Here is a 144,179-nt window from a genome sequence, read left to right on the forward strand (position 1 = left end):
GCAGATGGCCAGTTATCCAGGACTGGGTGGAAATGGTGAGGCTTTGCACATAGAAGGTTAACCCTAGATATACGTGTGAAGATGAGTCTATGTAAAGACAGCACATTATCAGGTAGCAGTTAGGATGCAAAGGCACCAGTGGTGCCACTGTTTGCATGTACTGCATGCTTGTGATGCAGAAACAGCCTTGAAAGCAAGCCAATATGTGACGAAATCCCCACTAGATATGTATGATGGTCACCAGGTGCTCCATTATCACTTGCCATTCTCCAGGAAAAAAGATGACCACCAAAAGGCTAATGGCCTTACAAAGGGAAGACACCAGTGGTATAATGTTGAGTCTTTATCCTAGGGAGCAAGAAGGTAAATGAGGCAAAAGGGAACCAGATGTACTAGATGACCAACCTGGTAGGATAAATAAAAAACAAACTGGATCAGTTTCTGGGAAGGACACATGGCCCTGTCTGCTCCAAGCCTATGCCTATGAACATAATCAAAGGTAAGGCCACACAAAGCACTGACTAATTCAGATAGCTGGAGGTCTACCTAGACCCATACCTGGGTTACATAAATATGTCAATGGCATGACAAAATTATTTGATTGCACAGACAAAGAAGTTCTCTTATAGAGAAGGCCAGGCTGTAGAAGACTTACCCTGCACTTCATCTCAGACTTCTCTGTGATAGACTTATCCTGTCAACTATATGACAGTCTGATAGAAAAGTCATGAAATGCCGTATAACTGCATTTCGGGATTAGCTGCTCATGCTGCTGGATGTAATCACCTCTGTTGTGCATTAAGACCCTCTCAGCTGATAAAACCTACAGGACAGAATAAGCTACCTATATCTGTGTATGGCATAAAGAACTTTCAGACTAATGTCAACAGTTTGAGAGGTATGCACAGTTTTAAGAATACCCTTCCACAGCTACTGGCTGCAGTTTTATTTTACTATACCTACTCCCTGAGAGGGATAGGATAACTTGAGAAGTTCACATTATACATAACTCCAAACAAGTGTGCAAACTACATTTTCATTATTTCTGTTTCTAAAAAGGAATTGTGGCCCTCTTTAACCCCTCCCCCTTTACTAATAGCTAGACAGTGGTTAAGGGATTAAGGCATGCAAGCCTTCCTTACAAATAGTATTAATAAACAATTGCAGTTTGCAGATATGGCTGAAGAGGGATATGCATCTGCGCAAGCACATACAATCAACGTAATATAGAGGATTATGAGTGGGTCGGTGATTGCAAGCACTTTATTATGTACATGAGACAGGGATGTCAAGCAGTTCACCTCAAGAGTGAAGTGATGTTAACAGCTCCTACAATATGATTAACAATTATTAAGCACCCTTCTAAGCATTGTTAAGTTTGGAACTTGTGCTATAGCAGTCCTGAGCTGGGATATAATTTAGCCATTTTTTAGTGTAATCAGGGCACTCCATGCATTACAATTCTTTTCTTAAAATAATTTAGGTGGGGGATAGATACTGAAAAGGTATTCATGAATGTTGCCAAAATCCTGTATTTAATATTTCTATTGGTTTGCTAAAATAGTTATTAGTACATTGAACTGTTAACCGTTTGGTGATCTATTAATTTTGTAGTTTTCATTAGAAGTTTGGAACTTTGTGTTGTTTGGGTGTGTGTGTATATGTATATGTATATATATATATATATATATATATATATATATATATATATATATATATAAATATATATATATATATATATATATATATATATAGAGAGAGAGAGAGGGGGAGAAAGAGAGAGAGAGTAACAGATACAAAGAAATATTTAAATACTATTAAAGATGTTGTATTATCATAATGTAATTCTGTACTGAAAATCATAAGGGAATTTAATAAAGCCTACAGGTTTTTTTTTCCGTGTAGGCCATGCTTACCTAAAGGGCGCGTATTTGGGTGGTGCGCCACAGTGCTCAGAGTATCTAAAAGGCCAATGATGTATTAATTAGTGTTGATCCTTGCTTAACTTAAACTAGGGCCATTAAATGATGTCAGTGATATATTAGGCAGTTGCAATGCATCATAGGTACCAATCAAACAGGCAGCACCTACAGCAGAGCACTGTAAAGTATGCATACACCCTACAATCTGATTTTGCCCCCCAAATTCTGCATCATTGGAGTACAGACTTGGGAATTTTAACTAAAAGGATGCTAGGGGCTGCTACAGTTCTGCTACATCTGTATGTGTTAGATCAGTGGTGCGCAATGTCTGGCCCAGGGGCCAAATCTGGCCCCCATGCAATGCCATCCAGCCCCCAGAGAATAACCAAAACATTTTTAAAAAAGTGAAAAAATACTATGCCTTACTCCAGCACGTGCTTACTTACCTAATTGACTGCAGTTGCACATACCTCTAATTTTAGCCGCTGAAGTAACTATTCTTTTTTGTTTATAACTTATAGTCTGTAAACAGTAGTAACTTTCTCCAAGAGTTTGTAATAAGTCATGGCTGAAAGCCAGAATAAAGTTAAATGCAAAGTTGACGCAAAAAAACAGGCAATTTAATGGCTGCTATCTTAAGTAAAAAAGGCCAGTCACCTGTACCCAGGGCCACCAGATGTCCCTATTTGAGAGGGACTGTCCCAGGATCAGCAGCCCAATCCAGAGTCCCACACTGCCAGTTAAAATTCCAGTGAAACAGCCTCCACTTTTTTTTTTGATTGGCCTGTATGCTGGTATACAGGCCAGTCAAAAAAATCGGAAAATGGAGCTACTGCCTGATGTCCCGCATTGAACAGAAGAGGGTCCACTGTGCGATTTTTTGATTGGCTCGTATACCGGCATAAGGGCCAATCAAAAATCGCCAAACATGGAGCTACTTGTGTTTAATATGGAACCTTTTTTGTTTTGGTCTTCACTTAGTGTGAACGACCTTTTTTTTTTTTTGTCTCTACCTGGCCTATCAGAAATCTGGCAACTCTGCATGTACCTATTGTTAAATCGTAATGACTTACTATGTTTTGAGGTGGCCCGCAGATGCATTAAGAATTTGTGTAGTGGCCCTCCCCACTAAAAGGTTGTGCACCACTGTGTTAGATGCTGAAGTCAATGCTGCTAATGCTGCTGCTGCTACTGACAATAGGCCTCGGCAGAGAAGGAGGAGAGTGTTCAGGTACAGGGTAACCTTCCAGGAGCTATATAAGCTAGAGATTGTAGAGCACTACAGCATGGACAGGGACATACTACAAGAACTCATTGAGCTCTGTTGCCTTCAACTCAGGCCCAGAGCCAACATAGGGGAACCCACCCCAGTGGAAACAAGGGTATGTGTAGCCCTTAGTATAATAGCCACGGGTACCTTCCAAAGACCAACTGGAGACATGATGGGGTCTCACAGGCATCATCATCCGGGATACTCCACCAGTTCCTGGATGCCATGCTATCACATGCCAGTGAGCACATATATTTTCCCATCACCCCTGAGGTGGGGGCCAACAATATGCAACACTTCTACCATGTAGCACTCTACCCTGAGGCACTGGGCACCATAGATTCCACTCATGAACACATCAAAGCACCACCTGATGAGGAGGGTAGAATCTACGTAAACTGCAAGTGGTACCACTCCATCAACTGCCACGTTGAGTGCAATGCCCAGGGCATTATCATGAATGTGTGTGCTGACAGCCCTGGCAGTATTCATGACCCCCATATCTAACATGCATCACAGCTGTACCAGATGTTTGCTAGGGGGACATCTCACACTGCCATTTAGTGGTGGATGCTATCTACGCACTGGAACGGTGGATGATGACACACATCAGAAATGCACACACACTCATGGAAGAATGCCATAACAAGGCATATGCACTAATAGGAACATCACAGAGCATGTTTTTGGGTTGCTGAAGTCACAGTTCTGGTGCCTCGATATATCTGGTGGAGCCCTGCAGTACTCTCCAGCCACATGTGCACATATGTTCACAGTATGTGCCATGCTACACAATATGACCCTGTGAAAGCAGCTGCAGCGGGATCAGCATAGGGAAGTGATACACATCCCCCCACCAGTGCCTAGGTCACCACAGCCATACTCACAGGAGGACTCAGAAGAGGAGCCCCATAATTATGTCTCTGTAGGTAGACGTAGGTGTGCCCAGTACACCCTGACATTGGCTAACAGACAAAGCATAGCACATTCACTGACTACCTAGGGCCCCAGAGACTGACAGCTTACTCCCACTCACATACATATAATAAAATAGCTGATGCCAGGCAACCCATCACACACAGTCAGCCCTGGGCTACAGTCCTGTCAACTGCTGCATTCGCAAGGTAAGTCTCTAACCTACGCACTACTTGTAAGGATTTGTATGTATGGATCTGCCGCTGTTATGCAGGAAAATATAGTGGGCTATTTGATCAGAGTTAACATCCACATGGGACAACTGATACCCAGTCCAATAGTATGTGTTCCTTAATTTTCATTAGGCCTCATGGTTGGAATATTCATGACATCAGGCAAGGGAGATGTTAAACAGTAGCCACACATATGTGTAAAACTGTCTACCCAAGCTGATCATGTGCTGTTGTTCCCCCACCCCCAACATAGCAGTGTACCCATATAATCACTTTAACAAAAATCAGCTATGGTATATAAGTGGACCAGGCAATCTCAGGGCTGTAACATAGATAGCACTCACACGTTGTATGTCTCTCTTCATGCAGGATAACAATGTACATATGTATGCTGTTGAACATGTGATGGATGACCCCTCTCTGTCTAGCGAACTGTGTGGGTCAGTGGACTAGAGAATCTAGCATGGGTGATGGTATTGATGGTTCTAATCTGGAATTACTCACATCTTTTACATCTGAGGAAGTAGTATGTTGGTGTTTTCACAGAATGTCATACCTCCCAACCTCCTAGTGCAAGAAATCTGGGCAAACCCAGAAAGATTGGAAGGACAAAGGCCCAAATATAGGGACAGAGCTTAAATATTGGTCACATAAATCTTGCTGGAAGTAAAGGTGTTGCGGTAGTACATATATACCGATGGATATAAAGTCTGACACACAATTGTTTGTCTGTAGTTAGTAGAATGTATTGATGTCAACATTCAATAAAGCACCAGAAATCCACAAATATGTGAGGAACAGACCAAACATATGAGGCAAAACTCTAGATATTCTGTGAAAATCAGGAGAGTTGAGAGGTATGCAAACTGTCAGTCTGTTGGTGGTGTAACATTACCAACCTCAGTCACATATTTAGACAGCAGACAGCTGGGGAATGCTGTCGACATTTTGAGTGAAGTTCAGTACTGCAGAAACAGGGGTGGATGTTAATGTCTGTAGCATACAAAATCCGGGACTGGAATACAGGTAGGTGTGGCCTGGAGTCACATTATAAGTACTGACAGTCCCACTGGGTATGCCTATAAATTTAGTAAAAATGAGCGCAATAATATTGGCCCTTCATTGAAATGACTTATGTATAAATGTCTATACATACAGACATATATGTATACATATCTGTCTGTCAGTATCTGTCTCTCACATGGATAGTATATCTATTGCTATGTAGTGTCAAATATATATATATATATATATATATATATATATATATATATATATATATATATATTAAAATGATACATAGACTTCCCCCATATATCTACAGAACATGTATACATAGCATACACATGCAGATCTACATTTATATATACATCACTGTTATAATCAGAAATATGTGTCTGGATGTCTGCATTGTCCAACATACCCTAATAATGGTGAGGAAACTGCACTGTCACACAGCCATAATGTTGCTCAAAGGATCCAGAGTAAGGGTGCAACAGTACATAATCCACTTACTGACAGACCCCTATGCCTGCTGGATGTCACCACGGAGACAGACAAAGGTGAGCAGGTGGTGTAAAGTATAATGGTGTCAACACACGTATCGACAGGGCACATTGTCCATTCCCACAGTGTCACCTATCTAACTGCAAGCAGCCACATATGGCCATACTGGTAACTGTACACACATAGTTAGGATAACATCAGTTATCTCACTGCTAGGATACTAGATGTACATAACAATACAAACCTATATCACTCTGCAGGCCACAGATGCTGTTCAACACAAGTCTAGTTTGTGTAATGCATAAATACTGTGCCTGCAATCACATATACAACAGAATGAACCTGTGACGCACGCGATAAGTACTGTGATCTATAGTGTATAAGCCTAGATAGGTAGAGGTTCTAATCTCACTGCAGCCTACTTGAGGTGTGTGTGTGTGTGTGTGTGTGTGTGTGTGTGTGTGTGTGTGTGTGTGTGTGTGTGTGTGTGTGTGTGTGTGTGTGTGTGTGTGTGTGTGTGTGTGTGTGTGTGTGTGTGTGTGTGTGTGTGTGTGTGTGTATACCCCTGCAAAACAAAGGACATGCTCTCATGGGCTATCCACCTGCAACTGTTATGTACCTTTTAGGCCCGTAACTTGCTGCTGACTTCTACACTGCCCTATTCTACAAGGACTGATGATCTCAGCCACCTTAAGACTACCAGATGACAGTGTAGCAACAAGACCTAAGCCACGGCACATGCGATAAGTAGTGTGATCTATAGTGTATAAGCCTAGATAGGTAGAGGTTTTAATCTCACTCTGCCCAACATGGTGCATGTGTATATCCACATGGCATACATATGACAATCTTTGTAAAGTAGACATAGTTAGGGTTTTGCATCATTTTATTTGTAGTGGGTGATGTGACCCCCCCCCCCAAATGACTGACCACAGCAAGGCTTACTGATATCAATAAGCAATATATGTTCTAAACTAATAGTACTAGCAGACATGAGTTGTGCTGCGTGCATTGGGTACTGTGATCTGTAGTGTGTACCAATACATAGGCAAGTGTTCTACTCTACATACAGCCAACTTGCAGTATGTGTGTGCCTTGGCATGTCCTATATGTAGTGAGTGGAAGTGGTGCTAGCCTAAATGTGGCCATGTTTGTTTGTGAGACTGTTACAGCAGTATACATCATGTTATGGGGCCATAGGACATGTGAACTTAACTAGCATAATGTCCATATAGCCCTCACAATGAGAGACATCTGTATAACCCTTGGTACAGGACCAGCACATATTGCCCTAGCCCAAGAGGGACTCAGGCAGACACCGTGTGTTGAGATGATGGCCGCCTAGCCAATCAAACAGATAGCATGTGCTGAGATGCACTGAGGTGCTCTGTGTATCATTAGCATAGTCTGTTTTAAGGGTGTATTTATGTCTGCAAAAACAAGTTTCTCCCACAGGTATGTAGTACGTACGTCACATAGTAGGTTAATGTTAATGTTGGTAGAAAAGCACCATCTTTTGACTTAGCTTTTCTGCCTTGCTTCATAGGAATCCCCAGTACTGTGCTCCCTTTCCCCTCAGCAAAAGTTTCATCTTGTGTCTTGGCCAACCCCCAATCAACCCAAGACTGTCTTGTTGCCCTGCACTGTGAGACCCTGCATTGGTGGAACACTAAAGTGCTTTCAGCTACACTAGCTCCCCTCAGCAAAAGTTTCATCTTGTGTCTTGGCCAACCTCCAAGCAACCCAAGGCTGTCTCATTGCCCTGCACTGTAAGACCTTGCATCGGTGGAACACTAAAGTGCTTTCAGCTACACTAGTGTATGTTAGAGTTGTATTGAATCTGTCCTCTAAACTGAGGACTCTTTCCCCTTTCACTGTACACATATACACTACTGGTCCCCTCTCCCCATTTTTCTCTTCCTATTGTACTCCTAGGTCAATTACTTAAAACTACTTTCTCTTGGAAAAAGTTTACCTATGTACCGCAGCTCATACTTTCAATTGTAGAAATGGTGTTCCTTTTCACCACACTGTACTAGATTAGAAAATCCCTGTAATATTCCAAAGTTTACCCTATAACACTGAAGTGGATAAATCCCCACAATTTTGTCAATAAGCAACCATATCAAAGTTACTATACCCTAAAAACTGCAAAATATAGCAAAACTGGCAGAAGAAACACAGTAAGTAATTGGGTAAAATAGAGGCTTCTAAAGTTATATCATGCTAAAAGTGTAAACTGAAAGCTAAAATAAAAAGAAAGTGAGGTTCTAAACAGTCTTGTACTCACGTAGCATACTTGGGCCCTGCAGCTCTTGGGGATAGGTTAAGCCCCGCTCCGCTTGTCCTCAATCCGCTCGGGCTTGCTACATTATTCACCCTGCCCCATATCCCACCCACCCCTAGTGGTCCTAAATTTATAGCTCTAAATCTACTCCACCTCTTTCTAGAACCAATCAACAAGTCTCTAGTTAGCAATAGGACCATCCTTAATCACCCTTTCCTACTTATCCTGTTACTCAATTAGGGTATACTTCAAAGTCAATTACCATATAATGTCTCTGCCACTCATAAAGAAAACACCCAAATGTATGCTATCATACTGCTTGTTACCCTTGATAATTACCATATATCTTCTCACCCACTATGAAAACCAATCCTACTAGGTTTCCACTACCCAAGATGCCAAACTGCCACTCCATTAATTCAAAATAGGTTAGACCACCTAATATCCCCCCCCATTAACAAACTCAAGTATAAAATATCACCACCCTATTAGACCCAGATATATCAACTCCAAAACTAAGAATTATCTAAGACTGATAATTAAATTCCTGAAGAGCTCAACCAGTCTACAAAGAAACCTCACAAAGGATGGTGATATCCATCCAAACCAGGCCTCACTTCACCAGTCGGCCCCTGCCCCATTATCAATACTCCTATTAACTTTCAAACCTTCAATAGACCTCTGAATTCTCTCTTGGTCAGTCACCTAAACATTAGAAGCATAAATAATAAGGTCCATCACCTTCACGCCCTCTTAGATATATATTTTCCAGACATACCATGTCTCATTGAAACCTCGTTAAAACCCTCAACTACAGATAATGAAGTAATACCACCAGGTTATAACATACTAAGATTAGACTGTACCACTAGAAAGGAAGGAGGGGTCACTGTACTTTACAAAACTGCCCTTCACGTGACCTCTGACTCCTCACAATCACCCCAAGTGGATAATGCAGAAATCCTCATTACTAAGCTACAAATTAATAAAAACAAAAGTATAAATATTGTCTGTATCTATATTCCCCAGATAATAACACTAACACCCTAGAAGACATACTCTCCTGGCTTGGCAAAGAACTACCCTCAAGAAACAATAATACTTGGAGCCTTCAACATAGACTGGAACAGCTGTTCCTCAGAATCACCCACCATCCATATGACTCTATATGGCTTTACACAGACTCTATCCTCCCCTACTAGGATCAATAAACCTAACAATAAAGAAAGTACCCAGGATTGGATACTCATTAACAATCATCCAAACATGTACAGGACTGGGACCCTACCTGATAATATAAGTGATAATTTCCCTACCTATATAATCAGGCAAAAGACTGATATCCCTTACCAACCCATTTACAAAACAATATGAAACAATAAAAACTTCAACCCCACTAATTTCCAAAACAAACTCAAATCATGTAATTGGTCAATCCTAAAACATTTGCCACTTGATGAAGCCATAATATACTTCAATACCAAATTCCTAGCCATCCTTGATACCCATGCACCTGCATGGTCTATCAGATCTAAAACAAGAAATGCACCATGGCTTTCAAAAGACATCAGACAAGGCATACCACTAAATCCCCCTTAGATCAACTCAGATATAACTAATGAATGAGACAAAAAATCCATTATGCTAGACAAAAAACTATTACTGCCAATTACAACAGAGGCACCAAAACAATCCACAAAAGTTCTGGTCAGGCATAAATAAACTTCTTCACCCAGGACAGACTACCACTCCTACCCCTTCGGCTATCAACCAAAAACCATCAGAGGATGTTCCCAATGCCTTTAACAGTTTCTTTATGAAAACTATCCAGCCACTAGCTAGCAAACTATCTCCCAGTTGCCCATGTCCACCTGTGTCTACAATCATTTCCCAACTCTCCTTTAACTTTCAACCTGTTTCCACATCACTTATCCGAACTCTAATCAAGAAACTAAAACCAACCACCCTATCTGAGGATCTCCTCCCAGCTGAGTATCTTCAAAAAGCAGTGGATGCCATAGCATTCCCCATTTCTATACTGATAAATAGAACTATATCAGAATCCTATATTCGGTCTATCTGGAAGATATCACATGTTATTCCACTCCATATAGGTGGTAGCTCAACAGAATTGTCAAATTACAGGCCTATAGCCATCCTATCACTCATGGCTAAAATTATGGAGAAATGTATCCATAAACAACTTCTGAGCTATCTCATTCAGAACAATTGCCTGGCCAAATCACAACATGGATTCAGACCTTTCCACAGTACCACCACTACCCTCCTCTCCTTCTCTAATATTATCAATCAAAACGGAAGCAATAACAAGATCTCTTCTGCCCTCTTTCTTGATCTTTTCAAAGCTTTTGACATGGTAAACCAACCACTACTCATAACTACACTCAAGACTATCCCCTAGATGACCAGGCTATCCAATGGTTTCAATCCTACCTGTGTGGAAGGCAACAGGCTGTACTCTGGCAGACCAAGCTGTCCTCTCTGCTACCAGTCACCCTAGGGGTCCCCCGGGGTTCTATATTAAGTCCCCTCCTATTTTCTATCTTTATCAATGACCTGTACACTGTCATCCATAAAGCATCTTGTATTCAATATGTGGATGATTCCACTCGGATTTGCTCTGCCACCTCTCCTACAGACCTGCAGACTCTAACCCAAGATGTTTTTAATACTGTTGAAAATTGGCTCTTAGATTGTCGACTAATTTTAAATCCAAACAAAACTAAGCTGTTGCTCTTCTCTCCCACATGTAAGACCTCATCACCTACCTTTACTATAAAATCTAACAATAGAACTATCATTGCTCCAGATTTTAGTATCAAGCTCTTAGGGTAACAGTTGACAATAACCTCAAGTTTGATTTGCATATTAATCAAACCATCAAAAAAGTTAACAAAAAACTTGGATCTCTATACAAGATCAAACCATTTCTAACACCACTAGCTAGAACTGTTATTGCCCGCACACACCTACTCTCCACTCTGCTCTATGCATCTCCTCTTTTTACTAACTTGAATAAGACTGACCTTAACAAACTCTTTTCCTGCTACAACCATATTGCTAGATTTGCCAATGGTGCAGTCTACAGAACGCACCACTGTCAGAACCTAAATCTCCTAGGGTGGCTTGAATCGCCTAACCAACGTCATTACAACCAATTAATAGTAGCCCATAAAATCCTCTACCAACCTGAAAACATGCCTGTACTCAAAAGCATCATAACCCCTTATAGCAACCTCAAGACACTTCACACATCCAACAAGCTACTAGTTCAAACACTCAAGTCTAACAACTCAGCTGGCAACTCTCTATTTGCCAACTATGTTGGCAAAAACATGGAACTCACTCCCTGCTGAGCTTACCTCAAATCCCACTCTATCACATTTCAAAAATAGTCTTAAACTGCTCCTTAAAAGCCACTGGCTTTGTCCTTGTTCTTGCCAGGACTAACTCCCACAACACAAACACATGCTAAATATGATGCCTGTCTTCATCTAGTTTTCTTTCTTACTGAAAGGTTATTACTTGTATTAAATATGATAGACTGTATTGACTTTTATCCAGACATGAGAGTGCTATTGAAATGTAATTGTAATAGTGATGTACTTGAACTACGTAAAATACCTTTGTATGTACACTATCTCTCTGTATGTGTGGTGCTGTAACAGTGCACTGATTGTAACAAGTAATTCATCTGTGTGTATTTATGGAGCTTTTCTCCCCGGTGCTCCACTGAAAATGGACATATATCCAGTCAGACAATCCCGGTCAACAAATGTAAAATAAATAAAATAAATTTCCTTACAATGATTCATCCATCTACTATGCTCTCTATAGATAGGCAGGATATGCACTCCAGCAAGGTCACTCCATGCCCTGTAGCAGACCTTATCACAAATTATGAATGCATGAGTACGCTGACTGCCACCATTGTCCTAGGTAGACTGTCATACAGATTTGACTCTATGGAGCCATGCATGTATATTGCTGTACCTTGCTTAGGTAATATTTCTGCTGTGCTGCCATGCCATGCTGTGCCGCTTCACTGCCACCATATGTCCATACATTATCCCCTCAGACTCCTGGAACAGAAACATACACAGATCTGTGACATACCTGTCATTGTGTAACAATACCGCCAGTACAACATCTTACAAAATAAAGCCCATAAAATTATGTTGCATACTCATGACCCATGCCAGCATACAGTATTTATGGTGACCACTACAAGTGACATGCAAAACAATACTGCATTACACAAGTACATGTCAAGTAATATAGTCATCCTGTGCATCAAACACATAGCTTCATTCCCATTCATTGATGGGTAGGATGACAGGGATGTGGCACATATGTCATCACTTGCACAGGGTGATGTGTGGGGGTGCTGGAGGCCTAGACTGGCCCAAATGGTTGACAGCATGTGTGTATGTCAGGAAGGGGAGTGGGTTAGATGGAGCATGGAGAGGTGCCGTGTATGTCTGTAGGTGACCTGCATGTGACGGTGGTGTATGAGTGTGTACGTGTACACAGTCAAGCTCAGTGCTAGCCCTGCATGTGTGTATGTTGACAGCTGTGGACCATATATGGTAGAGTTGACAGTTTATCATCTCTGGCACTGAACACTGGAACCGACTATGCCAGGAGTTGCACTGGTGCCACCATCCCAAGGTCAGACATGGTAGTACCTGATGGTGGCTGATGCCTGCTGAGACCGTGTCCCCCATGGGATCCCCCAAGACCACGTGCCCAAGGCCTGCCATGTTGCAGTGTCCACAGCACACTCCCCTTGTAGCTGGATGTACTGCCACTACGGGAGCATAACTGTGCACAGCCAAATGGTCTCTCAGCAGATGGTGTTGCTGACCTGTGTCCACAGGTCTGATGCCCAACTCCAACCACATGTTCCAACACAGACAATATGCAGTCCAAAACAGACACTCTCAGCCCAACGTCTGTCTGCAGCATCAGTGAACTGATCCAGGGTGTTCCCAATGCAGTGGATGCAGTCATGGATGTCAGACTGTGCTGCATCCATAACCCTAAGCATACATCTGGTGTTCCGTTCACAATGTGCCTGTGCCTCCATGATGGCCCAAAACTTCTGCCGAGTGGCTCGTGATGTGACACCTGCAACGGGTGGTGAACAGACAGCAGTCCTCCTATGAGCACCCCTTTCAATCTGCCTGTGTGGGACCTCGACAGCTCTCTGGCTATGGCCATTGTCTACAGTCACGGAAGCCATAGTTGTTACAATGGCCTGTTCAATGTCTCCACCCTCTTACTATCCCATATATGAGGCCTGTGGGGACTGGGTAAGTGTGAGCTTACTATGTGCAGTGACAATGAGGGCAGAAGAGGAATGTTAACCTCTGGGACAGATTCAGCCCCTGACAACCCCACCTGTGCCTCACTGTGGCCATCATCATCATCATCAGAGTTTGAAGAGACACTGACATCAGGTGGTATGGGGGAGAGACATCAACCTCCCCCCCGATCATCTGTGGAAACCAAGACAAAAGCAATACATTGCTACCTGCACTATTATGTATGGAAAATCCAGAAAGAATCATAATAATGAGGATCCACAATTGCATTACCAGTCTCACATCCTCTCATGTCTGCTTTCATGTGCAACAGACTTCCTCACAACAACATACACATTTGAATCAAGGCCTTTGTAACAAGCACGTCAAGTAAATCACATGACAGTTGGCCAGTACAATGTACCTTTTAGGTATGCAATATGCCACTATACCTGATAAAACAGCACATAAAACCCAGCAAACCTATCTTAAATATATACAAATACAAGTTTCAGTGCCTAAGGTATATACCATTGTCCTTTCAGTATGTACAAGGCATGTTGGATTAATTGCCTCATGTACATCAGGAGGCTTATTCACTGTGAACTATAACTGCAAAAGTGTTTCTGCTGGGTTCCTATTAAATTATCGAACATTTCAAAGTTCGAATGTCATATGTTCAACACCATATGATGGAACCTTGAAAAGTTTGAAGGTGAAAGGCAATGACTCTGTATGCACAGAATGGGAACATTTCCCTTTTCTGCACTGAAGTGCGGTCTCAGAGTTGGTATATTTAAGTGGGGGGTGCATGAGGAGCTTCCCCCCTGCTCAAAGCATTAAGGTAAGTGGTTTTTTTTACGTTTTTATTATATATTTGAAGATTCAAGTTTCGCTCATATGTTGTCGAACATATGAGGTTCGAAATTTTGAAGTTTCGAATATATAATATAGACCCATTTCTGCTCTTTCAACTACACTCCTGTGATTACCCACTCTAGGAAACTTAAGTAACTGTTCCATACTGGAGCATACAAACATTCTACTATGGTTATACATAGCATTACCTGTACATAGAAAATTATCCTGGCCCTTACCCTTAACAGCATATTTATGTTCCATAACAAAACAGTATTAAGCTTACCAGACGCAGGATCATGGCCTTGGACAACTCCTGATGGACCTGTAAAAAAGATGAGGGTGAGGTAATTTTAGTACCACCGCATGTTGTAGCACAACAAGTAATACATGCATATATCTTACATGTACAGTAGCTACTGTGTTACTTGATGTATTGCTGACATTCTGAGTATGAGTGTACAACTGAGCTTAACCCCCCCCCCACAGCACATAGACCTGGCACCACGTAAAGGTATGTACAGCCTGACAGAATGACTACTACAGTATTACAGTGGTGATCACAGTAAGCTTACCTGCATGTTCCTCTGCTGTGGACACTGTGGCACCCACCTCCATGATATATGGTGTGATAGATGCCTGGGAGCTGTCATGTGTTCCTAGGTTTGCCAGAAATTCCTCAGTGGCCATGAGTGGTTGTTCCATTGCAGGCCCTCTGCTGGTGATGGAATGATCCCTAGCTACATCAGCTGCCCTTCATCATGAAGCATTCACCATGTCTGTAGGGCAGTGTCAAACCTGCTCATATGTCCTGTCCTGGTGGCCAGTATCATTCACATCCCAGACAAGGTCTGCCCACAATGCAGCCCGCTATTCCTTGGTATGCCTCCCCATGGATATGAGGATGTGATGATGCTGCCATAATCCTTGAAGTATTATTTCATTCTCCACATCTGAGAAGTGCACTATACATTAGTCCTGAAACACACCAACAGGGAAACACATTACAGGATCAAATACACGGATGTCCACTATGTACAGATACAGCAAGAACAAAATGGCCGGCTCTATCCATTGCTTGCTCACACATCATACCCCACAGTGTGACAATATACTAAGTGTGTGGATACAACTGAGATATTATCATTACTGAAGTGGTTCCCTGTGTGCTATGAGAGATTCTGCTGTATTATCATACAACCAACACTCCGGTCCACTGAGTTGTGTCCCCTAAGGCCAGCCACCCAATAATATGTCATAAGACTAGTGCCGGACAAATAGCAGTGTGCTATTACTACCACTATATTGGGACAGTCCAACAACAGCAGTGTGCCACAATGACAAAAAACAATGCAACCCTGATATATTATATGTCCCCTGTATGTGTTAGACAGAAGGGTATCAATGACATGTTATTACCACAGGTCTAAGACTGGCTTACTGCTGTGCTGTACTCCCTATTCCCCATACCTCTATCCTCACATCTGCATCCTGTTGTACACAAAAAGCAGTTACATATATTGTGGAGTGCAGTACTCCTCTGTTGAAATGTGCTACTAGTCCTGTTTTACAAAGGTGTGCTCTATGTCAGGAAAGTCTCATACAGAATGTTTTCCCATAGCCAGCTGCTAGCATTTTAACATGCTTCTCATTAGCAGGTAATTGCCTCTAAACCAATCTGTGACTCTGATATGCTAATTGCAGCCAAAACAGCTGAGCTGCACTATCATTAGCCAATGACATGCAACTACTGTGCACTATATAAGAACTTCATGTAGTACAGGGCCCCTTTCTTAGCTGTTGAGATGGACATTACTGGGGTGAGGAGACTACATCATCGCAGAGTGTAGGTCTGTAGCAGAAACCTTTACATAGACCTGTGTGTAGCACAGGCTGCCGCTGCTGCTACAGGTAATAGACATAGGCAGTGAATGTGAACACTTTAGAGGACAACAAGCTGTAGATGTATCTGTGTCAGCCTTGTTGTAGAGCCAGGGTGAGGGTACCCTTTACACTGCAATTAAGGCATGGGTTTAAAGTACATATGTTAGGCAACTGTGTCAATAACAGAGTACTAGACGACATATAGTAATGCTATATGGATATGTGATGTGTGTCCCTACCTGCAGGCCTGTGACTTTCAGCAATGAAAAGCAGTTATTTACTTTGCAATACTTTGTGTGGATAATGAGTGCATGAATTATTTATTAATTGCTGTCTTCACAATAATGTAATTGAAATGCAACACTGGATTTGAGCCCAGGACTGAGTGTGGCAAAATCTACTGTATGCAAGGCATTTAACAGAATAAGCTAATGAGTCACTGCTACAGTGCATGTATTTGCAAGATATATGTGCACACATACAGACTGTGACATACATTTTCTACATCCATCAATATGTGCATGGCTTTATATGGATGTATTTCTGCACCAGAGTCGCAGTTGAATATGTATTTTGCCATGAATGCCTTAGCAGGTGACTTTCTACATGTTGCTGATAAAAAGGCACATTTGCCTGCTATCACAGGCCTCAGTTACATTCATTATCATGTCTTTGGTTGTCTAGTGGTGTACTACTGCACCAGTGTCCAAGGTACTCTCTCATTTATTCCATTGCTTTTTATTCCAGTTTGCGTGGTACGGCACAGCGTGCAGCACCACTGAAACACGCTTAATGACTGGAATTGGCAATTACTATGCTTTGTTTAAACCCCCTGTTTTCAGTAAAAGTTGCATGGTGTGGCAGATTAATGCAGTGTGCTGTAGGTGTGATGGGCTTGGGTTCAAAACATGGCAGAGGTGTTTATTTTGTACATCTGCCTTACAATGTTAGAAACACATGTAGTCATTATAGCTCTATTTAGCTAAAGCTGAAGCTGCACACAGCTCTGTGCTAAAAAATATAAAGAAAAGAAAAAAGTGGAGAAATGGGAGGCAAGCAGAGGGAAAACATAGTGAAAGGAAGGGAGAGATGTGCAGGAAGGGTGTAAGAAAGAAACATAGCTATCCATTTCTTGTGCAGCAACAACTGCACACTTTGACAGAATTTGTAGATGAATTTGGATTCTCAAACCCCAGAAAGAGGGGTGAGGACAACATAAGTACGTTGTTAAGCCAATTGGACCAAATTATCTGTGTCCAGTGGACACGTGCAAAACAGAGAGCTATGTATGGGACAATATTTTTTTTCAGGCAGGTGCCTATAATATTTTTTTAAGGTGAGAGTGGAATGTTGGGGAAGGGACATAGGTACATGTGAGGGAGGTAAGTTGGGTAGGTGAGGATGCATTTGCAAACAGACAAGACAGCAGACAGGGGTGGTGTGTGACACGAGGTGGGTGAACACCTTGGATAGGGAGGGTTTTGTGGATTCTGAGTCCCATTTGCCTCCAGATGTCAGCAGTGTGACTCACTTCCCCACCCATTAGATTTTTGACATTGCTTCATTACTGTCCCAAAGGTGGATGTGCTGGAGGTTGGGCACCAAGGTGAGGCTGCCCCACCAGGGTGGCCAGCATGCCCTCAATCTGGCACAGGTGGCAGTCATAGCCACGTTGGAATATCCTGCACACCAAAACCAGCAGTTCCACATGGGTGACAACACCCCCTATGCCACCTTTCCCAGAGGAAGCCAGGCCCCATCTCTTGGGGTGGTACTAACCAATGCTGTAGGAAGTGCAGGGGCAGCAGAGGGGGCACCACCAGTCTGGGTCCCAGACATGCTGGGACCCGGTGCCATGACTGGTTGAGGCAAGCTAGGGGGATCAACCAGAACCAGTCTACCATGAAGTGGTGTGGTAAGTGAGGTATAGCAATAAGTTACAGTTAGTAATAACCAAGCCAATGTTAGTATTAACAGATTCAAACATGATATTTATTCATCCAAATACATATTAATGTATATCATGTGCAACACAACATTAAATAACATAACAGTCAGTACAGTTAGAGCATGCCAGTAAAAAGTAAACCATAGGGCCAACAAAATAGTTAGTTTAACAAATATGTTAATATTGCATCATAATAAAACATAACAATAATCAACCACATTTTCCAGTATATAGTTAGTTTAACAAAATATATTATTAAATCATAATAAAACATATCAATAATGAAACACATTTTTCCAAAATATAGTTAGTTTAACAAAATATGTTAATATTAAATCATAATAATAAACAACAGGAATAAATAAATGAAGATGAGAGGTGGGGAAAGAGAGAGAAACACTCTATTACTGACATTGCAGATTATATCCCTGAAAACACTGAAATATATACTGTACAGGTGAGTAGTGTCAGGTTTGAGTACAGTAACTACAGTTTTCCTATAACTGATGTAGCATGTACATACTTCTCAAGAGGTTAGCATGGGTCAGTATGGGCCAAGCAGTAACAAATGCAGGTAAACCACTACACAGAACAGTTTCACATAATGTGGACTTATATGGATTTGCTAATACATTAAATTCCAGGTAATAATTTATCTGCTAATTATGTGACTGATGGAAGTTTTAATTACATTACAAGAAACTGTGACACTTGAGAGGCATGTTTGTGTACATTAAGTAAACTAGACAGTTGTCATTTGCAGGGGATATCTGCAAACGATGTAATAATTGACTGCAGTAACTGAGTATAGACATGCAAGGGATACAACCATACTGGGATTACACAACTTTATTTATAAATCAACAATGCTGATGAACACATTCTTGGTACTGATGTTAACATTCTATGAAATCTAAATACACTATCTGCTCATAATATGGGCCACCTCACCCATATATTTGTTGTGTTCCTGGTGAGAGAGAAAATGTGAGCATTACATGACTGATACTGAAAATTTAGTACTACACACCACTGGATTTGAACCCATGACTGTGTGTAGCAAACTATACTGTATACAAAGCATTTAACAGACTGAAATATTGAGTCACTGCTGACTACTGAGTGACTGATACCTACCTGGAGATCACCAGCAAATATACTATGAATTGAGCAATACATGTTACAGACCATTCCTCTGGCATTCTAGTAATATTACAGTGTTATAGTAGACTTCAGTGACAGTAGAACACACATGCATGGAATACAACCATACTGCATATATGAAAAAGCTGTACTTTAGAATCCAATAATGCTAGTGAACACATTTTATCGTTATTGGTTTGAAATATCTGTGAAGTCCACACACAATATCTGCCCATGGATTGGGCTAACTCACCCATATACCTTTATTACCTGATATCAGAGGAAGAGAGAGCATTATGTGGCTGATATTGGTCTGGAGACAGCCTTGGACAGTACTATGAGTTAAGCAATATAGTTTGCAGACCATTAGATTTGCTGGTTACAGCTATTACAGTGTTACACTTGACTGCAACAAACTTACCATAGACAATCAATGTATACAACTCTACTGCAATGGTTTTGACAACACAATCCTGCTGAACAACATTTTACTTACTGTTTTTGGTATTGCTAATGCTTTATTGAAATACAGTTCTTATTGTTCATTTATTGCACTACAGCTCTACAGTTCTAATTGCCTATTTATTGCACTACAGTTTTTCTTGTGTTTACTTTATTGCAGTAAATGCTTTACTCTTTCTTGCTTATTGCACTATAACTGGCATGCTAAATCTGTACTTACCATGCTCATGGCACAACCTGGACAGGCACCTGGCATGGAACAGTTTTACAGGCATTCAGCTTACATTTTGGTTAGACAGAGCAAGACATACTCACATACTTGGGAAGCATTCCCAGCTTGTCCAGGGTTCCCCTCTTCCTCTTTTTCAGGTCATCAAAATGGTGATGACACCGCTCACCAGTGCAGGGGATACCAGTAACACTGGTGAGGTCCCTGGCCAAACTGTCCCAAGCCTTCACCTTACACTATGAGCCCTGGAATCCACCCTGCATCAGCCGGGGTTCATGGTTTTTAATAAGGAGCCTGACCATGACCCTAGACTCCCGAATGCCCCACAACTGCACCCAGAAGTGCGCACCTTTGCCAACACCACCAGCCATACCAACAGTTGCTTGAACTTCAATGACTGTTGCAGAATTCCCACCTATTGGGCTTAATATAGGCTGTTTTCCTGCCCTTACACATCATTCAGCAACATTCAAAAAAGTGCTGCATCACTTAGCAGTGCACAAACCAGCTAAGTGAAGCCAAGTAGCCTGAAAACTCACAGAACCCTAGTTTTAACGAGGCTTAGCACAGTGCAAACATTGGTAGCTGTTAGCACATTTATGCACTGCTTAACATGAATGAGCAGTGCTTAGCAGACCACAGCAGTGCCACAATTCACAATACTGTAATGAAATTAACCAAAAATAGTACATTCATTTCCAGACATAGTCTGCCTGTTATGGGCTCGAACACAGGAGCTACTACACATAAGACCGTAATTCTACCCATGTAGCTAGTTGGATGTTATAAAAACTAGTATGCTTTTACATATACTACTAGACTACCTGTTAGCTTTCCTGAGCGTCACGCCACTCCATAAATAAATAATTAATTACATCCAGTTTCTATTTTTAGATGTTTGACAGGTGTCTGCCATGTATGTATGGGTTCCACTCAGCTCTGCAATGCTCCATGCCACACAAACATAAATGAAAAATAAATACATTTAATAGTGATAATTAATTACATCCGGTTTCTATTTTTAGATGTCTGCCAGGTGTCAGCTGTCTATATGTGAGCACAGCTTGGCATTGCTGCGCTCCATGCTGCACCACGCAAACATGCAGTAAAAAAAATATTAAAAAAAAAACACATCATAAAATGACTTATTAGACAGATGACACACTTCATAACATTACAACAGTGGTGGGGAGCATTACAGGGAGCCTCACACTCATCTGCAGCCATGGGTAGCCACTACACATCTCCACACTGATTCATTATCTATGTTCCTTGGCTCTTCTTCAGCAGTACATCATCATCAATATGCATGGCACGCTGCTGAGGGGGAACCATGGACATGTACATGGATACATTCCATGTAGGCTCTACACTGTGCCTACACAGATATTATTAAATCCTGAGGATGTTATTCAGCTCTTTCAGTGACAATTCATAATTAATAGCTGACCTTTACTGCCTGACCTCCTGTCCCTTGTTCCTCTTAAAGAGCATCCCTCTACTATATCTACTCCCTGAAATGGATAGGATAACTTGAGAAGTTTGCATTAGTTTCTTACCTTTACCTTAATCTCTTTTATATCAAAAAATACTACTACTAAACCTCAGGTTATTCATCATTCAACCAACTTGTAATGCACTAGTAAAATCTTCCTCAGTCACAATATCACTATCTAATCCCTTGCGGAATCTTCATTTACTTGTTTTTGGGTCCTATGATCACCTTTCTCAACTTTCTGTCTGCATCTCTTAAGTGCAAGTTCCTAAGTACAGAGTGACTGTTACTAAGACCGTGATGTATTTCATAACTGTTGTACTAATACAGTAATGAACCTTCACCCAAATGCTCTATAGAAACCGCACACCTCTGACATAAATGGATACTTAGACTGTTGTGTAGTTTCTCTACAGGAAGCTCTGCAAATACAATGATATTTAGTCATCTAGTGAGAAGAGTTCTACAACTTCATGCAAGAGCTTCTGCAAAGTAACAATGTGAATTTTCTACAAGTCTATGTAGGAATATCTGTAAAATAAAGGGTGCAAAGACTACCTACCCTCTGTGATATAAATGTACATTTGTATATACAATACTTTATAATGTAAATGCCTATTTAGCATATCAATGTAGTGGAGCTTTTCTAGATAGCAAAATGGATATAAATAAAATAAAATAAAATAAAACAAATGCAAATTCTTTCTAATTACCACTCTATGAGCATAATGTATGGATAGTGATGTTACCATTTGATACTATGAGTTTTTTTCTTTCATAATGAGGTATAATAACTGAATGTGCTAAAGTCTGCTTGCATTAGGATAAATGCTATAAGTTTAATAGCATGACACTTCTCCTCTTCAAGGAACTGCATTCATTGAATATGCTGTCCTTAAGTGTCAGTACAGCTTGCCAGCATCGGGACTATCTAATTACAGAAGCACATTCTATTTTTACATTTCTAGCTGCATCAATTTACTTAAACTGGCAGACATGGATACTGGGTGTTGGTGTTGCTTGTTCAGAGTACATTAAATGGATCCCTGCTCACCCAGAGATAAGACTGCAGTGACAATAATTACTGAGTAGACATAACTAACAGTTAGGTTCCTAGTAACATAAAACTTACATTCATTATACAGCCTCCCAGTTCCATTCTTGTAAACACCTGCTAATTATACTGGCCTCATTTTCTGTAACAGTTTCCCAGTCCACAAGCAGGGGAGTAGGTGTTCAGTTAGGTAGGTTTATCTGACAGGCATGCCAAAAGTAGGTTTAAGCATGCAAGGAGGAACTGAATAAAGCTACAGCAGTGTTATAACAGTTACTTTCTTTCAAGTCAAAGTGAGACCAGCAGGAGTTTGAAAATAGCCAAATCCATGCCAACTCTGCCCGTACACTAATACAGAAACAAGCACACACATCTATATGTTATTCATTCCCTTCTCCAAGTTCCACCCTTGGACTTGTACCTCAAAACCCCACCTGCCAATCAAACTCATTCTCCATGTGCACACACACAGACGTATGTGCGCACACACACACACACACACACACACACACACACACACACACACACACCCACAGACACACGCACACACGCACACACACACACACACACACAGACACACAGACACACATGCATACACATGCATATACACGCACACACGCGCACACACCCACAAACCCACACACATGTGCATGTGCTGAGCTGGCTGTTTTTGTTCACATACCGAGAGGAGGAATTAGTGAATTACTGCTTTGGTGTACTGCACTATACATCTTATGAGACAAACCATTTACTAAACAAGTGTTATGATGCATATGGTCTTAAAATTCAAATCAACAGCAGTACAAAGGTCATAAGGGACAATGTCTTGATCATAACTCTCAACTTCTTCTCTCAAGAATTCTCAACAGAGCCAAATATAATATCAGGGACAATTTTTAAATATTATTCTAATTCACTTAAAAAGTTAATAGAATAGCAGATTTTGCATCTACATGTATTTTCTGAACAATACGAAGAATGCAATTCTAATGTCCGGCATTACTGTCTAACTGTAATCCTCAGTGATTTACAAGGGATGCAAAGAGTTTATAAGAGACGGAGAAAAATATGAGGCAAAATCAGGGGCACTCAGCAAAATTCTACACAGTTGAGAGGTATGACCTAGATGTGCCACTGCCTGCGAGCACAAGACTGCCAGGTCATTACACTATTATAGGTGGTGGAGTATTCTAGCGTCCTACAGTTCTCAATACATTAATATTGTGTTATAATGTAACTGAGGGAAAAAAAATAAAATGTATAAGAGAAGGGTGGTAAACATCATACAGAAGAAAATGCAGAAAGATGTAAATGAAATGAAGAGAAATTCAATGAGAAAACTGAAAAGTTTTCATGTGACCCTGGGCATATTAGAACCACCAGAACTTGGTTATTTGTATGGTTCTAAATGTGTGAAGGTTAATGAAACAGGGAAAAGCTATAACAAAAGCACTGTAATAAAGATCTGATCCTAGGTGTGGTCAGCAGTGTACATACCTTTATTTGATATGTAAGAGAACTCCTTTCAGACATAATAATTTTCAAAGGGTTCATCCAGACTGAAATGCTGGTTTTCTAATTGGAGTTTCTATGGATACATAAAAAAAGGTTGCAATGTTCCTTCTGTCTGGCTGGCTACTCCTGTTCAAACCTTCTAGGTTACCTGCTGTTCACCATGTTAACAATATCCCCTACAGAGATTAAAATTTCGCAATGTCGCAATTGTGAAATGTGACTTGCAAAGCTTTATGTAGTGCAGACTGAGACAAAATGTAAGCAATCCCCGTTTTTCAGAAAACACACACAGTGGTAGAATGCCTTGTACACAAGAATAATTTTTTCATTCTGTTTTCTTTTTTTGGAACAGGAAAAGTGAAAAGACAAAACACATACACACCAAATGGTCAGCTTTCAATTCTCATCTCAAATACAGAGGAAAATAAAAAAAAAAACATTTAACTGGTGCACTGAAATGTCATACAGAACTACAAAACAAAACATATGAGCCTACTTAAAACAGGAGAGGAGAGGTGGGAAGGAAGTAAAAGAAAAAAGAATACCTGGGATCTAATACATGAAGACAGATTTAAAAATAAAATAAACAGCAGATTATAATCCTCAGATCAAATTTCTAGTGCAGTGCTTCCCAAAATACATTCTTTTTATGAACCTTTGTACTTTCTTCATTTAAATGAAATCTGTCGAGCACTCAAGCTTACTGTCTACATCTACAATATAAATGATAATTAACAACAGTCTGTCACAAATAGTAACAACTTGTCATTTCTTCACAGCAGCTCGATTCTGATCTTCGAGAATGTCTAAATAAAACCCATATTTTTACTATTTACAATAAAGCGTCTATATTTGACATGTTATTCTCAGAACAAGTAGCTATATACACTATACGCTGTGTGTTGCAATTTCCATATTTACAATGTATGACTGATTTTAAAACATTATTCAATTTAATTTTTACACTTTCATTAATGTATCTGCATTGTTTGCAATTTCCACATTTAGTAGTACCCTTCTTCTTTACAATGTGTGTCTCTACCTTACTTTGCTCCAAAATTCTCTTCAAATTATTACCAGTCTTATATACAGTGATGGGATACATTCCGACTATATGCCCAATGGAACTTGAACAAGAAATTAGATCCCAATGTTTCCGGAGAATTTCTTTAACTAAATTAGTATACGGATTGAACATAATAACACAAACCCTACTAGTCCTATCATCCTCAAGTCTAGAGGTACCAATACGTGTAACTCCCAAAAGTGGTACATATTTCAGTCCCCATTGTGTCTTGACATAACTAGTCACATCATCCAACATACGAACAGGATAATCTCTATCCTTAAATAATTTGTATACTACTTCCAGTTCTTCTATCATGGTGTCTCTTGTGGATGACATTAAGAACCAAATTCCCTATATTGGCTCATATCATAGGGATACCTAAAATCCATAAGTGTTTAAATAATCCGCCCTTTAGACCTATTATTTCGGGGTCAAAATCCAAAACATTCAAATTAGGTGTCACCATAGATGAATGGACAAAACTTGTATATGATAAGGTGTCCCATCTTGTGAAAGACTCTTGGGACTTTTTGAGCAAATTAACCACTGCGGACTTAACATTCTTACAAGATCTTTTTTCTTGTATACCGGGACCCACTGGTTTAGAATATTTTTTCAACAGTTTGACCAAGTACTCAGGACTTAGTTGGGACAAAATCAACCTCATCATTGACATGATGGGTTTGGTTTTAGATCACAACTATATCTTCCATCAAGGAGAGTACTTCAGACAGACCCGGGGAGTAGCAAAGGGGGCGTCTTGTGCCCCAGTGTTTGCTAACTTGGTCATGTTAGAGTGGGAAAACAAGTTTGTGTTTACAAGTGAATTCAATCAATATATTAAATTATACACGAGATACCTGGATGATTTATTTATTATTTGGAAGGGTCCAATGGATATGATCCCCCTTTTTATAGATTATTTAAATCACACGACAGATTTTTTGAAATTTACCCATCATGTGGATAAGACAGGTATAGCATATCTAGACACTTGGATAAGCAATACTGGAACAGGTTTTGCGTCTAAGATATATAGGAAACCGACCTTTTCTAACGATTACATACGATAGGGAAGCTGTCACCCCCCTCACATTTTCAGGAATGTAGTCAAAGGTCAATGCATACGTGTAGCACGTATGTCATCCACAAGAGACACCATGATAGAAGAACTGGAAGTAGTATACAAATTATTTAAGGATAGAGATTATCCTGTTCGTATGTTGGATGATGTGACTAGTTATGTCAAGACACAATGGGGACTGAAATATGTACCACTTTTGGGAGTTATTGGTACCTCTAGACTTGAGGATGATAGGACTAGTAGGGTTTGTGTTATTATGTTCAATCCGTATACTAATTTAGTTAAAGAAATTCTCCGGAAACATTGGGATCTAATTTCTTGTTCAAGTTCCATTGGGCATATAGTCGGAATGTATCCCATCACTGTATATAAGACTGGTAATAATTTGAAGAGAATTTTGGAGCAAAGTAAGGTAGAGACACACATTGTAAAGAAGAAGGGTACTACTAAATGTCAAACAATGCAGATACATTAATGAAAGTGTAAAAATTAAATTGAATAATGTTTTAAAATCAGTCATACATTGTAAATATGGAAATTGCAACACACAGTGTATAGTGTATATAGCTACTTGTTCCAAATGCCCGGCCTGTTATATAGGCAAAACTGAAAGGAAGTTCAGAACACGCATATATGAACATATGTATAGGATTCAGAAACATGATACTAAAAATGTTATTCTCAGAAGACATACTTTTTGGGTAGCCAATTTAAAGTAGTATTAAGACACTAGAAAGCAAATGTAAAACTAAGGAATCTTTACAGGTCGTGTATAATTCTCTAGTTCTTTGCTGTAGAAAATCTTTCCCACTTCCAAAATGTATTTCCATAGGAAGTCAGCACCAGCCCAGGAACTCTAGTCCCACAAACACACAAAGGATTATCGAGATTCACCTTCACATTCATCTCATACAAATATAATATAATAATGGCAACAGTGCTCTACTAATTTCCCTTCTTTCTCCCCATCTCCTTTTTGTTCTTTTAAGCCTCTAGGAAGGAATTTGATAATGTCTTTAGTTTTAACAGGTATTAATTCTATGTATCCTGATAGCCCAAAAAGCAATGCTGTGGATGCTACATATAGTCTACAAGCCATGCTCCTATTTAAAATGTGCTTATTTTCAGTGGGTTGGCCAGTATTTATTATCTCTTATGGGCCCAGGATTGCTAACATCCCATATTCATGCATGGATACTACAAGGGAGGAGTGGGTTTGACAGCCACCACTGCTGCTATTTGAGGTGAGGTTGAGCTTAATTAGTCTAGCACTAAATCCCCACACATGCCCAAGAAGCATACACCTGAAGGATATGTAATGGGTATGGTGCAGAATTAATGCCCTCCTCTATGAGCAGCACAATCCTGCAAACATCCCTGCCTTCACTGAACAGGCAGTATCACATTTCCTTGGTCTCCAGTGTTCATAGGTTTATAGGAAAGTAATTGGCTAACTGCCCTTGTGGGCCATTTAAAACATAGCAATTTCTCTCAAAGGTGAGAATCAAATTCTGTACCTTAAGTATAGTGCTTGTCTTTAAGAGAGCTAAAGCTACTGGGTATTGGGTGTCATGTGACTCTGCCATCAACTCTACTCTAAAGTTATGTTTCTTGATGAGCGTGCCACTTTTCCAATGCATTTTACTTGATCATCTTGAAAATATGAACTTTATTTGTATACATGCAGTATACAATGGCAGAACCGGACTTACTGGGCACCAAAAGATGCTTTTTTGCATTCTTCCAAATATGGCCTGTTCAAGTTGCTTCTCCATTTACCACAATGCATGATCTCTAGTTGCATGCAATGAAAACTAGTCTCAGTTCCTAACTTCATATTAATATACGTTTTTTTGCATTCACAAAACCACCAATTCATCACAAACCTTTTTTCATCATTTGGCTCAATATGTATTCAGTACCACAACCTTTATAACATACTTCCATAATACAGACTGGCTAAGCAAAGAACTTAAATCACTGCAGAAACTTCATAATGAAGCCTGGCAAAGCTGGAAATAAGACCCATCAACATTAACTACAAAATATTTCACCACTCTGAGGAAAATCAGTAAACAGGCAACTTGAAGGCAAAAAGCCATGTAGTCACCATGCAGACAAACCTTCATCATACACTCACCCCCAAAAACTTCTGCCAAGATGTAGGTGACATAACATGAAACAATGGAAGGGCATATGTACTGCTCCCAAATATGCATCACAATCCAGAAGTTTTAGGATTTTTTCCTTGAAAGTGTTTGCATAGGTATTTTTATACCCCAAGCAGACTCCAAATAAGTTTTCCTCAGGTAGGTGGCAACAGTTGGAGGTATGGTAGGGAAGAAAGATGTAACCAGGAACATATATTTTGGGAATGTAATGAGTTGGTAGACTTTAAAAAATCCATACAGAGTACTATGTCAGATATATTGGGTGTGCAGATGGGTGTGACTGAGGAGATGATTTATTGAGCTGGGATCCTGGATATGAATTGCCTACACATAATATAGCCTTTGTAAATTAAATTCTGGTGGCTGCCAAAAAAGCAATTACTAGAAAATGGAAATCAAAGTCTAAACCAACTGTATTTAAAGTAGTGAATTTTGTAACAGAGATAAAAGAACGGGAGGTGGGATTTTAGAAAAGGGAAGGAGCAAATTACATATAAATAAATGGAAATTGTGAGAATAATACATGCAGAATGTTTTGGAGGAGGAATGAAAGTTAAGGGAAGGCAGGAATTAATCAATGTTTGTAATGGATTGATGAGAATTATACAAAATAATATGTGATGGATAACTTCTGTAGCTGTGCACATTTTAACATGGTTTGTTTTCTTTTATATAAATGTATGTTTGCATATGTCTTAAAGTGATATTTCAATAATGGTATAAAAAATAAATAAATGACATAACAGGTAGGGCCCCCTCCCAAGTAAACCTCTACCCGGGGCTACATACTTTACCAATCCACTATTCTCTCTCTCCAGCAGGCTTCCTCAATGAATTCTGCAACCTGCCTTCACCTCCATCAAAACACCAGTCTATCTCCACATAGAAGCAAGCCACCCAAATATATATACCATACCTTTACTTCAGCAGAATATTAACTAAACAGATTGCCCCACTGATGGAGAGAATACAACTTGATGCTCCTACTGGCACAGACAATCTGCCCAAACACTACAACAAAGAACTCTTACTCACGCCTCTAGCCCACATATACAACCGTTGCCTAACAACAAACACAATTCTAAAACTGCCTACATTAGACCTGTGCCAACAATTCCAAAACCAATCAGAATCAGTCATTTCAAACCAATCTCAATACTACCAATACCAGTCAGAAGATTCTAGAAAAACGTATAAGTGAGGAACTCAATGCCTACCTCCAAAGATATTGTGTACTCTCTCATAAACAGCATAGCTTTTGGCCCAGGAGAGGTAATCTGACTGCTCTATGAAGCCTAACCAACCACATTCTCTGCAACTTGTATAAAGGAAACCTAACAGGTGTAAGCCTCAATAATTAAACTGCAGCCTTTGACATAGTGTACAACTCTATCCTTCTAACTTACCTACTAGACATTGGAAACAGTCCACAGATCACACAATGGTTTCAAGAATTTCTCACCTATAGAACCTTCCACGTAAAAACTGACTGTTCCTTCTCTCAACTTGCCCACACATACTCCAGTTTCCCCCAAGGCTCTATACTGGTTCCTCTGCTCTTCATTTTCATAAACAAACTTTCATTTGATCTATATCAGTTCCAACTTCTACTATACACTGATGACATGATGATTTACAGATTTAGTCCAAATTACCTGACATACAAAAGCAACTATAGTTAGACCTTCTGCATCTAAAGATTTGGATTAAAATGAAACATCTTTTACTGAATCACAAAACATGGGATCTTAGACAATAAGAGGAAAAAAACAGCAATGTGGCCTAAAACACAAAACATCAGTGGTTGTGCCAGTAATGCCACAGAAAGTATAACATCCTTTGGGATCTTGCTTGACCAATCCCTCATCTTTAAGGAACATACTGAAAAACCTAGGGCCAAGATAATTTCTGGGCAAAAAAAATATGTCGATTTCTCTTTCTCTCTGCTACAGCTGCCTATTTGCCCAACTGGAATATGGTTTACCACTTTTGACCACAGCTTCGTATAAAAATTCAGCCATATTTCAATCATTCTGTAACAAAATCTGCTGCTTCAGCACTAACTCTCCACATGTGGGATATCACAATGTTGCTCTAGAAAAAATTAAATGGCTACTTGTAAAAGGCAGATCAAGCCTCCTCTTAGGTTCCTGAATTTTTAGGTTACTTAACCAAAATGCCCGATCGCGTTCACCACGAAACTGATCACAAGCAACCCACACTACAGCCTCAGAAACCATTCCAAACAGGGCATTTAAAACACCCACCTCTAAACATCATTGCATTTACCGCAGCTTCTCAGTTCTAACCTTCAAGCTATGGCAGTCCCTACCTGAACATATAACAGAAATGTCAAAATACTCAAAATCTAATGCCAATGCAAACTGTGCAATAGGAATTTATGTCACATAACTAATCAAATCTTCTACTGAGTTTATTCATTAACCTTTACAAATTACACATATATAACCATCATTAACACACACTATAGCAAACATGTAAACATGTACATAACTCTTAAAACCTCTACTAACCTATTTCCCTTACTAACACTGGACTCTCCTATCCTTTTCTGACACTGCTCTTCTCTTTCTCAGTTATATCACATATTTTTGGTAAAATATGTTGCTTTCATGGTAGGTTTATGTGTAACACAGTAGAACTCATTGCTGTTTCACTGGTTATCTTGAATTTGTAATGTATTTTCTGTTTGTCTTGTACTATTTGTTCTCTGTTGTAATGTTCATTAAAACCTGCCCAGCATCCTAGTGGTCATGTCGGATTAATACTCTACCCTGGTAAATAAATGAAAATAAAATAAGTAAAATGAAATAATTTCTTATGTATTTCCTAGGTGTGGTGCACTATCTTTCTAAATTAATTTTCAACTGAAGTGCTATAAACAAAATCCTACTGTTAAAACTACAAAGAGCAATTGCCCTAAACTCCCCAATCAAATGCCAGCCTTAATTATTCAAACCACATAACCTATCACTGTGTAAATCAGAACTAGCATTTCTTAGAACTTCCTGACTTCATCATTATTTTATTTATTTATTTTATTTTATTTATTTTATTTTGCATTTGTTGACCGGGCTAGTCTAGCTGGATATATTTCCATTTTCAGTAGAGGCCCGGGGAGAAAAGCTCCACACAAAATAGACACAAAAAAGAAAATCATACAATGAAAAAGAAATATCAACAGTAAAAAAACAGCAATATCAAAATAAAAAAAAAAATTAATTAAGAAAATATATAAAAATTATAACTTGTATAAGTATCAAAAATTCATGTTGAAGGATGAGATGACAGTGTGAAATACAGGTTAATAAGTCATTGTACAAAGAGAGTTAGAGGTTAGCAGAGGAGATAATATCAAAGAAAGAGAGCAATATAAATATAAGAGGGTATAAATGGAAGCAATCTAAGAGAGGAATATGAACAGTAAAAGCAGAAAAGACCTACTGGATATAAGCCAAAGAGAGGAAAAGGATAAAAGGGTTTGAAAATAGCAATAAAAAATTGATAGAGTGGAGGAAAATCGAGGAGGAGGAAGATAACAGATGTAGGTAGAAAGATTAGTCAGGTTTAATACAGGAACAGAGCCAATGACTTTGGAAGTAATTCTTAATTTCTTGTTTGAAGAGAGGTAAAGATGTGATTAGTGTGATTTCACTGGGTAGCAGATTCCAGCTCCTTCCAATTGTATTAGAGAAAAGAGAGTCACCGGCTGAGTTATTGGACTTTGTAAGGCAGGCCTTGAGTTTCTTAGAAGATCAAAGGGAGTTGAGATTATTATAAGGGATTAAAAGTTTTGAAAGAATATGGGTGTTATTGGGCTGGTTGAGTAATTTATGAGCAATGTTGAGTTGGGGGATTAGCAAAAGGTTTTGAAATTCCACCCATCCTAGTTGCATCAGGTTCACACAGTGGTGTGTTCTGAAAGAGTTGCCAGTGGCAAATCTGGCAATGTTGTTATAAGATGTGGCCAGTTTGTTAAGGTTGGCTTTCCTAAGGTTGGTGAAAATAGGAGAAGCATAAAGAAGTGTAGACATAAGATGGGAGTGGGCAATTTTGGCTCTGGCAGAAGCAGTTAGGAAGGGTTTAATTCTATATAAGGATCCAATTTTTTTGTTTACTATTTTAATAGTGTTGTTAATGTGTTGATCAAAAGAGAGATTATTATCAATAGTTATTCCTAATAGTTTTGTTGTTGGTTCAGGTGAAATGACAGTAGCATTGTTTGATGAAATGGTGAAATCAAGGGGTGGGGACCGAGAGGTGGGGGTGAAAAGGAGAAGTTTAGTTTTTTTGGCGTTAAGAAGAAGGTAGCGTTTAGAAAACCATGTTTCAACAGTGTTGAAGATGTTTTGAGTAAGTGAAAAGAGTTCTGAAGAAGAAGATGCTGAGCAAATCAGGGTAGAGTCATCAGCATATTGTATGACGGTTGCTTGAGGAATTGCTAGATGTAGGTCATTGATGAATAGGGTGAAAAGAAGAGGTCCGAGAATGGAGCCCTGAGGGACACCAATGGTTACAGGTAATTGAGAGGAAGTTTGGTTTCCCCAAAGAACTGCTTGTTGTCTATTGCTAAGATAAGATGTAAACCATTTAATGGCAAGATTGTCAAAGGAGAGGGATGTGAGTATATTGATTAATATAGAGTGGTTAACCATGTCGAATGCTTTAGAGAGATCAATAAAGAGTGCAGAAGAGAGAAGGTTATTGTTGCGGTTCCTATTGATGGTGTCTACAAAGGATAGAAGAGCAGTGGTAGTACTGTGATTGGGTCTAAAGCCATGTTGACAGTTGGCTATTAAGTTATGTAAGGAGAGATGGTGTAGAAGTTGCTGGTGTATACATTTTTCCATAATTTTTGCTAATGGAGAAAGGAGTGCAATTAGTCTATAGTTGGAATAGTCAATAGAGTTTCCACCTTTGTGTAAAGGGATAATGTAGGACACTTTCCAGATATCTGGGATGGTTCCCTCTTGGATTGTCCTGTTTATGAGAATGGAAATAGGATATGCAATTACTTTTGCAGCCTTTTGGAGAAAAAGAGAAGGGAGCTTATCAGCAGAGGGGGTACACGACTTGAGTTTATGGATAAGTTTGTAGATGAAAGAGGTTGAGATAGGTTGTAGTTTAAAGTTAGGGGAAGAATCAGCTAGGATATTTGGGGAGTATGAGTTTTTGGTGTTCATTTGTCTAGTTAGGGATTGAATAGTGTCAGTAAAGAATAAGTTGAAAGCATTAGCAGTTAGGTGGGGGGTGTCTGGGTCCACGTTAAGAGGGCTAGGTGTTTTAGCTGTTCCTGGGGACAGGAGTCTATTTACTGTGGACCAGAAGTACTTGGGATTGTTATGATGAGTCTGTTGAAGTTTGCAGTAGAAGTTCTTTTTGTCTGCAATTATTGCTTTTTTAGTAAGGTTTCTAAGCTGGCGGAAGTGAAGCAGATCAGGATTATTTCTATAACATCTCCATTTAGTCCAGACTTTATTTCTGGAGAGAATTAGATTTTTGGTTTCTCTTGAGAGCCATGGGGCTATACTGGACTTCATTCTAATGGTTTGCTCATGAGCATGTCTATTAAGTATGGAAAAGAAAGTAGTGTTAAAGTATGATACTGCATTTTCAAGAGGAAGTAATTTTAAGGGATTCCAGTTGCATTCGCTGAGTTCCTTTTGAAATAAGTCTACGTTAAACTGTTTCATGGAACGTATTATTCTAGTATTAGGGAGGTTTGTAAAGTCAGTCTTTTCTCTTGCTATATAGGTCAAAGAGTAGTCACTGACATCACCTGGCAGGGTTCCTACTTTGTACGTATGTTTGATTTTGTTTATCAGTATCCAGTCTAGAACACTTTCTTTATTATTAGGCTTATTGATTCTTGTAGTTGAGGTGATGGTTTGGGTGAAGCCATGGAGGTTCATATGGGAAGTAGGATTTTCAGCATTTATACTGTTCCAGTCAATATTAAAGTCGCCTAGAATTATAGTTTCTTGGGGGTGAGTTGTAGATACCCAGCTAAGAAAGGCTTCTAAAATGGGTATGTTATTACCTGGGGGTAGGTACATACAGATAATGTTAAGGAATTTCTTGGTGTTCAAGTGAATTTTGATTATAATGGCTTCTACTTTGCTATCCTGGGTTGGGTCTGCTGTTGGGGTGGAGATATTTAGTTGATTATTAAAAAGAATTGCTACTCCACCACCTTTACGTTTAGTGCAGTCAAGTCTAACAATATTATAGCCTTGGGGTATAATTCTGTATCTTTAGTGTCAGGCTTTAGCCAGGTCTCTGAGAGGCAGAGAATGTCAAAAGAATAGATATCTAGGAGAGCATGAAGATGGGGTACTTTATTGTTTATACTTTGAATGTTAAGATGTCCTATTAGAAGAGTATTGTTGATTTTAGTTTTAGAAGTTAGAGGTGAAGGGTAAATATGGCCAGGGTTAGGGTGGATGTCTCCATCTTGTAAGGTGTGGTTCTTTGGTTTGGTTATTATGTTGCTGTTTAAGTAGGTTCTTAGTTTCAGTTTTCTTTCTGTGGATAGGACATGATTAATGTGAGAGAGTATGTGGTATTTAGGTAGAATGTAGTTGGGGGTAGAGGTACTGTTGGAGTATGACATGAAAGAAATGTACAAACAAGGTAGAGTTTGCTTATGTGGGAAGGTAGGCTGGCCATAGAGAGGGTTTTCAAAGAAGGTTAGAAGGTAGACTGAGAATAGTGTAGGTAAGAGTAAGACAGAAAGTGTGAGCATAGTTAGGAAAAAGGGAGCCATTATTAGAGAGGAGATAAAAGTAGATAAAATAAAGAAATTATGTTAAAGGAAAGGTATAAAGAAGTGGAATAGGAAGGTGGGAAGATAATTGACAAGAGGAGTTATAAGTGAGAGAGGCAGGAAATAAGGATGTTAGGCTAACAAAGGTAGAAAAGAGGTTAGAATAGTGAGGTAAGATGTGGAATTAATAAAGAGTAATAAAAGTAAAATATGTGTAAGATTAAAATTAAGAGGGGATAATAAAGAGGTAGGGAGAAATAAAGATGGAGAGGGAGGAGATGAGGGGTGTGGTTAACAAAGAGTGGGAAAGAGAGGGATCTATGTATAGGATAAGGGGGGTGGTGGGTGTGTTTAAGGAGGTATAAACCTAGGACCCCTGGGGTGGGTGGGAATTGGGGGTAGGGAGGGGAGCGGAGTGAGCCCGTAGGGCGAACGGAGTGGGAAGAAACCACAGCAGAATGGATAAAGAGAGGAAACAATCTGAAATTGAGGTAAGTGAGGTCAGGGAAGTGTATAAAGAAGGAAGAGTTATGAAGAGACCAGGTACGTCTAAGAGGGGATAAGTAAGAAGGGCTAAGGCAATGTTAGGTATGCAGTAGGAGTAGAAAGGAAAGGTGGGAGTATAGAGGGAGTACTAGGGAAGGTTAGAGGGATAGAGCAAAACAATATGAAGAGAGATACAGAGAGAAGGAAAGGATAGTCAAAGGAAGAGTGCAACAAACAGAACAAGCATAACAGGTTTAAAGTAAGAGGTAGGAAGAGAAAGAAGTTAGAGAATTAGAGGTGCGTGAAGACTGCCACCTAGTGGCCAGGGCTTGTATTAATCCTGTAGAGAGATCTCCACAGTAAGACAGAAAATAGAAACGTAGTAGAGAAAGGAGGGATTCTCAGAGAAAAGGTAGGGGCAATAGTGATATGGATACGAAAGCTGCTCCTTGTAGTCCAATAGGGTAAAGTCGGGAGTTGAAATAAAATTAAGTGAAGGTATAAGTTCTGAATAGCTGGAGAGAGATAACAAAGGATGAAAGAGAATGTTAAAAATTAACAGGAGGTTAAACAGTGCAGTTTTCACAGTATCAAAAACAGGAGTATGCAACATCTGTCTTGGCAAATGTACAGAAGCATACATTCAAATAGTAAAACATTTGCAATAAGAATAATAAAAAAGCAATAATTATAAAGACAAACTCACATCTGTTCTCTATAATACAGATATGGTATATAGCAATCTCTATAATACAGCTATTATATATAGCAATCAATGTAACAATAAACAGTGAGAGTAACGGTTAAAACCATATCCTTTCCTTAAAGTATATCAACTGCAGGTAAAACATTGCAGACAGAATGACCAAACAATCATTCAAGACAGTTAACCTTTCTTATAAGAAGATGCAGGCTAAGCAGCGATAAAGGATGGAGAGGCTCTATTACAGTACTATATAAAAGAGAAAGTAATGCAGCACTTTATCAGAAGTTTAACACTGTTACAGCGTAAGGGAATTAAAGAAGCTAGCGTTAAAGTCACGATGCTACTATATCATGACCAAGGGCTGCAATCTGGCGTCCATAGAGGCAAGAGATTAAAAATATACCTTCTAATTAGTTAGAAGTGCAAGAAAAACAGGGTCTAATTTCTATAATGCGAGCTACGGAAATAACTCACATGCAATTAACTAAATTATACTCACAAGGGAGTTTACATATCTAACTCTCAAACAACCTGGTAGATACAAATATTAATATAAAAAGGGTAGGATTACTTTAGAAGTTACTATAAATATCCCTTCCATGCAGAGAGTGTAGTAAAATAAGAACTAAAAATAGTCAGGAGTGCCAGAAAACAGGGGCTGGTTTCGATAATGTGAGCTACGGAAGTTACCCACATGCAACTAACTAAATTATACTCACAAGGGAATTTACATAACTAACTCTCAAGCAACCAGATAGATGCAAAAATTAATATGAAAAGGATATGAGTACTTAGAAGTTACTAAGGATATCGATCCATGCAGAGTATGTAGTAAAATAAAGATAGAAAGTTTTGTGACGGCTATAGCAAAAACTACAGCTATGGAGATAGCTCCGAGATCCAAGGAAACAGACATAGGTAATTAGGGGCTTATGCGAAAGAGTAACTGAACACTAAATTAGCTAGTAACAGCGCCGATAAAGTAGCGTACACAATAACACAGTTTAGTTGAAAAGGCAAGGCAAATAAACCTGAAATCTGAAACAGACAGGGTTAAATTAGGGGCTTATGCGTATAACTAACTAAACGCTAAATTAACTAGAAACAGCGTCAATAAAGCAGCGCACATAATAACACAGTTAGTTAAAAAGACAAAGCAAATGGACCAGAAATCTGAAACAGACAGAGTTAGTAAGGGGCTTATGCGTATGAGTAATTAAACGCTAAATTAACTAGAAACAGCGCCAATAACGCAGCACACACAGTAACACAGTTTAGTTTTAAAAAGATAATGCAAATAAACCTGAAAGTATCAATTTCCAAAAATGTTGCTCAAACAGTAAAAAGCAGCTAACAGACACATGAAAAAGGGAACATACAGGCAATGCAATTAAGTCTTAAAGATACAAGTATCAACTCACACAGAGCTTACATAGCTATTCAGTTGAGGACACCAGGGATTGCACAGCAGCCACGCGAAGATGGGGAAGTAAAGATGGCGCCTCTAGGGAGCTAGTCCCATATAATAGTTCAGGTAAGGATGAGGTAAGCTGGTGGGAGGGGCAAATCATACAAGGGTGAAGCAGAGACCGGAAGACAAGGATAGCGCGGGAAGAAACCACAGCAGAATGGATAAAGAGAGGAAATAATCTGAAATGGAGGTAAGTGAGGTCAGGGAAGTGTATAAAGAAGGAAGAGTTATGAAGAGACCAGGTACATCTAAGAGGGGATAAGTAAGAAGGGCTAAGGCAATGTTAGGTATGCAGTAGGAGTAAAAAGGAAAGGTGGGAGTATAGAGGGAGTACTAGGGAAGGTTAGAGGGATAGAGCAAAACAATATGAAGAGAGATACAGAGAAAAGGAGAGGATAGTCAAAGGAAGAGTGCAACAAACAGAACAATCATAACAGGTTTAAAGTAAGAGGTAGTAAGAGAAAGAAGTTAGAGAATTAGAGGTGCGTGAAGACTGCCATCTAGTGGCCAGGGCTTGTATTAATCCTGTACAGAGATCTCCACAGTAAGAAAATAGAAACGTAGTAGAGAAAGGAGGGATTCTCTGAGAAAAGGTAGGGGCAATAGTGATATGGATATGAACAGTGGAGAACAACAGAGGTTGAAATAAGGGGGGGGGGTATGACTGCTGGCAGATCTGGTAGTTACACAAATACACCTAGAAGGTGTAGAGGGCTAGAATATGCAAGAAATAGTTACAATAGGATAAAAATTACTATGTGACATACAATAGTATATCCAGTGGCTTTAGTCCAAGGGCTATTTGATTATCCAGGTGAGGATATACCAGGCAGGTTAGGAAGATGGGTAAAGCTGCTCCTTGTTGTCCAATAGGGTAAAGTCGGGAGTTGAAATAAAATTCAGTGAAGGTATAAGTTCTGAATAGCTGGAGAGAGATAACAAAGGATGAAAGAGAATGTTAAAAATTAACAGGAGGTTAAACAGTGCAGTTTTCACAGTATCAAAAACAGGAGTATGCAACATCTGTCTTGGCAAATGTACAGAAGCATACATTCAAATAGTAAAACATTTGCAATAAGAATAATAAAAAAGCAATAATTATAAAGACAAACTCACATCTGTTCTCTATAATACAGCTATGGTATATAGCAATCTCTATAATACAGCTATTATATATAGCAATCAATGTAACAATAAACAGTGAGAGTAACGGTTAAAACCATATCCTTTCCTTAAAGTATATCAACTGCAGGTAAAACATTGCAGACAGAATGGCCAAACAATCATTCAAGACAGTTAACCTTTCTTATAAGAAGATGCAGGCTAAGCAGCGATAAAGGATGGAGAGGCTCTATTACAGTACTATATAAAAGAGAAAGTAATGCAGCACTTTATCAGAAGTTTAACACTGTTACAGCGTAAGGGAATTAAAGAAGCTAGCGTTAAAGTCACGATGCTACTATATCATGACCAAGGGCTGCAATACGCGTCCATAGAGGCAAAAGATTAAAAATATACTTTCTAATTAGTTAGAAGTGCAAGAAAAACAGGGTCTAATTTCTATAATGCGAGCTACGGAAATAACTCTCATGCAATTAACTAAATTATACTCACAAGGGAGTTTACATATCTAACTCTCAAACAACCTGGTAGATACAAATATTAATATAAAAAGGGTAGGATTACTTTAGAAGTTACTTTAAATATGCATTCCATGCAGAGAGTGTAGTAAAATAAGGACTAAAAATAGTCAGGAGTGCCAGAAAACAGGTGCTGGTTTCAATAATGTGAGCTTCGGAAGTTACCCACGTGCAACTAATTAAATTATACTCACAAGGGAATTTACATAACTAACTCTCAAGCAACCAGATAGATGCAAAAATTAATATGAAAAGGATATGAGTACTTAGAAGTTACTAAGGATATCCCATCCGTGCAGAGTATGTAGTAAAATAAAGATAGAAAGTTTTGTGACGGCTATAGCAAAAACTACAGCTATGGAGATAGCTCCGAGGTCCAAGGAAACAGACAGCGGTAATTAGGGGCTTATGCGAAAGAGTAACTGAACACTAAATTAGCTAGTAACAGCGCTGGTAAAGCAGCGTACACAATAACGCAGTTTAGTTGAAAAGGCAAGGCAAATAAACCTGAAATCTGAAACAGACAGGGTTAAATTAGGGGCTTATCCGTATAAGTAACTAAATGCTAAATTAACTAGAAACAGCGTCAATAAAGCAGCGCACATAATAACACAGTTAGTTAAAAAGACAAAGCAAATGGACCAGAAATCTGAAACAGACAGAGTTAATAAGGGGCTTATGCGTATGAGTAACTAAACGCTAAATTAACTAGAAACAGCGCCAATAAAGCAACGCACACAGTAACACAGTTTAGTTTAAAACGGAACAGCGCCAATAACGCAGCACACACAGTAACACAGTTTAGTTTTAAAAAGATAATGCAAATAAACCTGAAAGTATCAATTTCCAAAAATGTTGCTCAAACAGTAAAAAGCAGCTAACAGACACATGAAAAGGGGAACATACAGGCAATGCAATTAAATCTTAAAGATACAAGTATCAACTCACACAGAGCTTACATAGCTATTCAGTTGAGGACACCAGGGATTGCACAGCAGCCACGCGAAGATGGGGAAGTAAAGATGGCACCTCTAGGGAGCTAGTCCCATATAATAGTTCAGGTAAGGATGAGGTAAGCTGGTGGGAGGGGCAAATCATACAAGGGTGAAGCAGAGACCGGAAGACAAGGATAGCATGGGAAGAAACCACAGCAGAATGGATAAAGAGAGGAAATAATCTGAAATGGAGGTAAGTGAGGTCAGGGAAGTGTATAAAGAAGGAAGAGTTATGAAGAGACCAGGTACATCTAAGAGGGGATAAGTAAGAAGGGCTAAGGCAATGTTAGGTATGCAGTACGAGTAAAAAGGAAAGGTGGGAGTATAGAGGGAGTACTAGGGAAGGTTAGAGGGATAGAGCAAAACAATATGAAGAGAGATAGAGAGAAGAAGAGGATCGTCAAAGGAAGAGTGCAACAAACAGAACAAGCTTAACAGGTTTAAAGTAAGAGGTAGGAAGAGAAAGAAGTTAGAGAATTAGAGGTGCTTGAAGACTGCCATCTAGTGGCCAGGGCTTGTATTAATCCTGTAGAGAGATCTCCACAGTAAGATAGAAAATAGAAACGTAGTAGAGAAAGGAGGGATTCTAAGAGAGAAGGTAGGGGCAATAGTGATATGGATACGAACAGTGGAGAACAACAGAGGTTGAAATAAGAGGGGGGGGTATGACTGCTGGCAGATCTGGTAGTTACACAAATACACCTAGAAGGTGTAGAGGGCTAGAATATGCAAGAAATAGTTACAATAGGATAAAAATTACTATGTGACATACAATAGTATATCCAGTGGATTTAGTCCAAGGGCTATTTGATTACCCAGGTGAGGATATACCAGGCATTTTAGGTAGATGGGTAAAGCTGCTCCTTGTAGTCCAATAGGGTAAAGTCGGGAGTTGAAATAAAATTAAGTGAAGGTATAAGTTCTGAATAGCTGGAGAGAGATAACAAAAGATGAAAGAGAATGTTAAAAATTAACAGGAGGTTAAACAGTGCAGTTTTCACAGTATCAAAAACAGGAGTATGCAACATCTGTCTTGGCAAATGTACAGAAGCATACATTCAAATAGTAAAACATTTGCAATAAGAATAATAAAAAAGCAATAATTATAAAGACAAACTCACATCTGTTCTCTATAATACAGCTATGGTATATAGCAATCTCTATAATACAGCTATTATATATAGCAATCAATGTAACAATAAACAGTGAGAGTAACGGTTAAAACCATATCCTTTCCTTAAAGTATATCAACTGCAGGTAAAACATTGCAGACAGAATGACCAAACAATCATTCAAGACAGTTAACCTTTCTTATAAGAAGATGCAGGCTAAGCAGCGATAAAGGATGGAGAGGCTCTATTACAGTACTATATAAAAGAGAAAGTAATGCAGCACTTTATCAGAAGTTTAACACTGTTACAGCGTAAGGGAATTAAAGAAGCTAGCGTTAAAGTCACGATGCTACTATATCATGACCAAGGGCTGCAATACGCGTCCATAGAGGCAAGAGATTAAAAATATACCTTCTAATTAATTAGAAGTGCAAGAAAAACAGGGTCTAATTTCTATAATGCGAGCTACGGAAATAACTCACATGCAATTAATTAAATTATACTCACAAGGGAGTTTACATATCTAACTCTCAAACAACCTGGTAGATACAAATATTAATATAAAAAGGGTAGGATTACTTTAGAAGTTACTATAAATATGCCTTCCATGCAGAGAGTGTAGTAAAATAAGGACTAAAAATAGTCAGGAGTGCCAGAAAACAGGGGCTGGTTTCAATAATGTGAGCTATGGAAGTTACCCACGTGCAACTAACTAAATTATACTCACAAGGGAATTTACATAACTAACTCTCAAGCAACCAGATAGATGCAAAAATTAATATGAAAAGGATATGAGTACTTAGAAGTTACTAAGGATATCCCATCCGTGCAGAGTATGTAGTAAAATAAAGATAGAAAGTTTCGTGACGGCTATAGCAAAAACTACAGCTATGGAGATAGCTCAGAGGTCCAAGGAAACAGACAGCGGTAATTAGGGGCTTATGCGAAAGAGTAACTGAACAGTAAATTAGCTAGTAACAGTGCCGGTAAAGCAGCGTACACAATAACGCAGTTTAGTTGAAAAGGCAAGGCAAATAAACCTGAAATCTGAAACAGACAGGGTTAAATTAGGGGCTTATGCGTATAAGTAACTAAACGCTAAATTAACTAGAAAAAGCGTCAATAAAGCAGCGCACATAATAACACAGTGAGTTAAAAAGACAAAGCAAATGGACCAGAAATCTGAAACAGACAGAGTTAATAAGGGGCTTATGCGTATGAGTAACTAAACGCTAAATTAACTAGAAACAGCGCCAATAAAGCAACGCACACAGTAACACAGTTTAGTTTAAAACGGAACAGTGCCAATAACGCAGCACACACAGTAACACAGTTTAGTTTTAAAAAGATAATGCAAATAAACCTGAAAGTATCAATTTCCAAAAATGTTGCTCAAACAGTAAAAAGCAGCTAACAGACACATGAAAAAGGGAACATATAGGCAATGCAATTAAATCTTAAAGATACAAATATCAACTCACACAGAGCTTACATAGCTATTCAGTTGAGGACACCAGGGATTGCACAGCAGCCACGCGAAGATGGGGAAGTAAAGATGGCGCCTCTAGGGAGCTAGTCCCATATAATAGTTCAGGTAAGGATGAGGTAAGCTGGTGGGAGGGGCAAATCATACAAGGGTGAAGCAGAGACCGGAAGACAAGGATAGCATGGGAAGAAACCACAACAGAATGGATAAAGAGTGGAAACAATCTGAAATGGAGGTAAGTGAGGTCAGGGAAGTGTATAAAGAAGGAAGAGTTATGAATAGACCAGGTACATCTAAGAGGGGATAAGTAAGAAGGGCTAAGGCAATGTTAGGTATGCAGTAGGAGTAAAAAGGAAAGGTGGGAGTATAGAGGGAGTACTAGGGAAGGTTAGAGGGATAGAGCAAAACAATATGAAGACAGATACAGAGAGAAGGAGAGGATAGTCAAAGGAAGAGTGCAACAAACAGAACAAGCATAACAGGTTTAAAGTAAGAGGTAGGAAGAGAATGAAGTTAGAGAATTAGAGGTGCGTGAAGACTGCCATCTAGTGGCCAGGGCTTGTATTAATCCTGTAGAGAGATCTCCACAGTAAGATAGAAAATAGAAACGTAGTAGAGAAAGGAGGGATTCTCAGAGAAAAGGTAGGGGGCAATAGTGATATGGATACGAACAGTGGAGAACAACAGAGGTTGAAATAAGGGGGGGGGTATGACTGCTGGAAGATCTGGTAGTTACACAAATACACCTAGAAGGTGTAGAGGGCTAGAATATGCAAGAAATAGTTACAATAGGATAAAAATTACTATGTGACATACAATAGTATATCCAATGGCTTTAGTCCAAGGGCTATTTGATTACCCAGGTGAGGATATACCAGGCAGGTTAGGTAGATGAGTAAAGCTGCTCCTTGTAGTCCAATAGGGTAAAGTCGGGAGTTGAAATAAAATTAAGTGAAGGTTTAAGTTCTGAATAGCTGGAGAGAGATAACAAAAGATGAAAGAGAATGTTAAAAATTAACAGGAGGTTAAACAGTGCAGTTTTCACAGTATCAAAAACAGGAGTATGCAACATCTGTCTTGGCAAATGTACAGAAGCATACATTCAAATAGTAAAACATTTGCAATAAGAATAATAAAAAAGCAATAATTATAAAGACAAACTCACATCTGTTCTCTATAATACAGCTATGGTATATAGCAATCTCTATAATACAGCTATTATATATAGCAATCAATGTAACAATAAACAGTGAGAGTAACGGTTAAAACCATATCCTTTCCTTAAAGTATATCAACTGCAGATAAAACATTGCAGACAGAATTACCAAACAATCATTCAAGACAGTTAACCTTTCTTATAAGAAGATGCAGGCTAAGCAGCGATAAAGGATGGAGAGGCTCTATTACAGTACTATATAAAAGAGAAAGTAATGCAGCACTTTAACACTGTTACAGCCAGGAATCTCCTTTAAGAAGAAGTCCTAGTCCAGTCGCAGGCGTGTGTGTGTGTGTGTGTGTGTGTAAAATGCCCCAGGTGTACATGGTGGTGGGTAGTGAATAAGGCTTGAACCCTGTACCTTGGGCCCAAGTGGCAAGAGCCTGAATTCCCTACCCACCACCATTTGTAAAAATGTTGCAGGATTTTCCCTCATACTTTTTCTGTTCCTCATAAAATCTGTGGTTTCTGCATTTGTGTCCTTGTTGCCAGACAGCTACATGTTCTCTGGTTTTATTCTTGGCTGTCTGGAGTGTTTCTCCCTGGGCCTCTGCTAAAACTTAGCTTTTTTTTTTTTTTTTTTTTTTTCAAAGTCAGACTTTCCTGGTTAACAAAAGTTAAAAAAAATGGACACACTTGTCAGACTTCATATTCTTCAGAAAGTGTATGGTAACAAAAGCTTTTATTCTAGCAATTTTCTAAGTGTACAAGATGGATATTTGAAATGTATCCCTGTGTTTGGGACTGTATCCCCCCCCCCATTATTGGCTTCGTCCAGGTTTTGTGCTAGGGTTGAGAGTTATGGTAAGAACTGAATTCACTGAATTCACTGAATATGTTTGGGGGCTGTATTCACCCAGTATTGGCTTTGTTTAGGTAGTGTTTGGGACTGTATTCCCCCCCCATTATTGGCTTCATCCAGGTTTTGTGCTAGGGTTCAGAGTTATGGTAAGAACTGAATTCGCTGAATATGTTTGAGGGCTGTATTCACCCAGTATTGGCTTTGTTCAGGTATTTATTGGCTTCATCCAGGTTTTTTGCTAATGTTGAGAGCTATGGTAAGAACTGATTTCACTGAATATGTTTGGGGGCTATATTCTCCCATTACTGGCTTTGTCCGGGTGTTATTTGCTAAGAGGTTGAGAGCTATGGTGAGAACTGAATTCACTGAATGTTTGGTGGTTGTAGTAGTCACCCATTACTGGCTTTGTTCAGGTCTTTTGTGCTAAGACGCTGACAGCTGTGCTATGGTGAGAACTGAATTCACTAAATGGTAGCTATTTAAGTTTCAGTCTTCCTCTTTCACAAAACAGTTGATTTGGCGTAGTGGTATGTTGCTCTGACTGTTTTGCACGGGGTCCCCTGGGTTCAAGACGTGGCAGTGAAATGTATGGTGGTAACGCAGCATTTTATTCTAGCAACTTTCAAACATTATACAAGCAATGTTTAAAATGTGTCCCTGGTTTTGGCCTTTTGTCCCCCCAATAAATTTTGGCTTTTCCAGATTTCTTGTGCTGAAAAGTTCAGAGATACAGCTGAGTGTCGGAGTAGATTTTACAAGGAGCTGAGAGCTGCAGGGGAGCAAAAGTTTAGTGCTGCTTGTGTTTAGTCTGCTTGCATTGTTAATAGCACAACAGATAGTGTACTTGCTTTAGATGCTGAAGGCTGTGGGTTCTACACCCACAGTAGGTAAATGCATTGCTGATGCTGTATTGTGTTGTAAAGGGGTGGATGCTGCAGTCTTTTGGCAAAGATACCTAGTAACTATGAACCTGTTAACAGTTTGCTATCCATTCCCTATTGCGGTATTACTAGCTTTTCATTTTTTTATTGCATGCAACAAAAGCAATTTATTCTTCAAGAGTAACAGGCACTTTATTTGTAGATTAAACAATGACATATAAAGTGTTTGCTAGCAGCAACCTCTTTATTAGTTACAAATTTTTTCAATGTGGAATTTACTACTTCAGAGATTGTGTATTTTTTACTGATACTGGTGGACTTGAGTAGACTTTTTATGATGGAAATGTTCTGAATTGGGCAGTTTTGTCATTAGTGGATGCTTTTTGTTTCATTGTTTACTGGAAAAATGTCCAAAACAATAAATTTAAAATGCCCTCTAACAACTGTACTGTATTGTACAAGGACTATAATGTAATACAGTCAGGAAGGTGTATCAAAGAGCATGTGTATGTTATGTTCGAGGGGCCTATGATTTTGTAGACAGCCCAGAGTTAATATTTGCCATTGGCAAAATGTATTTTCTCTGAAAGTGGATTTCAGTGCTGTTTCAATGCATGCGAGTTTCAAGAGCAGAGAAGTTTTAATGTTGGTCTATTTTCATTGTGAGACTGCATTGCTTTAACAGATATGTATTAGGGTTTGTGCTGTAAAATGCAAAATAAAACTTTCAAATGAAATCCTAAATCATCGCAGAAGTAAAGCAGTATGCACATTAGTGTTTATGATAAATGGGGCAAAATAACCAAGGAATGGGACATTGGAATGGCTGCAGGGGGGAGGCTCCATTTGACCATGATTTTGTGAGGGTAGCAAGCTCAGACAGCCCGGTTGAACTATACCTCTCAGTTGTCCATATCTTTGCAGAATGAATAGATATTTGTTGCTTATTTTTGGTTTGTTCTCAAATTTGTGATTTTCTAGCAAATCATTTAGGAATGAAGCCATTAAATGACAGACATTGAGTTTCAGATGTCATAACCTTCAGAAAAATGCATGCTAATGCAAGACTGTCTTTACGTTTATACAAGAGCAACTTTTAGTAGTGTTTGTATGTTCCCCAATATATTTGGCCTTGTTCAGATTTCCTGCATTAAGAGGTTGAGAGGTACGTGCAAATCACTTTGTAGATTAGGAATATCCAAACATCTCAATTGTCCCCAATTCTGGCTCAAAATGTTGCTCTCCTAATAATCCCTCCTCCAAAATGGCAATTTTGGAAGAAAATGTGGAGGGTTTACAATTATATACAACTGTAATGATCACTTATAGATTAACTTTATTTCAGAAATGCATGTGGATGCTCTTATTTTGTTAGCTGCTTCAAGTTTACTGTTAATATTAAAATGGTGTCCCTTTTTGACTGGTATTTTGCATCACATTTTGGTCCGTTTTCATAAAATTGTGGTTTTCTGGCAAATTAGTGGCAAGTCATTAAAGATTGAAGTTAGAAAATAATGGCAGACATTTGAGTTTCAGATTTCATACCCTTCAGAAAACTTGTACTAATGCAAGATCTACCTGTTCTATTTAAGTTATAAGAGCAATATTTAAAAATTGGCCTTATTTTTGGGCTTGTCACACTTCTAGTTCTATGTATGGCTTTGTCCAGATTTCTTGCTCTGAAGTTGAGAGGTATGTGTGTCAGATCCATCACTGTCAGCCAGAGACATTTCAAATTGTGACATACTTATTGCACCCCACTCCCATTGTAGTGGCTCTGGATGTGTCCATGGAAGGCAAGGAACAGTTATGCAGTGTAAATGTGCAGAGTATTCCCCCATCCAAAGTAGATCACAAATATGACCGTGGCTTTTCATCTGTCCTTGATTTTGCAAAATGTTCTGGTTTTCTATCAGATTTTTGTACTGTTGATTTATGCTTCTTATTCTGGAACTGTATGCTGTCACAGTGCCCTGTTGCTCTGTTTAAGTAGCCATGGTTTAATGAACATCAGGTAAGCTTGTCGGAGATTGTAAGATGCAAGTAAGCTTTAGTAAGCTTGTCTGATATTGTAAGATGCAAGTAAGCTTTAGTAAGTATATTGTTAAAGAATTACCAGCATTGAAAGCCTTTTCGTTGTTGCCATGCAGAGAATATTTACATGACTAGATAATGTATAAGCCTTGGGTATTGAAATGCATATGACAGTTTTATTTATTTTATTTGCAGTTGGTTTGCCAGGATAGTCCATTGGGCCAAATGAACCCGTTTTCAATGGAGTCCTGGGAGAAAACTCCAAAACTAAGTAGGTTATTAATAGATATACAAATTATACAATTACACAGAAGTTAATCATACAAGAAATAACAATTTGAAAATAATACAACTAGAGCGAGTACAATCTAGTGATGAAATTAATAGGTAATACAGACTAAAGGGAAATTTAGCACAAAAGCACTGAGAAATAACAACATATTTGGAAGCATTTCATGACAATATTGAGGAATAATAACATATTAGGAAGCAATGCACAAAAGTACTGAGAAGCAATAACGTATTAGGGAAGCAATACTTGGGAAGTGTGGCCTAGTATATTCTTTCTGATTATTGTAGGAATAATAATATGTATGAGTTAGGGTGGGTAATTAGGAAAGTTGCAGGAGGAAACAGAGGAAGAAAGAAGATGGAGTTTGCAAGTGTTATGTGGTGTGGGAGCAAGAGCATTCCCACTGGGATACTAGATGTGAGTGAAGAGATCTTTTAAATATAAAATGGTTGGGGGTGGTGCGACTGGAAGGTGGTAGGGAGTTCCAAAGGCATGCAAGGCCATAAGACAGAAGATTTTTGCCTGGGGCACTAGTTGGTTTATATACTTCTAATAGATTTTGATTGTTGGACCTTAATACTCTTGCAGGAAGGTGCATTTTAAAGGCTGATGAAAGGGAGGGACAAAGGGAGGGTTGAAAATGAGCTTATGTGCAAGATTTAGTTGAGTATATGTGAGATAACTGGGTAGCTCTAGCCATTTTTAGTTTTTGGAGAGAGGAACAGTGGTGGGTGGAGGACTTGTGGTTGGTAGCGAACTTGGCAATTTTGTTGTAGCAAGAGGAAAGTTGTGTTTTTAGAGAGGTCTGTAGATTAGTTAGGAGTGGAGCTCCATAGAGAAGGGAGGGGATAAGAAATGAGGTAGAGAGGGTGATTTTGGTAGCAGGTGTAAGGTAATGATTTTGTCGGTAAAGCATACTGGGTTTTCTTGATATTTAACTGTAGCTGGGAGTTGAATTTGAGCTGGTTATCAATTTGGACCCCAAGTAACTGGACACCAGTTCCAGGGGTAGATTATTTTGTCTAGAGATGTGGAATGTGTTTATATTGAAAGAAGTTGCCTTAGAGGAGGTGAATAACATTAATTTGGTTTTAGAGGCATTGAGTGCTAGGTGATTCCTTTTCATCCATTGCTCAGTTGTTGTAAAAGCATCTTGAGTCAGTTTTAGGAGTGAGGGGATAGAGGTGGCAGCGCAGATAATAGCAGAATCATCGGCATATTGGATGATGTCTGAGAATGGGATAGAGTTGCGGAAATCCTTTATAAATATATTGAAGAGAAGGGGACTCAGTATAGAGCCCTGGGGGTACCCCAGTAGGAGTATTTAGAAATGAGGAGGTGGCCTTTTTCCATTTGACTGCTTGAGATCTGTTAGATAAGTAGCTGGAGAACCAGTTCAAGGAGGGAGATAGGTTAAGTTTAGAAAGTTTAGTTAGTAGCAGGCTGTGAGAGTGTGTCAAAGGCCTTAGAGAGGTCGAGTAGTAGGGTAGAAACAATTTGGCCAGAGTCGCAGGCTTTATTTACAGTTTCAAGGAAGGAGAGGAGGCGGTCATAATGCTATGATGTGGTCTGACTCCATGTGTGGGAGTTAGTAGGTGATTATCTAAGAGATGTGGAAGGAGTTGTAGTTGGATACACTTTTCTAGGAGTTTAGAGATGGGGGACAGAATAGCGATGGGGCGGAAATTAGTAACATTGTTGTTGTTGCCACCTTTATGTAGAGGTATGATAAAGGCCCTTTTCCAGACTTGGGGTACTATACATTCTTGGATAGAGCAGTTGATTAAAATGCTAATAGGGTAAGCGATTGCTTCAGCAGCTTTGCTAAGAAAGTAAGAAGGGATGTTATCAGGAGCATTGGTGCATGGCTTCAGTTTCATAAGGAATTTCTTTATAGTAGAAGTTGGGTATAGGTTTAAATGAGGAAAAAGGAGTGTGAAGAGGGAGAATTAGGGGCAGATGAAGCTGATGAAGTAGTAGGAGGAGTGGAGGGATGGGAGTTAGTAGATGGGAATGAGGAAGTAGTAGCAGTGTAGTGGTGTTAGAGAAAGATGGCGTTAATTTGGAAATGGATTCAATGAAGAGTTAAATTGGGTAGCCAAGTCTTGGTCAGGAGCGTTTGGGTCTGGGGTAGGGGTATCTGGTTTGCTGGGGTTAAGTAGAGATACCTTTCCAAAATTTCTGAGGGTTTGATTTTATTATTTTGAAGTGTGGAAAAGTAGTTTTGTCGGTCTAAGATTATGAGCTTTTTTACCTTATTTCGAAGTATTTTATATTCATTGTAATAAAAGGACAGGATTACAGTATTTTCAGAAGCTCATTACATTTTATTGCAGACCAGTGTCTTATAGCAGTGTCTGTGTGTTAGTACACTTGTAGTTGGGTCAGGGTGGCTTTAATGGTATATGGTAAATAAGCATTGCTACCTTATTTAAAAGCCAAGCCCTGCAACAACTAGCTCCACACTGAAGTCAAAACACAATAGCTCTGGTGGGTAAATGTACTCTGTAGTAATCAAAAAGGCAAATGTTTAAAATAACTACAGCTTATGTGCAAACACAATAGGTAGTGATGAAACAATGCTCTGCTAAAAATGCTTTAATGCTCCACAATGCTGAGCTGCAGATCAGTTATTACTGGCTACCAGGATTTCACCCACTTCAGCTCAAGCACGGTGCCGTTCAGTGCAACCTTCCCAGAACTAATTTGTCTGACCAGAATTATTTGGTGTGTGTATAAGAGGGAGGTAGCATACCCCTCAGCTGTCCAGATTTTTGCCCCATATTCCTCTTAAAAAGGATTGAAGTTGCTAAATGAGACATTTCAGTTTTAGATGTCATGTCATTTAGAAAAATGCATACCAACACAAATCCTGTTACTCTTGCAATTTTCTAAATTTCTGAGAGCCATATTTATAATCTGTCCCTATTTATTTTAGGCTTTGTCCAGATTTCTTGCACTAAGGTTGAGGCCTTGAGGGTGTGGTATGTTTGTGAGAAAGTGAAATGCCCAAGTTAGAGTTAACAGGTGGAATTTTCAAGTGCATTTTCAAGGAACTGTGAGTTTTAAGGGAAGCTAAGTTCACTGCTGCTCATGCCAAGTCTATTTACAATGTGCAACTGTTTTGTTTAGCAAATGGTATCTCTATTGTGGTATAAAGTTTTAAATCTATGTTAGTAGCACCACAAGTAGAATACTTGCATCTTAATGTAAAGGCTTGAGGTTCTATTCCTACAGCATATACATTTGTATGCTGCAGTCCTCAGGATGTCCTCCTTTGGATGAGATGCCTAATAACTATGAACCTGTTTTTCAGCTTGTCATCCATTTTCTATTGCAATATACCAGCTTACCATTTTTTTTAATTTAACATAGGCAATTTATTCTTTGACGGCAACAGGCACTGAATTTGTAGATGAAACACTGAAATATACAGTTGTTTTCTAGCAACATCTTCATTAGTTTCAGATATCTTTAATGTGGAATTATTCAGATTACTTTTACTTCAGCAGAGTCACTCAAACAAGTGCTGCTGTATAATACAAGGGATATAATTCAATTATATATTATAATTAATACAATCAGGTAAATCAAATAACTTTTGCATGGCCCTAACGGTGTGCAAGGAGCCTATTGCTTGAAAACAGTTCAAAGGTAAATAACCTGCCACTGGCCAGATGCATTTTCTTTGAATGTGGGTTTCAATGCTGTTTCATTGAATGTGAGTTTCAAAAGTTGAGAAGCTTTAATGCCAAGTCTGTTTTCATTGTAAGACCTTTGTTTAGGTTTAGTAAATGTCTCAGTGTTTGGGCTATAATGTTTGAAATAAAAGTTGTAAATGCCTATTGCTTGAAAACAGTTCAAAGGTAAATAACCTGCCACTGGCCAGATGCATTTTCTTTGAATGTGGGTTTCAATGCTGTTTCATTGAATGTGAGTTTCAAAAGTACAGAAGCTTTAATGCCAAGTCTGTTTTCATTGTAAGATTATTGCTTTGTTTAGGTTTAGTAAATGTCTCAGTGTTTGGGCTATAATGTTTGAAATAAAAGTTGCAAATTAAATCCAACTGCCTGTAATCATTGTAGAACTAAAGCATAAAACAGTATGCACACAGATTTGAACAGTGTCTGCAGTAAATGGGGAGAAATAGCCAAGTAATGGGACACTGGAATGGCTGTGTGGGCTTGGGGTGGGTGGACTTGGGCGGGGCTGTGTTGGCAGGGGGCGGGGTGAGCTATGTGGGTGGGGCTCTGGGTTTGCACCCCCCCTGCAAAAAATCCTGCGGGCTCCCTTGTATGTGTTATGCACTTAAATATAAGTGGAGGGTGCATACTTTGTTCTGTGCACAAAACTGTCACAGTGATATTCTTTCTTATATAAATTTGTATATATCCTCCCTTCCACATCTTTTTTAATGTTAACATCCAAGAAGTGAACTTCTTCTAATGACATATCCACTGAAAAGTTTAAGTAATTTGTAGAGTTATTAATGTAGTCAAAAAATTTGTAAACTGTACCTGTGTCCCTCCCCATAACAAAAAAAAAGTGATCCACAAACCTACAGTAATACAAAATATGTTGTCTGTATCTCCCTCTTAGAATAAACTCATCTTTCCAAATGGCTAGTACAGTATTGGTGTAGCTATTGGCACATAAAGTGCCCATAGCTACGTCATGTCTCTGCCAATAAATAGTTTCATTGAACATAAATATGTTATTTTCCAAGACTATGTTTAACAACTTAGTAATAACTTCCATGTTCCCTTCATTAAATTCTTTACAAGACTTAGAAAACTTCACAAAGACCCCATATGTCCACCACTAAGACCTATAGTGGCTGGACAAGGATGGTCAACAGAGCCAGCCTATATATATATATATATATATATATATATATATATATTTTAAATATATATATATATATATATATATATAGAGAGAGAGAGAGAGATAGACGCCCACATTTGAATAACATAGGACATATATTAAAAGACACAAAATGCTTTTTGAATGACTTGTTTGATTTTTGTGACAATTATAAAAACTGTGAAGATGTGTATTTAGTAACTATGCCTATTACATCACTATTTACTATGATTCCTAACAAGAAAGGAATAAGTAACATAGAGCTGTTTTGTAAGTCTTGTAAAGAATGTAATGAAGGGAACATGGAAGTTATTATTAAGTTGTTAAAGACAGTCTTGGAAAATAACATATTTATGTTCAATGAAACTATTTATTGGCAGAGGCATGGCATAGCTATGGGCACTTTGTGTGCCAACAGCTATGCTAATGCTGTACTAGCCATTTGGGAAGATGAGTTTATTCTAAGAGGGAGATAGACAACATATTTTGTATTACTGTAGGTTTGTGGATGACCTTTTTTTGTTATGGGGAGGGACACAGGTACAGTTTACAGATTTTTTTGACTACATTAATAACTCTACAAATTACTTAAACTTTTCAGTGGATATGTCATTAGAAGAAGTTCACTTCTTGGATGTATCTGTATATGTAGCCTCTGTCTGTTAACAGGTGATGAGATATTATGCTTTTGTTTATTTATCAATTATGAAAAATATATTAATCATATTTCTGTAAATATCTCCATAAAGGAGCATCACACAGTATTGGTTAAGGTATCACTTTAAAGCTTACATACAAACAAATTAAATACAAATTGCATGGGTATGCATGGTACATTGACCAAGATATTGTGCTTTGCTTTTCCAAAAAGGTAAAAAAATATGCACAATATCAGCATTCCTTGCCAAATATTTAATGACTTTGATACGCACTATCAACATTTACACTGCTGGAAAGGTCAGTATCTGCTGAACAACTTTTGCATTTACATTTTTAGTCTAGCTCTTATATTTAAAGAGTTATGAACATTTGTTTTCTGTATGGTATTGGAAATGGATTTTCTAAAAATGAGCTCAGGCTGCACTGTTGTTCCTATGGTGGAACTAAGCAGGCAGCTTTTTCTGAGCTGCTCCAGAGTGAATGAGTTAAAACACTCTAATAGACAATTTTAACAGTATTATAATTTAAGCAATCAGTATCAGACAATTTAGAAATAGCAGTTATAGCTTTAACATGGAGTAAGGGGGTCAGGAACCGTACCCAAAGCCCTTGGTCAACATTATACTGTTTACATACCCTTTCAAACATATGAATGAAACTATCAAAATTATCCCCCCTCTGTAAATTGCGGAAGAAATTTACTGACCTTTGTTGCTTCTGGGGTTCAGTTACCCCTTTCCTCATTACCTCCATGACCCTGGTGAAGAGTCAGCATCTCCTTTTCAAGTTAGCTCTGCCTCTCATTCTCCTCAGCTTCTAGATGTTGTAGTTTCTCTGCTGTTTCTACTTCCAAATGCTTGTCCTCCAGTTCAAGTCTCTCTAACTCCAGACTGATTTTTTAAGTCCTCTGTGGAAAGGTTGAACTGTCCATTTTCTGAAAGTGGTATATCTCCAAGGCCAGCCTGGTTGTCCTCCTGACTGCTGGTCTGCGATGCAGCTGTGCCCAAGGCTACAATCATTTCTCCCTTAGGTTGGCATGCACTAGTCCTTTAGCCTGGCACATCTCAGCCAACTGGCTCCTTGTCAGCTTGCCATACTCCTCTGCTGACATGCTTGCCTGCTCTCTCTGACTAAGCTAACAAAAAAATAAATAAATAAAACACTTGTGACATGAAACTCTGAATGTTCACTGTGTGGGTGATTCAGGATACAAACACCTTCCATGACCACTGTTTACAGGCTCCAGGAATTCAATATCCACACCACTACAAGCCAATTAATATATGATGTGGCTATCCCACCACTCCCAACCAAATAATATGTGATGCCCCACCACTGGCCCAGTAATCAAGGAGCCTCAGTCCTCACCATTGGCAACAGTGGGGAACATACACACTGGGAGGATGACAAGTACACACACACAGTAAAGTGAATTTCCCTTAAGAGCACACAGAGATCACTGTCAGTCTGGGGCTGGTTTCTCTCTCTTTCCCCAAATCCCCAATAAGACTCACCACTGGCACAGCTATAGAGTTGAGATCTCAACTGACTAGCCAAGCTAAGATCTCCATTACCCTCTCTGTCTAACCAGTGCATTGTGTCCCTGCCCAGGTAGCTGACACATAAACTTTTTGATATTTGATTTATATACAAACGCACATACACACACACACACACACACACACACACACACACACACACACACACACACACACACAACCACCCAGGAAATGCTGGCACAGGTTTACTAGCTATGTCCCCTTCTACCCAGACTATAAGATAGTTTCCACTGCCACCAGCCACTACTTACCATCTACTTTAAGCCCCTTAACAAAGGGTGTCCAATCCTACTGTGTAATGTTACTATTAATCCAAATGGTTGTCTGACCAAGGGCAAGGCTATTTAGGAGTGGCATGTACAGTGTCACCACATAGATATACAGGTACTCTAAGAGCTTAAATATCTCTAAATAGAACAGCCACATTTGAAATGTTTAATATAGTTAATAATAAATAATAAAAGAACAAGACAATACTCAGTAAGTAATCAGTTACATCAGCGTTCAAAATCACAGGAAATATTAAAACAATATTGCAGGACAGTCTCAAATAAATAAAGAAAACATCTAAGCTACACTTTACTATATTCCTATCTGAATCTAAAAGAGTTACTATGCCTTAGAAACTTACTTACAGCAAGGCAAGTGCAGAAGATGAAGAGTGGATGATGTCAGGTCAAAAGACAGATACAAAATTCACAGTCTCTCTCTGAGAAAGTTCTTAGATTAATATCAAATATTACTGCTGGGTTAGCTTGGATGACATCACTTTTTGTCACCTGACTTTAGTTCCCAAGCAAAACCTCCTTTGTCAGAACCTAAAATAATTTAGCATCTCTCTGTGAAAATACATAGCCTTCAGATGTTTGCAACTGCTAGGAGACATAAAACAATAAAACACTTACAAAACAATGCAGAAGACACCCTAGTTCTCGACATCCTGTCTCATTGCTGCATTGAAACTAACTTTTATGATGCAATAATAAAACAATTTAATTTCAACTATTTCCTCTAATTTTTTTTTCAAGTTAACCTCCTGTGTTCCAGCTTCCATTAAACATATACATCTAAACAGTCACAATAGTGCAGGTACATTCCTGTTCTATTCTAATATGGCATGCTGTGGTTATATTTTAGCTCAGTACTTTGTGCACACTTTGTATAAATCATATCAATATTAAAAAATAACATAGAATTATTTACAAAATTCCAGATAGCTGGGATGGCAGTGTGACAGTGGGTCAAGGCTAATAGAGATGAGACAGAATTGTATGTATGATAAAAAAATATATAAAATAGGCACTAGGAGGTGTGGATGCTGCAATTATTGCAGATATATATATGAAGGGAATACTCTAGTGCTGAAAAATAGAATCAGGACGAAGATCATTTTTAAATATGGGAATTGCTTATCTAAACACTTGGTTTATCTAGCCATTTGCGATACATGCCAAAGTTATTATGTTGGCAAGACCGATCGTTTCTTCAAAAATAGAATATATGACCATATTTATTGTATCAACAAAAAGGACACGAACAATGCACTGTCCCGTCATATATTAAATAGTGCGGCATGTACGGGTTTTAAATTTGCAATATTGGAAGTGATAACACCGAATCCTAGAGGGGGCAACATAAAACCCATTGTTGGTGAGAAAGAAATAAAATGGCAGTTACGCTTGGATGCGGGTACACCACCCGGTCTAAATGAAGTAATTCCCACCAAACCATTAGTTAGGATATAAAAGAAATAATTAAATCTGTGTTTGTGCATAAACTGTTATGAGACTAATTTTCAGTAGAAGGTTTGATGTTATATTAGCTCATGGTGAATTAATATACAATATATACATAATATTTTTATACATTACAGAATCGTTTTTACTAGTGTTAAACAGAGTTCAAGATATTATAAATGTATTTACTATTAACATAAATATTTTAGACACAAATATTATTAATTGGATAGATATTATATATACATTAATATGTTAAGATAATGTTCGCATTTTAATTAAGGTTGTTTTTATTTTAGTTAGTTTATAACCACATAGTGTTGGTGAGAAATTTTAGCAGTAACATTTTATCTTTAAGAAATGTTTCAGTACAAAGATTAAGTGTAGATAATTGATTAATTGAAAGGAAAAGGCGTTTTTTTTATGGTATTTAAAGGCAATGTGTATTTGTGTCAGATGTTCTGATGAAATCTAGCTTATCTAGATGAAAGCGCTCAACCTATTGCATTCTATCTCTGTTGTACGTGTCTACATTAAAAGTACAGATCTGTGGTATATCCTTTGTTCCTGTTATTCTTTCAGCCTTTCGTGGGCTGAATTGAGTGAGATTCAGTGTTGTCTTCAGGAATTTTGCGTGGTTACAGAACCTAAAATAATTTAGCATCTCTCTGTGAAAATACATAGCCTTCAGATGTTTGCAACTGCTAGGAGACATAAAACAATAAAACACTTACAAAACAATGCAGGAGACACCCTAGTTCTAGACATCCTGTCTCATTGCTGCATTGAAACTAACTTTTATGATGCAATAATAAAACAATTTAATTTCAACTATTTCCTCTGATTTTATTTTTTCAAGTTAACCTCCTGTGTTCCAGTTTCCATTAAACATATACATCTAAACAGTCACAATAGTGCAGGTACATTCCTGTTCTATTCTAATAAGGCATGCTGTGGTTATATTTTTGCTCAGTACTTTGTGCACACTTTGTATAAATCATATCAATATTAAAAAATAACATAGAATTATTTACAAAATTCCAGATAGCTGGGATGGCAGTGTGACAGTGGGTATCAAGACCTTCAGTTAAATGCACATATTCCTGTGAAATGCAAATTCTGTCTAGCCTAGTCCAGTTTTTTGGATCTTGGAAATAATATGTAAATTCACTCTGAACTCCTATTACTGAATTTGCATCTTCCTTGCCAAATATTTTCACAAATTTCTTCAAAAAGCTCCCCTCCTGTGTTATATTTTCCTTTCTGAACCAACAGACACATCCACACTGCTACAAATCAAGTTCCAGTCCCAACCTATAAGTAATATTCCTTGCTGAAAACTGATTATTTCTCCCAGAAGTTTCTTAAGCTCCATTACAGACATTTTAGGTGGAATGTAAATACATGCCAGTGTAATCCTCCTCCCTTGTCAGTAGCCCCTTGGCACCACAAATCTGCCATTATTGTCTTTTTTATCTTTTTCTATCACTATTGGAGCTCCTCTTGCAATTAATATATGTGCTCCTCTTTTCCTTTGTCCCAGGTAGTCTGCTGAATAACCATCCTGAAAACCTGTCTTTATCAAATTCACGTTCATTTCTTTCTAAGTGTGTCTCCTGTAACATAGCTATTTGCACTCTACATTTTTAATATAGCTCGCTACTCTTTTTTTGTATTTATCTGTGAGGCCATTTACATTTAAAGACATTAAAGAAAGCATCACTGTATTAAAAAGTTATTATTCCTACCTTTTATATATAACATCTTTTTTGTTTAATGTCTAATTCTAGATTTTGTGTTACATGCACACAGTGTTTGGCAGATTGAACTTTCATATAGTTGTTTCTTGTAATATCCATTTGATCCTATGTCACATCTCATAAAACTTTTCATTTTATTGAAAGCCCGCAAAAAAAAACAATATCCCTCTAAAATCTATTAACTTAATAGTAACACACAAAATGTACACCTTCAAATATTGTAGTTTTAACCTCCTAATAGGAACAAAAGTTCCAAACTGACAGCCACACTCACAGATTTGAGATAACGTAAAAGAAAGGTCATCCATTCTAAGATGCATAGTGCAGCCCGTGCTTCTACTAAATGCTGACTGATTTTGTCTTGTCTTTATCTCTCTTCCAGCTGGGAAAACCCCTGAATGTTTTCAGAGAACATTGTCTACTTTGGGAAAACCCCTGAATGCTTTCAGAGAACATATCTACTTTGGGAAAACCCAAGTATGCTTTCTGAGAATGTTATCTCTTAGCCAAGTTCTCTTTTTTTCTTCAACCAATCACTCTCCACCAGACTGTAACCAGTTTCTCTTTATCAGATTGTTTCCATGGAGGCAAGAGAACTGAGAACCAGGCAGCCAGTTTCTCTTTATCAGATTGTTTCCATGGAAACATGAAGACTAGCTGCAGAATTGTTACTTAGCTTTTATGTATTTTCTAGAAAAAAAAGCCTCATAATATTCAATGTTCTTTTTCATTTATTTGCTGTCTCTCAAAACTTAATAGTCTAAGATCTTTAATGCTGTCATTTCCCCATGCAAGAATAAGAAAAAGAACACTAATCTCCCTTTTATCATGCTTTTTAACCAGGCTTTTTTAAGCATTGCAGTGCCTAAATTTCTTAAAACTAAACAAGAGAGAGAGGGGGGAGAAAGAAAAGAACAGCAGCACCTGTTTACAATCCCCATTACACTTAAAAATAATTGAAAACAAATTTACTCTATAGCATATAAAGAAAACCACACACCACAAAATTGGCACTATATAAGGGGGAAAAATCTTTACTTACGGTTAACTTTCTCCCTCATCTTGCCCTCCCCTAAGCACTTTTCCGAACATTAATGACATGAAGTAGGGCATATACTTCCCCCACAAGTCCAACAAACTCTGAAAAAGTTCAATATTTCCAGATTTTCTTGTTCTGTCATATTTCACAAATATAATTATTGCACTGTGGTCCCATATTAAGTTACTGGTTTTATTACTGCTCATCTCCAAAATCCTGTCTCTGTTTCATTTCCAATGTACTCTTGATTTTTCTAGTCAACTCTTGTGCTCCCTTCCTTCTCTCCAACATTTCCCATTGAAACAGTGGAAAAGGTTTCAGAGATACACTCTCTCTGTGGTCTTTATTACCAGAAGAACAAAAAGCAGAATCTCCATCTGTTTCACAACTCACTTTTTTTGGACAAACTTTTGTAGTTCCTCCTTAGCATATACTTCATCAAAAATGATTTTGTCCCTCCAGGGAAGAATACCTTGAAGACAGCTGGGTACAACAGTTTGAATCTCACACCTGCATCTCAACATCCCCTGAATAGTGGAATAATTTGCTCCTCTTCTGTCTGGTGTATAATATGTAATCATTCTCCACAAACACTCTGCTGTCTCCCACTTTTAACATTTTGTCCTTCTGCCACAGTTTTGTCAAAATCAACTCCTTCTGCTGGTAGAATTGCATCTTTACTATTAAAGGTCTAATTTGCTTTCTTATAGCTAGGTTGGGAGCATACACACAATGTGCCCTTTCAGCTAACAACTCCTGCTGTGGAATACCAGTCCAGTTGCTTATATGTGCTTTCATAAAACTAATGCATTCTTTTCCTTTCCATTTCTATGATATAGCTGAAATTCTCAGGTTTTCCCTACATGCTCTGTCCTCTAATTCTATTATTTTTTGAAACATCTCTTCCTGAGCAGTCTCATATTCAGCCAGCCTTTTCTTCATTTCAACTTCTGATTTTTGCAACTTTATCATCTCACTTGAATATCTGTTTAAAACTTCTTCCATTTTTTCCAACCTTTTGGTTGTGTTGATATATTTCATCAGTGTTTTGTTTATTTTAATCAGGTCTGTATGGAGTCTTTTATCTTCCTGTAGGTTATTGGAAGTCATGTCTGAAGGTTGCATTGCTTTTTGCTGAACAGCTGCAGAACTTTCCCCAGTCAGTGTGTCCTCCTCACTTTTTGTAGCTGATTTTTTCCAGGTCTTCTGCATTTCTTTATTCCTGGCATCCAGGCAGTGCATTTACTAGCCAGTTACTGAAATTTACCCATAAACACAGGTCTAGTGGCCTTCTCTTCTGAGTTTCTGTTTTCACACTGGGAGAGCTAGAAACAAGCTGTTACTTAGTGTGCAGCCATTTTGGAAGTGTAAACAGTATAATGTTGATCAAGGGCTCTGGGTATGGTTCCTGACCCCCTTACTCCATGGTAAAGCTGTAACTGCTATTTCTAAATTGTTTGATATTATTTATCATGAAGTCAAACATTGTTTATGAGAATGTTTTAAATTAACACCTGAAGCTTACAGAAAAAAAGGTTTTGTGAGCACAGATGCAAGGCAGGTGAAAGTGTATGTGATTATATCGCTGAGTTAAGCAGTTATTTTCAAAGGTAGGTGAGTGGGTGTCAGGTTGCCGATTTTGCAGGACTGGCAGATTTTTTGGTGAGGGAACAAGCCCTTAGCACTTTACTAGAGGACATGTGAATCTGGCTGGCAGACTGGGACTGTAACCCTGTAGATGAGCTGGGGAAAAAAGGGAATCTCTACTTAGTAAGCAGGGCATCACTGCAAAGGAAGGGGATACCCAGTGCTGCACATGGATATAAGGGAACCAGTGGTGGGCAGCCTAAATCAACAGAGTCCACCAGTAACAAAGGGAAGCCACTAGTTCAGGTACATGGCCAGGATCAAGGGTTAAATGTTTTAAATGTAACCAGTGGGGCCATGTATCATATAGATGTCCACAGAAGCGAGGTGGGGAACAAAAGGTGGGGGGAGCCAGCAAGTGGGAATAACAGTATCCCAGTGGTAAGTTGTCTGGAGACAACAGGGGTTCCAAACTATTACCATAGTTTATATCTGATCATAGTGGATGGAAAATATGCCACTGCTAAGACAGACACAGCCTCTGACATAACCACTGTGAAGCTTGCAGTGGCTAAAGAGAAGCAGTACTTACTTGGGCAGTTCACTGCAGTCAGAGCTTTAGGAGGGATCCCATTCCAAATGCCTTTGGCCAGGGTTCACCTTGACTGAGAGGGTGGAAAAGGAAGCAAACAAGTAAGTGCATTTGAGGATATCCCTGCAGATGTCTTGATAGGGAATGATTTTGATAATGCAGTACCTTGTGTGCATGCAGTTACACACAGTCAGGCTTAGAGATAAGCATGTGGGTGTGGTAGCCTGGGGAGACCCAGACAGACTGCACACCTAAAACCTATTTCTGGGAGGGAGCTGCCATGAAGCAGTGAGCCTGAAGGTGAGCCACATCTGTGATTTTCCCTTGGAGGGAGTGACTGCAAGGGCAGAGGTGAGGGGTAGTACCCAAGCTGGCAGTGAGGCACCACTGTCAGACAATACCAGACTTCCTGTGGAAGTGGAGCTGGGAATGGTCACAAAGACAAAATTGAGACAGACTCAGCTCTTAGACCCTACACTAAGAGGCTTGAGAGAGGTAGCTAGAGAGGTGCCTGATATTCAAGGAAAATGGGAGTCTGTATACTGGAAAAAAGGGTTACTGTATAGAGGGTGGACCCTTGACGGAGGGCTAGAGGGTAAGGTAATACAACAGTTGGTAGTGCCTAGAGCCTACTGTGGCATGTCTAGGCATAGCCCATGACATTCCTTTTGCAGGTCATATGTGCATAAAGCACACCAAGAGATATATTATGCAGAACTTTTATTAGCCTGGGAGTGCAAGGGATGTAACAGGGTACTACAGGACCTGAGTACCAAAAAGTAGGCAAGGCAGGAGACAAGGTCAAGGCTCCTTTGATGCCTTTGCTTGTGATTAAGGAGCCATTTCACAGGGTAGCTATGGATATTGTGGGGCCTCTATGTACTAAGTCCCACAGGGAAGAAGTATATCCTGATGGTAGTAGATTATGCTACTAAATACCCCAAGGTGGTGGCTCTGTCCTCTAGCAAGGCAGAGAAGATGGCAAATGCTTTGTTATACATTTTCAGCAGGGTAGGTTTCCTGAAAGAAATACTAACTGATACCTGCTGGTTTGTCTGTGGGAGTGTTGTGGGGTGAAGCACCTAAAGACCACCCCAAGACTAATGGTCTTGTGGAGAGACTAAAGACCATGCTACAGGCATTTGCAGTCTAGTTTAAGAGAGAGTGGGACAAATATTTGACCCATCTGCTTTTCGCATAGGATGAGGGGCCCTTTAGATTTGATTCATGATGAATGGGAGGGTGAGTGTGACTCCAGCAAGGAGTCTGTTGTGGCATATGTCCTAAACCTTAGGACAAGGCTTTGGGAGCTCATGGACTTGGCCCAGGAGCAGCTGACAGGAGCCCAACAGCAGAAAAAGGTCTGGTATGACAGGAGTGCTCGAGCCCAAGAGAATGCTGTGAGAGCAGGTTATGGTTTTCATTCCTGTCAGACACAATAAGCTGCAGGCAGCTTGGGAGGGACCCTTCAAAGTGGTAAGGAAGGTCAGTGATGTAAACTACTTGGTAGCACTGCTAGGCAGGAGGCAGGGGCACAAATTGTACCATGTTAACATGATGAAACCTTATCATGATAGGGAAGCCCTTGTGCTGAGTATTTGCAGTAGGTGGCAGGAGGAGTCTGAGGGGGATCTATGGCTACATCAAGCCAGCCAGCAAATTGCCATGTTATCAAGGTGGAACCTAGGGTTGCAGGCATATGACATGACAGTGCAGCACTGTAGTGGGGTCGGAAATGCCAATGCAGATGGGTTCCCAGGACAGGTTATGGGTTAATGTATTCCCAAACTCAAGCAATGTTTCTCAAGAGTCACCTGAAAATCTAGCTTGAGTCCTCAAAGGGGGAGAGATGTGATAATGTGAGGTATTGCCAGCTATGCCAGGAGAAGTAGTCCACTGGATGCGTAACATATGCCAGCACAGCTAGCTAGATTTTTGTAAAAGATTATATGTCATTTGTACATCAAATTGGCTTGTATAGATGCTTGTGTTGAAAAATATATTTGTAAAGTTGCTTGCATTAAAAAATGTACTAACAGTGGGTCCTGACTGTATTGTAACTGATTAAATGTATATTTTTTAATAAACATCTTTATTAAATTATCACGTATAATATAGGCAATCTTACATTTATATAAATGAAAAAGAAACAGAATGACACCACTTTAGTTGCAAACATTATACAGCACAGACACCATTGAAACAACTGTAGTTGCAAACATTATACATTGCTTATAATCTATCCAGTCATTGTCAGTTAAGCATTATATGGCTCATTGAAATCCTGCCTCTTAAACCTTGTTCCTTCTCTGTATATATTGCTCCCACAATTCCCATTTTTCCTATGTAGTTTTCTCCTTCCCTTTTTTAAAGATCCCAATCCCAGTTGTTTTATCTCTGTTACTATATTTACTACTTTGAGTAAAGTTGGTCTAGACTTTGATTTCCATTTTTTAGCAATTCCTTTTTTGGCAGCCACAATTAAACTCAGCAAGGCTTTACTATGTTTAAGCAATTCTGATTCTGTATCATAGCTCAAAAACATCATCTCCCCAGTTAATCCCATCTGTTCACCCAGCATCTCTGACAGAGCAGTCTGCAGGGAATCCCACTCCCAAAAATATGTTCCCAGCCACCTCTTTCTTGCCTGTCACATCTCCAGCATTTGCTATCCACCTGAGGAAAAATTATTTGGAATCTGCTTGGGGTATAAAAATATCTAGGTAAACACTTTCAGGCAAAGATCCTAAATCTTCTATACTTTCTTGCTTATTTGGGATATATACATATATCTCCCAATTGCCTCTTTGTGAATTACTTATCCAATCTCTCTTCCCAAAACTTTCTAAACACCCCTGATTGATTCTTATAATTATCATGCAATATCTTATATGATTTATTAATTATTCCTTTTTAAATGCAGCTTCTGTTCTAAATTCTATTAAAAACTCTACCAGTGCTGGTCTTATATTTAGGACACCCCTATTTCTTTCTCTTTGCCTATACTCTGATATCAGTCCTTGATAGGGAAGGCTATCTCTAACCTACAGTCAAAATAAATTATTGGCCTCTTCCCATTCTATTACCTTTCCCTTTCTAGTTATTTGCGCCCAATACCTTGGTTCTTTTGCCAGCTTTCTCCAATCCCCCAGCCCCTTGCTCCTTATATCTGTATTCCTAACCACAGTCGTCCCTGTTGGCAGAATCTCTTTTCTCCATTCTCATGCTGTACCAACAGTGGGTCCTGACTGTACTGTAACTGATTAAATGTATATGTTTTAACACAGAATAAAGGAAGAGAGGATATTAAACTCAGTCCAGCTAACTTTGAAAAATAGTTTGAAATTAAATTACTTAATTTAGGCCATAAAGATTGCATCCAACAGTTCTGACTGCAGCCAGAGATGAAATGTCTGTGCCAGAGAATGGGTTATTAGTTTCTGTAGGAAGAGTGGAAGTGTTTGTTGTTTTATGACTTCCAGAAGCTGCAACAGATCTTAGCAAAGCTCTATGTATGTGTATTATTGACATATATATGCTAAATCCTGGCAGCTTCTAGCCAAGGTGGTAGTATGGGAACCAGATGTCAGATGACCAGATGTATGGAATGTCTTTCTGTAATCCAGGGCAAAAATTATATTTTAATACTAGATGAGACTGAAGTCTCAGAGCACTCTGTTTTTGGAACCTGACAAAGAAGGAAGACCACTCACCTGCTTCACCTTGCCTTCCTCTAGTAAGTGAACAGGGAATAGTAATTCTTTAGATCAGTCAGGCAAATATAGTGAGATTAGTTAAGTACTATTTTTCTGTATCTGTGTGAATCTATTCATGTGCTATTTTAATGTTTACTGTGATTGAAACTGTGGTGTTTATTGTAAATAGATATTTAGAATTTTCATTCTCTTTTATTATTAAATATATTTAAACTTTACATTGTGGATTGTCCTGTAGAGAATATATTAATATTTTGAGAACACATCTATTTGGTGACGCTGTGGCCACTCGTGAAAGCCTTACTGCATTGGTCAAAACACTACCATTTGTACTAATATTAATTTTACTCAGTATAATTGGGTCCCTCATACGAGCCTTACACAGTAGATGGCTTTGTAGTGTCTGGTGGCAGTAACTACCTTATAGTCTGGGCAGAAGGAAGCATAGCTAGTAAATCTATGCCAGGCTTTTTCAGGTGTGTGTGTGTGTGTGTGTGTGTGTGTGTGTGTGTGTGTGTGTGTGTGAAAATCAAATCTCAAAGAGTATGCATGTTAGCTGCTTAAAGCAGGAACACAAAGCACTGGTTTCACAGAGAGGGTTCTGGAGGACATGGCTTGTACACTCAGCTGAGGACTCAACTTTATAGCTGTGCCAGTGGGGAGTCTTACTGGGGACCTGGAGGGAGACAGAGAGAGAAATCCCAACCCCGGACTGCGTGTGTTCCCTGTATGCTCTTAAGGGAAATTGTGCTTGATGCAGTGAGCTGCATGTGGAAATATTGGTGTATCCATTTTTGTTCAAGTGAACATCCTTCCCCAGTGTCAGTGGTGAGGATTCAGGTTCCTTGATTACTGGCCCAGAGAGGAGATGTCACAAACACAACTCTATCCTTGTGGAAAATCAGGTAAGGTTACACCCCAAGGGAGCTTGCAGCTCAGAAACCTGCTTCACAGATGTCAGAGCAATAAAAGTAGCAATAAGTTATGTACCATAAAGATCTCTTATGCTACATAACTAGGTTTAATAGAAGGACTAATAATATTAAAATATATCTAAGCATTGGACATTATTAGGCTCTATGCCAGAGCTGAAACAACTGATGGGGAGAGACCCTCCTTTACCTACAGGAACTGTGCAAACTTAAAAATGCCTTTGTTATAAGGATATGAAACAACAAAATGTTAAACTAACACACAAAATAGGTACTTTTCCTTGTTAAAACTGCTCCTGTTGTAAATACATCATAAATAGTGTTGAGTTTATGCATCCATTAACAAATGTAAAATATGCATATAAATGTTATGCTACCTGTTCTACTTCTAATGTGATGTACCTTGCTACCTTTATAAAGTGTTCTTCCTTCTATGTAGGTAAGTGCCCATGAAGACATAAGGATCGTTTAACAGAACACAAATCTGAAATACGCAGAAATGTTAAAACCAATGCACTTACAAAACACATGGATGAAAAGGGAAGAGATCATGAATTTAAGTTTAGAGTTATAAGCATTGTGCATGGGAGCATAAGAGGAGGCAATCTGAATAACAGAGTAGAGACTTTAGAGAATGAATGGATAGAGAGACTGCAAGCAGACTCTACCTGGTATTAATGCAGCAGTGAGCTTGAAACCTATACTAAAGAAAAGACAAATGCTGTTGAACTATTGTAAATGATTGATAGATGCACACTTTAATACACAGATATGTATATTTTTATATAGTTTTATACATTTTATAATTTTACAGTGCAAGACTTGTTTAGACAGGAAATATTTCATGATTTTCTTTTTCTGATTGGGCTGCATCATGAATGTTTTAGTTTAAATGTATGTGAATAGTAGTTTGCTATGTAACACACTGAGGAAGGGCATTGGCCTAAACGTTTTGTGTATTCTAAATAAATAAGTTTTCTACTTACTATTACCTGGCTAGTGTTTCTGATCACTGGACTTTACCTTGCTTTTTGTGAATATTTTGTGTCTGGAGTGAGAGTTAACCTCACAGCTGGTCCTAGCTGTATTTCCAGAGTAATAAACAAAACAATTTTTCATGTTAGCAACTTGACAGCAGATTAAGCTTCCAATTTGAAAGGTGGTAAGGTCAATTTTTCAAGAACATAATTGAGATCCTCTTACTCTGCACTTATTATTGCTTGTTAATAGCCTTCTAATTTACTGCCTTCTGCATTTGTTTTTAGTCATTTGTTAATTTAATTGCATTTATTTAAACTGCATTTGCCGTAATATTGCTACACACACAAGTGTGCTAGCCTGCACTGCATTTGAATTGTATTTACTGCAGTTTTAGCTGCTTTTCTGTATAAAAAAAAAAAATATATATATATATATATAAATATATATATATATATATATATATATATACATATTCATATATATATATATATATATATATATATATATATATATATATATATATATATATATATATATATATATATATATATATATATATATATTATAACCTTGTTTCCTGCCTTACCTGTATGTAACTAGTCTAGTCCAGATACAGTGTATCCAGGACTGTTGGTAAGCTTCTGAGCCCCCAAAGCCTATCTGTGTTGGAAGGAAGCCTTCTAGTTTATCAGTGGGAGTGGTAAGTACTAGGTAGCCTATCTACCACAAAAGGAGTGGCTTTTGGCCCAGAGATTCTAGTTTATTGACCATTTGGGCAGTTTTTCCATCTCTTTTAACTTTCTGGTTTAAAAGCCAGTATCTATGCTTGTTTCCAGCCTTTCCTGTAACTAGTCTAGTCCAGGTACAGATTTGCTGTACCCAGGACTGTGTGTAAGCTTCTGAGCCCCCAAGCCTTTCATTGTTGGAGGGAAGCCATCTAACTTGTCAGTGAGAGTGGTAAGTACTAGGTAGCCTATCTACCACAAGAGGAGTGGTTTCTGGCCCATAAATTGTTGTTTATTGGCTATTTGGGCAGTTTTTCCATCCCTTTCAACTTTCTGGTTTAAAAGCCTACATTTGTGCTTGTTCCCCACCTTTTCTGTAACTAATCTAGTCCAGATACTGATTTGCTGCATCCAGGACTGTTTGTAAGCTTCCGAGCAGTGCCAAAATCTGCTAGTTCTCTCCTCTCCTGCACTTTTACTAGCTTGTTAGTTTAGCACTTTACCAGACTTCTTGTAGCACAAACACTAAGCATTCTACAAGGAAACAACTCCAGTACTTATTAATGCCCACCCCTCCAGGTATGTCTAAAGGTCAATTCCCTGTGCATTTTCCCATTAACCTGGTGAACTTGGGCATCCTGGGGCAATATAGCAACTGCCTCATGTACACTGACAACCCTCTCTTATTACCCCCAATACTCAGACTTGTGAGAGATGCACTTATATATCCAAACTGGAAGCCACATACTCTCACCCAAGACTAAAATAGCTGGTCAAGAGGAGAAGGTCAACACTTGCAGCATACCACATGGAACACAGAGCCCTCCAGAACACACACCAGCATTGCCTTCACATAAAAATACAAACCACACACCCACCTTCACGGAGGCTCTCAATAAAATTCTAACCAAACAGCAGAGATTTCCATGGCAGAAATGGAGTTGACCACAACACAACACTAATCACGAGACACATAACTCTCCTAAACAGTGTGCCACTCAACCAAAGCCCCTGAGGCAAAACAGCATGCCCAACACACTAGTCGTAGGTGACTCGATAGTGAGGCACACTGATGTCCCACTCACTAGGTTGAATAAGGAGAAAGTAACGGTCAGCTGCCTGTCAGGCACCAGGATCCACCACATAACACACACACTTAGGTCCCTCGACAACAGGCACAAATATGACTCTGTCATTGTACATGTGGGTGTGAATGAAGTGAGATGCACCTCCCTGGACTACATGAAAAGAGACATGGAGGAGCTCTCGGATTATGTAGCCCAGGCGGGTATGACCCCAGCCCTGAGCAGCATCCTACCAATACCCAGAATGACACCACAGTACAAGCAGAAAATGACTAATTTCAACAATTGGCTAAGCTTCTGGTGTCATTCAAAGGGGATCCAGTATCTGTCTGCCAGGGATGACATGACTGACAGACCTCGCTGCTTTGCCAGAGATGGTCTGCATCTGTCACCCCTCAGCTTCTGGATACTGGCCAAGGTTCTTGCCACCCCTATAGTGCCTTTTTTAGGCGGTGTTCCAAAGACCAAATTACCACCATAACAGCTACAAACAAATGCAATTTGAGGGTCATGTTGCTAAATGCTAGAAGTCTAAATCTTAAAATGCACTCACTCGAAGTACTCCTTATAATGGAGAACATCGACATTTGTGCTGTAACAACAATTTGGGTTTAAGGCAGCAGAAAGCACCCCTGCACTACCAGGCTACAACTCATTCCACACCTTTCGGCCTCAGAACTTGGACCGAAGCTCCAAAGGTGGTAGTATTTCCATATTCATAAAGGATGCGCACACCTCCAGACTGGTAGCCCAACATAAAGCATCTGAGATACTTCAGGTGCAGCTAACATTGGATAAGACAGCGATTCAGATCATAGCCTGCTATAGGTCTCCAACCATGTCCCAAGATTCACACTCCACATTCTTAAGCACCCTGGAGAATATTAGGGTCCAACCTAACACACTCATACTGGGCAACTTCAACTACCCCTAACTACTCATGTACCAATGCACTTGCCCAGTGCTTTCTGGAATTCATTAATTCCAATGCCCTGGACCAGCTCGTTCTTACCCCCACTAGAGGTAGCAACATCCTTGACCTAGTCATTACTAACATTGGTGACCATTGCTCTACACCAATAGTCAACTCCTCCCTTGTTAGATCCAGTCACAAGCTAATCACCTTGAAAATCCACATCCCTTCCACCCCCCCCCCCCAACAAAGGCAACCACCATGAAAAACTTCTCCAAAGTTAACTTTGGACTCCTAAAACAAGAGGTGGGTAATTTCACTACACCCAAGCAAATGGAAAATAGTTGCATGACCTCCAAATCATACACCAATGCACTGTACAAACACGTACACAAATGCATGGATCTTGCCATATCCAATAGAACTAAGATGCTCTCCTCAAAAAAAAAAGGAAGCCAATCTAGTGGTCCCCTGCTATAAACAAACTCTACAACAGGAGGAGGAAACTGATGCGGAATAAGGTGAAGTCCCAAGACTGGAAAAACTCCCTCATCAGCCTCAACAAATGGTTGAGATCCCTCATCAAATCCTCTAAAGCTAGCTATGAAAACAGAATTGCAGCAGACAGTAAAGACAACCACAAGGCCTTCTATAGTTATGTAAAGAATCTCCATGGCAATACCCAGATTTGCTCTGAGCTACTGTACAATGGTACCTCCTATACCGAGCCAACAGATATTGCAAATATACTGGCAGACAGATTCAGTGCTAACTTGTGTTTATATCACGCTATCGAAAGATGAAAATAGCGAACGTTATTTCATCGAACCTAAAATATCTAAACCACATAATATGGAACATTCAGAACAGCAAATTTTTTCCTTGGCAAAAAATTTGCTGTTCCGAAATACAAACACACAACACAAGCACACCTAAAAAACATCAATCCACACGCATACACTTATAATCCTACAACTAACCTTACACTAAACTGTACATACACTACTATCTATCCACTTACCTTAACCCTAAGGTCCGACACTATCGCACACTCACCTAACCTGTGCCCTAGCCCTAACTTACTTAACCCGCCCCTAACCCTAATTCACCTAACCCGTGCCCTAACCCTAACTCACCTAACCCGTGCCCTAATCCTAACGACCACACAATCACACACTTACCTGAACCCGACCCATAAATTTCCACCAGAGCGCCGAAAATAGTGAAGCCACAGAACTGGCCAACCAAATTCTTTCCCTTCGCTATTTTTAGCTTTCGCTCAAAATGGATTGATATTAGAACATTCGAAGTTTTAAAATTCCGATGTTCTGATATAGACCTGATAACTTTACCCCTCCCCCCAAAGGACCAATAACAATACCAGTAGATTGCCAGGCACCCAGTATTACTGATGCACAGGTTAAAACAGCACTGTCCAAGGCCAAGAATACAGCTTATATGGGACCTGACAGTATCCCTGGCTGCGTTCTACATGAACTACAGAGTGACCTGGCACCTCACCTGTGTGTCCTGTTCTATCACAGCCTCAGCTCAGGCTTTGTCCCTACCGAATGGCGCACTGCTACAGTCATCTCTCTCCACAAAGGAGGAGTGGCTACAGACCCCGGGAACTAATGCTCCATTAGCCTGATGAGTCTGATATGCAAAGCTATGGAACGCATCATCATGGACCTAATAAACAAGGATATATAGGGAATCTCCAAACTCTGGATCCTACACCATTTGGTTTTGTGAAGGGTAGATCATGCCTGCTCAACTTGGTCAACTGCTTTGAGTCAGTCACCAGAGCTGTGGATCAAGGTAAGTTAGTTCATACAGCCTACCTTGATCTGGCCAAGGCCTTTGATACCATTCCCCACTCAGGAATCATAGAAAAACTTACTAAGCTAGGCATCAACCCCTATATCACTAGGTGGGTTGCAAACTGCCTCACAGATAGAACCCACAGTGTGAAAGTAGCTGACTCCAAGTCAGACTGACAACCAGTCACAAGTGGAGTCCCACAGCGTTCAGTTCTGGGTCCTCTCCTGTTTGGTATCGACTTCTCTGAAGTCCAGGCCAACATGAAGGGACTCTGGCTGACAAAGTTCACAGATGATTGCAAGTTGGGAGCTATTATTAACTCCCCAAGTGATGTTGGCATCCTACAGAAAGGCCTCAATGAGACCAACGACTGGTGTCAGAATCATGGCCTTAAGCTCAATGCCATAAAATGTGTCTTCATCCCCTTTGGGAAAAACCCGGTTCCCTTGAATTACTACATTGATGGTAGTCTACTGAACACAGAAGGCGTTATAAGAGATCTGGGAACACAGGTTGACAGCAACCTCTCTTTTGACCACCACGTTGCCACTGTGTTCAGAAAGTCCTTCTATGTGGCACATCTCATTAGTAAGGGTTTTGGATCTAGGAAGAAAGAGGTCATTGTCTCCCTCTACTCTTCCCTCATTAGGCCAATCACATAGTACAATGCCCCATTTGGCATGTACCTCACTAGACACCTGCAACAACTGGAGAGGCTGCAAAAGTACCTCACAAAGAGGATCCTAGGCCTTAAAGACTTGTCCTATATGGACAGACTCAAAAAAACTCCTATCTCATATCGCCTACTTAGAGGAGATCTCTGCTTGACTTACAAAGCCATGTCTGACCCAGCTCTGTTAGAAATGTTACATCTAAAGAAATCCCAATCCCTCCGCACCACATGCTCCAGAGACCTCAACCTCATTACCACAATCAGCAGAACATGCTGGAGGGACAGGTTCATAACACAGACTACCCATACTTTGGAATAGACTTCCCATACATGTCAAGCAGAGCACCTCACTGGCCCTCTTCAAGAGAAATCTTGATGAGTGGATGGAAAATAGAAAATTCATGCCGGGGATCACTCCAGTGGCTCTACTCGACAGAGGCACTAGGAACTAAGGTTGGGTGGCACGATGCCAGGGTAATCCTATGGGCTAGGCTTGTAAAGGCTCCAGGGCCATTAGCCTAGTACACACCTATGAACCTATGAACAGAGTAATGTGATCACAAGGAGGTATCATATCCAAACTCCTTTTATGAACTGTTTTGCCATTAGAGAAGAGGGTGGAATCCATAAGCAGACAAGCAGAGATGGCAGCTAAATGCATACCATAGATGCATATGATAAGCCATCCTGAAGTAGCTCACAGACAAATTTCAAGACCATGGGAATATTAATCTCAATGGAGTCTGCATGTCCTCCCTGTGGTTGCTTGGGTTTCCTCCGGGTGCTCCGGTTTCCTCCCACATCCCAAAGACATGCTGTAGGTGGAGTGCACACTCTAAATTGGCCCTAGACATGAGTGCGAGAGTGTGTGTGCCTTTTGTGAAAGGTTGGGCTGGAAACTCGACACCGTAAAAATCCACTGCCAATCATGAGCGGACAGGTGATCTGCTGTGGCGACCCCTAACTGGGAAATGCCGAAAGAAGAAGGGATATTAATCTCAATGGACCTCTGTTTCCATTTAGGCACCATTTAGAAAAAGAAAACCTCAACCATTTATAAACCTAAGATTTTCTAGAAGCAGGTTTTCTGGCATCCTTTAATGTCTGCTGCATATCTTCATGAAACAAGTGCCTAAATGGAGTCAGGAATGAATCATCCAGGCCTTCAGTAGAAGTTTCTCCAAACTGGGTTGCAGGAATCAATGCAATGTCTTAACCAGGTACCTGTGCAATACTAAAGTCTCATGCAAGTAAGTGTTTACTGTGAAAGGTGTTAAAATGTGTTTTTAATTATGTGCAATATTAGTTTGTCTACCTGCATGTCCATGATGTAATAGCTAGGTGTTACATGTGTAAAGGTTTGTGAAAATATTCTATATGTTGTCTGCATATTGAGTCTGGAGACAAGGAATTTCATTCAGTTTTTGCACTCATGATTTCTAAATGACAATGACACTGAGACTTTGTCAGCACATCCAGAATTTGTGCAAGCCTATAATTGCCCTTGGCCAATACTATTAACATGGAGAATCAAGATTGCATCAGCCAATAGGGAGTTACCACAATGATCTTTGGCATTTCTTTCTCAACCTTCAGACATACTTTGTCAATTAGTGGAAAGGGTAGAAATACATACAGGAACATTCCCATTCAAGGGAACGAGAATGCATTTGCCATGCTTAGATATCTGGAACAGAATTTATTCCTCTGTTTTGAAAAGAGGCAAACAGACCTATTTCAGGTGTTTTGCACATCTGGACTAGATCCTGGAATACCACTGCCTTAAGCTGCCACTTGTGCTGTACTGCCCAAGATCTGCTTAGTCTGTCTGACACAGTGTTCTGCTCTGATGTGATGAATGATGCCTGAAGAGTCAGAGAATGATAGAAAGCCAGCGCCCAGACCATCACTGCCAATCAGCATAGAGGATATGACCTTGTGCCCCCTTGTTTATTGAGGTACCACATTACTGCAGTGTTGTATGCAAGCATCAGAAGAGGACCCAGAGCTGATAGGTGGTGATGGACTTTCAAGGTGAATCACCACCAAAATCTTCTTGATATTGATGTGCTTCCATGTGCCCTTGGGCCCCCAAGTGGCTTGCTCTTGCATCCCCACTAACACAGTTCCCCAAGCAAAGTCAGATAATATATCTGGACAGATTGCACTGTCACCAGTGGGGTGAAAAGTCCTGAATGATACTCAACTATCTCTCCACCACTGTAACTCTTATCTGATGAAAGGCAGCACCAGCAACTGGGATCCCTGGGAATGAAGGTGCTGGGTCTGACAATTTTGGATATACCAATGAATTTTTCTCAGAAGACAGGACACTGGTATCATGGGAATTATAGATGCCATCAGTCCAAGAATTGTTAGAAATTATCTTGCCAGGGTGACATTCATCTTGGAGAATTCCAGAAATGTCATCTGGAAAGATAGGATCTTTTGTTCTGAAAGAAAGGCCATTTTCTTCTGGGAGATAATTAAGCAGTCCAGAAAGACAAGTCTTTCTGAGGGCATCAGAAACTACTCCTCTTGGTTTAACTTGAACCCTAACTGGGACAGTAAGGCCAAGACAGTCTCTAGTGAATCCAAACACATAGACACATACTCTGCACAGATAAGCAAGTCATCCAGGTAAGGAAAAATGTGGATGCCCAGAGTCAGACAGTGAGATACTATTGGGGCACGGTACTTGGTACATACTCAAGGTGCAGTGGATAGCCTAAATGGCAATATATACAAACCAGACAAGACAAATCTCAGAAATCTCCTAAAGCAAAGTGGAAATGATGATATGCATCCTTCAATCCAGAGTCACCATGAAGCAGTGGTCAAACAACAGGCAGAAGCACTGTCTGCAGAGTGAGCATCTTGAACTTGGGGACCTTGACAAATGCATTCAGAAAGGAAAGGTCAAACACCAGTCACCATGACAGCTCTTTTCTGGAGACCAGTAAAATTCTGGAGTAAGCATATTTCATTCTTTCCAAAGGAGAGGCCAGGTCTATGACCCCTCTGTCCACCATTCATTTGCTGGAGAATAGGAGGCAATAGTAGTCTGGTATGGCAGATGAGGGGGGACCCCTTTGAATGAGGTGGATGTTCTTTGCACTGGCATCTGTAACCTATGCCAACAATGCTGTGCACCCATGTGAAGGAAATCACTGATGGCCAGGCTGCCTTGCTGAGAGCTAACTTTAGTGATGTGGCACCCAAAAAGGGACTTGAAAAAGATGGGTGCTGTGCCTTGGCACACTTATAAGTGACAAGGTGACTTATCCTTTTTTGGGAAAGGAACCCTCGTTAAGCTTGATGGGGTTCTCATCCTGACAATTCCTTTTGCTGCTTTAGTTTTTGTTTGTCTGGAACATCTGCCATAATTTTTGTTCGGTTTAGACTTCTGTTTGGAAAAATGATGAAAATGATCCTGCTTAAAGGAGGAAAATGTGGGAATATGAGCCATTTTCAACACCCCTTAGATGAGTTTAGCTCTTTCATTATAGTCTTTAAGGATCTGATTAGCTGCTGTACCAAACACACAATTAAAGTCAAGTGGAGCATCTCTGACTCATCAGAAAATTTCTGGCTGTGCAACCAAGCATATCTCCTGCTCACCACTGAAGATGTTGCATTTCCAGCAATAGTATCAGCCCCCACCTAAGGCACTCTTTAAAGTATCTTTAGACATCTTAGAAATACTGGCAGTAATAGTTTTGACATAGACCTTTTGCTAAGCAAGTAGTGACACAGCAAACTCATCTAAACTATAAATCTCAACACAGACTTCCACATAAAACACTGATAGTTAAACACTTTAAAAGTGTTTAACTGCAAGGAAGAGTAAACCTGTCTGGTGGACATCTGCAATAAATAAAGTCTATAACAAAAGGAAGAAAATGTCCAAGACCAAGAAGGAGCAGGTGCCCAATTGGAATCAATGTTTCCTTAGCCTGAACAAGCAAATAAGAGCACTAGTGAAATCCTCCAAAGCAAACGTTGAGTCCAAATTAGTCACATCTACTAGAGACAATCATAAGGCCACCTTCACCTATGTTCGTAACCTCAAAGGAAGCACCCAGATCTGTTCAGAACTGGTGGTCAAGGACACCACATATACAAATGCTGTAGATATAGCAAACTTGCTGGCTGACAGATTCATTGAAAACTTTATTTCTCTGTCCCCCCATCAGTAAACCAGGCCATCCCCAGTACCTGCCCCCTTCCCCTTATATATAGGGAACAAGTCATCACTGCTCTCTCAAAGGCAAAAAATACAGCCTCCATGGGGCCCAATAACATCCCAGGCTGCATCCTACATGAACTTGAGCAGGAACTTGCAGCATCATTAGGCACCCTATTCAAACAAAGCCTGGGTACTGGCTTAATTCCAGCTGAGTGGGGGACAGCCACTGTCATCCCTTTACACAAAGGTGGAGTGTCCACTGATATGGGAAATTATAGACTCATCAGCCTAACTAGCCTGATCTGCAAGGCCATGGACTGGATTATCATGGACCTCATTAACAAGGACATTGGCAACCTCCAAACACTTGATCCCACACAGTTTGGCTTCATCAAGGGGAGGTCATGTCTGCTAAATTTGGTCGACTTCTTTGAGACAGTCACCAAAGCATGGACAAAGGGAAGATAGTGCACACCGCCTACCTGGACATGGCCAAAGTCTTAGACACTATTCCTCACTTGGGCATAATAGATAAAGTCTCTCATCTTATATGTTACCAGATGGGTAGCAATGTAGTCAGTATAGGGGAAGCCACCTCAATCAGTAGACCCGTAACAAGCAGTGCAGCCCAGGGTTCGGTCTTGGGGCCTCTGTTATTTGGGATATACTTTTCGGAGGTGCAGGCCAAATCCAGTGGCTTATGGCTGATCAAGTTTGCAGATGATGGCAATCTGAGTGTTGTCATCAATTCCACCAGTGATGTGGACATCCTCCAAGAGGGTCTCACTCAGATAAATGACTGGTGCCAAAAACATGGCTGCAAGCTGAATACCAAAAAATGCATCATCATCATCCCCTTTGGGGAGAGTGACATCCCCACAAATTATCACATTAATAATGTCCTAAGCACTCAATCAGTCATGAGGGATTTGGGCGCCCAGGTTGATAGCAGCCTGACTTTTGACCACCATGTTGCTACTATAGTATGGAAAGCCTTCTACATGGCCCACCTCATAAGTAAGGGTATCTCATCCAGGGACAAGGAGGTCACAACACCCCTGTATTATTCCCTTATAAGGCCCATTAGAGTAAAACACACATTTTGGCATATACCTCACAAAGCACATGCAGCAGCTGGAGACAACAGAGGTTCTTCACCAGGAGAATCCAGGACCTCAAACATCTACCATACACAGATAGGCTAAAAGCCCTATCCCTCTATTCAGTTTCATACAGACTCCTCAGAGGTGACCTCTGTCTGGCATACAAGGTGATCATGGACCTCACCTTGATGGGACTAATGCATATCCACAAGTCAAGCTCCACTTGAGTAACACCTATGCCTGGCCTCAACCTGGTCTGTGACATCAACAAGACTTTTTGGCAGGACAGATTTGTGTCCCAGAGACTCCCTCATCTATGGAATATCCTCTACACATCAAGCTGAGCACCTCTTTACCCCTTTTTAAGTGCAACCTGGATAACTGGATGGGAAACAGAAAATATACCTCTAGGATTCCACCCATGTCCCTGGTGGACAGGGGCACCTGGTGCTGATGTATCTAAATATGGGCTAAACTCTTGCTAGACTTATAAGGGCCTTAGGGCCAATAGTCTAGTAACCTCCTATGATCCTATGAAAAGCCACCATGCTGGACTGAGCCAGCTTCATTCCGTGAGATTCTAGCCACTTGCCAAATTTATCTGAAGGAACAGAATTTAAAGAAGAAAAAGTCCTTTTATTAGAAGAAGTCATTTTGACACAGAAGTTGGGTCCACAGAAAAAGGGGCTTGGAGGCCAGGCATGGCTGAGAATACTCTGACTTTCTTAAACACCTTTTTAGGCAGAGCCTCAGTGAGCAGAGGATATTTATAAGCTATCTTAAAAACACTGTCCAGTGCTGGAATCAATGGAGAAAAGATCTCCACATTTGAAAACTCATTTGCCAAAAGACCATAAATCATGCTGATCTCAAGGGCAGCCAATGGATTACTCCCAACTGGATACATCCATAAACCTAGGCAGTATTAGGGTAAAAGACATCATCTGGTAGGGTTCCTGAACCTGCTCATCATCAGGGGAAACTGACTGATCCAACTCTGACAAGTCTGAAACCTCAGACAATAGATCCCCTTTCAAAATCATAACCCTTAGGTGACTGGCCAGATTTGGAAGCACCAGTATAACTCAAAATCTACACCCTGCATTCAACTGCCTGAACAATGGATCTAGCCACAGCCCAATCTCTGGTAGGAAAACAGTCAGAGAAAGCTTCCCTACCAGATGGTGTGTCTTGTGTCACTTCACAGCATGCACTACTCCAGTGGGAGAATCCTTGACGGAGATGTATCAACACTAGCAATGGATTCTGCACCCCTGACCTCCCCTGCACCTACAAGGTTTGGCTCTCCCATACCTGAAGCATGCAATGATATAGCCCCAGAAGATGAGTCTTGACTCTTGTGTCACTCACAGCTGTGGGGCACAAGATGCACTTTATCAGAAGTATATGACAAAATATTCTAAATAGCTCACACAAATATTTCAAAACCAAAGAGGTTGAAACCATTTCAGGACCTCTATTATAGGCTAGGCAATACCTAGAAAACTTCTTCCACTTCTAAGCATAAGATTTTTTAGTTGCAGGTTTTCTTAACTTCTTAAATACTTACTGCATGTCCTCATGGAACAAGTGCTACAAAAGTATCAAAATAGAATCATCCAGCCTGTAAGTTACAATTGTTCTAAGCTGGGGAGTTCCATTTGCTCCAGATGCTATATGAGCAGATGTAGTCAGCGAGGAAGCTTGTAGTAACTGCCACCCTTGGATAATTCCATTAAAAAGGAGAACCAAATTTGCCTGAGCCAAAAGGAGGTTACCACAATGACCTTTGGTAATTCTTTCTAAATCTTTTGAAGTACCTTAGAAACACAGGAAAAGGTAGAAATTCAGGAACATTTCCAACCATGGGAATGACAGTGTATCTGTCTTCCAAGCATGGCTGCAAGAATATCCTGAAAAGATTTTTTGAGTTGTCTGTTTTGAAAGGAGGCAAACAGATCTACTTGAACTGTTCTCCACATCTAAATCAAGTCCAGTGCTTCCACTTGTGAGGGTCTGTCCAGGATCTGCTTAGTCTGTCTGCCACTGTGTTTTGCTCTGAATGTACATGGCCTGAAGAGTCCGAGAATGCTGTACAACCAGCTCCCAGGCCATCACTGCCACAGGAACAAAGGGTATGACCTTGTACCACCCTTGCTCATACAGGTACCATGTCATAGTAGGGTTTTCTGTGACCACTAGAAGAGAATGCAGAGTCCATAAGTGGTGAATAACTTTTTAAGCATGAATCAATGCCAACATCTCTTTTATGTTTATATGTGCTTTGGCATGCCCTGAGGACCTCAAAACCCTTGCACTTGAACTCCCATGGACACTTCTCCCCATCCAAAATCTGAGAGTGTCCATCTGAGCAGACTGGACAGGGGTCTGAAAATACAGAAAAGTATCCCTAGATTCATGGACAGTTGACTACAACTGCATTTCCTATTTCACAAATCCCAGTACGTGGAAATCCAAGGGATGAAGATGACGGGTTCAATAATTCTTCAAGTACCACTGAATTTTTCTCGTATGCAGTCTAGCTAGTGGTATCAAGAGGATCACTGATGCCACAAGGCCTAGAATTTTGAGCAACTATCTTGCTGAGGCCATGTCTAGAAGAGAGAAATACAAGGAAACACCCTGATAAGCCAGAATGTCATCTTCTGGCAGTAAGGCCATCTTTTCTACATTAATCCAAGTGGACAACTTGCTAACTGCTTTAGGCATGAAGGATGGATTAAGCCCTGAGAGTCGCTGTCTCTATGTAAAATGAGGAAAGGGAGAATGGCCAGGAGAGCTTGTAAATCAGACACCCTCCTGGGTGAAGTGAGATCCAAGAGGAGGATGGTCTTCCAAGTACAAAATTTCAGAGACATAGAACAATCTGATTCAAAGGGAGGCAAAGTAAGCTTTTCTACTCTAGCACCAAATTATGATCCCAATGAGGAGAGATGTTTATTTGGGGGGGGGGGGGTTAAGATGTAGAACTCATCTGAGGAAAAACCTTAGGCTACGCCTGATCAAAGAAGCTTACATAGATATTGCAGGCCCATAGGGGACCTGTGCTAAGAGTGGATCCTGACTGTTTGCAGCACCAGATGAAAAACCTTTTACACTTAGCCATGTAAGATTTTTTGGTAGGAGGTCTCCTTGCCTGTAGTAGGGACTTGTGCTACCGCTTCAGAGAAGAAATGTAGGATTAAAATCCTATCATCCATAGGTTCAAAGATGTTGGATTCAGGGGGAGCAGCAATCCTTTTTTATGAGTAATTAGGTCAAGCTGCAGAAGAATCCTTCTGTAACTTCCTTCTGCTAGGTGAAACAACATGGGGAATCAATGTTGCCTTCACAAGAATAAAGCCAGTAAGTGGAGTTTGAGTGTTTCCTTTTGCGCTTTAAGAAGAACTCTTGGAATGAGTGGCACAATAGAGAGGGCATGGAGGAACATCCCTGTCCACTGGAAAGAGATGGTGTTTGTCCTCCAGGCTGTAAGACAACAGTCCCTGGTGAAAAACTGGGGAGCTGATGGTTGATTGATGAAGCAAAGAGGTCTATTTTAGGAGTGCCCCACTGTGATGAAGCAAAGAGGTCTATTTGAGGAGTGCCCCACTGAAGTGTGATGTTATCGAAGACTTCTCTGTTCAACGTCCACTGGAGCAATTTAAGCAGTCTGCTAGTACATTGTCCTGTGAGGAGATGCATGTGGCTGTGAGTGTGATGTTCATTTGCATTGCTATATTCCAAACATTCTGTGATAAACTGCAAAGTGTCTCCATTTCTTTATGGATTGTGATATTGTTTGTGTACACTTGGAGTGGTTCATGTCTACAAATGTGGGTGAAAATCTGAAGACTGTGCAAAAGTGTCATTTCTTTCAGGCTGATGTGCTTTTTCAGAAAGTGGGGCTGCCATTTCCCCTGCTCTCAGTGTGATCCTGTTCAAGCCATCCAAGCCTTGTCTGAGGTGTCTGCATGAACATGTTGAAGAGGAGAAAGAGGAGGTGTAAGTTAATCCTGGGTTGAGGATGACCTGTCCCTTCCACCACATAAGCTCCTTTTTGAGTAAAGGGAGGAGGGAAATTGGGGTGTCCAAGGGGTGACAGTGCTCTGATCACAAAGACTTCAGGAATTAATTAATTTTCCTCATGTGGAATCTGGCCAGGGGGAAGCATAGGGATGGTGGCTGCCTTAAATCCCAAAGACCTTAGCATCTCCCTTGCAGAACAATAGGCTGCAGATGACAGGTCCTGGATGCAACTGGACAGGCTGATAAAATACTTCTGAGTCAAGAAGGCATGAATTTTCTGTTCTTCTGAGTCAAGAAGGCATGCATTTTCTGTATGTCCAACCTGCATTCCAGAAAAAACATTTCCTGTGTAGGGAACGTGATTTTTTTGGTAGTTTACAGTGAAACCCAGACCTGTCAGAGAATGAAGGGTGAACTGAAGATTCTGAAAAGAAACTCTAGGAAAATAGCCAGAATCGGAAAGTCATCTAAGTAGGGGAAATCTGAATCCCTTGAGTGTAGCAGAAAGCTACTACAGGCACTAGGCAATTTCTAAACACTCCTGGTGCTGTGGAAAGGCCAATGAGCAGAGTAGTAAACTGAAAATATGAGGAGGCAGAAGAAAAGTTAAAGGAAAAATGGCAGATGATGGGGCCTGCCCTGGTCATACGATCTTGTTTTCTTGCTTTCATTCATCCCAGAATACATTTCAAGTCCTCTTTATACGAGTCATGCTAGACATAAGGAAGGGGTGGTGCTTTTTCATGCCATTAAGGTAGAATGGCAGGACTGTGAAGCACTGTCATCTAAACACAGCATCTGTAACAGAGCTACTTCTAGGTTTCCTTGACTGAGCCTCATTTATATCTGTCAAAGCTTGTTCTATGCTACAAATAGTTGTTACCTACTTCCAGAAAAAGAAAGTAGGTAAATAGGCTTCTGTACAGGGATTCTTTTGTAGCTCTAAAAAAATTGACAGACCTCCCACACACACACACATGCTAAGATGTGAAAACTCTTACTGCAGTAAATGATCCTTGCTGTTCATTTACAGGTGACAAGTAGTAGGACTCAAAACCAAGTCTGTCTGATACTTCCCCAATGCCTTAAGTGGTAAGTTTTTTTATCTTATGAATGATGCATAATTAAAATCTGCTTTACTAGTTCCTTAATTATTTCTGTCATGCTCACCCCCCCTTTTTTCTATTTCATATTTATTTATACTTTGGTAAACAGGAAAGTGAACTGGTCCCAGGACGCTTTTTGGCCACATCTCGGGCTGCATTGGCAAAGATAATAATAAGTAATAAATGAACTTAGCAATACAAAGACAAAAATACTGACAAAGACATTGGCAAAGACTGCATGTGCAACACATTGCCAGTGTGTGACAGTGAATAAGTAAAACATTAACCAACATTTACTAGTATGTGTACATTAATAATGCTTAACTCTACTATATTAAGCTTATTATAAATAACAAATTGTTTGTACCCATACTGCGCACACATATATATGTAGTGTGTAAATGTGTCTGCGTGTCTATATAAAGTACGTGTACAAACACGAGTGTGTGTGTATAACAGAACTAGATTAGATGCCTGTGTGTACTTCATGTCATTTAAAAAAAACAAATCAAAATGGACATTTTTTGTAACTGTATGCGTGTCTACACAAATACACACAGATATATATATATATATAGATATATATATATATACACACACACAAATGTATGTATAGCATGTAGAATACTATATGTGGGATGCAGTACTGTGTTTAAATGCACGTGACTGTGTGCGTGTATGTGAGCATTTAAACACAGTTAAGTACTTTTGATTTCTTAATGTTTTTAATGCAAGACCACATAGTAAATGTGAGTTAAAGTAAATTCAGCTGTATGTGATGGTTGCCATCAATGGTCAAATTTCCTTTGTGGACTACAAAAATGCTCATGCACTCTCAACAATGTAAGGATTGACTCAAAGTCAGTGGGAATCTCTTAACATGGATCTACGTGTACCAGATATGCATCTCCCTTTGGGAACATGTCACAAAAAAGCATAAAGTTCACCTAGTTGATAGGGTTGCCACTTATCTCTCTTTCTGTTCTATCCTGTATGTGTGGGGGGCTTGAAAATGGTAAATGTTTAACTACTTTATAAGAAAAAATACTTTGACTTTTCTCTAAATGTCACATAAATCCTTGATACATTTAAATTTTCTTAACATATAAACTATTATAAATAACCGACATTTAAAGCTTAGCATTTCAATACTGCACTGCTGCTTATGTAAATTTGTCAGAAAAGGTGACAACTGCCATTAAACCCGTCTGATATAATTGCTTTGCTATAAAAGGGGAGTATTCTCTTCCTCTCTTCAATAAAACAGTGGAAAACAGTTCCACGGCTTTTAATTTTTTTTTTTTTTAATTATTATTATTATATCAGCTGCTTTGTTCCTGGCAGCAGTATCTGACAGGGTAAATTACAGATTTAACTCTGTCCATGATATGTCATGCAGGCAAACACAAATTTCTCTCCAAAGTATGTGAGAAGGGGTCTACTTTAAAACTTTGGCATACCATTTTGTTGACGTTCAAAACAGCGAGATGAAAATGTCAGAAGTTAATCATGAACCCCTGGAACACTATTTCCTCTCTGGGAAAGTAACCAATTGGCCAACAATGATAACATTGCAAATGGAAGCAAATTACACCCATTGAAGTGGGGGGCTGCACCCCCCACCCCTCTACTTAAATATGCCAACTCTGAGATCGCACTACAGCAGAGAAAGGGCAAAGTTCACCAAGGTAGCCAAGTGGTTACTTTCCCCGAGAGGAGATATGATGTTTTGGGAGCTTGTGATTGTAAACTTCCAATGTTTTTGTCTCGCCATTTTGAACGTCAATGAAATGGTAAGTCGCCATATGAAGGGGAACCATGAGAAATTAAGCTTAAAAAAAGTAGGTGGGCTTTCCCTTCCTTTGATTCCAATGCAAGGAAATAAAAGTTTTAAAAAGTACAAGCAGGTTTCTGGTACCTACACAACACTGGAACCATATTTAAGGGAGTAAAGAAACCTAATGATTGAGCTGAAGTGTAGGAGAGGGCAAAATTTTCCTTCAATTAATCTCCTACAAGAGGGATGAATGGGAATGTACAGATAGGGTTTCGTAAGATATAACACTAAGAAAGTCTATGGAAGGATGAAAAGTAAGAGAGTCTAAAGAAAGCATTCTTATGGTATCTAAGGGCTCAGGCAAGTAGGATCTGTCTGATGCCTTTCATAGTTTTACTTTCATCTTGGAGCATTTTAAACAGACTGGCTGCCTGAGGGCAAAACAATAAGTCATCAAAGGGTGAATTTAGCATTTTTGACTTCAAATCCTAAGGCATAGGCTGACTGCGAAGATATGCATATCTAGGGATAACAGATCCCTTGGCAGCAGACTTGAAGCAGCATTCACAGTAACATAACTGCATTTAATGCTGTGTCTGGCAACCTGAGTGGCCTGTGAAAAGTGCTGCATCTGTTGTTTAGAGTCTGCTGTAGAAGGATCCAACCTAACTTTAAGGAGTTAAGAAAATAAATCACTCAAGTCTGGTAACTGTGCTAAAGGCACGGGTAGCAGAGGTGTAAACCTTCCTTGTCTATCCATACCCCCTACAGTATTACCAGTGGGTAGGACATTACCAATGGGCAGCAGCTTGGAGGGTTTATCTGAGGAGACGTACTTTAGAAGGGTCTGCCACCAGGTTCTTATACAGAAATTTCAGGCCATCAGGAATACTGTAAAACCAGTCTGTTCTCTTAGGAGCTGGGGGTTGAAAATTAGGTACAGAAGAAGTAGACTGAAAGGGGTCCTAGAAAGCCTCAAGCACAGGAGGGACTGGGGAAGTGGTAAGGGGTACCCATCTCCAAGAGGGTGGATTACCAAAGTATTTTATCATGCTCTGTATAGTTTTCTCCAAAGGAAGCCTCCTCTATAGGGGAATCTGTTGAGAGGGAATCCCCTTCATCAGAAGAGAACTGTCCTGCAGAATGCAGCTGAGAAGAATAGTCCAGAGAATGGTCAGAGTTATAGTCCTGTTCCTCGTTAGAGGAAAAGGAAACATAGTAGGTTAGAGAGTAGCTTGTAGTTGTGCTGACTTAAAAGGGGGGCTTCAAAGATAACAGATTTGAATAACCATTGTGAAAAATCCATCCACTCTTCCTCTATCTGTTAAAAGGAGAAGCCACATGATTAGGCTTCTGCTTTTTCTTTTTAGGTATGATGTCCTTCTAGATAAGAATCAGAGGATCAGAACCATGGCTGACCTCTATTAGAGAGAGCCTGGGATTTCTTCTCTAACTAGAATTTGTGGGATGATGTGTGATCCTTCTGAATTAAGACGGGACTCCTCACATGTATCAGCACTCTGCAAGGCCTCAGACAGGGTCTCAGTAGCAGGCAACTGAGAAGTAGCAAGATATACAGTGGATTCTGAAACCTCAACGGATGCGTCAGAGTCAGAAAGACTGGACAGCAGATCTGCTCGAGGCCTCTTTTGTTTTTTTTCTTTGCCATCAGATGGATGCCTGATGAAGTGGCGTCAGTCATCTTGGATTGGACCAAGCATTTAATTAGCTGGGTCTTGAGGACAGTGCTGAGGGCAGAAAGCCGAAGGGTTTTTAGAATGAATGACCGACAAATGAAGACTTGTGATTGTGTTCTAGGCCTATGCAAAAAAATAGACTTTGTATGCAGGTCTTTCTATGGAATCTGCCTACTGCACTTGCACTTACCCCCTCCTAGCTGATGTCTACAGATTTAACAAAAAATTCAAAAACAAAAAGGAAGGTTCCTCAATGGGGCACTTATCTGTATAGATAAACAGAGCAAAGGTACCAAAGACCATGAACAGTCCTGAGTTTGTGCTGGTGGCAACATAGTCTGGAGAAAGTACAGTTTTGTACCTACCATAAATGTAGATGTCTGATAGATATGCAACTGCAGTCCTTACATATGGGTTGTCCTGCCTCAGGCAGCCCTCGGTCGGCCGGATTCCAAAGTCTGGGTCCGGCGTCGGCTGATGTCACCTCCTCCCCGACGTCAGAGCAGCTGGGGTATAAAAGCATCAGCCGATGCCATCTTCCTCAGTGTTTCTTGCCCCAGATGCCAGGTGCCCTCCAAGGAAGGATAAATTTAGAAACTGGATAAAAAATTCCAGACATACACAATAGTAATAAACAGATACACCATAACAGATATCCCCAGCTAATTATAAAAGGAGGGAAGTGGACCCAATACACAGAGGGGTAGGAGGGAGGGAAAACCTGACTGCAGTTGCATATCTATCGGACATCTACATTTATGGTAGGTACAAAACTGTACTATGTCCTTCAAGAATGCAACTGCAGTCCTTACATATGGGTTGAATACCATAGCCAAGCTGGGGGTGGTAGGCTCTAAGATAAGGATGGTGTAGCTAAAATGTCCTGCAGGACTGCCGAAGCAAAGCCTGCTCGGGATCTGGAATATAAAGGCAGGTTGTAGTGCTTGGAAAATGTATGCATGGAGCTCCATGTAGCAGCTTCTAGAATGTCCTTTGTAGCCACCCTCTTAGGAAGGCTGTGGAGGTGGCTGTAGCTCTGGTGGAGTGTGGCCTGATATTGGCTGGCACACCCTTTCCATGGAAAGAATAACAGAATCTGATGCAATGTCCAATCCATTTTGAAATAGTTTGCTTGGAAATTGCCTTTCCTTGCACTGCAGGAGCGTATGCTACAAATAGTTGGTCAGACTTTCTGTTGGCCTTTGTTCTGTCCAAGTAGTAGCGTAATTGTCTGTGTATGTCCAAAGTATGTAGCAGCTTTTCCCCCTTATTTTGAGGATTGGGAAAGAAAGTGGGCAAGTGAATTGCTTGGTTCAGAGACACCCTGGAAATCACTTTTGGCATAAAAGAAGGGTTGGTTCTTAAAGAAACCCTGTCCTGGTGAAAAATGAGAAATGGAGGCACTGCCATGAGGGCCTGTATCTCAGAGACTCTTCTTGCTGAGGTAATTGCCAACAGGAAAACTGTTTTCCATGAAAGAAATTGCAATTCTGCAGATGCTGCTGGTTCAAAAGGAGGAAGAGTTAGTTTTTCCAACATGAAGTTGAGGTCCCATGCAGGCACTGGTGGCTTTCTGGGAGGTTTGATATTCTTTATCCCTCTTAGAAATTGTCACAGCAAAGGATGTGAAAACACAGGTGGATCAGTGTTGTATGTTGCTGAAATTGCTGAAGCATGTATTTTTATAGAAGAATATGAAAGTCCATTATGCAGCATTTCTGCTAAGTATTCCAGTATGTGTGGTATGCTCATTACTGATGCATCCTGTCCCTTGTTGGTATTCCAGATGTTGAATCTCTTCCATTTGGCTGAGTAAGCCTTTCTGGTGGAAGGTCTGCGTGCTTCCAATAATATCTGGTGAACTTCCTTGGAAAGAGAGATATGGGTAGAAGTCATGGGACCCTCCAGGCTGTCAGCTGTAAAGTTTGCAGGTTGGGATGAACCGTCTTGTAATTGTGCTGAGTCAAGAGTAGAGGCCATTGAGGCAGGGGCCACGGTTTAGTGCAAGTTATGCTCCTTAGTAATGGATACCAGTGTTGTCTTGGTCAATCTGGAGCTATTAAGATGCCTTTTGGTTGCTCTGCTTTGATTTTTAGTAACACCTTGGTCATTAATGGTAGAGGTGGGAATGCATAGATTGTTAGCAAGTTCCAGCTGAATGAGAGAGCATCTATTCTCCAGGCTTGTGGATGGTGTGTCCTCGAGCAGAACTTTTTCAGATGATGATTGAGGTGGGAGGCAAAGAGGTCTATGTCCGGCCTCCCCCATGCATGAGTTATTTGAGCAAAAATGTCTGGATGTAGCATCCATTCGTGCGGGTCCATGATGTTTCTGCTTAGACTGTCCGCCAGAACATTGTCCCTGCCCGGAACAAACTGGGATTGCAGCTGTATGTCCAGTTTCAGGGATTTTTCCCAAAGAGCCATTGTTAGTCTGCAAAGGGGGTAAGAATGAGTACCTCCCTGCTTGTTTATGTACCACATAACAGTGGTGTTGTCTGTCTTTATTAGTAGATGACCTCGTTGAAGATATATTCCGAAGGCCTCGATTGCATGAATTACTGCTAACATCTCTTTTTGATTGATGTGTAGATGTATTTCCTGGGGGGTCCATTGCCCCTGAATGCATCTTCCCTCCATGTGCGCCCCCCCATCCATGGTCTGAGGCGTCTGTTGTAATGGTTTGGCTTGTTTGAGGCTTGTTGAAAGGCATACCTTTGTTTAACTGGCTTGCTTGGGCCCACCACAAGAATTCCCTTTGTAGACATGGGATGAATGGTATAATTGCTTCCAAGTTGTGGCTGTGTTGAGACCATAAACTTTTTAGGTACCATTGTAGTTTTCTCATGTGAAGTCTTGCCAGTGGAATCAGTAGAATGCAAGATGCCATGAAACCCAGGGCCTGCAGGATTTTCCTTGCAGTCATCTGGGTGAGCCTTGCTAGGCTTTTGAAGTACTGTAGTAATTGTTCTTGCTTCTCGTCTGTGAGGTAAGCCATTTGCGATTGTGTGTCTAGTTTGGCTCCTAGGAAAATTATTTGTTGGGATGGCAATAGTCTTGATTTTTGTAAGTTGACTGTGTATCCCAAAGCCTGTAGTAAGTGAATGACATAATTCAAGTTTTTTGTCAAGGCTTGCTTGCTGTCCGCTTGTATAAGGCAGTCGTCCTGGTAAGGGTATATTTGTATCCCCTGGAGTCTGCAGTGTGCAATTACTGATGCCAGGCATTTCGTGAATACTCTGGGCGCAGTAGATAAGCCAAAAGGCAATGCTGAGAATTGATAATGCTCTGACCCTGCAAGAAATCTGAGGTATCTTCTGTAACTTTGTCTGATTGGGACATGCAGGTATGCCTCCTTGAGGTCCAGAGTAACCAGCCAAGACCCCTTGCCCAGCATGGGAAGGAGTTGCTGCAGTGTCAGCATTTTGAATTTTGGTACAATGAGAAAGGTGTTTAAAGCGGACAAGTCCAGTATAGGCCTCCATTGATTTTCTTTTCTTGTAACAAGGAACAGTCTTGAATAAAATCCCTGGCCTTGTTCCTGAGGAGGAACCTTTTCTATTGCTTTTATTTTTATCAGCTTTGTAACTTGTTCGAAAGCCTCTGCCCTTTGATTTTGTGGCAGGTTTGGCATGCCTTGCTTTGTTGGTAAAGTATGGAAGTGGAACCTGTAGCCTTGGTCTATTATGTCCAGAATCCATTTGTCCTTTGTTAAAATGTGCCAGTTTTTTGAAAATAAGGATAATTTTCCACCTAAAGGTGCTTTTCTTTGAGCCTTGGTAGGTGGTGCCAAAGTCAAGTCATTGTGATTGTCCCTGTGGAGCAGGGGATGTCCCTGCGCCACCTCTCTGATTAGTCGGTTGCCATTGGCGGCCTCTGTAGGAGCCTCTGTATTGCCCTCTTCCTCGGGCACGCCTGTTCTTTCCCCTTTGAAATTTGTCAGTGTCCGGAAAGGACCAATTCTTAGAAGGCTAATTCCTGCTGAACCTTGGTGGCTGAACCTGGAGGAAATCCTTGAATGTTTGCACTGATTTAGCCTTTTCCTCAATTGATTTCAAAACATCCTGAGCATTAGCACCAAATAGCTTGTGTTTTTCCAGAGGTGCATCTAGAAGCTTTACTTTAACATGATCTGGCAATGCCTGTTCTTTCAACCATGCATGTCTATGTATGACTGCCCCTGTCATAGCTGCCCTACATGAAGCTTCCAATGCATCATAACCACACTGAAGAAAATAATTGCTAACCTGCTGAGTGTTATTGACCAAATCCTGCAAGGCCTTTCTGTCTAAAGGCTCAGGAGAGGCTAACTTTTTCTGCAGATCATCCATCAAGAAATCCTGATACTGAAACATATGAAAAAGGCAATTAAGGGCTCTCATGGCAAAAGTGGTTGAGGTATAAACTTTTTTGCCCCACCTCTCCAGTGACCTAGCTTCCCTGTCTGAGGGCAAAGGATTTTTGGCCGTGGATGTGGCCATCCCTTTGGGCCCCTGAGAAATTGTTTCTAGATCCACAGAATGGGCCTTAAAGAAATGCTTGTGAGTTTCAGGAACCCTGTAGTATCTGTCTGGCTTGACAGGAGCAGGGGGGAGAGAGTCAGATGAAGTACTCGAATCTGCGTACACATCATCCAGTACATCTAAGACAGGGGGGATAGCTAAAGGCCTGTGTTGGGGAAGCTTAAGGAAGGTACAAAGCCGCTTCCTGGAGTCAGAGAATTCCTGGCCTTGCCACTGAAAATGCTTTCTCATGGAATTGAGAATTTCCCCAAAAGAAATATCCTCAGGAGGAGAAGCAGAAGGAATAGAGTCCTCCGCATCAGAATCCTCATAGGCCTGGAAGGATTCTTCCTGGGTATCTGAGTGATCAGAGTCAGCAGTAGCTTCATCAGAAGAAAGGGTGTCTGGGTGCTCAACCCTGGGCCTTTTATCAGAAGGAGGCCAAGAACCTCTCTCAGGATGGGCCTGGGAACCTCGGATTAAGGAAATCAAATCTGCAGCTAAGGTCATGATTTGTTTATCAGTAGTGGGCTGAGGCAAAACTTTAGGGGGGTGAGACTTAGCATGGCTGGCAGCCTTAGCACGTGTATAGGCCTTGATAGACATAGACATAGGAGGCCTAGCTGCCCCATGTGCTGGAGTCACCTTGTCCACCGGTATAGTCTCAGGTAAATCTTGGGCTTCAGATTCTGGAGGAAAGTCCACAACTGGCGCAGGCTCCGGGGCCGGAGTGATCGGTAAAGCGGTGTCGTCGGTCCGAATCGGCAGAACAACCGCCTCAGAAGAGACCGATGAACTCGCGGTAGTTTTTGGTGTGGTGTCGGTGGAAGTCGCGGGCCGAGGATGTCGGTCCCGGTCTTTCCGTTTTTTGGAAATATGTGGTGTCGGTTGTTCCAATGGCATGATATAACAGTATTTATCGCCAAAAAAGTCTTCTGCAAACTCTGCCCAGCGCCTGAGAGTGCACTTATTGAAGCAAGCACAGGCAGCACAGGCCGAGACGTCGTGGTCTGGGCCAAGGCAGGGAAGGCAGTAAGAATGGAAGTCCTTATGAGGTATTTGTTTACCACAAGACAAACAATTATTAACTTTTTCAATTTTGTCTGACATCGGCTGAGGCAAGAAAAGGTTCCCCAATGGGGTACTTAGCTTTTTGATGACTTCGGATAAGTAAAACACAGGAGCTGACCGACCGGCACTTGCGAACTGCTTCTGCTTCGGGCACCATGTGGCAAGAAAGACTGAGGAAGATGGCGTCGGCTGATGCTTTTATACCCCAGCCGCTCTGATGTCGGGGAGGAGGTGACATCAGCCGACGCCGGACCCAGACATTGGAATCCGGCCTACCGAGGGCTGCCTGAGGCAGGACAACCCATATGTAAGGACTGCAGTTGCATTCTTGAAGGACATCCACACCATATATGCTTCTTTATATCCCAATACATATGAGCTGAGGTCATGCATCAGACATTTTATACCCACAGAGCTGTTTTTCACAGAGCCTGTTTTCAGCTGGTTTCAGCGAGAAATCAGCAGATGCATGTCTTGATCATGGGGGAACCGGGGGAACCGGAGGAGAACACGGAAAGAAGGGAGAAACTGCAACAAACCAGGCAAGGCACCCCAGCCGAATCGAAAGAACCTCTTGCTGTGCTGGCTATTAACGTTAACCGCTGCACCACTGTGCCGCCCACATATGAGCTAGGTAAGGTGAAGTTTTTTGTACCCCAGCCAGACATCAGCAGTGACAGCCCATATGTCAGGAATACTGTAATGGTGATTTCAGTCAGGACATCCCCTCTTGTTTGGCTTTGAAGAATTATCCTCCTGCTATTTCCTTTTGGATCCCTGACTTTTGTTTGGCTGGGATTTTTGTTTGTTCTGCCACTTGAAGTAACGTGTCTTGTTTAGGGAGAACCTGAGTACATGAAAGATCCTAGATACTCCATGCATTAATTTGCCATCAGCCCAGTGCTTGAAAATCTATGTAACAGAGGGGCCAAATATGAATTCAGTATTTAATGCATTCAAAATTTCAGCTTTAAATCATCATGGAAGTTTTGATTATGTAACCAAGTACACCATCTTAATGCAAAAGAATAAGCAGCATTTCTTGAGATTATATCGGCACATTAAAGCACAACTCTAATTCTAAAGGCTAGATTATGAGAGAGACATAATTTTGTCCTGAAGATCTAATAATTTTCCCTCTTTATCAGGGGATCATGGGTTACATGAAAAGTACAGTTCTGTATACTTACCATAAATGTAGATGTTCGAGTGCATTCACTGTTGCAGTCATCACACTTGGGTTATCTGCCTGCAGGTAGCCCTCAATCGGCCCAAATACCAGAGTCTTAGGATTTCTGCATCAGATGCAGTCACTTCTTCCATGACATCAGGTCGTCAGGGGTATAAAACAGGCAACCAACGCCAATACATCATTTTTTCTTGCCCCAAATGTCAGGAGCCCCCAAACAGGAAGCTAGTATATGGTGGGGAATGCCACCAGTAAAAAGTAAATAGCAATGCCATTAGGAATGGCCATAGAGAAGAGAGGAAGAAAAACAGAGAAAGCCAGGGGGCTGGAGGGAGGGAAACTAGGACTGCAACAGTGAATTCACTCGAACATCTACATTTATGGTAAGTGTACACAAGTGTACTATGTTCTTTGTGTTTCACTGTTGCAGTCATCACACTTGGGTTGATTCCCAAAGCTGAGGAAGGGTGTAGCCAGTCAAGAAGTGTTAGGGCTGGCTAGTAGGCCTTGCAAGACTGCCGTAGCAAATCCAGCTCTGGATTTAGACAAGACTGGTAAGTGGTAATGCTTGGTGAAGGTGTGTACAGAACTCCAGGCTGCAGCTTCCAGAATGTCCCTGGTAGGGACTCCCCTGAGAAATGCTGTAGAGGTGGAAGTAGCCCTAGTGGAATGTGGTCTGATCCCCTGTGGGGTAGGTTTTCCATGGTGCTTGTAGCAGAAATGGATGCAGTGTGCTATCCATTTGGAAATAGTTTGCTTTGAAATGGCCTTACCCTCTGCCCCTGTAGCAAAGCTGAGTAGCAGCTGGTCAGATTTTCTGAAAGGTTTAGTCCTATCAAGGTAGAACCTGAGCTGTCTGTGCACATCCAAGGAGAGCAGGATCCTTTCCTCTTTATTCTGAGAGTTAGGGAAGAAGGTTGGCAAATGGATGGATTGGTTTAGAGCCACATTGGAGACCACCTTAGGTATAAAAGACAGGTTAGTCCTGAGGGAAACCCTGTCAGCATGGAAAATAATGAAGGGTTCTACAGCCATTAGTGCCTGTAACTCAGACTCTCTTCTTGCTAAAGTTTTAGCTAAAAAGCAGGGCTGTTTTTCAAGAGAGGAATTTTAACTCTGCTGAAGCTGCAGGTTCAAAAGGGGGAAGCGTGAGCTTTTCCAGTACAATGTTAAGGTCCCAGGCAGGGGTGGGTACTCTCCTAGGGGGCCTTACGTTGTTAGCCCCTCTCAGGAACTGTTTGATGAGAGGGTGAGGAAATAGAGGTGGCTCAGTATTATAATGAGCTGAGATGGCATGAATCTTAATGGAGGAGAAGAATAGGCCTCTGTGGAGTAGTCTGCTAGGTAATCCAAGATTAGAGGTAAGGAGGGCACTGCTGTGTCCTTCCCTTGAGACTGATTCCAAGAACATTATCTCTTCCACTTTTTGGCATAGGATTTCCTAGTACTGGGCCTTCTGGCCAGCACCTGTTTGCTGAAGGATGATGGTGGTGTATTCAAGGGATAAGCCGGGCTGCAAGGTTTAGGGATTGCAACTGTGGATGCAAAATCTGTCCCTCCTGCTGAAACAGCAGAGTAGGAGTCTGGTGAAGGTGCCAGGGTGGCACTGTTGTCAGACTGTGCAAGAGTGGGTACCAGTGCTGGCGTGGCCAGTCTGGGGTAATAAGAATTGCCCTTGGCCTGTCCTGTTTTATCTGGAGTAGTGCTTTTGAGAGGAGGGGCAGAGGGGAAAGGCATAAATTGAGAGGTTCTCCCATTGAAAGGATAAGGGTATCCACCTTCCAGGCACTGCTGTGAGGTTTCCTGGTGCAGACTTTTCTCAACTGGTGGTTCCCGGGGAAGGCAAATAGGTCCACCTCCGGTGTCCCCCACCTCTGGAATTGAAGGTTGAAGGTGTTGGGCTCCAATTTCCACTCATGTGGGTCTAGGAGATTTCTGCTTAAGTCTGCCAGTGAATTTTGTTTGCCTAGCAGGAATTGAGCTTGTAAATGCACTTAGTTGCTCAAGGCTGTGTTCCACAGGGCCATGGCTAACCTGCAGAGTGGGTATGAATGGGTTCCCCCCTGCTTGTTTATGTACCACATAACTGTGGTATTGTCATTTTTATAAGCAGTTGTCCTGGAAGGATTAGGTATTTGAAGACTGTCAGAGCATTCTGTACAGCTAGCATCTCTTTTTTATTAATGTGCAGGATAATCTGGGTTGGACTCCAGTTGCCCTGAATGCACTTGCCTGCCATGTGAGCCCCCCATGCATAGTCTGATGCATCTATTGTCAGGGTTGGATGGCGAGGGGTTGAATGAAAAGCAGTCCCTTGTTGTGGTTGCATGCTTTTGCCCACCAAAGGAACTCTGCCCTTAGACAAGGTATGATTGGAATGACTGTTTCCAGGTCCTGAGAATGCTGGCACCAAAGACTTTTTAAGTACCATTGAAGTTTCCTCATATGCAGACTTGCATATGGAGTTAGCAGAATACATGAGGCCATGAACCCTAGGGCTTGCAGTATTTTCCTTGAAGATAGCTGGGTTCTGGTGGCCATTTGTTTGAAGTACTTTGTCAGACCTGTTTTTCTGAAGTGAGAAATATCATCTGGGAAGTTGTGTCCAAGCTTGCTCCCAGGAATACAATATTTTGACTGGACACCAGTTGTAATTTCGTTTCATTGATGGTGTATCCCAATGAAGTGAGAAGCATTTTACAAATGGCAGGTGCTGAAATAGCAATTTCTGACTGTCCACCTAAATCAGGCAGTCATCCAAGTATGGGTAAATTTGAATGTTTCGCTGCCTGCAGTATGAAATGGCTGGAGCCAGGCACTTTGTGAATACCCTGGGCGCAGTAGATAAGCCAAAGGGAAGTGCAGAAAACTGATAGTGCATAGAGCCTGCCCTGAAGAGTAGACATTTTCTGCATGGCTCCCTTATGGGGATGTGCAGATAAGCTTCTTTTAAGTCTAGAGTGACTAACCAGGCATCATGGCTAGCATAGGGAAAAGCTGTTGCAGGGTAAGCATCTTGAATTTTGGGACCACCAGAAAGGTGTTGAGAGTTGATAGATCCAGGATTGGGTGCTGAGCCCTCTTTTCTGGCACCAGGAAAAGTCTGGAGTAGAAACCCTGCCCCCTTTGTTCTACTGGAACAGGTTGAATAGCTCTGATATTGAGCAGGGAAAGTACTTACTTTTGAGCCTCTGCCCACTGGTTTGGAGGAAGGTCTGGAAACCCACTTGGGGTTGGCAGTGTATGGAAGTAGAATCTGTACCCCTGGGATACAATGTTTAGGACCCATCTTGTCCTGAGTAATGGACATCCAGTTTTTTTGCATGAATGGCAAGTTTTCCTCCTAGGGGCACAATTAATTGGATAGGGCTGGGAAGGATAATTGAAAACAAACACAGATGGCCAGCAATTCGCAGTTGAACAGAATTCAATCAGCCAAAAACAGATGGTGGAAATTCAGACTTTATTTACAAAAATAACAAACCGGTGTAAGAGTAACAAACATATAAAGTATAATCAAATAAACAAATTTATACCCAAAGATAACCAATGAGCATTAGTAAATAACCTATGCTCATGAATAATACATGAATATTTTAATTCAATATGAAAAAACAAAATGCAAGGGACCAAAGTTATAATCCTGACCTCTAATAAATTATTATAAACAGTTAATGTAATATATTTGCTGTTAACAAACTAATAGTGTGTAAGAACCTCGAAAATTAATGTTTGTTAAGTAAGATAAATTGTATTAAACAGCAATATTGCAAGATAGAAAATTGCAATATATATTAGGCCTATGTTAAAGAGTATTAATTACACAATAAGGATATGTATGACAAACCCAATGTGTTAAAAGGACAGTTGTCGATATTCATATATTAAATATGTGGAAGAACTGACTTCCATATTAACAAATATAATAATTGTATATGGAAATTATTATAAGATTGTGCAGGTTGGATGCCATAAAATTGTGGTAATGAATAGTCGTAAATTACAGGCAGAAACAATGAACCACATAGCTAAATTATTAAATTTGACACTGAATGGATACCATTCACCATATAATTGTAGTTATAAGTGGTCATTGAGTCCAGGCAGAAACAATGAACCCAGACCAATAATCCAATATTTCTCCTTGTGATTCAATATACCATGCCAACCTTGTGTATTACTATGATCACCAACAATTTTGTCTATAATGATAAACATGAATTGTGCTTGTTGATGTTTTAACACATGCCGATATAAAGCATTTGTTTCCTTTTTGTTTCTAATATCACTCTGATGTTCATTTATGCGTGTCCTAAGTGGCCTGGATGTCTGGCCCACATAAAATGCCCCACAATGACATGAGGCCAAGTAGACAACCCAATCACTACTACAGTTGCCAAAGATTTTACAATCAAATACCTTACTGGTGTTGCTACTTGAAAAGTGCTTGGACTTAGTGATCTGTTTGCAAGATCCACAATGGCCACACGGGAAGGTACCCAACAGTTCATGTCCCGTAATGGTAAGTTGTTTGTGAATTGCTCCCCCACTACCTATATGTTTATAATGGGATAATAGGGAACCCAATGTTTTTCCTTTCCTGTATGAAAATTGACATTCTTCCCCCAAAACCACTCTAAGTTGTTCATTGGCCATTAATATATTCCAGTGTTTATTTATAATGTCTCTGATGACATAATAATTTCTTTCATATGTTGTTATAAATCTAATAGTAGATATCCTGGAATCTGCAGAAGTTATCTTATAATCCAACATAGTCTTTCTATTCATTTCAGAGGATCGTACCCATGCTTTATTGATGTCCTGTGTTTTGTACCCTCTATTGACAAATCTATGAAATAAATCCTGACTAGCTGCCTCATAGTCTGATTTGGTTGAGCTAAGACGCTTCATGCGCATGAACTGTGATACCGGTATGTTCCTGATGGTGTGGCGTGGGTGCATGCTGGAAGCATGTAATAACGTATTATATTGTGGATATTTGCGGAAAACTTTAGCAGCCAGAGTATGGTCTGGGTTTCTCAAGATAGTTACATCAAGAAAATTAATAGTTTGTGCATCAAACGTGATTGAAAATTCAATACCCCAGATATTGCCATTTAAATAATCTACAAATTCCTGCAAGTATCCAGCATCCGCACGCCACACCATCCAACAATCATCCAAGTACCGGCACCAAATATCCATTTAAACCAGACAGATATTGTGAGATACATCTTAAATCATGCATTCTTCAAAAAATGCCATAAAAAGGTCGGCATAGATAGGAGCAAAAGAGGCCCCCATAGCCGTCCCCTGAAGCTGCCAATAACACTGGCCTTGGAAATAGAAGACATTTTTATTGAGTACATGTTCGGACATGCAAATCAATAGCGTGTTGAACCCCGGTGGATAAAGACTAGCCCTATCCAACCAATATTTGAGGGCTTGTAAACCAGCCCAGTGTGGCATGCTGGTATATAGGGCTTTAACATCCAATGAACACATTAACCACTCTGACTCCAATTGTCTGTCTTCAATAATTTTAAGGAACTGTGGGGTGTCCTGTAGCCTTGCTCGAATCAAACCCAGAAGGGGTTTAAGATGGTATGTCAGGAATGCTGACAACGGTTCAGTCAAGGATCCAATACCCGAAACAATTGGTCTACCTGGAGGATTAGTTATTGATTTGTGAATTTTGGGTAATAGATATAAAATTTGCTTACGGGGATCCTTGACTGAAAGTTGTTTAGCACAGCTCTTGGTAATAATACCTTATTCACATGCTAGATTCAAGAAAGAATCAATTTCCTTCTTGAAGTTCGGGGTATGGCCGTGCATCACCCACGCGCACAGCAATTGGTTTTGTCCAAGGATAATTGAAAAGTCATTGTGAACTTTTTCCATAAGGGGGCTTACCACTCCCCGATTTTGAGGTGAGGGCACTCCATTGTTTAGCTCTCTGCATACCCTGAGACTGTAGTCTGGGTGGCCTGTTTCCCCTAGGTTTGGTCCGAGTAGGCCTGGAAGGGGCAGGAATGGATCAGTTTTTAGAAGGCCAATGCCTACTGAATCTAGGTGGTTGCACTTGTAAGAATTCTTTAACAGTTTGCATAGGTTTAGCTTTTTCTTCCATCTTTTTAAGAACCTCTTCTGCTTTGGTGCCAAATAAACAGTCCTTATTTAAAGGAGTGTCTAGTAATTTGGATTAGAAATGATCTGGCAAGGTTTGTTCCTTCAGCCAAGCATGCCTTTTCAGTACAGACCCAGTGACTGCAGCCCTGCAAGATGCTTCTAAGGCATCAAAGCTACACTGCAAAGTATGCTTACTAACTTGGTTTGCAGAATGTATTAGCTCTTCTGTCTTTATTTTCTGCACAATCTGGAAGTAACACCATTTTTTGTTTAATTAGTTCCATAATATGCTGCTAGTACTTCAACGTGTGAAACTGGCAATTCAATGCCCTGATGGCAAGAGTTGCAGAGGTATATACCTTCTTACCCCATCTGTCTAAAGCTCTGGAATCCCTGTCTGAAGGGGTAGGATTTTTGGCTATAGTAGCCTTAATACCTTTAGGTCCCTGGAAAATGGTCTCTGGATCTGCAGTAGGATTCTTAAAGAGAAATTTGTGGGACTCATGTACTCTGTAGTGTCTGTCAGGTTTCCTTGGGGCCAGGGGTAAAGTATCTAGAGTAAGACTGGATTCTATTAAAAAAACATCTACAACGTCCAGGACAGGGGGTATAGCTAGAGGCTTGTGCTGAGGCAACTGTAAAAATTCTCGAGTCACTTTTTGGACTGAAGGTAGACTTGGCATTCCCAGCAGAAATGCTCTCTTAACATAAGTAAGGTTTCACCAAAAGAAAAATAATCTGGAGGGGAGGCAGAGGGAATGGATTCCTCTGTATCTGAGTCCTCATAGGTTGATAAGGGCAAATCCTGATAATCAGAAGGGTCAGAGTCATTGGACTCCTGGTCTGTAGAATCAGAATGAAACTCGATTCTTTGTCTCTTAGCGGGGGAAGGCTGGCTTCCCTTAATTAGTGTAATAAGGTCTTCAGCCATTCTAAGCATTTGTTTTTGTGGCATGGGAGCTTGAGCATGCATTTTAGTCGTCGGTACTCTGGGCCTCAGAAACTCGGTAGTTTTAGCTAAAAACGAAGTTGTCGGTTTAATTCAAACATTGGTAGGATGGAATACACCCTCAGAAGCTGGTGCCTGCACAGCGACTCCAGACCCATCCAAGGTACAGGCATCCGCAGGTTCCATAGTCGAAGCATCTCTCAGCATACCGGACTCCGCATGGGTCTCAGCAGAGGCCTGTGAATCTGTAGAAGTGGGCATCAGGGGCTGCAAAGGCACCTCACTGAGTACTGGCGGACTGGCGACTAGCTTAACGGAAGCATCGTTGGCAGTTTTGGACCTATGCAGTCTGTCTCTGTCTTTATGTTTTTTCAGAAGATCAGTAGTCAGATGGCTTATCGAAACCATTTCAGAATACAAAGAATGAGAGGGAAAGAATTCATTGACAAAGATAGCCCAACGATGAATGGTTCAGGCATTAAACAAGGCACAAAATCAACAGCAAGGGACGTCGTGGTCTGGGCCTAAACAGGTGATGCAGTAAGAATGAAAATCTCTGTGAGGTGTTTGCTTTCCACAGGCAAGACAATTAACTTTTTCTGACATCGGTTAGAACAAGAAAAAAGGATCCCCAACGGGGTACTTAGCTTTAGAAGACTTCAGGATTACAAACTCGATAACGGAAATTTCAGGTACTGGCCAACTGGCACTTGCGAACTGCTACTGCTTCAGGCTCCTGCTCCTCCTCCTCCTCAGCAAGAAAGATGCAATGCCATCAGCTGCCTGTTTTATACCCCTGACAACCTGACGTCATGGAAGAAGCGACAGCATCCAATGCAGAAATCCTAAGACTCTGGTATTCGGGCTGACTGAGGGTTACTTGCAGGCAGATAACCCAAGTGTGATGACTGCAACAGTGAAACACGAAGAACATCCAAGGAATCTATTATTTGAGTAGGCACCTGGGGAATAGCACCTGAGTCAGTAGTCCAATGAGAAAGCGACCTATCATATCTGATGAGACCCTATATTTTGTCTAGAAAACACCAGCCTTCTAAGACAACTATAATCTGATTATCAGCTGTATGATGAAGCTACTGCTTTTTTTTTTCTTCTTGTGAACTTCACTACTAGATAAAATACTTGGGGACAGTTGAGTAGTATGTCTGACAAGGGGTCCCTTACTTTGGACTGCTCCTGCACCTACAGGGTTCAGATCTCCCATACTTGCACCATGTACTGAAACAGCTATAGAGGATGTTTCTAAGCTCTGGCCCATAGTACCTGATAAGCTATACTAGAGGGAGATAGGGAAAAGGTAAATGGTCCCAACAGGATCACTAACCATAGACCGAGGCATATTTTTGTTTTCTTTCTTTTTAGGTGCAACTGAATTTGATGGGGAGGTACCAGCACTAAGATCCATTAAGTCAGAGGACAGAACACCAAGTCACTATAATAAACTGACAGTACTGGATAATGTGCAACCATAAGTACTTATAAAGTTTCTAGTAAGATGTATGTGCCCACACAACTAAACTCTGCCAAACTGCACTTAATACAAAAAAAAAGTTTCAAATGTGTCCAGAATTCTTTTACAACTGGTAGTAGTCAAATAATTTCCACTACATAGTACCCAAACAACAAAGTAAAGAATGTGCCAAAACAGGATTAAAATCAACTCCACACACTTAATCATGTTAAGCTGCCATAAAATAATGGTTAATATCAATTTAAGCTACATTTTATCAGACAGAGAGAATAAAATCTCGGCAGTACATTCAAATAACTTCATTCACAGTAAAATCACAACCTGATGTTAAACGCACACAAAGCAGAGTTATGCATAGAGTAAATGTATAAATGATGAAAAATCCAAGTTCTACAATATTTTCCTGTCAAAAGATAAATATAACTCAGAGTAACAACAGTAAAGACAGGTGTGATTAATTCTCAATTCTGTGATAGACATTCCCTAATATCTAACAGCACACATACACATTGCAGTGCTGAGAAAAATACTGAAAGCTTCCTCAGAAAAAGTAAAAACAAGCATTTTTCAAAGGCTGAAGCCAAATAAACTCTGCTACAAGCAGAAATACCCACAGAATTACTGTGTAGACAATGACAAAAATAAAATATCAAAACATATACATTTAAACATAAAAATACAGAATAAAATCTAATAATAAAATGAGAGAAAGAGGGTCCATAAATGGATTTATTTCAGCAGTAAGTCAGAAAAATCAACACTGGATCCTATGAAGAGTCAAATGGCTTTCTTCTTTGGATGTCAAAGACTGAACACACACTTCCTGTAAAAGCTGAAAGTTTTCCTCTCAATATAAGCTCAGGCAATCAGTTGTCAGGAGGAGACAAGAGGGTGGGGAGTCTGCTTTTGAAAGCTGGCCAGTACGGGTTAACTTGGAAGATAACTCAAAATGCCACTGACGCTTTGGAAATGATGAACATATTGAGCTGTCTGTGGGAAGGTGTCATTCCTCCAGGCCTCGTCTTTGGCCTTTGTGCAATATTTCTTTAGTTACCTGTTTTCTTTGGTTCATAGGTAGGTACTAGGCTATCTGCCCAAGGGCATTTGTAAGCCTAGCTGGAATGTGTTGGCTTTCACCTCCCTTTTAAATTAGTTTCCTGGGCCTCTGTCTAGCAGGGCCACTGACATGATCCCAGGGGTAGATTTACGATTTCCCATCCACTCGTCAAGACTCCTCTTGAAGAGAGTCAGCGAGGGGCACTGCCTAACATAAATTGGGATTCTATTCCAGAGCGAGGGAAGTCTCTGGGACAGGAATCTATCCCTCCAGCATGTCCTGTTTATTGTTGTGCTGAGGTTTAATTCACTGGAGTGTGTGGCTCTAAGAGATTTGGTTTTCTTGAGGTGGAGCATGTCCATTAATTCTGGGTTAGACATGGCCTTATACGTCAGGCAGATATCACCTCTGAGCAGGTGGTAAGCAACCGAGTAGAGATGGAGTTTCTTTAGTCAAGCTGCATAGAGCATCTCTTTGAGGCCCATGATCCTCTTGGTGAGGTACATCTGTGGTCTTTCCAGCTGTTGCAGGTGTCAAGTAAGGTAAATACCAACTGGGGCATTGTACTCTATTATGGGCCTAATGAGTGATGAGTAGAGGGACACAATGACCTCTCTTGATCTAGAGGTGAACCCTTTTGTGATTAGGTGGGCTACACAGAAGGAATTTCTAACCACTTTGGCAATGTGATTATCAAAGGAGAGGTTGCTATCTACCTGGGTCCCCAGGTCCCTAATTGCATTTTCCATATTTAGTGGATTACCACCTATGTGGTAATTTGTGGGCACTTTGTTTTTCCCAAAGGGGATGACTATGCATTTTTTGGCATTCAGCTTGAGGCCATGATTTTGTCACCAGGTATCTGTCTCTGTAAGACCTTTCTGGAGGATGTCTGTGTCGGCTGGAGAGTCAATTATGGCCCCCAGTTTGCAGTCATCTGCAAACTTGGTCAGCCATAGTCCTCCTGTGCTTGCCTGTACCTCAGAGAAGTATATACCAAACAGGAGGGGTCCCAGGACCGAGCCCTGTGGGACGCCACTTTTAACTGGTTTAGGGTCGGACATGGCACCCACAACTCTGACCATGTGTGTTCTATCCATGAGCCAGTTGGCCATCCATCTTTGACATAGGGGTTAATGTTCAAGCTGGTGAGCTTGTCTATGATGCCAGAGTGGGGAATGGGTGTCGAAGGCCTTAGCGAGGTCCAGGTAGGCTGTGTGGAGTACCTTTCCTTCATCTATGGCTTTGGTAACTGTTTCAAAGAAGTTAACTAAGTTTAGGAGGCAGGATCTGCCTTTAACAAAGCTGAATTGGATAGGGTCCAGTGTCTGGAGGTTCCCTATGTCTCTGTTTATGAGTTCCATGATGATTCGCTCCATAGCTTTGCAGATCAGGCTAGTCAGGCTTATAGGGCGATAGTTTCCAGGTTCTGTTGTGGCACCACCTTTGTGGAGCAGGATGACTGTTGCTGTACGCCATTCTTTGGGTACATAGCCTGTAGTAAGGCTGAGTCTGAACAGTGAATTTAGGTGAGGGTTTAGTTCCTTTTGGAGCTCGTATAAGACGCAGCCTGGGACACCATCCAGTCCCATTGATGCTGTGCTGTTAGCTTTGGAGAGGGCTGTTTTTACCTGCGTGCCCGTGATGTCTGGGGCTCTGCATTCGTCTGGGATGGACACAGGCCCTTTTGCAGGTGGGGGGTGAAGTTTGCACTGAACTTGTCAGCCAGGATGTTGGCAATGTCAGTTGGTTCAGTGTATTTTTTGCCATTTTGCACTAGCTCAGAGCATATCTGAGAGTTGCCACCTAGATTTTTGACATAGCTAAAGAAGGCTTTGCGGTTATCTTTAGAGTCCTTGGCAATTTTTCTTTCGAAACTGGCCTTGGATGATTTTATGAGGGATCGTAGTTCCTTGCCAATATTGATCAGTGATGCCTTTCCTTTTTGGTATTTAGCTCTAGTCTTCTCCTTCTGTTGTAAAGCTTATTTATGGCCAGGGACCACCAGACTGGTTTCCTCTTTTTGGTGGAGTGAGTCTTGGTTTTACTTGGGATGGCTTGATCCATGCATCCCTGTAGATGCTCATAGAATGCACTTGTAAAGGATTCTGCAGTTTGGGTAGCATTATCCTTTAGCAAGGGGGCTTTGAAACTTTCCACCTCGGTCTTGAGAAGTGTGAAGTTTGCTTTTGAAAAGTTTTTCACAGTGGTTTCCTTGACTTGGGGTGGGGTTGGGATGTGGATGTCCAATGTGATTAGTTTATGATCTGATCTTACCAGTGAGGGGTTTACCTCTGGTGTGAAGCACTGATCCCCCATGTTGGTGATGATTAGGTCCAGTATGTTGTCACCTCTTGTGGGTGTGGTGACCAGCTGTTCCAGGGCATTTGAGTTTATAAACTCTAGGAAGCGCTGGGCAAAGGAGTTTGTACTTGAGTAATTCTCCCGGTCAATGTTTGGGTAGTTGAAATCTCCCAATATCAGGTGTTAGGTAGGACCTTTATATTTTCCAATGTTCTCAGGAATGCTGAGTGGGGGTCCTGAGACAAGGTAGGTGATCTGTAGCAGGCTACAATCTGAAAAGCAGCTTTGCACATGGATGGTCTCCGAGGCCTCGTGCTGTGCTACTAACCTGGAGGTGTGGGTATCACTTATGAAAATGGATACACCCCCCCCCTTTTGTATTTCGGTCCGGGTTCTGGGGCCAAACGTTATGGTATGAGTTGTAGCCTGGTAGTGCTGGGGTGCTCTCTGGAGCTTTGAACCAGGTTTCTGTTACTGCACAGATATTGATTTGCTCCATGCTAAGGAGTGCCTCGAGTTTGTGCATTCTGAGGTTTAGACTTCTGGCATTGAGTAGCATTACCCTCAGTTTCTGGTTTCTTGTGTTGTTTATGGAGGTGGGTTTGTCTTTTGAGCCTTGCCTAAAAAGGCACTATGGGGGTGGCAAGAGCCTTGGCCAGTACTCGAAAGCCTAAGGGCAACAGGTGCAAGCCATCTCTGGTGAAGCAGCGTGGCTTGTCGAGCATGTCGTCCCAGGCTGACAGACACTGGATCCTCTTTGAATGACACCAATAGCTCAGCCAATTGTTAAAACTGATCATTTTTTCCTCATACTGTGGCATCATTCTTGGTGAGGGCAATATGCTACTCAGGGTCAGGGTCACACCGACCTAGGCTACATGATCAGAGAGCTCCTCTATGTCTCTTTTCATGTAGTCCAGGGAGGTACATCTCAGGTTGTTCACACCAACTTGTACAATGACAGAGTCATATTTGTACTTGTTTTGGAGTGACCAGAGTGTTTGTGTTATGTGGCAGATCCTGACACCTGACAGGCAGCTCACAGTAACCTTCTCCTTGTTCAGTCTAGTGAGTGGGACATCAGTGTGCCTGACAATAGTCACCTATTACTAGTGTACTGGGTGTGTTGTTGTGCCTTAAGGGCTGTGGTTGCGTGGCACACTGACTTTGTGAAGTATGTGATACGTGGTTGTTGTTTGTGGGTGGAGGTTGCTTGGATTGCTGCTTTGGAGGTCTCTGCTGCTTAGGCAGATTTTTATTTAGAGCCTCCGGGTATGTTTTTGAGTATTTATGTGTGTTGTTTGCTGGTGCATGTATGACTGTTTTATGTGAGACTGGAAGAGTGGTGCAAGTGTTTCCCTTCTCCTCCTGACTGGCTGTTCCAGCCTTGGGTTGAGAGAGCTTGGCCTCCAGTTTGGCTGTATAGTTGCATCTCTCACATACATTTGTGTTTGTTGGAAGGAGGAGAGGGTTGTCCGTGTATATGAGGCAATTTTAACATTGCCTCAAGATTCCCAGATTCACCAGCTGGACTAGAGAGTATGCCTGAAACTGCCCTTTGGACATGCCTGTATGGATAACTGAACTGTTTTACTGATTGCCCGGTAGGGACGAAATAGGGAGCCTTGAACTATTGTACAGTAAAGGGTGAGGTGTGTTAGCGTTTATTAGTGCTTACTGAGAGCTTGGAGCAAGTGCTGGGCTGTAAAAGGAAAGTTAGAGTGCTTAATTTGAGAGTTTGACTAGTTCTAAGGGAAAAATTGAAGAGCAGACTTTGTGGAGCCTGGAATAGTTTAACCCTAGCTAACCGGCGGTGCGCAAAACTGTGCAAATGCGGGTTTTAAGGCAGGGAGATGAAAGAGATAGGAATTAGCCCAAAACGGCCAATAAACTACAAGTTGCTGGGCTGTGACCATTCCTCCAGGGACAGATAGGCTGCTCAAAGCTCCCCACTCTCACTGGTGAACAGAGAAACTTCCTCCTATCCAAGTAAGGATATGGGGAACACAGGAACATATACCACAGTCCTGAATTCAGCAGAACCTGAAAACTGGACTAGACTAGCTTAGAAAAGGCAGGAAACAAGAAAATTTTTATTTTTTTTTTTTTTTTAGACAGAGCTACAATGGAGGGTGGCCATGGTGGTGCAGCGGTTATTGTTGCTGCCTCACAGCAAGAGGCTCTCCGGTTCGATTCTCGGCTGGGATGCCTTCTGTGCAGAGTTTGCATGTCCTCCCTGTGGTCATGTGGGTTTCCTCTGGGTGCTCCGGTTTCCTCCCCACATCCCAAAGACATGCTGTAGATGGACTGGACACTCTAAATTGGTCCTAGGTATGAGTGTGTGTGTGCATGTGCCTTCAATGGAAGGTTGGGTGTCGGGCTGGCAACTCGACACTGTAAAACTCCACTGCCAATCATGAGCGGACAGGTGATCCGCTGTGGCGACCCCTAACCGGGAAAAGCTGAAAGAAGAAGAAGAAGAAGAAGAAGAAAGAAAGAGATACAATGAAATTTCACAAAAACACTTTAAATGCTTATATCAGGCTAGCGCACTTTAGTATATAGCCTACAACAGTTAAACAGCACAAAAAAGACTTTAAATGACATAAAAGTGCTAACAGCAAAAAAATATATAGTTTTAGTATGCAGCAGAGTTTTTTAAGCTCAGACTTGCTAGAAATCACTTTTTGGTGAGACTAGCAGTCGCAGGAGAAAATGCAGAGAAAAAATACTTTTGGAAGCAAAAAGGTCTACTTCTGGCACACCCCATCTTTCAAGTTAGTGTTTTGAAAATGTTTCTGCTCAACATCCACTCATTGAGGTCTGACATGATCTTGCTCAGGTGGTCTGCCAAACTGTTCTTTTCTCCTGGTAGGCAGTACACTACAAGATGCAATACCATTTCCTGAGCTGCATCCTATAACTGCATTCTTAGACAACAGAGTGGATAACAGTGGGTCCCACCTTATGTACTATGCAACAGAGTATTCCCTCTTTTTTCAAAAGGGTGCTTTCCACAATTTCTGAATGTCATTATGTCTCTGAATACTACCATTTTCTTTAGACTTGCATCAAAAGCAGACTTCCATAAGCCCTGAACTTGAAGGCCACTGGAGTGCGAGTCCCATGCTCTGTCTGAGGCATATGAGGTCATGACCCAGTTGTCTGGTATGAACTAGAAGGAGACTCCCTTGTTTTGAAGACAGGCTTTTATCAGACATGGGAGAAAAAGTAGTTATGTAGTCACCATAACGTTCCATCTGAGTAGTTTGTCTTCAACCTGTGGGTTATGGATCCGACTCGGATCCAAGAAGGCAAGTGCACAAGCATCTTCTCTGAGCTCCTCCCCTACCCATAATACACCTACACCACCACCGCCTTCCTTCCCTCAGATCAAGTTTGCTACTCCATAATACATGGAACCTGATCCAACAAACCTTATTTCATCAACTTATCCCAACTAGAGCCACAAAAGCACACTCTACTACATACTAAGCCAGCAGGTTCAGAGGCAGGATGGGGGGATGGTGGAAGACAAATGAAGTACAACTACTCAGATGGAACGTTATGGTGAATACATAACTTCTTTATCTGAAATAGTTTTTCATTTGGTCTTCAACCTGTGGGACAGAGTCCCCAGCTACCTATACCCTTGGGTGGCCCTCATGGAAGGATGTCCAAAGCACCACAGAGCCAAAAGATGCCTGGCCTCTACATACCAAATCCAACGTATAGTGGGAAATAAAAGTATGAGATGAGGACCAAATAACCGCAGAACAGATATCATCCAAAGACACCCTGGACCAGAAGGCTGCTGAAGTAGCCATGGATCTGGTGGAATGGGCTCTAACCTGACCTGGAGAAGACAAGCCCTTTTCTTTGTACACTTGAAAAATACAGAGAGAAATCCATTTAGCAATGGTCACCTTAAAATAACTTGTATTCACCTTTATTTTTGAAATTTGGGAAGAAAACAGGTAAACTGATAGTCTGATTGATGTTTGCCTCACAGGCCACTTTGGGAATAAAAGAGGGATTGGTACGAAGAGACACCCTGTCCTTGTGGAAAACCATATACGGGATCTTGACCGACAATGCCTGGAGTTCCGAGACCCTCCTAGCCGAGATGATAGCCATTAGAAAGGCTGTCTTCCAGGACAGAAATTTAAGGTCTACTGTTGCAACCAGTGCTTGCAACACCAAGGTAAGGTCCCATGGAGGAGTGGGATCTTTGACCGGAGGATGCAAGAGAAAGGTACCTTTGATAAAGGTTTTGCACAATCTGGAAGAAGTCAATGGCAGCAAGTTGTAAGTTCAATGTTGAAGAACTATTCCCTTGTTGAAAAATGTTTGCCAAAAATTCAAGAATAGACAGAATTGGTGTCAAGAAGGGATCCAAGTTTCTTTGAGAGGCCCGGATGGAAAAACACTTCCATTTGCTATGGTAGATTTTTCTGGTGGAGGATTTAAGAGCTGCAACCAGAACAGACTTGATAGAAGAAGACAAACTGGGAGTCCTGGCAATTAGGGGAACTGAAGCAGCCACGTTGTGAGCTTCAGACTGCCCAGGTTCGGATGAAGGACCCCCTGAAGGGTGAGACATGAGATCTGGGCAGGGATTCAAAATCCAAGGAGGAACTAGAAGATGAGACCAGAGAAAGGGAAACCAAACCTGGCGAGGCCAAAACGGGGCAGTGATGATGATTTTGCTCCCAGTTGAAGCGCTTCCTGTAAAAACTTTGGGACAAGAGGTAACAGAGGATAGGCATAAAGAAGACCGGGAGGCCAAGCCTGGACAAGAGCATCTCTGGTGGAATCCCCCATTGGGGGGGGTTCAGAGTGAAGAACTCGCTGCACTTCGCATTGAAAGGAGATGCAAAAGGTTTGCAGCAAGGCTGACCCCACTTTAGAAAGATCTGCTCCGCTACTGAAGGACTCAGAGACCACTTGTAAGGCATCAGGATAGAATAGCTTGTCTGGCAAAACGTTGGACCATCCCAGAATGTGCATTGCTACCAGAAAGTGAATGGTGGAGATCGCCCATTCCCAAACTCTCATGGCCTCGCGACAAAGGGGGTAGGATCTGGTCCCTCCCTGTTTGTTGATGTACCAGACCACCGACATGTTTGACTGAAATGCAATTGTTCCCAGAGGAAGAAAGGCTTGAAAGGCCTGCAATGCTAAAAGGACCGCTCTCATCTCTAGAACACCGATATGCAAACTGGTCTCGATTGGGGACTACATGCCTTGGACTGTCCTTCCCGAGCAATGGCCCCCCACCTTAGCTAGGAGGCATCTGTGGTCACTGTGGCTTGGGCCGGGGCTGCAACAAATGGATGTCCCTCGAGTATGTCCAAAGAATGCATCCACCAAAGGAGGGATGCCCTGCAGGGTTTGCTTATGTGTATCGGATGTGTCAGTGGGAGGTCCAGCATAGACCATTGTACCACAAGAGTCCATTGTAGTACTCGCATATGAAAATGAGCACATGGAAGAAGTGTAATAGTGGCCGCCATAGAGCCTAGGGCTCGCAACACTGCCTCCGCTGGTGGTAGATATGAGTGAAAAATGACAGCAATGTGCATTTGTAGATTTAGAATTTCTCTGAAGGTAGGAAGACTTTTGTCTGCAAGGTGTTTATCCACACTCCGATGAACTCTATAACCTGGACAGGTGTAGACGAGATTTGGCAATGTTGACTAATGCCTAGATGATCCGCTAGATACAGGAAATAGTCCCTGGCTTGACAAAGTAGACACTTGGTGGAAGCAGCAAGGAGCCAATCATCCAGGTATGGAAAGACCTGAATCCCCTGAAGACTCAGGTGAGCCGCTACCACTGCCATAACCTTGGTGAACACCCTGCGGGCTGTGGTGAGACCAAAGGGTAGAGCTCGAAACTGATAATGATTTGCCCCTAGCAGGATGCCAATGAACCTCCTGGAGCTTTTGTGTATCTTTATGTGATAATAAGCATACTGGAGATCTAACGAACACAACAGTCCCTCTCTTGCAAGTAAGGCAGGATGGACTGTAACATGACCATCCGGAACTTCTCTTTGGCAATGGTCAGGTTTCACGGTTGACAGGTCCTGAATGAGCCTTAAGTCCCCCATCTTTTTTGGCACCTAAAAGAACCTGGAATAGATGCCCGGTCCAGACTGATCTCAGGGAATGGATTTGATGGCTTGCTTCTTTAGAAGCTTGATTACCTTTAGTGCCGCTGCCTCCCTTTGTGCCGGTGGTACATCCGGGAGGTGTTTGGTTGGCACGGGGGGAGCCACAAAAGGGATTGTATAACCTCTGGATATGATCCATAGCACCCAACGGTCTGATGACACAGACTCCCATGCCATCAAGTTTAACGACAGGCGCCCCAGACTATCTCCAGAGCAGAGCATTCGGGCAACCCCTCAGGGTTGCTGTGTGGGCATGTCTGAGAAAGTACAGTTTTGTACCTACCATAAATCTAGATGTGCGATAGACATGCAACTGCAGTCATAACATGTGGGTTGTCCTGCCTCAGGCAGCCCTCGGTCGGCCGGATTCCAAAGTCTGGGTCCGACGTCGGCTGATGTCGCATTTCTCTCCGACGTCAGAGCGGCTGGAGTACAGAAGCATCAGCCGACGCCATTTTCTTCAGTGTTTCTTGCCCCAGATGCCAGGTGCCCTCCAAGGAAGGCTGTAATCAAATTGGAAGACAGAAACAGATTCCAAACAAATAAATGAGCAATAAAACAAATACACCATAACAGATATCCCCAGCTAATAGAAACAGGGATAGGAGTGGACCCTAGGCATAGAGGGGTATGGAGGGAGGGAAAATCCGACTGCAGTTGCATGTCTATCGGACATCTACATTTATGGTAGGTACAAAACTGTACTATGTCCTTCAAGAATGCAACTGCAGTCATAACATGTGGGTAGAATACCATAGCTTAGCTGGGGGAGGAGGAGTGCTCTAGGAAAAGATGGTGTGGCAATCAAACCCTGCAGGACTGCCAAGCAAAGCCTGCTCTGGATCTGGAGTATAGAGGGAGATTGTAGTGTTTGGAGAATGTATGCACGGAGCTCCATGTAGCAGCTTCTAGAATGTCCTTGGTAGGCACCCTCTTAGGAATGCTGTAGAGGTGGCTGTAGCTCTGGTGGAATGTGGTCTGACATTGGCTGGAACAGTCTTTCCATGAAAGGAATAACAGAATCTGATGCAATGTCCAATCCATTTAGAAATAGTCTGTTTTGAAATTGCTTTTCCTTGGACTGCAGGGTAAGCTACAAAAGTTGTTCAGACTTCCTACTGTCCTTGGTTCTGTCCAGGTAGTATCGAAGTTGTCTGTGAATGTCCAAGGTATGCAACAGTCTTCCCCCCTTATTCTCAGGATTGGGGAAGAAAGCAGGCAGATGAATGGCTTGATCTAAAGAAATACTAGATACCACCTTTGGCATAAAAAGTAGGGTTGGTCCTTAATGAAACCCTGTCTCTGTGGAAAATAATAAAGGGTGGTATTGCCATTAGGGCCTGTAGCTCAAACCCTTCTTGCTGAGGTAATTGCCAACAGGAAAGCTGTCTTCCATGAGAGAAATTGCAAGTCAACTGAAGCTGCTGGCTCAAATGGAGGTAGAGTCAGTTTTTCTAAGACAAAATTGAGGTCCCAGGCTGGCACTGGGGCCTTTCTTGGTGGCTTAATGTTCTTGATTCCCCTGAGGAATTGCCTTAGTAAGGGGTGAGAAAAAACAGGAGGATCAATGTTGTATCTAGCTGAAATAGCAGATGCATGTATCTTTATGGAAGAATATGAGAGGCCGTTCTTTAACATATCTGCCAAATATTCCAAAATGAGTGGGATGTTCAACAATGATGCATCATGTCCCTTGCTGGTATTCCAATTGCTGAATCTTTTCCACTTTGCTAAGTACACCTTTCTGGTGGATGGTCTTCGAGCCTCTGTTAGTATCCGCTGAACCTCCTTGGAGAGAGATAAGCTGAAGTTATTTATGTGATCTCCCAGGCTGTTAGCTGCAGTGTCTGAAGATTTGGATGCAGTGTTTCGAAATTGTGTTGTCAAAAGTAGAGGCCACTGGGGAAGGCCCACCTCCTGGTGTGACATATGCTCCGTAGTAGTGGGTACCAGTGTTGTCCTGGCCAGTCCGGAGCTATTATGATTCCCTTGGGTTTCTCTGCTTTGATCTTTAGTAATACTGAGGTCATCAGTGGCAGAGGCGGGAATGCATAGATTGCTAGGGAGTTCCAGTTGAATGAGAGGGCATCTATTTTCCAAGCTTTTGGATGGTATGTCCTTGTGCAAAATTTTGGTAGAAGATGGTTGAGGTGAGAGGCAAATAGGTGCACTTCTGGCTTGCCCCATGTCGAAGTGAGTTGTCTAAAGGCCTTCGGATGTAACCTCCACTCGTGTGGATCTGTGAAATTCCTGCTTAGGCTGTCCGCCAACACATTGTCTTTTCCTGGAACAAACTGGGATTGTAACTGGATGTTTAGGCTCAGTGATTTCTCCCAAAGCTGCATTGTCAGTCTGCAAAGGGGGTAAGAGTGGGTGCCCCCCTGCTTGTTTATGTACCACATCACAGTGGTGTTGTCTGTCCGTGATCATTAAATGGCCTTGCTGGAGTTGGTGTTGAAAGGCCCGATGGCATGCATTACTGCCAGCATTTCCTTTTGGTTTATATGCAGATGTGTTTCCTTTGGAGACCATTGTCCTTGTATACACCTGCCTTCCATGTGCCCCCATCCAAGGTCTGAGGCGTCTGTAGTCATGGTCTGTGTTATCTGTGGTTTTTGAATGACATACCTGTGTTTGCCTGGCTCACGAGGCCCACCATAGGAATTCCTTTTGTAGGCATGGAATGAGTGGTATGATTGTCTCCAAGTTGTTGCTGTGTTGAGACCAAATGCTTTTAGGTACCATTGAAGCTTTCTCATGTGTAGTCTTGCTAATGGGACCAGGAGAATGCAGGATGCCATGTAACCCAGGGCCTGTAGGAATCTCCTTGCAGTCATCTGGGTGAGTTTTGCTAAACCTTTGAAGTAATGAGTTAACTTCTCTTGCTTGTCTTCTGTCAGGTAAGCCATCTGAGAGGCTGTGTCTAGTTTGGCTCCTAAGAAGATTATTTGCTGGGATGGCTGCAGTCTTGACTTTTGGAAGTTGACTGTGTATCCCAGAGCTTGAAGTAATCGTATGACATAATCCAGGTATTTTGTCAACATCAATTTGTCGTCCGCTTGTATGAGGCAGTCGTCCAGGTATGGGTAAATTTGTATACCCTGGAGCCTGCAATGAGCAATTACTGAAGCCAGGCATTTTGTAAATACTCTGGGTGCAGTAGATAAGCCAAATGGCAATGCTGAGAATTGATAATGCTCTGGCCCTGCAAGAAATCTGAGGTATCTTCTGCAGCTGTGTCTGATAGGGACATGCAGGTATGCCTCCTTGAGGTCCAGAGTAATCAGCCATGACCCCTTGCCCAGCATGGGAAGGAGTTGCTGTAGAGTCAGCATTTTGAACTTTGGTACTATGAGAAAGGTGTTTAATGCGGACAAGTCCAGTATTGGTCTCCATTGAGATTCTTTTCTTGGAACAAGGAACAGTCTTGAGTAAAACCCCTGGTCTTGTTCTTGTTGTGGAACTCTTTCTATTGCTTTCAGAGTCAGCAGAGTGATTTGCTTGATAGCCTCTGCCCTCTGATTTTGTGGTAGGTTTGGCATGCCTTGTTTTCTTGGTAAGGTATGAAGGTGAAACCTGTACCCTCAGTCTATGATGTCCAAAATCCATTTGTCCTTTGTCAGTCTGTGCCAGTTTTCTGTAAACAGAGATAATTTCCCGCCCAAGGGAGCTTCTAGTTGTTCCCTGGTAGGCGGTAGTAGAGGAAAGTCATTGAGATTGTGGTTGTGGGGCAGGTGAAACCCCTGCGTCACTTCTTTGGTTTCCTGGCTGCCATTGTCGTCCCCTGTAAGGGCCTCTGTATTGGCCTCTTCCTCAGCCACGTCTGTTCTTACCCCTTTGAAACTTTTCTGGGTTAGGAAAGGACCAGTTTTTTGAAGGCCAATTCCTACTGAATCTGGGGGGTTGAACCTGGAGGAAATCTTTCACAGTCTGAACTGATTTTGCTTTTTCTTTGATGGTCTTTAACACATCCTTAGCATTTGCACCAAAAAGCTTGTTCTTTTCCAAAGGTGCATCCAGAAGTTTTGCTTTTATGTGATCTGGTAGAGGTTGATCTTTTAACCAAGCATGTCTACGAATGACTGCTCCTGTCATAGCTGCCCTACATGAAGCTTCCAGTGCATCATATCCACACTGCAGGAAGTGATTGCTTACTTGCTGAGTGTTATGTACAGCTTCCTGAAAAGTCTTCCTGTCTAAAGGATCAGGAGTGGCTAATGTTTTTTGTAAATCTTCTAACAAATAATCCTGATATTGTAACATATGAAAAAGGCAATTTAAATCTCTCATAGATAAGGTAGTGGATGTGTAAACCTTTTTGCCCCATCTCTCTAATGACCTAGCTTCCTGTTGGAGGGCAAAGGATTTTTCGAGGTGGAGGCTGAAACTCCTTTAGGCCCCTGTGAAATAGTTTCCAAATCAGCAGTATGGGCCCTGAATAAATGGGAATGAGTTTCTGGGACCCTGTAATACCTGTCTGGCTTGGCTGGAGCAGGAGGAAGAGAATCAGGGGTAGCACTAGAGTCAGAATACAAATCATCCAGAACATCAAGTACAGGAGGAATAGCTAAGGGCCTGTGCTGAGGCTTCTTAAGGAAAGTCCTAAGGCGTTTCCTAGAATCAGAAAATTCCTGACCTTGCCACTTGAAATGTTCCCTCATGGTGTGCAGAACTTTCCCAAAAGAAATATCCTCAGGAGGGGAGGCCGAGGGGATGGAATCTTCTGCATCCGAGTCCTCATAGGTCTGGAAGAGCTCTTCCTGGCTATCAGAGTGGACAGAGCCCTCAGAATCTTCATCTGAAGGAGTAGGGTCAGAGGGTTCAACCCAGGGCCTTTTATCAGGAGGAGGCTGGGATCCTCTGTCAGGATGGGCCTGTGAACCTCTAATCATGGAAATTAAATCAGCAGCCATGGACATAATTTGTGTCTCTGGAGTCGGCTGAGGTAAAGATTTAGAAGTGATATGCTTTGTTTTGCTGGCTGCCTTAGCCCTAGTGTAGGCCTTAATAGACATGGCCATAGGGGGCCTGGCAGCTCCACGTGCAGGAGTGACCTTGTCTACAGCCATGGTCTCGGGCATATCCTCGGTTTTGGTATCCGGAGGAAAATCTATAACTGGCGTCGGAGTAATGTCTGGAATCGGAGTCGTCGGTAATGCGGTGTCTTCGGTTCGGAGCGGTGGAGAGACCGTCTCAGAGGGAACCGGAGCACTCGCACTAGGTTTTGGCGTGGAGTCGGTGGTAGACGCGGGCTGAGGATGTCGGTCCCGGTCTTTTCGCTTTTTGGGAGTTTGCGATGTCGGAAGATCCGACGGCATGGTGTAAGCAAAATTATCGCGAAAAATCTTCAGCGAACTCCGCCCGGTGCCTGTGAGTGCACTTGTTGAAGTGAGCACAGGCTACACAGGCCGAGACGCCGTGGTCTGGGCCCAGGCAAGGGAGACAGTAAGAGTGGAAATCCTTATGAGGTATTTGTTTACCACAAGAAAGACAATTGTTAACTTTTTCAGTAATTTCTGACATCGGCTGAGGCAAGAAAAGGTCCCCAACGGGGTACTTAGCTTTTTGATGACTTCGGTATCGTAGAATACAGGAGCTGACCGACCGGCACTTGCGAACTGCTTCTGCTTCGGGCACCGCGCGGCAAGAAAGACTGAAGAAAATGGCGTCGGCTGATGCTTATGTACTCCAGCCACTCTGACGTCGGAGAGAAATGCGACATCAGCCGACGTCGGAGCCAGACTTTGGAATCCGGCCGACCGAGGGCTGCCTGAGGCAGGACAACCCACATGTTATGACTGCAGTTGCATTCTTGAAGGACATCAGTTCTTGGGACCCAAAATTCCTCGGACCCCCCTCTGCCCCTGGGCTGGTGTCTGTCTTGACCCCCCTCTGCCTCTAGGGGAAGACGAGCACTGAGCATCCCAGGAATAATAAGACTTCCGGAACCGCATCTTCTTTTGCCCTCGTTGAGTCAGAGAAAAATATCTTTGAGGGTTTGAAAAGTGGATCCTGACGGCAGACAGTACCATCCTCCTCACTCTGGACCAACATGTCACGGACGGACTTACCAAAAAGGGAAGAGCCGTCATAAGGGGCATTCGCAAAGGACGCCTTAAAGGGCTCTAAGAACTGACACAATCTAAGCCAGGCATGACGCCGCATGGTAATGCCGGACCCAGCCGCCCTAGCCACTCCCTCGGTGGCATGTGAGGCGGCGCATGGACGTATCTGAGACCGCTTTCAGGGTAGCCATCCTCACGGAGAATGTATTTTTGTCCACCTGTGATGTGGACCCAAGTGGTGACTCAGCGAGTTCCTTAACAAGGTTACACTGCAGTTGAATAAAGTGGGCCAAGTAGTTCAGCACCCTTAGAGAAAAGCTTGCTGATGCATACGCGTGCTTCCCTAGGTGGTCCATCATCCTGGACTTTCAGTCAGGTGGATGGACTGTGGAACTCTCCTAAGCTAGTTCCTTCGTGATGGCTGCTGCTACCACCACAGCATTTAAAGGGGACCCTTTATTCCAGGCAGGTCTGCCTGAAGGAGGGCTTAAAATTTTATCAGGGAGCCTTGGAATACGCTCCACATTGTCTGGATCCTTCCAAGCCCACAAAGTGATTAATTCCACCAAAGGATCCACAGGGGGGACACCCAGGAAGTAGATGAGCCCACGATGAAGGCCTCCAGGAACACAGACTCATCTGAGGAAGGTTGTGGGATGGACCAGCTGCTGGCGTAAAAGTTCCATAATGTCTCCAAAGGAGACATCTTCAGGAGGTGATCTGGGGGAACCTTCCCCTTCCTCCAAGTCAATGTCCTCCATGAGGGACTTCGGGGAGGAGTCCAAGTGCCTCCTCTTGCATTTATGCTTTTGAGGGACCTCTCTGGAGAGGGCTCGTAAGCTGCCTGATGTTCCTCAAGGGGAACCGTCTGGGGCTCTTTGAGTGTGGGCAGATCCGACATGCTCAAGGTAGCTGCCAGCGTCGAGGTAGCAATTACCATTGGTGCAAATCCCCTGACTCCAAAGCTCCTTGGATCCAAATACTCCGAAGCAGATGGTCGGATCAGAGAAGGAGAAATAGGTGAAAAGAAGGGGAGCGAGCTACCCCCTGGGAGCTGGTAAGACTCTCATCTGGATCTGCATCCTAATAAACCATGTCATTTTATCCATGTCAGATTTCAAAAGGCTATGGGTGGGACCACGACAAGGCTACGGACTCCAACCTAGCTGGTCGGTGTACCGAAGCCCTGAAAGATGACCTATGCTCCTCCAGCTCTGGAGAAAAATGAGGTGATTGGAGCCGAGGGGAGACAGGTTTAGAAACAACCTGCACCTTAGGAGAGGCCCTGCTGGGGCAGAACAATCCGGGGACCTCTTTCTGTGTCCGTCCCCTTTGTGCTCTCTCTCGTTTCTTCAGTTTTACGGTGTTCCCATCCCCAGGCCTAGAAGTGGGAAGTTGAGTCCCGGCCTTGGAGAGAGAGAGAGAGAGAGAGAGAGGGAACTACTGAGATTGAAGATGGGGTCACAGCTGTGGCCGCTAAAGTGACCACTTCAGAAGCAGGGAGAAGGCCCTTCATAATAAGTTTAGCCCTGTGATCTCACAGAGCTCACGTGTTAAAATGCGTGCAAATGCTGCAGTCTGTCGAAAGCTGGGCCGCACTTAAGCAGACAATACACAGAGTGTGCCCGTCGGCAGGCGACAACTTATGGCCACACACACTGCATTTCTGAAACACCTGTTTCAGTTGATCAGCCATACTAAGAAAAGCACAATGGCCTAAGATTACCCCCAACCAATCCACACACACAAACAGATAGCTGAGGGAAATTAAAGAACTTTTTTTTTTTTAAAAACGCAATGCACCAGCGATTGGTGGAAAGGGGAACTTACACCACTAACCAACCCTACACACACTAACAGCAAAAACACTTGCCAAAAAAAACGCTCAAAGTTACTCAATATCCAGAGCTCTGGGATCATGATGCAAATGAGATCTGAGGGAAGGAAAGTGGTGGTGGTGTATTATGGATAGGGAGAGGAGCTTGGAGCAGATGCTTGTGAACTTGCCGGCTCGGATCTGAGTTGGATCCGTAGCACACAGGTTGAATACCAAATGAAGTAAACTGCTTCAGATGCTTAATCTGTGATTCAAAAGGTGTTGGGTGCTGACATCATGGATTTTCCTCATATACAGTCCAGCAAGGGATACAGCATCAAAGCCACTGTGCAAGTAATATTTTGCAACCTGATAGCAAGAGTTCCAGATATCTAATTCCTTAGGGAGAGTTCTACCCTCCTTCCCTTCAGGTTTATCTTTCATCTGATTCAGGGGAGTTTCTTAGTATTTAACCACATGGAACTGGCAACTGAAGCCCCTCATAGCTAGGGTGGCTGAAGTATATGCCTTCTTGCCAAACCCATCCAGAGTCCTACCTTCTTTTTCAGTTGGCAAGGCGGTTCTTAAAGGCACTTCCTTTGACTCCCTTGGGACAAAAAGACACTACCTCAGGATATACCGCTGGGTTCATAAAAAGACACTTGTGGGAGTTTACAACCCTATACAATGGTCTGGCTTCTCAACAGCAGGTAGTTGGAAGTCAGGCTGCAGTGAAGAGTCAAGAATGATGTTGCCTACTCCTCTAAAAAGACAAAATATGGAGGAATAGCCAGAGGTTTGTGCTCAGGATGTCTAAGTAATTCTCTAACCCTTTTCTTAAATTAAGGGTAATCCTGAGCCTTCCCTCATCTTATGAAGCAACTTAGGTGAAATCCTGAGGTGGTGAAGCTAAGGCAAGACTTTCATCTGGCTGAGTCAGCATATGAACCAGAAAAAAAATTGTCTACATATGTCAAAATCATCATTTTCTGAGTGATAAGAATCACTGGATTCCAGGAAGGGGGGGTCCCTCTTTCATTTTTCAGGACAAGATTCGGCAGCAAGCAGCCTGCTCTGACTAAGCTGTCTGAGTCTTATATCATCCATGAAATCCTCTGAAAGCCTGACAAGGTCCTACAGGTAGTCCTCAACTCATTCAAGTCTATAGCTCCTTTTTTGTATACTTCATTAACACCCACAGCTCTTTTTTGGTTCGGGTTTCTTTACTATTAGAAAGGGCAAGTTGCTGTTAATAAAATTACACTAAGACTGTTAATCTATGATGTCCTGCAATAAAGAAATGAATCACTGTTTGCCACTTATTCATATTTATGTTCATATTTACATAACAGAGACCTACACACTATTGAAGGGTATGGTGTGAAATGCTATGTTGGGAGCCAGGACAATTTACTGTCAGTTGCCATTTATATCATACCATACAGAAAATACTGCTAGTTGCCTAGTAGTAATTATGAAAATATGAAGAAAACAATGGATACTGCTGCCGTCCAAAGGTCTTTTTCTAAAGATAACCAAACCAAATGAAGAAAGACCACCACCACGAGATGAAACAGGAATAAGAAGTTATGTTCTTACCATAACGTTCCATGTGAATTGTTCATCTCGCCTTTGTTCTTACACACGGGTTCGGAGCCGATCCTCAGCTCTGAGTCGGCCGCATCACTAGCTCCGCATCTTCGAGAAAGCTCGAGGCACAGTAATATCCCATGATCCTCAGGTGCTAACCCTCAGATCTAGTTTGCTATACCAGAAGAATCCCTTTAGAACTGTGTCTTGAACACTTATAAACAGATACTACACACTGTCTGGAACCCTGCCCTCAAATAGAGGAGAAAAGATGCCATTACTAATGTACAAGAATAAGCTGAATGCTAACAATATCTAGAAAAGACTGAAAAGGAATTTAGTCGAACCCGTTCTCCCAGACTGCAGGATGGGGGATGGAGGGGGGGAATGTAAGAACAAAGGCGAACATAACTTCTTAATGTGAAATTGTTCAATCTCGCCGTTTGTTCTTACACACGGGTAGCGTCCCTAGCTCCTTTTTCCTGGGTGGCTCAAGGGAGAACATTCCTGAGTATAGTGGAACCAAACATCGCCCTGTCCCTGGAGCTTTTGTCTAGTTTATAGTGGGCGATAAAAGTATGTGGTTTTGTCCAAGTTGCCGCTGCACAAATGGTATCTAAAGGCAAACGAGCGGTATGGGCTGAAGAGGTATCAATCGCCCTTGTAGAATGAGCTCTGGGTTTGAAAGGGAGTTGCTGTTTCGATTCAGCATATACAAAATTTATGCAATCTGAGAGCCATTTGGATAAGGTAACCTTCGTTACTGCCTGTCCTTTCCTTTGGTCAGTATATGAGACAAATAGTTGGTCTGACTTTCTGTATTCTTTTGTCCTATGTAAGTAAAATCTCAGTTGCCTGTGAATGTCCAATTTGTGCAAAGTGTATTCTAACTTATTGGAATGGTTTTTGAAGAAGGTAGGTAGTTCAATAGACTGACTGATGTTTTGAATCGAACAAACCTTCGGAAGGAAGGACGGATTGATGCGCAAGGTTACTCTATCTGGATGAAAAATCATGTATGGGGGTCGGATAGATAGAGCCTGAAACTCTGAAACTCTCCTGGCGGAAGTGATGGCAACCAGAAAAAGTGTTTTCCATGAAAGAAATTTTAACGGAGTTGTGGCTGCTGGTTCAAATGGGGGCAACATGAGTTGTGATAGCATGAGAATAAGATTCCAAGGGGCTACTGGATTATGAAAGGGGGGACAGAGGTGAAAGGTACCTTTCATGAAGGCTTTACAAAGCCTGTGGGACATAAGAGAACCATCTTCGCTGCCAATATGAAAATTGGATATAGCCACAAGTTGAACCCTTATCATGGACGTTGATGCACCTTCTTGAAAAAGTGTGGTAAGAAAATCTAGTATCTTGTGTACTGGAGCCCCGAATGGATATATACCTTGTTTGGAGGCCCAGTGCGCAAAACGATTCCATTTGCTGTTGTACAATTTCCTTGTAGATGGTTTGTGAGAAGATACAATAATTTGTTGTACTGCAGGGGATAGTAACACCGACCTGGCTAAGATGAGAAGCGGAGCAGCCAAGCTGTCAGTTTGAGGGACTTGAGGAAGGTGTGAGGAACTCCCGACGAATGTGTCAACAGGTCTGGTTCCGGGTCCAGCATCCATGGTTCCTCCACTTGATGAGATTGAAGGAAGGGAAACCAGATTTGTCAAGGACAGAATGGGGCTATCAGTATTATGGTCCTGTCCAGACGTTTGGCTTTCTGCAAGAACCTGGGAATTAGTGGAACAGGAGAAAAAGCGTAAAGGAGACCCGGGGGCCAATCGTGTACCAGTGCGTCCCTGGGGACACCCCACGGAGGGGGTAACAGGGCAAAGTAGCTTCTGCATTTGGCATTCAATGGGGATGCAAACAGGACGCAGAAAGGCTGGCCCTATCTGTGGAAGATCTCTTCCGCCACTCGAGGTTTGAGGGACCACTCGTGAGGGAACAGGATGGCTCTGCTCAGCCTGTCCGCGATTACATTGAAAGTCCCCAGGATGTGTGTTGCTATCAGAAAGCGTCCAATGGACTTTGCCTATTGTCAAATTCTGAGGGCCTCTCTGCATAACGGTTAAGATCTGGTTCCCCCTTGCTTGTTTATGTACCAGACCACTGACGTTGTCTGTCTGAACTGTCACTGTTCCCTGAGGTAAGGACTTGTGAAAGTGTTGCAACACTAGAAACACTGCCCTCAGCTCTAGAACATTGATGTGCAGGTTATACTCCAAGTTGGACCATTGACCTTGGACTGTTTGTCCCTGAAAAAATCCCCCCCACCCTATCAGGGAAGCATCCGTGGTTAGAGTTGCTACCGGACTGGGTAACACAAACGGTCGTCCTAGTGTTAGATCTTGACTGTGTATCCACCACAAGAGATCCTTCTTGCAAAAATTCATGATCAAGATTTTGTGAGATAGTGGAAGTTGTCGATACGACCACTGGGCGAATAGCATCCATTGAAGAATCCTCAAATGCATCCTGCCTAAGGGAACTACAATAATGGAGGCTGCCATCAAGCCTAGTACTCTTAATATTTGTTGTGCAGGGACTCTCTTGCTCTGGAGAAGGACCAAAATTTGATGTCTGAGGTCTGACACTCTTGGTGAGGGAAGAGTAACTCGAGCCAGGGAGGTGTCTAGCTGTGCTCCTATAAATAAGATATGCTATGACAGCGATAAGCCAGACTTTCCAAAATTCACCGTTATGCCTAGCGAGAAGCAGAGACTGATGGTGTAATCCCTGGCTTGTAAAAGACGATACTCGGTGATGGCAGATAGGAGCCAGTCATCTAGATAAGGAAACACCCGGAATCCCCTTCGTCTCAAGTGAGACGCTACTACTGCCATGCATTTGGTGAACACCCTGGGGGCTGAGGTGAGACCAAAGGGCAGAGCGCGAAACTGGAAATGACTGGCTCCCAGCCAGAAGCGCAGATGATCTCTGGACGCCCTGGCCATCTTGATATGGTAGTACGCGTCTTTGAGATCTATAGAGCACATCCAGTCGCCCTTCTGCAGAAAGGGAAGGATTGACTGTAGCGTAATCATCCGGAACTCTTCCTTTTTCACGAAGGCATTTAATTTGCTGAGGTCCAAAATTGGCCTCCAGTCCCCTGTTTTCTTTGGAACTAAAAATAACCTTGAGTAAGTTCCGGATCCTATTTGGTCCGCCGGGACTGGTTGGATGACTCTGTTTTCGAGCAACCTTCCTATCTCTATGGTTGCCTGGTCTCGCAGACTGGGTGGAACGTCTGGAAGCTTTTTGGAGTTGGGTGGCATTCTGATGAAGGGAATGTTGTAGCCTCTGGTAACTATGCTTTTTACCCAGGAATCTGATGTAAGATTTAGCCAGGCCTCTGGGTATAAAGCCAAGCGACCCCCGACTGCCTCCAGAGTAGGACAGTCGGACCTGCACTCAGGAGTGCTGGAAGGGCTTCCCAGAGAAAGTCTCTCTGTTGTCCTGATTTTGCGGACACCCTCTGCTGGCTGGGCGGCATCTTCTGTTTCTTCTCCCTCCTCTGCCTCTGGAGGGGGCGTCACTTTGGGTGGGCTGAAAGGATCCCTGAGTCTTTCGGAACCACAATTTTCCTCCTCGTTGCCCTTTAGGGTAGAGTCTAAATGGGATGGAAAAACGGACCCCTACGGCAGACAGGGTCTTCCCTTCTTGTTCACACCTCGTGAGAGTCTCCTTTACTTTGGGCCCAAACAAGGAGGCACCATCAAAGGGGGCGTTGGCAAAGGAAGACTTAAAGGCTTCCGCAAAGGAGCATAACCGCAACCAGGATTGCTTCCTTAGGGCGATCGCTGAAGCTGCCGCTCTACTCGACCCTTCGGCTGCATATGAAATCAGCCTCATGGACGAGTTCACTATGGAGTTTAGGGTGTTAAGTTGCGCTGTCACTTTCTCGGCGACAGCAGCATCTGTGTTTCCCTGGAGAGTATCTCCCAGTTCCTTAATGAGAACTCTCTGTAGACGCGTGAAATGCGTAAGGTAGTTGAGCGACTGGATGGAAAAAGTCGCCGAACTAAATATGTGCTTCCCATATCTGTCCATCATCCTAGAATCCTTATTAGGAGGATGGACAGAGGAAGATGATTCAGACATCTCCTTCTTAGTGGCCGCCGCCACCACCATAGTATCCATGGGAACCCCTTTTGTAAGATAAGATTTGTCCTGGGGGGCTGTCATGTATTTATTTGGCTTACAAGGGACTGGTTCCACTGTATTGGGCATTTCCCAAGCCCTCCGGGCTATTAGATCCATGAGACCATCAAATGGCGGAGTCACCCAGGAGGTAGAAGGTTGAGTCCCAAATGCCTTCAGCAAGACCGATTCATCCACAGAAGTGGTAAGGGTTTGCCAGTCTCCCCTTTGTTTCAGGATTTCCAAAATGTCTGCAAACGAGACATCCTCAGAGGGGGACCGTGGGGACCCTTCTGTTTCATCTAAATCGGTGTCAGATGTGAGAGATTCCTGGGGGGAATCGATGTGCCTCCTCTTGCACAATCGTTTCCTTGGAACATCCTCAGCGGGAGCTTCTGGGGATGCATCTGAGGAACCAGAGTCGCCCTATGGGGACTTCTGAGGCATTGGGTCTTGACACTTGGTAGGGGCCAAAGGCACAGAAGCAGAACGCAGACCTTTTGGGGAAGGAGAAGAAGATACTGATGATGTATGTGTCTGATCAGACAAGACCTTCCTCATGATGTCAAAGGCACCAGTGCCACGACCTGAAGATCTGACCCGATCCGAAGAAGGTGGTCATTTCTCCGGAATCGGAACCACGGGCTCTGACACTGAGGATGGATCCGAACTGATCTGAGCCGAGGCACCGAGGGGAAGAGTCGGAACGGATATCTTGGTTCGACTGTCCCCCCCGGAACCTAGGAAAGATCTTCGGCTCCGAGACTCTCCGGCTGGTTCCGAAGGAGTCGAGGTCAATGGAGCCGATAGCGCTACTGGAGGCTTCGGCACCGAGGGCTCTACAATCATCGGTTTTTCGATTCCTAGCTCTGATGACTCGACGGGTCTTGGAGGAGGAAGTGTTGAGGGAACAGGAATAGTCTCGAGTTTCGAAACCAGCTGGGATGAAACCTCAATTAGTTTGGACACAGCCGAGTTCTCCATAAGCTTCTGTACCACTCGGCCCACATCGGAGTCGGAAAGGGGCCTCGAAGAATGGGTCGAAGGGATCGAAGCCGTCACCGAGCGAAGGATAGAAGGCGGTGGTACCTCTAACACCGGCTCCAAGACCTGAGTCTCGGTCAGAGATAAACGCTCGACACTTGGCACCGAGGTCGTAGGAGCCGGCGTCCAAATCTGAAAAGAGGTGCTCGGAGCCGATGACTTGGGCTCCGACACTCTTGAAGACTTCGACCTCTTCGAAGACTTGGATATCTGTTCAGCCTTGTCCAGGGCCTCTTGAAAATTGGGTTTAAGCAACCCTCTGTCAACCAACTTCCTGCGTCTTTCCAGAATGACCCGCCCACTAAAGGAATGACAAATGGAACAGTCTTCCTGCAAGTGGAGAGGGCCAAGACAGTAGACGCAGGATGAGTGGTTGTCAGTAATGGACATCTTCTGTCCGCACTGACACCTTTTAAAGCCTGATTTGGCTTTCTCTGACATTTTGAAAAAATATATATAGAAAAAGTCCAAAAAACACAGCACACTTAAGAAACACACTATATAAATCTAAGTGTAACAATTTTAAAAGTCTAGAATAATTATAACTAACAGTTTAATTCTGACCTAATATATATATATATATATATATATATATATATATATATATATATATAAAATCCAAAACACACAGCACACTATAATATATACATATATATATATATATATATATATATATATATATATATATTGAAGAAAAAGAGAGTTAAGGCAAAAATTATTTAAAGTACTGTCAATCCTGACAGAAAAAACCTGCAGGCCTTAACTAGAAAAAAATTAAACTAACTAATCTAGTCTAAATGCAGTCACAAATAACACCCCTATACTATATTATTTATTTTAAACACTAAGAAGTAACTATAAGTCTATAAAAAGAAATATATATAAAGAATATAGAAAAAATATACTGGCCCGAGCCTCTCATATGCGATCTGCTGCTAGCGGCAAACTAGATCTGAGGGTTAGCACCTGAGGATCATGGGATATTACTGTGCCTCGAGCTTTCTTGAAGATGCGGATCTAGTGATGCGGCCGACTCGGAGCCGAGGATCGGCTCCAAACCCGTGTGTAAGAACAAATGGCGAGATTGAACAATTTCACATCTATTATTTAATAAAATGCAGAAAACAAGCACTTTCACGTGTAATAGACACGCTTCTTCAGGTTTCAATGACTACACACATCAATGAATATAAATACAAATCAAACCTAGCCCTCATAGGTTAATGAGTTAATTGAATTAATAAAGGCATATAAATAAGTTATACAAAACTGCTTCTAAAAATTCAAACACTCTTCATAACATTGCAGCACTATAGCACACTCAAAACTATAGAAAACTGTACTAAAATCAACTGCCTACTCTATAAAATAGAATATTATTTATGCAGTAAACTATATTTCTAAAGTCAAAAACAAATGCATGAACATAAAAATAAGCATGAAAATATGAAAATAAAAAATGAGGTTTATACATTAACTAAAATAATCAAAAGTGTATGTATAGCAAGAATGCTATATATGAATATGTATATACTATACTATCTGTGTGCTGTTAAAACAGACTTTAAACTGATGTGACGATTAAGTCCTGGTTCTATGTGTGCCCTTAATTTTAGAATCCAACGTAGCTCAATTGATTCTAAAAAATTCATTTTGTCACCCCCCCCCCGTTTATTAATATTGACAATCTGTAAAACTCTAAATTTAAACGCATGTTCCTGTTGTTCAACAATATGTTCAGCAATATGTCTGGCTAATGCATTGATAGGATTCATCTTCCTAATATCATATAGGTGGTTGTACATCCTTTTAGTCATCTGGAAGTCATGCCTATATACAATGCAGTACATTCTGTACATGTTGCTAAATATATTAGATTCATACTATCACAAGTAGCATAAAATCTAGGGACGAAAACATAGTCCAAACAAGGATGATTAAACTCTTGTTCATCAACAATAATATTACTACACAAATTGCACTTATTGTAGGGGTAAGTACCAGTTCTCCATAGATATCTACTTATATCTCGTTCTGGTCTTATCCTTTCAGTACAGAGAAGTCTTTTAAGGTTCTTACTATTCCTGTACCTGAAACTAGGTGTATCACCTACAAGATTAAGTATGAGTGGATCTAGAATTAGAACATTCTAGTTTTTCCTAATAATTTCTATAACTTTTTTATTATCATTAGTATATCTAGTTGTATATGGTAATCTAACTTGATTATGATCAATGGTGATGGCATTATTTACCCCTGTATATCTCCTTCGTACATGATGATGTTTGTTATATATAGCCCTTGTCAAACCTAAAACTGATTCTTTTATATCTCTTATCAAGGTAGGCGGATAACCCGTCTTCAAATAGTGTATCCATAATCTCAAACTGTAGTAACTTGTCAATTTCATTCTTACATATATTCATAATTCTCATAAATTGACTCTTGACTACATTTGGAAAAACAAAACGTGGATGCATACTATTGAAGTGTAACAATGCATTTTTCCAGCATGGCTTTCTGAATAGGGTGGTTGAGACCATACCTGCTGAATCCTTCAAGATAGTAATATCCAAAAAATCTATCTTGGAATATGCAATCTCAATGGTGAACCTCAAAAAATCAGTAGTTGATTCCAAATAAGTAACTAGGTTTTGTAGCAGGACCTTGTCTCCATCCCATACTATAAGTATATCGTCTACAAAACATCTGTAAAGTAAAATATGTGCAAAGAAAACGCTGTTGAACAAATATGTTTTCTCCCATTGATACATAACTAGATTCGCGTAAGAGTTTGCACATGGGGTGCCCATAGCGACACCCCATTTCTGTGCATATAGTTTATCTTGAAACATAAAAACATTATTACTAAGTACTAAATCCAGCAAAGTACAGATAAGTACCTGCATCTCATTATCAAAACCATCTGTTGTGTGCAGAACTTCTCTAATTGCCTCAATCCCATACTCATTTGGGATTGCCGTAAAAGTTTTTTTTACATCTAGCGTAACTAAAATACATGAGGGAGAGAGTGTAGATTCCACTGTTAATTTATAAAGATTGTCCAATAACTGATGGGTATCTTTTAAAATAGTCAGTGTTTTTCTGGTAAGAGGCCCCAAAATAGTTTCTATATAATTAGAAATATTTTCAGTAACCCATCCCTCTCCTGCTACTATCGGCCGCAACGGAGGTGGTATGATACCTTTGTGTATCTTTGGCAACCCTTTTATGTATGGAATTAAAGGAAAATCAACTCTAAAATAATCATGTAATTCTTGAGAAATTTGTCTACACATCATTAAATCATATAGGTCATCATAGACCCTTCTCACAATGTTTGCAAGAGTGTCCTGTCCTATCTCGGTATAGGTACCTACATCTTTTAATATTTCTGACATCATCTCATTATACATGTCTGTATCCAATAGTACTATCCCGCCCCCCTTATCTGCAGGTTTTATGGTGAGGTCAGGATTATGTATCAAACAGAACAAAGATTGCCTTTCATTCTTGCTTAAATTAAAATATAAACATCTACGAGAATGTAGAAAATACTTATAGAACTCTTTCTCACATAGCTGAATAAAACATTCTACACTTGGTGGTATATTAGGTGTAAATGTACTTTTACGTTTAAACCTATTATTAGGCTGCACCTGTATCACATTGTTATCATGAAACAACAATTTTAACGATATAGTCCTTCCAAAAAGCCGTAAATAAGTAAGCAATTCCGTAAGGTTGCTGCCTTGTGAAGGAATGAAAGTCCCTTATTCAACAGGGTAAAGTCAGCACTATTAAGTTCGCATCTAGAGAAATTGAAAACAAGTCCATTCAATTCCTGTTCCGCCGTCTTACCTCTGAGTTCTCTCCTGAGAACTTTCTTTTCTTCTGTCCTGGGCTGTTGGAGTGAATTAATGACTTCCCCCGATATTGCACAGGGAGCGGTAAAAAAATGGTGTAAAGTTCCAAGAGCTGTTTTCGGTCTGGCCCCTGTCGCATGTTGGTTGGTCTGGATTGTTAGGGCCTGTTGATTAGGAGGTTGTGTGTCCATTGCTGATGAAACGTCCATCATACTGCTTCCACTCGATGACATCACAACAGCGCCAATTTCATTCGCCTCTTCATCTGATGTGATTCGAGTTCCCATTAAAGGAACAGTATTAGTATTCAATTGTTCATCATTATTAATATTATGTTGCAATTGTGAGGAAGAAAAAGAGGAGTTAGTGCCATTTGAATGACTAGTTCTCGGCCAAACAAAAACATGGCCCAATGTAAAGTCGTTGTAATCTCTTTGAAGCTTCCTATATTTCACTTGCTGTAGTTTATCACTATATAGTGCAACCTGAGCATACATGCCATCAAGCTTCTTTTCAAAAATCTCGCCCTTATATCAACCACGCAGATCTTTGTTCAAAGCCACTACCTTGTTAGTCAAGTCTGTTTCAATGGGCAAGAAATACTCAATTATAAGTTTCATGTATTGATCGCTTAGATCTAAGTTCAACCGCTGCCATTTCTTTAACAGTTCAGGGTGACTATCCCCATAAGTCGGCATGCAAACCACCCGCATGCCTCGTGGGACTATATGGAAGTGAAGACAAGCTTCCATATGTCTTCTCTGCCAAATTAACCTTTGCAGTCTGTATAAATCATTCTCAAGCTCCCTGAGACTGTTATTGAATTGATTAAGATTTTCAACAGTACCTGTAGTATTAGGTGGAAAGGGATGATGTAGCTCTAGATTCAGTAGTGGATTGGTACGTGGTTGCAAAATATCATTCCACTTACGATTAAGGTTTATCCCTTCTGGATTATAATCAAGTTCAACAACTGGCGTCTCCATCGTGTGTTAGCAGCAGTAAAAATAGTAACAGGAGAAGATTTGAAGAAAACAATGGATACTGCTGCCGTCCAAAGGTCTTTTTCTAAAAATAACCAAACCAAATGTCCAAGAAATGAAGAAAGAAGACCACCACGAGATGAAACAGGAACTATTATTTAATAAAATGTAGAAAACAAGTGCTTTCACGTGTAATAGACACACTTCTTCAGGTTTCAATGACTACACACATCAATGAATATAAATACAAATCAAACCTAGCCCTCATAGGTTAACGAGTTAATTGAATTAATAAAGGCATATAAATAACTTAAAGTTACAAAACTGCTTCTAAAAATTCAAACCCTCTTCATAAGATTGCAGCACTATAGCACACTCAGAACTATAGAAAACTGTACTAAAATCAACTGCCTACTCTATAAAATACAAAAGTGTATAAAAATAAAGAATATTATTTATGCAGTAAACTATATTTCTAAAGTAAAAAACAAATGCATAAACATAAATCATTTTCTGAGTGATAAGAATCACTGGATTCCAAGAAAGGGGGGTCCCTCTTTCATTTTTCAGGACAAGATTTGGCAGCAAGCAGCCTGCTCTGACTAAGCTGTCTTGGTCTTATATCATCCATGAAATCCTCTGAAAGCCTGACAAGGTCCTACAGGTAGTCCTCAACTCATTCAAGTCTATAGATCCTTTTTTGTATACTTCATTAACACCCACAGCTCTTTTTTTGGTTCGGGTTTCTTTACTGTTAAAAAGGGCAAGTTGCTGTTAATAAAATTACACTAAGACTGTTAATCTATGATATCCTGCAATAAAGAAATGAATCACTGTTTGCCACTTATTCATATTTATGTTCATATTTTCATAACAGAGACCTACACACTACTGAAGGGTATGGTGTGAAATGCTACGTTGGGAGCCAGGACAATTTACTGTCAGTTGCCATTTATATCATACCATACAGAAAATACTGCTAGTTGCCTATTAGTAATTATGAAAATATGCAATATGTCCACGTGTACTTAACACCTCAAAAAAAGGAGGACTTGCAGACTACTGCATGGCATTGGTGAAACCTTACATGTTGCTGAAGAAAACTGTCAGATTTGCACCATGAGGTGCACATTGACAGACATTCAGTGTTATTTATACTGTTAATCATACAATTAAGCATATGTTTTCATATTTTTATAAATATCTTAACATGCACTCAGAGAATTTTTTGCTATGTGAAAGCATGTATCTCTGGTTAACAAAAATGATCTAACAATATCTAGATTGTACAGTTCAAGATATGACAACTTGTTTGTGAAAATGTACAAAAAAATAATGCTGTGTGCGCATTATGATATGTTTATGGAAATATGGATGCACTTGCAATATGTAAAGAATTCATCTTACCGATAAATTGGTACTTTTACGACTTTAATAACTTATTGTTCACAAAAGACTTGACATTTGTTCATCTTATGCTTTTTACATTGATTTTTCACAAACTGTTCTGGAATACAAGAATGTATGTAGGCTGCAAGAGGTGTGACACTCCAGACCACACAGGTGTTAAAGAATTAAGAAACTGAGACCCAGAAAGCCCAGGCTGAGGCAAGCTCGAAACAACCTTCTTGAGCCTTGGGTCTAGTTTTGGGTGTAGCATCAGATGTACTTGGCCCTGGTCAAAGGCAGGCAGCCACAGCTCCTATCAAATGGGGAATTCTGTCCTTCCCTACAGTAGTCTTAGAATGGATTTTGGAGCAAAAACAAATTCTTCCGACCGTGCTAAAGTCCTGCTTACTCCAACAAAGTATCAAAACGAAAAGTAGGGTTTTCCTCCTTTTCCCCACATCTCTGTCGTCGCTCTGTGATCTTTTCCAGGCCCCTTTCTTCTTGACGGGCGCTGGTAATTGCTCCAAAAAATGCTTCTGCCCCTGCGGTACCTTCGGTCACACTCCAGTACCCTTATCCGCCCCTTCTGGATCCTTGTCGGTACTTGTCATCATCTCCACTCCTGTAAACGCCATAACAGGGGGGGGGGGGCATCAAATTGCAGACAGCCCTGGATGAAACTAAGTGGATTATAGATTTAATGGCACATATACCCCCTGGTCTTAATGATGTTATTCCTTTAAAACCTACACTGTTGAGTAGGCGTGTGCATCACTAATTTTGAAGCAATTCATTGGTTGTTCATTTTTTAAAAAAGAAGGTGTGCTAATTGTTAGATGTCTGATGAAGGGGTAACCCGAAAGCGCTCACTTTTTGTACTAAGATCATAGTGTTTTTAAAGTTTTATTAAAGGTTTTATTGCTAAGCAGCAGTGTCCTGCCACTTTTCTTTTCGTAATGGATTTTGGAAGCTGTGACTAGCACAGTGATCCCAGGCTCAACCAATGACAAAAGTCCTTCAGTCCATGTGGATGTTGAGGTGAACAATGGTGTTTTGGACTCCAAAATGGTCTTGGTAGGGGCCTCAGTCACATGTTCCATCAGTGGAAGGGACTGCAAAGGATCTCTCCTACTCTGACACTCACAAGGCTGGTTGAACTGTCTAAATTGGCTATCGTCCCCAACTCTAACTGGCTTCAACCACTGTACCTTTTTGTGAAGGGGAAGCTCTGTTACAGCTTGACTAACAGAAGCCATAAGGCACATGGACCCCTACTGCTCCCTTTCCTTTTCTAAACATTTTTCTAGGGATTCTGTAGGACTTTTAATGGCTGCAGAATTGAAATAAGCACAATGGGGACAGTTGGGCTTGTGATCTGGGCCCAGGCAAAAAGACAGACTGTGAATGTCCTTGTGAGGAATTTGCTTTCTGCAACCAAAGTAGTTTATTGCATACAAACATCAGGAGAGATGGCAGGTACATTAAGACTTGAACTAACTGATTACATACATGCATGCTCTCACTCTGGCTGCTCACTCAAAATGGTACTCTTGCTTGCACGTGCTCAGTACTTATATGAATGTCCCCACTGACTAGAATGCTTCTTAAAGATATATCACACACACTGATCTACATCCTCCCTCTTAATTGAGCTGTCTCATATAAGCAATGACGTTTCAATAGGCATGCAATTATACAGACACTAATAAAGAAAACAGTCATGTCCTGTTTGCCGTGCATCTGGAAGTTAGTTCTGAGATGCAACCTGATCTATTGAATTGGGTTTAGCAACAGGGGCAGTCACTGGGAAATGCACTGCTTGTGGACTCCTAGGGATTTTCTCAGGAACAGGGATTGCTGCCAGAATGTCCTCTGGAACAGGAACATTGGATAAGTCACTCTGAGAACTCGAGTCTTTGTCACAGGTAAGATACTGTAACACTGGTTTGGACACTGATAGCAAATGCTCTGATTTCATCTGAATTCCATTCCTTGTGATTCCACAATGTACAATCTCTGCTCTTGACACAAACTTTTCACAAATCTGATGCGATCAAAACCTTTTGACATCTGCATTCTATCCCCCCTTTTTGTAAAGAATGGAGCAGTTTGCTGGTTTTATCATAGTAAGACTTCTGGGACGAATGATTCAACAGTTGGACTGTTACTGCTTTGTTGTTTTTAGCACATGGAATAAATAAATTACTGCTGGTTAGTAATGTGGTTCTTGTTTGTCTTGACAAGTCTCTGTGCAGGGTAACCAAATGATTATCATGAGGAATGCTTGCGATTTAACAAGCTTAGAAAAACATCAGTATTCTCATGTCTGGATTTCTCTAAAAGCTGCTTTGCACTTCAAACAAGCCATTTGACTGACAGTATTCAGGATTACTTGTAACATGAACAGAGTCCCACACTTCTGCAAATTGCCTGAACTGCTGACTTGTCAACTGTGCACCACAGTCAGAAATAACTGTGCAGACTACCATGGACAAAAAGATGTCTCCAACTTAGTAATGACAGTACTGGAAGTTAGGTCAAGAAGTAGGTCAATCTCGAATCAATAGGAATAAGAGTCCACTAACACCAAGTAATGACCATTCGACTCAAAGATATCTGTGGCTACTGTCAACCAAGGTAGTTCAGGAATCTGGCTTAACTGAAGTGGTTCTTTTTGTTGATGCGGTTTTACATACTGAACAAGATGAAATTACTTTCTTAATATCTCTTAATATAGAAGGTCAAAATACTAGTCCTCTCACCCTTCTTTTGGTAGAATCCATTGCGGGGAGGCCAAGATGCAAGATCTGAATGTACTCTTGTTGCAAGGATTTTGGAAGAATCACTTTAGGACCTTTCATGATGATACCATTGTCTGACAAAATTTCATCTCTGGAAAATGCTGCTGCACTTCTACTGGTAAACAAGATTGCTTTGAAGGCCATTAGCTTGTGGAGAAAGTACAGTTGTGTACACTTACCATGAATGTAGATGTTCGAGTATATTCACTGTTACAGTCATTACATTTGGGTTATCTGCCTGCAGGTAGCCCTCAGCCGGCCTGAATACCAGAGCCTTGAATTCCTGCATCAAATGCTGTCTCCTCTTTCATGATGTTAGGTCGTCACGGGTATAAAACATGCAGCCGATGCCATTACATCAGTTTTTCTTGCCCCAGATGTCAGGTGCCCCCATAATGGGAAGCAATTAAATATAAAAGCACAAATATATACCTCCAACAAAAAAGCAAATACACCAAAAAGGCTTTTAAGCATAGTAAAGGAAAGTAGAGGTATAGCCAAAAGAAGTTAGGGGGCTGGAGGGAGGGTAACCAGGACTGCAACAGTGAATACACTCGAACATCTACATTTATGGTAAGTGTACACAACTGTACTATATTCTTCATGTTTCACTGTTGCAGTCATTACATTTGGGTAGATTCACAAAGCTATGGTTGGGAGGAGGAATTTAGATAGCATTTGGGCCAGCTACAAGGCCCTGCAAAACTGCAGTGGCAAAGCCAGCTCTGGATTTACAGAAAATTGGCAAATGATAATGCTTGGTGAAAGTATGTACAGAACTCCAGGTAGCAGCTTCTAGGATGTCCCTGGTAGGGACACCTCTGAGAAAGGCTGTAGAGGTAGATGCAGCCCTGGTGGAGTGAGGTCTGATCCCCTAAGGGATAGGTTTTCCATGGTGCTTATAGCAGAAATGAATACAATGGCTTATCCATTTAGAAATGGTTTGCTTTGAAATAGCCTTCCCCTCTGCCCCTGCATCTAATGCCACCAGCAGTTGTTCAGATTTCATTTGAGGTTTAGTCCTGTCCAAATTGAATCTAAGCTGTCTGTGCACATATAAGGAATGCAGTATCCGGTCCCCTTTATTCTGTGGGTTGGGAAAGAAGGTTGGCAAATGAATGGACTGATTAAGAGCCACACTGGATACCACCTTGAGCATGAAGGATGGATTGGTTCTGAGGGACACCCTGTCCGCATGAAAGATGATGAAAGGCTCCACTGCCATAAGGGCTTGTAATTCAAATACCCTTCTAGCTGAGGTGATTGCTAAAAGGAAAGCTGTTTTCCAAGAAAGAAAGTTTAAGTCTGCAGTAGCAGCTGGCTCGAAAGGAGGTAGAGTGAGTTTCCCTAAGACAAAGTTAAGGTCCCAGGCTGGGGTTGGAGCTCTCCTGGGTGGTCTCAAATTTTTGGCCCCTCTGAGGAACTGCTTGAGCAGTGGATGAGAGAAGAGGGGAGGTTCTGTGTTATAATGAGCTGAAATGGCTGAGGTGTGGATTTTAATAGAGGAAAAAGACAGGCCCTCGTGAAGCATCTCAGTTAAGTATTGTAAAGTCTGAGGTAAATTGGGCGCTGCTGTGCTCATCCCTTGAGATTAGTTCCAGGAAAAGAATCTTTTCCATTTTTCAGCATAAGATTTTCTAGTACTAGGCCTCCTTGCCTCTAAAATGATATCCGTCACAGGTTTACTGAGGGATGTTAAAGGAGAGATTAAATAATTAGCAAGGCTGCAAGGTTCAGTGTTAGAAGCTGAGGGTGCAGAATCTGGTTCTCCTGCTGAGACAGCAGGGAAGGAGTCTGAGGCAGGTGCCATGGAGATAACCATGACACACTGTGCAGGAGGGGGTACCAGTGTTGGCACGGCCAGTCTGGAGCAATCAAAATCATCCTTGGTTTGTCCTATTTGACTTTTAGTAGTTCTTTGCAGAGTAGAGGCAGAGGGGGGAAGGCACAGACTGATAGGTTTTTCCAGCTGAAGGACAGTGCGTCCACTTTCCAAGCTTATTTGTGGGGAGTCCTTGTGCAAAATTTGTCCAACTGGTAGTTCTGGAGAGAGGCAAACAGGTCTATATCTGGGCTCCCCCATTTGCTTGTCAACATGCTGAAAATCCTTGGTTCCAGTTTCCACTCATATGGGTCCATGAGGTTTCTGCTTAGTCCGTCTGCCAGTCTAATTTTCCTGGCAGGAATTGAGCTTGTATGTGCACTTGGTAGCTCAAGGCTGTGTTCCACAATGCCATGGCTAGTCTGCAGAGGGGGTAAGAATGTGTACCCCCCTGCTTATTTATGTACCACATAACAGTAGTGTTGTCCATCTTTACTATTAGTTGTCCTGGAAGAATGTGGCCCTTGAAGGCTGTCAGAGCATTCTGTACAGCTAACATTTCTTTTTGATTGATATGCAGGTGCATTTGACTTGGGTTCCATTTGCACTGAATGCACTTCCCTGCCAGGTGAGCCCCCCATGCATAGTCTAATGCATCTGTTGCTAGAGTTTGGGCGGCAGGAGGTGGTGTGAAATGTAGTCCCTTGTTTTGGTGGCTGGCCTCTGCCCACCAAAGGAACTCTAGGCGTAAGCAAGGTATGATAGGAATCATTGTTTCCAGGTCTTGAGAATATTGGCACCATAGGCTTTTTAGATACCACTGTAGTTTCCTCATATGCAGTCTTGCATATGGAATTAGAAGAATGCAGGAGGCCATGAACCCCAAGGCTTGCAGTATTTGTCTTGCAGATAGCAGGGTTTTTGTGGCCACTTGTTTGACGTAGTTTGTCAAATTAATTTGTTTCTCTGGCGTGAGGAAAGTCATCTGGGAAGTTGTATTCAAGCTTGCTCCCAAGAATATAATTTGTTGACAGGGTACCAGGTGTGATTTAATTTCATTTATGGTGTACCCCAGACAAGTTAGAACCTTTGTACAAAGGCCAGATGATTCAAAAGTATGTCCTGCCTTTCTGCCTGAATTAGACAATTGTCCAGGTATGGGTATATTTGAACATTTCTTTGCCTGCAAAATGTAATAAGTGGAGCTAGGCACTTTGTGAATACCCTGGGTGCAATAGATAAGCCAAAGGGCAGTGCAGAGAACTGATAGTGTGTGTAGCCTGCTTTGAAGAATAGGTATCTTCTGCAAGATTCCCTGACTGGGATGTGCAAGTATGCTTCTTTTAAATCTGATGTTGCCAACCAGGCATCTTTGCCTAGCATATGAAGTAATTGGTGAAGAGTCAGCATCTTGAATTTTGGAATCTCCAAATAGGTGTTTAGAGTAGACAGGTCCAGGATAGGATGCCATGAATTGTCTTTTCTGGGTACCAGGAAAAAGTCTAGAGTAGAAACCTTGTCCTGTTTCCTCTTCTGGTACCAGTTGAATAGCCCCCATTCTTAAGAGAAAAAGTACTTGTTTTTGGGCCTCTGCCCACTGATTTGGGGGTAGGTCCGGCCACCCGCTTGGTGTTGGCAATGTATGGAAGTGAAATCTGTATCCCTGCGACACTATTTAAAACCCATTTGTCCTGGGTAATGAGTTCTCAATTCTTTGCATGAAGAGGAATCTTTCCCCCCAAAGGGGCAGTCAGTTGATAAGTGCTTGGAAATTTTAAAAGGAAGTCATTGAGACAGTTTACCATAGGAGGGAGTCTTATTATTCCCAGATTTGGAAGTGGATGCCCCCCACTGCTCAGTTCTGTGTCCCCCCTGGGACTGAAACCTGAGGGTTTTGCTGTGTCTGGGTTTGGCTTGAGAAGATCTGGAAGGGGCTGGAAAGGACCAATTCTTAGAGGGCCAGTGCCTACTAAATCTTGGAGGCTGAACTTGTAAAAAATCTTTAAGAGTTGCATAGATTTAGCTTCATCTTCCATCTTTTTAAGAACTTCCTCAGCCTTGTTGCCAAACAGGCGGTCCTGATTTAAAGGAGCATCCAACAACTTAGCTTTAACATGATCAGGCAAAGATTGCTCCTTAAGCCAAGCATGCCTTCTGAGCACAGACCCAGTAACAGCAGCCCTGCAAGAGGCCTCTAATGAATCAAAACCATATTGCAAAGTATGTTTTCCAACCTGTTCAGCAGAATGCATTAAATCCTGTAATTCTTTATTTTCCACACAGTCAGGAATCAACATAATTTTCTGTTTAAGCAGTCCAATAACATGTTGCTGATACTTTAACATATGAAACCGGCAGTTTAAAGCCCTAATGGTCAAGGTTGCAGAAGTGTAAACCTCCTTACCCATCTATCCAGCGCCCTGGAGTCTCTACCACAAGGGGTAGGATTTTTAGGAGTAGAAGCCTTAATGCCCTTGGGCCCCTGTGAAATAGTCTCTGGATCTGCAATAGGATTTTTAAAATGGAACTTGTGGGACTCAGGGACCCTGTAGTATTTGTCAGGTTTTCTGGGAGCAGGAGAGAGGGAATCAGGAGCCTAACAAGATTCCGAAAAAGCATCAACAATGTCTAGTACAGGAGGAATAGCTAAAGGCCTATGCTGAGACAGGAGAAGGAAATCCCTAAGCCTCTTTTTTTGAATCAGACAAATCCTGGCTTTCAAAGTGGAAATGCTCCCTTAGAGTATGTAAGGTTTCCCCAAAAGAAAAAATCCTCAGGAGGGGAAGCAGAGGGAATGGAGTCCTCGTCATAAGAATCTTTATAAGTAGATAAGGGAAAATCCAGATCATTAGAAGAATCAGAAAAAACAGAATCCTGATCAGAAGATTCATAATCAACTTCAGTCCTAGACCTCTTAGAAGGGGGGGGGGGGTTGGCTACCCCTGATTAGAGTTATTAGATCTTCAGCCATTCTTATTTCTTTTTTAGGCATAGATTGAGATTTAGGCCTAAGTAAAGAAGGAGGCATCAGTTTAATATGCAAGTCCATAGGCCTGAATACACCCTCAGAAGCCAGTACCTGCACAGCGGTTCTGGACCCATCCAAGGTAGACACATCTGCTGGTTCCATAGTTGAAGCATCTCGCAGCATAACGGACTCTGAATGGGTCTCAGTAGAGGCCTGCGAATCAGAAGTAGCAGGTATCAGGGGCTGCGAAAGCACCTCACTGAGTAATGGCGAACTGGCTTAGTAGAAACATCGTCGGCAGTTTTGGACCTCGGCGGCCTGTCTCTGTCTTTATCTTTGCATTTTTTCAGAATCCCGGTAGTCAGATGGCTAACAGATGACATTTCTGGATAATTAAACCAAGAACCGAAATATTTAGAGGCGAAAATATTCAGACGACGGATAGTGTGCTGATTAAATAAAGCACAAAACCTACAGCAAGGTACGTCGTGGTCAGGGCCTAGGCAAGGAATACAGTACGAATGAAAATCTTTATGAGGCATTTGCTTTCCACAAGTAATGCAATTATTAACTTTTACTGACATTGGTAAGGAGCAAGAAAAAGTTTCCCCAATGGGGTACTTAGCTTTAGTTGAAGACTTTGGTTCTGAAACTTGAAAATGAAAATTTCAGGAGTTGGCCGACTGGCACTTGGGAACTGCTTCTGCTTCGGGCACCGCACAGCAAGAAGGACTGATGTAATAGCGTCAGCTGCATGTTTTAAACCCCTGATGACCTGACATCATGGAAGAAGGGGCAGCAACCGACACAGGACCCAAGACTTTGTTAATCAGGCCGACTGAGGGCTACCTGCAAGCAGATAACCCAAATGTAATGACTGCAACAGTGAAACACGAAGAACATCCAGGACTGCAACAGTGAATACACTCGAACATGTACATTTATGGCAAGTGTACACAACTGTACTATGTTCTTCGTGTTTCACTGTTGCAGTCGTTACATTTGGGTTGATTTCCAAAGCTAAGGAAGGGAGGAGGAAGTTAAAGAGCATTAGGGCCAGCTATTAAGCCCTGCAAAACTGCAGAGGCAAAACCAGCTATGGATTTAGAAAAAATAGGCATGTGGTAATGCTTGGTGAAGGTATGTACAGAGCTCCAGGTAGCAGCTTCTAGGATGTCCCTGGTAGGGACTCCTCTGAGAAAGGCTGTAGAGGTAGATGCAGCCCTGGTGGAATGTGATCTAATCCCCTGTGGGATAGGTTTTCCATTGTGCTTATAGCAGAAATGAATGCAATGGGGTATCCGTTTAGAAATGGTTTGCTTTGAAATGGCCTTCCCCTCTGCCCCTGCAGCAAAGCCAACCAGCAGCTGTTCAGATTTTCTGAGAGGCTTAGTCCTATCCAAATAAAATCTAAGTTGTTTGTGCACGTCCAAAGAGTGCAGTATTCTCTCTCCTTTGTTTTGTGGATTCAAGAAAAAAGTAAGCAAATGAATGGACTGATTTAGGGCCACACTAGACACCACCTTGGGTATAAAGGAAGAGTTGGTCCTGAGGGGAAACCCTGTCTGCATGGAAGATAATGAAGGGCTCCACTGCCATGAGGGCCTGTAATTCAGACACTCTTCTTGCTGAAGTGGTGGCTAGAAGGAAGGCTGTTTTCCAAGAAAGGAATTTCAACTCTGCAGTTGCAGCTGGTTCAAATGGAGGTAGAGTGAGCTTTTCCAATACAAAGTTAAGGTCCCAGGCTGGAGTGGGGCTCACCTGGGGGGCGGTTTAATTTTTTAGCCCCACTGAGGAATTGCTTTAACAGGGGGTGAGAGAAGACGGGTGGTTCAGTATTATAATGCACTAAAATGGCAGAGGCATGAATTTTAATTGAGGAGAAGGATAGGCCTCTGTGGAGCATTTCTGTTAAGTACTGAAGAATATGAGGTAAGCTGGGCACCGTAGTGCCCATCCCCTGAGTCTGGCTCCAGGAACAGTATCTTTTCCACTTTTCAGCATAGAATTTTCTAGTACTAGGTCTCCTTGTTCCAGAATGACATCCAGCACCTGCTTACTGAGGGATGCTAGTGGAGAGCTCAAGGATTTAGCCACGCTGCAAGATTCAGGGTTTGAAGCTGAGGGTGCAGAATCTGGCCCGCCTGCTGGGACAGTAGGGAAGGTGTCGGAGGTAGGTGCCATGGATCCAGCAGTATCATACTGTGCAAGAGAGGGTACCAGTCTGGCGCAATCAGTATTGTCCTTGGTTTGTCCTGTTTGTTCTTTAGCAGAACCTTCGAGAGGAGAGGCATAGGGGGAAAGGCATAAACTGAGAGGCTTTTCCAGGTAAAGGACAGGGCATCCATTTACCAAGCTTGACTGTGGGGAGTCCTTGTGCAGAATTTGTCCAATTGGTAGTTCTGAGGGGATGCAAACAGGTCCATCTCTGGAGTCCTCCATTTGTTCCTCAAGAGGTTGAATAGTTTTGGTTCCAGTTTCCATTTGTGTGGGTCCATGATATTTCTGCTTAGGTCTGCCAGTGAATTTAGCTTGCCTGGCAGGAATTGAGCTTGTAAGTGCACTTGATAGCTCAAGGCTGTGTTCCACAGAACCATGGCTGGTCTGCAGAGAGGGTACGAGTAGGCTCCCCCCTGCTTGTTTATGTACCACATAACTGTGGTGTTGTCTGTCTTTACCAATAATTGTCCTGGAAGGATGTTGTCTTTGAAGGCTGTCAGGGAATTCTGTACAGCTAACACTTCTTTTTGGTTGATATGCATGTGCATCTGACTCAGGTTCCATTTGCCCTGAATGCACCGCTCTGCCAAGTGAGCCCCCCATGCATAGTCTGATGTGTCTGTAGTCAGGGTTTGGGCAGCAGGGGGTAGATTGAAAGGGAGCCCCTTGTTGAGGTGGCAGGCCTCTGCCCACCAAAGGAACTCTGTCTTTATACATGAAATGATAGGAATCATTGCTTCCAGGTCCTGAGAATGTTGGCACCATAAGCTTTTTAGATACCATTGTAGTTTCCTCATATGCAGTCTTGCATAAGGAATTAGTAGAATGCAAGAGGCCATGAACCCCAGGGCTTGCAGGATTTTCCTTGCAGATAGCTGGGTCTTTGTGGCCAGTAGTTTGAAGTAGGCTGTCAAATAAACATGTTTCTATGCTGTGAGGTAAGCCATCTGGGAAGTTGTATTCAAGCTTGCTCCCAGGAATACAATTTGTTGGCAGGGTACTAGATGAGATTTCCTTTCGTTTATGGTGTACCCCAGTGAGTTTAGAAGTTTCTTTACAAATGCCAGATGTTTTAATAGCATGTCCTGGCTTTCTGCCTAAATCAGACAATCATCTAGGTATGGGTATATTTGAATATTTCTCTGCCTGCAAAATGCAATGGCTGGAGCTAGACATTTTGTGAATACCCTGGTCACAGTAGATAAGCCAAAGGAAAGTGCAGAGAACTGACAGTGCATGGAGCCTGCTCTGAAGCGTAGGTATCTTCTGCAAGATTCTCTTATTGGAATGTCCAGAAGTCCAAGGTTGCCAACCAGGCATCTTTGCCTAGCATAGGAAGCAGCTGTTGAAGTGTTACCATTTTGAATTTTGGGATTGCCAAAAAGGTGTTTAGAATAGAGAGGTCCAGGATAGTACACCAGGAGCTGTCTTTTTCTGGGTACCAGGAAAAGTCTAGATTAAAACCGTGCCCCCTTTCTTCTGCTGGGACAGGTTGAATAGCCTTGATACTTAGAAGAGAGAGAACCTACTGTTGAGCCTCTGCCCACTGATTTGGGGGCAGGTCTGGCCAACCGTTTGGAGTTGGTAAGGTGTGGAAGTGGAATCTGTATCCTTGGAAAACTACATTTAAAGCCCATTTGTCCTAGGTAATGATTTCCCAGTTTTTTGCATGCAGGGCGATCTTTCCCTCTAAGGGAGCAGGCAATTGAGCAGGGCTTGGGAGGGTTAAGGTTAAGTCATTGTGACATTTTTCCATAGGGG

The sequence above is a fragment of the Protopterus annectens genome, chromosome 1.part0 (genome assembly GCF_019279795.1).
Source record: "Protopterus annectens isolate FY-2018-M chromosome 1.part0, PAN1.0, whole genome shotgun sequence".
Classification (NCBI taxonomy): Eukaryota; Metazoa; Chordata; order Ceratodontiformes; family Protopteridae; genus Protopterus; species Protopterus annectens.